Source organism: Ips typographus, linkage group LG2 (assembly GCF_016097725.1).
Source record: "Ips typographus isolate SLU linkage group LG2, UJ_Ityp_2.0, whole genome shotgun sequence".
NCBI lineage: Eukaryota > Metazoa > Arthropoda > Insecta > Coleoptera > Curculionidae > Ips > Ips typographus.
The window spans coordinates 7,638,589-7,782,767 of NC_138423.1; the positions used below are offsets into that span (position 1 = coordinate 7,638,589).

At 34.9% G+C, this 144,179-nt stretch overlaps 5 protein-coding genes, 1 long non-coding RNA gene and 2 pseudogenes across 8 annotated transcripts in view; 3 read left to right on the top strand and 5 right to left on the bottom strand.

Moving 5' to 3' along the window:
- Positions 1-6,885: 6,885 nt before the first annotated feature.
- Positions 6,886-11,896, bottom strand: LOC145740576 (EH domain-containing protein 1 pseudogene; annotated as a pseudogene).
- A 3,885-nt stretch (positions 11,897-15,781) lies between these two features.
- LOC145725626 (small ribosomal subunit protein mS37) lies at positions 15,782-16,307 on the bottom strand. Its single transcript, XM_081974434.1, has one exon. It carries the CDS (start codon positions 16,208-16,210, stop codon positions 15,848-15,850), a length of 363 nt encoding a protein of 120 aa, XP_081830560.1. The 5' UTR covers positions 16,211-16,307; the 3' UTR covers positions 15,782-15,847.
- Positions 16,308-16,482: 175 nt separating this feature from the next.
- On the top strand, positions 16,483-86,055 carry PolE1 (DNA polymerase epsilon catalytic subunit 1). 3 transcript variants are annotated; one of them, XM_081974432.1, is made up of 32 exons: positions 16,487-16,692; positions 16,766-16,889; positions 19,299-19,517; positions 19,571-19,809; positions 19,862-20,106; positions 24,924-25,157; positions 25,213-25,366; positions 25,423-25,806; positions 29,796-29,946; positions 30,004-30,196; positions 30,249-30,394; positions 30,446-30,567; positions 40,427-40,688; positions 40,746-40,889; positions 43,761-43,969; positions 44,059-44,173; positions 44,228-44,478; positions 44,532-44,715; positions 47,674-47,818; positions 47,876-48,048; positions 48,105-48,223; positions 54,752-55,066; positions 55,121-55,348; positions 58,307-58,444; positions 58,495-58,726; positions 58,785-59,053; positions 64,642-64,986; positions 68,200-68,454; positions 68,511-68,888; positions 71,487-71,743; positions 85,614-85,774; positions 85,830-86,055. In XM_081974432.1, exons 1-32 carry the CDS (start codon positions 16,607-16,609, stop codon positions 85,995-85,997), a joined length of 6,645 nt encoding a protein of 2,214 aa, XP_081830558.1. In that variant the 5' UTR covers positions 16,487-16,606; the 3' UTR covers positions 85,998-86,055. The 3 variants fall into 3 exon arrangements, with proteins under 3 accessions (XP_081830559.1, XP_081830558.1, XP_081830557.1); XM_081974431.1 differs by having other exon boundaries at positions 47,674-48,048; XM_081974433.1 differs by lacking the exons at positions 68,200-68,454; positions 68,511-68,888; positions 71,487-71,743; positions 85,830-86,055 and having other exon boundaries at positions 16,483-16,692; positions 85,614-85,756.
- On the bottom strand, positions 37,618-38,030 carry LOC145725629 (uncharacterized). Its single transcript, XR_014177360.1, has 2 exons — positions 37,878-38,030; positions 37,618-37,779 (listed from the first exon to the last, which is right to left on the bottom strand). It is a non-coding gene; the product is annotated as an uncharacterized LOC145725629 (long non-coding RNA).
- A 4,328-nt stretch (positions 86,056-90,383) lies between the features above and the next one.
- On the bottom strand, positions 90,384-91,118 carry ATPsynCF6 (ATP synthase, coupling factor 6). The gene is made up of 3 exons (XM_081974435.1): positions 90,958-91,118; positions 90,671-90,831; positions 90,384-90,617 (listed from the first exon to the last, which is right to left on the bottom strand). Exons 2-3 carry the CDS (start codon positions 90,829-90,831, stop codon positions 90,452-90,454), a joined length of 327 nt encoding a protein of 108 aa, XP_081830561.1. The 5' UTR covers positions 90,958-91,118; the 3' UTR covers positions 90,384-90,451.
- Positions 91,119-94,503: 3,385 nt separating this feature from the next.
- PolA2 (DNA polymerase alpha subunit B) overlaps positions 94,504-144,179 on the top strand; it is a 54,969-nt gene continuing 5,293 nt past the window's right edge. The window contains 8 exon segments of the mRNA XM_081972020.1: positions 94,504-94,719; positions 94,776-94,965; positions 95,037-95,094; positions 110,470-110,564; positions 110,617-110,887; positions 110,947-111,226; positions 135,721-135,917; positions 135,920-136,156. Of these exon segments, the coding sequence (XP_081828146.1) occupies positions 94,644-94,719; positions 94,776-94,965; positions 95,037-95,094; positions 110,470-110,564; positions 110,617-110,887; positions 110,947-111,226; positions 135,721-135,917; positions 135,920-136,156 (1,404 nt within the window). The 5' untranslated portion in view covers positions 94,504-94,643.
- Positions 128,841-133,989, top strand: LOC145723974 (uncharacterized). Its single transcript, XM_081972019.1, has 2 exons — positions 128,841-129,168; positions 133,013-133,989. The coding sequence occupies exons 1-2, from the start codon at positions 129,036-129,038 to the stop codon at positions 133,840-133,842; spliced, it is 963 nt and encodes a 320-aa protein (XP_081828145.1). The 5' UTR covers positions 128,841-129,035; the 3' UTR covers positions 133,843-133,989.
- The window catches only part of LOC145723973 (cilia- and flagella-associated protein 61-like), a 4,123-nt pseudogene continuing 1,526 nt past the window's right edge, over positions 141,583-144,179 (bottom strand).

The following is a 144,179-nucleotide window of genomic DNA, read 5'->3' on the forward strand; positions in this document are numbered from 1 at the left end:
TCCATGGAGATGTAAATACAACTTACAGTGCAACTCGTAAAAACAAATACATCTATTTGGCATTTTATACTTTCAGGTTACCGGTGAGTGAGTTTTGACAGTTATGACAGCTGTCACGTGGCACAAGCAAAGTATAAAAGTGTTTCTTAATGTCAGATCTGTCAAATTTGGCTCCATGGAGCTGTAAATACAACTTACATTGCAACTCGTCAAAGAAATACATCTATTTGACATTTTATACTTTCAGGTCACCGGTGAGTGAGTTTTGACAGTTTTGACAGCTGTCACGTGACGCAAGCAAAGTACTAAAATGTTTTTTAACTTTCCAGCTGTCAAATTTGGCTCCATGGAGCTTTAAACACAACTTCCACTGTAATTCTTCAAATTCGCTACTATTAAAAATTTTATAGATTCAGGTCACTGGGGAACGGGTTTCGACAATAATGACAGCTGTCAAGTGACCTAAGAAAAGTATAAAAGTGTTCCTTAACGTCAGATCTGACAAATTTTGCTTCACAGAGCTGTAAACACAACTTACATCAATTTGCCATTTTATACTTTCAGGTTACTGGAGAGTGAGTTTTGACAGTTATGACAGCTGTCACGTGACGCAAGCAAATTACTAAAGTGCTTTTAACGTCCCAACTGTTAAATTTGGCTCCATGGAGCTTTAAGCACAACTTACAGTGTAGTTCCTCAAATTTTAGCATTACAGTTTGTAATTTTATAGTTTCCGGGCACTAGTAAACGTATTTCGACAATTATGACAGTTGTCACGTGATGTTAGGAAATTATAAAAGTGTTCCTTAACGTCAGAACTGACCAATTTCGCTTCACAGAGCTGTAAACACAACTTAGAGTACAATTCCTCAAAGAAACACATATACTTGGCATTTTATAATTTCCAAATAGTCCAAATTGCATGAATTGTTGCTTTTCATGTGATCATACACTTGAATTCTTCTAGTTTCTTGAATTTTATTGACATTTTCTTCAAAAATAAACTTCGGAGAAATTTTCATCTTTAATTACTAAAAATACGACAAATATCAACAAAATTATTGTTGTCATTGAGAACAACTTGTAATACATAAATCTGATTATCTAAAATAGCTCAAAATTTCTTTCTTTAAGTATAACATTAGAAAAGATCCTGTGAAGTTTTCGCCCTTCACCCTAACTCACATAAATTACAGCTTTCGAACCGTGTTTTGACATCTCGCAGGCCACAAAAAGATCCTAATGGTCTTTTCTGACCGGATAACTTTCAAAATAAATAAATTAAAGAGTCGGACTTAAATAGGCCCGGTACAAACTACGGCAGGTAACCGGGAGGTTTAGCCTTATTTTTAATTTGGCCGACAAACGGACCGCCCTTCTTATAGAAAAAAAGTCAAAATACACCAGATTTGGGTTCGGTGTGAATGAATGGTACTTAACTAAATTGCCATTTCATGCTACAATTGTTTATTATGGTCAAAATCCAGGTCCAATACCTTTTTGTGGAGTTTACTGTAATTTATCTTTTTAATTTAATGTATTCTAGAACAGAATGAAACGACCGTAATTATGTAATCGTCATTGTTTTGTGGTTGAATTATACCAAAAAAAATGAAAAAGAAAGCCGATTATGATACTTTTTTTCAATTACTGTTTAATAAACTGTAAAAAATTATGACGTGTCAAATTCAACCCCATAGAGGTACAAAACAAGGAAACATGAAAAGTAACAGAATCAGTTTGACTTTGGTTGAATGCATTTTATACTTTCATCAGTACATTTTTTGCATTTATAACATTTGGTTCTGTGTTTCTGACTTAATTTTAGTTTATTTTTAAATATGAAAACTTTTAAATTCCAGTAAAATCAGTACCAAACGTATTTTTTAGCTTTATGAAAAGAATTTTGGCAGTTATTACAGTCGTCAGTTCATTATCACGAAACATACTTCAAAAACCTACACCATTTACACATGTAGTTTAGAAAATATCACTTGGATTTTAAAAATATAAGTTGGATTTCAGAATCTATAACTTGTATTTCATTATCGTAAATTTGGTTTTAGAAAACGTAAGATGTATTTCAGATTCGTCACTTGTATTTCAGAAAAGGTCACTTGTATTTTAGAACGCGTTATTTCAATTTCAGATTTTTTTGTGTTTCTATGTGGTTATTAGTTTATTGTTTTTTTTAATATCACTTAAGCAAAAAAACCCGCCCATCGAGAGTATTAATTTATATAAAATATACAGGGTGTCCCATAACAATATGACAATCTCTCGGGGGCATGCAGGAGAGGTCAAAATAATGCGATTTGTTCATATATTTTTTTTTTAAGTCACTCTTAAGGGAAATATTGAGCCCCAAAGAACTGCCTTCCAATTAACGTTTTTGGCAGTAACTTTTGAAACTTTGTATATTGTAATGATTATTGGGTTTAATGTTTTATCGAAAGAGACCTTCTATTTGACATGAAAACCAGGTATCTCGTCTTCGAAAGGCAGGAACTAACTGGACCTAAGACACAATTTTTGCTCAAATTAGCTACTATTTAAAATTTTATACATTCACTTCACTGCTGAACGGGTTTCGACAATAATGACAGCTGTCACGTGACATAAGAAAAGTATAAAAGTGTTCCTTAACGTCAGATCTGACAAATTTGACTTCACAGAGCTATAAACACAACTTACATTACAATTTATCAAAAAAACATCAATTTGGCATTTCATACTTTCTGGTCACTGGAAAGTGAGTTTTGTCAGGTATGACAGCTGTCACGTGACGCAAGCAAAGTACTAAAGTGTTTCTTAACGTCCCAACTGTCAAATTTGGCGCCATGGAGCTGTAAACACACTTACAGTGCAATTCATAAAAGAAGCACATCTATTTGACCTTTTATACTTTCAGGTTACTGGTGAGTGAGTTTTGACAGTTATGACAGCTGTCACGTGACACAAGCAAAGTATAAAAGTGTTTGCTTAAACTTTGACAGCTGTCATTATTTTCAGCTGCAAACGCCATTAATCTTGACATTTTTATCGAAAAATTGTACTCTTTCTTTATTTCGATAAAATGAACGGTTTTCGAGATAAATCGATTTTTTATTGAACTGCTTAAACCACAATGTTATTAAAAATATTCGTTAAACTATTTACTTTTTTTACTTTCCTTAATTTTCCAAATTACAAATGACCACGCCTAAAATCCAACTGCTCTTTTCTATAATACAAGTGACTAATTTCAGATTAATAAAAATAAATTGCAATTTCGAAAATCAAAGTTATTATTCTAAAATTGAAAGTACCTTTTCTGAAATACAAGTGATATTTTTTAAATCCATCTTATGGTTTCTAAAATTCAGCTGGCGCTTTCTAAACTACATGTGTAAATGGTGTAGAAATTTTGATTCAATCACACTTTCAAGTTCAAATCATTCAAACGTCTCATCAATTGATGTGTTTTTGTCATAAGAAACCATTGCAATTTTATTCACAACCCCATACCAGGTGTTTTTTCAATTTTGGTCGTCCGCCGCCTCACCAGGACGTCTCAAACCCATTGTCGGCGTACCAGCAAAGTCTTAAAACGCCACACAAAAAGGTGATATATGTTTACATCTTTTCCTTTAGAATATAGTAACCTTGTTCACCGCAAGTTGTCAAAGCGAACTAATCGCTTTAACTTTTATAAGTCGCAAAGGCACCGGCCTGTTTGTATACCCGGTGGTCCGTTTAATTCGTCCCTGAATAAAAACGAAATAAGTAAGGGAAAAATCAGGAGAAATTCTGTGCTGTAAAGCCTTTTATCATTACGTTCAATGCTCTTTAATAATGGTAGTTAATACTCACATGCACACTTACAATCACAAAGGCAACAAGTTTTATATCTTTGTCGTTCTACTCCGTTACAGTACAATAGACCAGAAGATCCAATACGCATTTAAAATAACTCTCTAACCTAAAATAAGTCAACACTCTTTGGAAAACTGCGTCAAACCAAATATCCAGTAGAGGATCAAGCTACAGAGAAATCTGCACAGAAAGCACTGAAAGATTACCTGTTTCCCCAGAATTACTGTGCCATCAGCCATCCTTGGGAAGTCCTTAACATGTAAAAAATATAAATTCATTAAATTAAATCAGATATTCGAAGATGGCAAAATAATAAAATGCACGAGGCAGGGTGCAAGAATGCAAGTAGTAGTAGACGGTAGGAAGACTCCGTCTCGTGCCACAAAACGTAGTCGTCTCGAATTCTGAATTAATGAAATAGTAAACCATTTTTTTAAAACTATAATAATCGCGATTGATCACTTGCAGACCATTCAAATATTAATAGAGAAGACAACAGAATACAACATACCACATATGATTCAAGATATTCTACCCTTCTTAAGAATATATATGGAAGCGCTACTTTTCGTGTAAAAATTACTGAAAACCGGACCACCGAAACAATTTCAATTAACGGGGGAGTTTGCCAGGGTGATCCTATATCCCCAAAACATTTTACGTTGGCCTTGGAAGACGTTTTTAAAATGCTACAGTGGAACCAAAAGGTGTAAACGTTGATGGGACCTATTTAAACCATTTGCGCTTTGCAGGTGATATAGTGCTCATCAGTTCAGATATCCTGGAGCTTAAGAACATGCTAGAACAACTGAACAAAGCTGCAAATGACGGATTAAAAATAAATGTATCAAAAACAAAAATAATGAACAGTACAGGGGGAAAATTTTGGATATTGTTGATGAATATATGTGTCTTGGTCATGTCATTAAAATGGGAAAAGAAAACCAAACAGCGGAGATAAAACGAAGAATCAAACTGACATGGATAGCATTTGGAAAACTGAGTCAAACCAAATAACCAGTAGAGGATCAAGCTCCAGAGAAATCTGCATCAGGATTTACAGAAACCACTAAAAGATTACCTGTTTCCCCAGAATTACTGTGCCATCAGCCATCCTTGGGAAATCCTTATATTGTCACGTTTTGGGGGTGGCGTAGGAAGAGAAACAACAATCGTAGCTCAAGTATGTGGTCTTTATTTATTACTTCGATTACACTAAATAGATCTTACCCCCAGACTAGGAGGGCCGCTAGCACCGCCGCTGGCGGGACGCGCATGGAACACTTTCTGAGAGGGGGTGTGTCGATGCGTGGGTGTGGGGGAATGGGCGTAAGGCCTTCTGAAGTGCCGCCAAGCGGTACCCTCTCGATACGAGCTGGGTCCCCTATGTCCGGCACGCCCAAAGGACTTACTTAAGGCCCTGCAAGCCCTCTTGAAGTGTCGCCAAGCGAAACCCTCTCGATACGAGCTGGGAACCCCTTTGACCGACACGCCCAAAGGACTTACTTCAAGTACTGATAGGTTCAAGAGTTCGGACGGTCACCTCAGGGTTGCGTAAGAACTCTCGTCTTTTCAGCCTGGATTCCAAGAAGGTATCGAGCCGTCCGGGCACTAGAAAGTTCGGACTGATGCTCGATAGACCGACCCAGAGACCAGTGATCTTCGATGGCTTGAGACGCTGATTAAATACCCACATCGTGACCCCAATTTGCCGGTCTTGCTGATTCAGACAGTGCACTAGGGGAGACCGGGGCCCGACTAGGTAACGGAACATAGTGCAATCTATGCTATTCGTGACAATATTCAGGAGTCTAATTAGAAATTCGTAACATTTAAAAAATATAAATTCATTAAATTAAATCAGATATTCGAAAATGGCAAAATAATAAAATGCACGAGGCAGGGTGCAAGAATGCAAGTAGTAGTAGACGGTCGGAAGACTCCGTCTCGTGCCACAAAATGTAGTCGTTTAACCCATTTGCGTTTTGCAGGTGATATAGTGCTCATCAGTTCAGATATCCTGGAGCTTAAGAACATGCTAGAACAACTGAACAAAGCTGCAAATGACGGATTAAAAATGAATTTATCAAAAACAAAAATAATGAACAGTACAGAGGGAAAACTTTGGATATTTTTGATGAATATATGTATCTTGGTCATGTCATTAAAATGGGAAAAGAAAACCAAGAGCCATGGAACAGGCAATTGGTCTCAAAACCGGCATAGATCGATTCCGCTGATGTTCTAGTCTGCATATTTGTTACTTTTGAGCCATTCTACGTCTGTTGGGACCACATCAGACGCTGAATTTGGCTCGTTTGCCCGTAACGAAGTTAGTGGACATAATAGAGCGAGTCGCGGAGCTTAAGTGACTATGGGTTGGGCATGTTGCCAGGCCAAGTGTGGAGAGATGGGTATCAAGGCTTGTACACTGGAGACCACGGCAAACAAAGAGGAGTGTCGGCAGGGCACAGAGGAGATGGTTGGATAATGTGAAGAACATAGCGGGAGGAAGATGGTACCATGCAGCGAAAGACAGAACAGCATGGAAACAAATGAAAGAGGCCTGTGTTTAGTAGTGGACAGAAAATGGCTGATAATGGATGTCGCAGCTGGATTCAATAGAAATGAGGCAATAGGATAGGAACAGTTCTGTTGGATGTTTCCAAAGCTGGGACACAGACGACTTCTACTCAAGTTTTTCAGTGGGCTTACTAAAACTAATCCAAACTCATCCAAAAAAACTAATAACTTCCTCTTTTAACTAATCTCTTGACCTCCTATTTATAACATTAGTGCATCAAACTTTGGTTTTGACTTAACTATCCCTTAACAGGCTAATTTCGGTTCCACCGCACAGTAACCAAGTTAGAGCTTCCTTAACTGAAGGGTCAAAAATTCATGACTTAACTTCTTCCCTTAACCAACTGTAGGAAAAGCTTGAAATTGCATCACTATCAAATTGGTTCTAAACCAAAAACAGATTTTTTAATATCTGAAAGCAAACCATCTTCACACAGAGGTCTTCCTTTAGATTTTCATTATATTTCTTAAGTGCATCAGTGGGTCGAAAGACATTATCTAAAGATGCCGCATTAAATTTTTGTGTAAACTCAAACCAAACTTTGGTTTTGTCACTACATTTTTGTAGCTTGCTACCAAAGTTACGGTCAGAATGCACATAGTGCATCATGTCTATATATTCCAAATCGTCAGCCAATTTCCAAACTTTGCTCAGAACAGCATTAGGAAGTTTAGATTTGACCATGTCTGATTTAGCGGTCATTCCTGAAACTTTTCCATCAACAGGATTGAGTGGTTTGAAGACCTCATCATATTTGGGTTTCTTTCTGTTGACTATCCAATCATGTTCTCCATGGCCTCTATCAAATCCTTCTCCTCTCTTGTAGCCAAATGGTGAAGCAGTATCTTCAACATTATTGAAGGCCCCTCCAGACACTCTCCCAGTGTTATTTGCAGGCGTGTCCTCCAAGGGAATGATTGCCATAAGTTTTGAAATATCATCCTATCAACAATATCCAACAACTTGGGTTTTAATAGATTGAATTTAGTAAAATCCATGTTTATTAGTACATCTTGCATTTTCTTTATTTCTGGAAAATCTCCTTGAGAAATTTGATGTTTCCTCTGAAGTTTCATCTTATATTTGGCCTAAGTTTTTAATAAGCTCTTCTTTGCATCTTTGAGATTTTGATCCAGATATGAGTACTTTAGCAAGAGTTGCTCTTTTAATCAAGTCATTCTTAAAGCTGCATTTCGAGGTAAAGATTGCAAGTCTTTAAAGAGGTCCTGTTCTTCAACTTCAAAAAGCCATCTGTTGGCATCATATCTTAATGGTTGATCCCAAAATGAACCAATGTATTCTCCAGCCACTTCAGGAGTTTGCAACACTGCTCCATATACTCTCATTAGTTGTTGATGATCCAGCATATCAGCTTTATTTAAAACAATTCGAATTTTGTCATCATGTCCTCTCAAAGCTTCTATAGACATTGAAGGCGGTTCAAAAAGGCATTTCCAAATTTAGACAAAGGTCTAAATTGTCTCTTAGGATCAACTACTAATGCATTACCAGGAATACCTCCTTCATTCTGATCATGCATAACAGCAATAAATCTGTCTGTGATATCTCTCTCTCCAACAAATACTAGTACTGACCCAGCAACAGAATCATAGGTTGGGCATCAACGTCCGAATCCTCCAACTTAGGACTATGGAATTCATGGAAATGATAATGCTCTTCCAAAGGCAACAACTTATGCTTCTCTTCGTTGAGCCCCTCCACAACACTGTTGTAGATCTCCTGTTTAACCAACTAAACATTTTCCTGGCCGTTTTTGCAGTTGACACACTAGAATAATGTTACTGAACCAATGATCAATTTGACAGTGTTACACCGAATCGGTTTGAATTAAACCCAATAAACAATTCTTTGTATTACACAATTATTACTGAAAACCTTGCTGACATAGGTAAGTATCTACTGGGAAAAAAATACGGTGATGTTAATGATGCGACAAACCTCAGAAACGAATAAAATCTCCTATCTTGAAGTATTTACATGACCGAAATGGCATTTGTTAAAGGCTTTGGACTCCGTTTAATGATATAATTTAGCGTGGATGTCGCGAATATGCGTTCTACTTGGGTGGTCTCTCTGCAAATTGGCAAAACAGTCGACCAAATCGGTAATCCACGTCCATTATGTAGTAGTAGTCGGTAAGAGGCAGTAAAATACACTAAAAATATACGTTACACATTAATTAGGATAGTTTACCAAACGAATCCTAAGAAAGTAAAATTAACAAAAAATAATAATAATTAGAAGCATAAATTAACTAAACTTCATTTTAATTTGGTCTAACAAGACAATTAGTAGATTGGTAGTTATACCGCTAGTTTAGGTTAGGTTAGGTTAGGTGAAAAAGTAAATCGAATATCTGGGAAACGGTTGGAGTAACGAAAATCTCGCAACGAGACTAAAAATTTGTGTGTGAATAATGAGGTCACAACTGGCAGAGCGTTAGTTTCAATTAATTGTTTTTTGAACACTCTGTATATGTTCAATCTTGTTTCGATTAGCGCGAGGTGGAAGAGCAGTTCAAGACAAACAGTTTGAGCTTTTTAGGTTCTGTCATATCCCAAAAATGGCGGAGATACAAAAATTTTTTAAATTTTGTAGAAATTTCCAAAAAATCGAATATCTCGAATAAGCTTAGAGTTACAAAAATTTGTCACAACTGTCAGAGCGTTAGTTATAAATAATTTTTCTTTTGTTTTTTTTTTAAACACCCTGTATATTTCAATTGTGTTGCAATTAGCACGAATTTGAAAGAGCAACTTAAGACAACAATTTTGAGCTTTTTACAGTCATTGAAACCCCAAAAATAGCGGAGATACGGAATTTTCAAATTTTTTGTGCAATTTCAAAAAAAAAAGTAAAAAAATCGTATATCTCGAAAAAGGTTAGAGTTACGGAAATTTTGCATGAGACCAAGAATGTTTAGAAAGACGTTTTGCACCCAGTAAACGTGTGTGCACCCAATTAGAACATGGTAAACGCCGTCACAACTGGCAAAACGTTAGTTTCAAATTTTCCTGTTTATTCTTTCAGGTTTTTGAACGCCCTGTATATGTTAATCGAGTTGCGGTTAGCACGAGCTGGAAGAGCAATTTAAGACGAACATTTTAAGGTTTCTTTAGTCGCTGAAACCCTAAAAATGGCAAAAATACGACATTTTCAAAATTTTTATGCAATTTTCAAAAAAAAATTAAAAAATCGAATATCTTGGACACGCTTAGAGTTACGAAAATTTTGCAGGACCTTATAGATGTTCAGAATGACTTTCTGCACCTAGTTGACTACGTTTAAACCCACTTACAACCGGGTAAACGCGGTCACAACTGGCAGAGCGTTTGTTGCAAATTTAACTGTTATTATTATTGCTTTTTGAACACCCTGTATATGTTCAATCGTGTTTCGGTCAGCATGAGGTGAAAAAGCAGCTCAATATGTACATTTTAAGCTATTTTCAGTGGCTGAAATCCCAAAAATGGCAGAAAAAGAGAGTTTTAAAAATTTTGATGCAATTTACAAAAAAAAAGTAAAAAAGTCGAATACATATCTCGAAAACGGTTAGAGTTACGGAAATTTTGCAAGAGACCATAAATGTTCAGAATAATTTTCTATACCCAGTGGACTGAATTTACATCTACTGAGAACGGAGTAAACGCGGTCAGGACTGGCAAAACTTTATTTCGAAATTTAACTGTTTTTCTTATTGTTCTTTTAACACCATGTACATGTCCAATCGTGTTTCCGTCAGAGCGAGGTGAAAAAGCAGCTCAAGATGTACATTTTAAGCTATTTTCAGTCGCTTAAATCCCAAAAATTGCAGAGATAAAGAATTTTAAAAATGTTGATGCAATTTTCAAAAAAAAGTAAAATAAGCGAATACATATCTTGAAAACGGTTAGAGTGAGGGAAATTTTGCAAGAGACTATAAATGTTCAGAATGACTTTCTACACCTAGTGGACTGAGTTTTCGTCTACTGAGAACCGAGTAAACGCGGTCAAGACTGGCAAAACTTTATTTCGAAATTGAACTGTTTTTTAAACACCCTGTATATGTTCAATCGTGTTGCGCTTTGCACGAAGTGAAAAAGCAGCTCAAGACGAACATTTTAAGCTATTTTCAGTCGCTGAAATCCCAAAAATGGCAGAGGTAGAGAATTTCAAAAATTTTGATGCAATTTCTAAAAAAAAGTAAAAAAGGCGAATACATATCTTGAAAACGATTAGAGTTAGGGAAATTTTGCAAGAGACTATAAATGTTCAGAATGACTTTCTACACCTAGTGGACTGAGTTTACGTCTACTGAGAACCGAGTAAACGCGTTAAGGACTGGCAAAACTTTATTTCGAAATTGAACTGTTTTTTAAACACCCTGTATATGTTCAATCGTGTTGCGCTTTGCACGAAGTGAAAAAGCAGCTCAAGACGAACATTTTAAGCTATTTGCAGTCGCTGAACTCCCAAAAATTGCAGAGATACAGAATTTTAAAAATTTGGATGCCATTTCCAAAAAAAAGTAAAAAACTCGAATACATATATCTCGAAAACGGTTAGAGTTACGGAAATTTTGCAAGAGACTGTAAAGGTTCAAAATGACTTTCTGTCCCTTGTGACTAGGTTTACACTCATTTAGCTGGCACAGTGTTAGTTTCAATTTTACCTGTTTTTCTTTTGGTTTGTTAAAATGTGTGTGTTTGTAAATTTTGTATGTTGTACCTAATAATAAAATATTATTTCAAAATTAGGTTAGATTAGGTTATTAAGTTCAAGTTTTCACAAATTAGTGAAAAATAAAAGTCAAATCAAATATTAAACAAAATACAAGTTTTAATGCTTGTTGATGTAAACAGTTCTAATGATAATAAACTTATTTTAAAAGTTAGTGAAGCAGTTGACTGTAGAACTAGGAAAAAAGTTAAACATATTATTATTGATAACAAACTGTCTAAAATTAATGTCATAGAAAATTATCGTATGACGAGCAAAATAAACTATAATTTATCTTACTAACTGCGCCAAATTATAACCGTAGATTAAGGTGGAAGAAGGAGGTTAGGTTAGGGCTTTTTGTGGTAAATTCGCTCTAATATCAAATAACAATTATGTGGTTTTATTTATGAAAAATAGTACACATTTGCATTTGTACCATCAGCTCTCTTGTCTGTGAGGTAAAATTACTGTACTTGACTGGCCGATTGTGTAACCCGAAACATGAAAAAGTTCGGTAAAACGTGCAATTATTATGGCAGGGAACTCGAAACTTTTTTTAATTGCCCGTCCTGGAAAAGCCCAGCAATGCTGACGTGCGAGAAAAAAATGTTAATTATAAAGGAGGGATGACATTGTTACCTTCAAAGGTATTGAATTTTGTTTTAATAAGCTTACATGGCAGGTAACAAAATTCGCCGGTGTTTTGTTGTTTTTACCATTACTCACGGCTGGCATAATAATGATATGATCGCTCCTAAAAGTATTTCGTCTGGCGTAAAAAAAAAGTGCTCGGGTATTCGATTTACCGGAGCTACATGGTGCAAGAACCGAATCCAATGGTGCTTGCTTATTAATTTATATCTTTGAACATTCCCACTGAAAAAAAAAAATAAGAATGCAACCTTTAAGTCTGAATTGTTTGATTCCAAACCACTTGATTTAATTTATATTCATTAATTCGAGATAGTTTCGTTAAGGCTGTTGTTTTGTTTTTTTTTTTTTCATTTCTCAAGGGAAGCCACATAGCAAATTGAGTTAGGTCTATTTGGTTGATGATTTTTGCAAACCGTACACTGCACTGCTCATGAATAATTCGTTTCACCACAGGTTTTACATTAAAAATGTGTTTTAAAATTATTCGTTTTCAAACTGAAATACTGTGAATATGCTTCTCTAATCGGTTTCAAGATATTATAGGAAAATTTAAAAAAAATAAATTGTCACATTGAAAACATTTGCTAAACATTTTTGGCAAATTTTTTGCTTTCAAATTTTTAAGTATTAGGGGTCTTTTTTTTCTTCTTTTTGAAATTAAAAGAAGAAAAGCTAGAGAGGCCAGCTTTAACTCATTTTGTAGTTTTTTGTATCTTCTTTCTAATGGTGTTTTACTGAAATCTATAGGAATTCAGATAAAAAAGTTACAATCATTCAAAAATTGAAAAAATGCCATTTTTGCAATAAGTGCAATTTTGGCAATTTTTTATTTTGTTCCAGAAGGGTTCCAATGAGTTCCAAAGGGCATATTTATACCAAAGGACCTTAAATTAGATCAAATAAGTATAAAAAAAGCATTTTAAAATTTTTCATTTTTCAAAAAAATGTAAAAGGTATTAGGGTCTTTTTTTGCTACTTTTTGAAATTCAATATCTCGGTAACATGTTGAGCTAGAAAGGCCAGTTTTGACTCATTTTGTAGTATTTTTTATCCTCTTTCTAATGGTGTTTTACTGAAATCTATAAGAATTCAACTAAACAAGTTACAATAATTCAAAAACTGAAAAAATGTTATTTTTGCAAAAAGTGCAATTTTGGCAGTTTTTTATTTTGCTCCAAGACAGTTCCAATGCATAGCAAATCGCATATTTATATCAAAGGACCTTAAAGTAGGTCAAATAAGTACAAAAAAAAAAAAAAGAATGGGGGAGTATTAGGTGTCTTTTTTACTACGTTTTGAAATTCAATATCTCGGTAACATGAAAAGCTAGAGAGGTCAGTGTTGGCTTATTATGTAGTTTTTCTTATCCTCTTTATAATGGTGTTTTACTGAAATCTATAGGAATTCAGATAAAAAAGTTACAATCATTCAAAAATTGAAAAAAATTGATTGGGCAAGTGTTAGAGGTCTTTTTTAAGTACCCACATTTGCAGCTAATTATTTTTGAAATCTGCATTGTCGTGCCATCTGTTGACAGTGCCTGAATCGAAACTATATTGATTTCTGTTCAAAGGCAAAACCTACAGTTGCTGGCGTTACAGAGAGGGTGCGACCTCTGGTGATGAGATAAGTATGTATTTTTTGATTAATATCTCACTAAATGCAAGGATTTAGTCCAGAGTTGACAATTACATTCACCTAGTTGTCCCAAGAGAAGACTGTTAATAAGATTAATACCTGAAAGCCTCTTGTCGTTTCGGTGACCAGTACCATCTTCAGAGAATCAAACTTTCTTTTCACACTTTCACTTTATGCAATATTTGTGATACATAACTTGGGAAAGGTATGAACAAAATTCAAGTTACAAGGATTAAAAAATTGTGAATCAGGCAGGCCTTTTTTAAAAATAAAATTGCACAATATAATCAGAATTGTCATTTTTGAAAGTGGGAATTTTGGAGTTAGTAATTCTCTGGCAAATAATAGTTTATTTACAATCTGGGGAGAGTGTAAAGTGTTGCCATATCCCCTAAATTATTAAATCCACTATTGAAATATTTGAAAAACTATATTAATATTAATGCAGAATATAACAGTAAGTTTTGTCTTTACTTACACATAAGTAAATAAACAAGTAAATAAATAAAACGTATTTATTTTAGCACTTGGCTAGTATACATTATTTACAGAGTTGTTACTTAGCGCTACGACATCTTAAAAACAAAAAAGAAAACATTTTTAATTTTTTTGTAAATACTTTAACGCTCTGTACATTCTTTAACTCCGCCGGCAGAGCATTATACAAACGAAGGCCATCACCAAACAATTGCTTTTGCAGATATGTGCTTCTTGCAAACTGGATATCAAAGTCATTTCCTGAGCGAATGTTATATAAGTGCCTCTCAGACCTGGTAACCAAATAGTCGTTTAGATACGATGGCATTAAATTATTCTTGATTTTAAAAATAATCACAATATTTGAAACTTCGATACTCTGGGTTATGGAGAGAGCCAACCTAAGGAGCTTAACATCAAGTTGATTGGTGCATGTTTATCACAACCAAGAATTACGCGCATTGCCCTGTTTTGTAATAGCTGTAGCCTATTAATTTCCTCCTTATTACATGCCAAAAGCAAGGAACTACAATAATTAAAGTGTGGAAAAACAATAGTGTTATATACTAATAACTTTGCCCAATAGCCCAAATTTTGGGCCACCCTATAAAAAAATCCAATTTTTTTGCCAATCTTTTTACATATAAAGTCAACATGTGCTGAGAATCTCAGTTGAGAGTCAATCACTATTCCTAAATATTTCATCTCATTTACCATTTCAATTTTAGTTACATCAATGAAAAAATTAAAGTTCCCTTCACCAAACTGCTTACAAACAGATTTATTACCTAGTACCATGTATTTAGTTTTTTCAGAATTTAGTTTAAGTCGATTTACACATAGCCAATTATACAACATTGCTAATTCCGAGTTCATGTCATTTACAATCCTACATAAGTTTGTCCCTGATACTGAGAGCAGCGTGTCGTCCGCAAATAAGTTTAGTTATGAGCAGCAAATAAGTATAGAATGTTCTATAAATAAAATATTATCCAGATAGAGAAGACACCCTAGTACACTTAAACAAATATTTAACTGTCCCCAAGAAATGGAACAATTCTTAGTGTGGTCACCCTATGTAAAGTGTGTGTTTTTAGATACTAAAACTTGAAAAATGTATTGCACTCAACTGAAAATAGCCTGAGACTTCTCCTAGGCTTGTGATATTTATGGTGTTGGCTACTATACCAGGTGTCCAAGAGCACCCTGGACATAGGAGATTAACATGGGAAAACGGTTTTGATTTTTTTGCGCCTGTACGGTTGATTTGATTGAAAAATCGTAATAATGAAAGTTGTAGTACCTATCACGGACTAGTTTTCTGTATTTTTCTCGGATCTCTAACTTGAACCCTTTCGTCGTAAAACACGAACAAGAATGAGAAAATTTTAACTTTTGGCCTGCACTGTATAGGCGGTTGTCGGTCAACAGGTAAACATTTCATTGTTGCTGGTACGGTTGCTCGACAACCGCTTATACAGTGCAGGTAAAAAGTTCAAATTTTCGCATTTTTGTTCGTGTTTTACGACGAAAGGGCTCAAGTTAGAGATATGAAAAAAATACAGAAAATTATTCCGTGATAGGTACTACAACTTTCATTATTACGATTTTTCAATCAAATCAACCGTACAGGCGCAAAAAAATCAAAACCGTTTTCCCATGTTAATCTCCTATGTCCAGGGTGCTCTTGGACACCTGGTATTAAAGTTACAGTCTAAACTCAAGCCAGCAAATTACTAATAATGTTTGGCTAAAAAAAAGGAAAAAGCTGGCTAATTCCAATTTACACTGTTTGGACCATTAAATCCTTATAATGCAGAGTAAAATATAGCTAAACTAATGAAACAACAGTTACTTTACAAGCAACATTTTTAATCAATTTACAAACATACAAACTACACCTTCATCCTAAAAACATTATGTGGTAGGGAACTTTTTCAATAAAACATTCAGCTGCTTTGCAGTCAAACTTTTCTCTCCTGGAGTTAAAAGTCCCTTCATTTCCCTTTGAAATTTGTTCGCTTTGTCACTGGTGTAATCCTTATAGCACTTCTGGAACGATTGGATCTCCTTCGTGCAGGGAGATTGTTCGTATTCGTTGCTGGCAAGACAAGCGAACAAAACGGACATTTCATGTATGCAACATACATCTGAAACTTTGCCACCTTTACCGGAAACACTATTTTTTAGTTTCAGGGGGGCAATAGCTTTGAATGGAAAAGGTTCTTTAGCGGGGGCCCGTGCATGATGTTTTGCTGCTAGAGGAGCAAATATTCTCATTGTACTAATTAGGTTGTTATCCAAAGTATTAAAATACAAGTTTTTTTTAAATTATTTTTGGGTTATACAAGTATTTAAACTAAATGAGGTTAGTGTGATATGATTTGACAAGTGATATGAAGTTAGCAACAATGCAGTGATCGATTGGCAGGTTTAGTGCAAAACTCGTGTATTACCATACTATTTCAATGACATTAGATAGAGCAGGATAGTTCAACACTAAACTCGCCAATCAAAAACGCCATAGGAATTGAGTGACCTAACCTAACTTTATTAGCAGTTGTCAAATAAAATGGCGGTAAAATAAATTTCCAAACAAGGTTATAATATGTAGAGTTTTATATTTTTGTTTAATTAAGACTTTGGTGACTGTTATTAGTAAATTACTGCGTTAAAATGTTGTTACAAAACACTGGCAAGTACCGACCAGATCGGTCGGAAAAAGGTCAGCCCCAGTCATCAGATTCAGCGCCAATAGTTCGGTAAGTGAACTTTATTTTGATTTCTTACAAAGTGCTGTGTTTTAAGTGTTTTTAAATGGTATTTTATTATTAGAGAGGAGAGTAGCGAGTACCGACTAAGCCAAGTGATAGAAAATGATACAATTGATGCAAAATATGGATTTGAACAGATTAAAGACAACTCGGAAAGGGTTGGATTTTTATTAAATATGCACTCAGTAAGTTGTTTTATTTAGGTTCTGTAGAGTGTAGGCTTAGTTGTTATACTCGATTCAGAGACTTCTGACTTCTTTTATTAGATAAGAAAATGCCAAGAGACTTATAAATGCTTGGGTGTCTTGGATGTGTCTTAAACCTTCCCATAACTGTTTTAATTTGCCAGAGATCTCTACAAGTGTCTTACACATCCAAGAATTGTTTTATATTATCAAAGGCTTCTTTGATCATTTTGAAAGTCTCATAGACCTCTAAATGTTACTGAGAAAGTTCTTAAAAGTGCCAGAGGCCTCTACAAGTGTCTTACACATCCAAGAATTGTTTTAAATTGTCGGAGGCTTCTTTGATCATTTTGAAAGTCCCATAGACCTCTAAATGCTACTGAGAAAGTTCTTAAAAGTGCCACAGGCCTCTACAAGTGTCTTAAACCTTCCCATAACTGTTTTAAATTGCCAGAGACCTCTACAAGTGTCTTACTCATCCAAGAATTGTTTTAAATTGTCAGAGGCTTCTTTGATCATTTTAAAAGTCCCATAGACCTCTAAATGCTACTGAGAAAGTTCTTAAAAGTGCCAGAGGCTTCTACAAGTGTCTTAAACCTTCCCATAAGTGTTTTAATTTGCCAGAGACCTCTCTCTACAAGTGTCTTACACATCCAAGAATTGTTTTAAATTTTCAGAGGCTTCTTTGATCATTTTGAAAGTCCCATAGACCTCTAAATGCTACTGAGAAAGTTCTTAAAAGTGCCAGAGGCTTTTACAAGTGTCTTAAATCTTCCCATAACTGTTTTAATTTGCCAGAGACCTCTACAAGTGTCTTACACAGCCAAGAATTGTTTTAAATTGTCAGAGGCTTCTTTGATCATTTTGAAAGTCCCAGAGACCTCTAAATGCTACTGAGAAAGTTCTTAAAAGTGTCCCCATAACTGTTTTAAATTGCCAGACCTCTGGACCGTTTGGAAAGTACCATAGACCACTAAATGTAATTAAAAACTTTTTAAAATGTTTCCTAGGCCTCTACAAGTATCTTAAACCTCCAAGAATTGTTTTAAATGGTCAGAGACCTCTAGGAGCATTTTGAAAGTTTCATAGACCTCTAAATGTTACTGGGAACCTTCTTAAACCTTTTCCTCAGTGTTTTAAATTGTCAGAGACCTCTGGACCATTTGGAAAGTACCATAGACAACTAAATGTTATTAAAAACCTTTTAAAAAGTTTCAGAGGCCTCTAGGGTCATTTTAAAAGTTCCATAGACCTCCAAATATTATTGACAAACTTCTAAAAAGTGCCAGTCTTCTACAAGTGTCTTAAACCTTCCCATAACTATTTTAAAGTGCCAGAGATTTCTAAGACCAGTTTGAATAAACCAGATAACTATAAATGTTATTAAAAACCTTTTAAAAAGTTTCAGAGGCCTCTAGGGTCATTTTAAAAGTTCCATAGACCTCCAAATATTATTGACAAACTTCTAAAAAGTGCCAGTCTTCTACAAGTGTCTTAAACCTTCCCATAACTATTTTAAAGTGCCAGAGATTTCTAAGACCAGTTTGAATAAACCAGATAACTATAAATGTTATTAAAAACCTTTTAAAAAGTTTCAGAGGCCTCTAGGGTCATTTTAAAAGTTCCATAGACCTCCAAATATTATTGACAAACTTCTAAAAAGTGCCAGTCTTCTACAAGTGTCTTAAACCTTCCCATAACTATTTTAAAGTGCCAGAGATTTCTAAGACCAGTTTGAATAAACCAGATAACTATAAATGTTATTAAAAACCTTTTAAAAAGTTTCAGAGGCCTCTAGGGTCATTTTAAAAGTTCCATAGACCTCCAAATATTATTGACAAACTTCTAAAAAGTGCCAGTCTTCTACAAGTGTCTTAAACCTTCCCATAACTATTTTAAAGTGCCAGAGATTTCTAAGACCAGTTTGAATAAACCAGATAACTATAAATGCTACTGAAAACCTTTTAAAAAGTTTCAGAGGCCTCTAGGGTCATTTTAAAAGTTCCATAGACCTCCAAATATTATTGACAAACTTCTAAAAAGTGCCACAGTCTTCTACAAGTGTCTTAAACCTTCCCATAACTATTTTAAAGTGCCAGAGATTTCTAAGACCAGTTTGAATAAACCAGATAACTATAAATGCTACTGAAAACCTTTTAAAAAGTGCTAGAAAACCTTCCTAGAATGGTGTAAATTTGCCAGAGGCCCTTAGAGTCAGTTTAAAAATTCCATAGACCTCTAAATACTACTAAGAACTTTCTAAAAAGTGCCCTCAAGTCCTCTACAAGTGTCTTAAACGTTCCCCTTGACCTTCTCATAACTGTTTTAAATTGAGAGGTTTCCTCATTATTTTGACAATCAAAATAACAAACAATTTTACTGAACAGACTATATGTGAAACTTTTTCAGTCTGAAATATTAGATGAGGATAAACGACTATGTGCAGCAGTAGACTTTTATTTTATGGAAGAAGATGGGACTCGGTTTAAAGTGTCTTATCCATTTATGCCTTACTTTTATGTGCTCACAAAACGGGAACTTATACAAGAAGTTACACAGTATCTTTCGAAGAAATACAGTGGAATTATTGGCAAAATTGAAACTGTCTCTAAAGAGGATTTAGATTTGGTACTAACTGGACTAATTTAGCAAACTTACCGTACAAAATTGAAACATTTTAGCCTAACCATTTGATAGGATTGAAGCAAAAGTACATAAAACTGTCCTTCTATAATCAACCGGATTTAACAAAAGTGAGAATTGAGCTTCTGCGTCAGGTGAGAAAAAATAAAAGTCACCTGAAAGAGAACTCATATTATACTGAAATGTTGACCAGCCATTTGGTCAACAATATGAGTGAAAGTGCAACTGAAGGAGCAAAAGTGACTACAGATCAAATGGAGAATATTATAGACATAAGGTAACTAATTTTGTCTTTTCTTAATTAGATACTACAGTAATTTAATACACAGGGAATATGATGTACCTTACCATGTTAGAGTGTCAATAGATTTGAAAATATTTTGCGGTTCTTGGTACGCAATAAAAATGAAAGGAATATCGGAACCTCCACAAATAACGTTAAGATCTGACCTTATAGAACGGCCAGAACCGATTGTTTTGGCTTTTGATATTGAAACAACCAAGCTTCCATTAAAGTTTCCAGATGCAGCAACTGATCAGATTATGATGATTTCTTATATGATTGATGGTCAAGGTAAGTTTGGCTTTCTATTTATTAAAATCACGCAGTTTTTTTTATTCATAGTAATCTTTTTGTTATGACTGTTTTCTTCTGCAGTTGATTTTCAAATGTTAACAACTCAGTAAAAATAATAAACAAATACTTTACAAAATTATGTTTGTTGATGTTACAGAAAAATTTTAAATTTTATAACTTGATATATTAAAATTTTAGTTTTTTAATAACATTACATGAAAAATATAAAATTGATGATTTTTTATAAATTTTTTAATTAATATGAATTACTCCTGAATAGAAAATGTAGCTAATTTTTTCCAGCAATAAGTCATTTTTGCCCTTTTGCAAAATTTACGCAACTCTAAGCGTTTCCTAGATATTTGACTTTTCTTATATTTTATTCTGAAAATTGCATAAAAATTTTGAAAATTCCTTGTCTCTGACCTTTTTGGGATTTCAGCGACTTTAAAACGCTGAAAATGTTTGTCTTAAATTGCTCTTTCACCTCGTGCTATCCGCAACATGATTAAACGTATACAGGGTGTTCCGAAAAAACAAAAAGAAAAACCGTTAAATTTTAAAATAACACACTGTTTGTCACTTTGTAACCGTGTTTACCTGATTCTAAGTAAACTTAATTCACTGGGTGCAGAAAGTTATTATGAACGTTATTGGTATTTTGTAAAATTTGCGCAACTCTAACCGTTCCCGAGATATTCGACTTTTTTTGAAAGTTGCATCAAAATACTGAAAACTAGGTAACTCCGACATTTTTGGGTTTTCAGCGGCTGTAAAAAGCTTAAAATGTTTGTCTTAAATTGCTCTTTCACCGCAACATGATTAAACATATATAGGGTGTTCAAAAAACAAACATACAAAAAACAGTTAAATTTGAACCTAACACACTGTCAGTTGTAACCGTGTTTACCTGGTTTTAAGTAAACCTAGTCCACTGAGTGCAGAAAGTTATTATGAACATTTTTGGTCTTTTGTAAAATTTGCGCAACTCAAACCGTTCCCGAGATATTCGACTTTTTTTTTAAAGTTGCATCAAAATATTGAAAACTCCGTATCTCCGACATTTTTGGGGTTTCAGCGACTGTAAAAAGCTCAAAATGTTTGTCTAAAATTGCTCTTTGACCGCAACATGATTAAACATATACAGGGTGTTCAAAAAAGAAAAAGAAAAACAGTTAAATTTGAAACTAACACACTGCCAGTTGTAACCGTGTTTACCTGATTTTAAGTAAACCTAGTCCACTGGGTGCAGAAAGTTATTATGAACATTTTTGATCTCTTGTAAAATTTGCGCAACTCTAACCGTTCCCGAGATATTCGACTTTTTTTGAAAGTTGCATCAAAATATTGAAAACTCGGTATCTCCGACATTTTTGGAGTTTCAGCGGCTGTAAAAAGCTTCAAATGTTTGTCTTAAATTGCTCTTTCACCTCGTGCTATCCGCAAAATGATTAAACGTATACAGGGTGTTCAAAAAACGAAAAGAAAAACAGTTAAATTTGAAACTAACACACTGCCAGTTGTAACCGTGTTTACCTGATTCTAAGTAAACCTAGTCCACTGGGTGCAGAAAGTTATTATGAACATTTTGGGTCTTTTGTAAAATTTGCGCAACTCTAACCGTTCCCGAGATATTCGACTTTTTTTGAAAGTTGCATCAAAATATTGAAAACTCGGTATCTCCGATATTTTTGGGGTTTCAGCGGCTGTAAAAAGCTTAAAATGTTTGTCTTAAATTGCTCTTTCACCGCAACATGATTAAACATATACAGGGTGTTCAAAAAGCAAACGAAAAAAAAAAAACAGTTAAATTTGAACCTAACACACTGTCAGTTATAACCGTGTTTACCTGGTTTTAAGTAAACCTAGTCCACTGAGTGCAGAAAGTTATTATGAACATTTTTGGTATTTTGTAAAATTTACGCAACTCTAACCGTTCTCGAGATTTTCGACCTTTTTTTTTGAAAGTTGTATCAAAATATTGAAAACTCGGTATCTCCGACATTTTTGGAGTTTCAGCGGCTGTAAAAAGCTCAAAACGTTTGTCTTACATGGCACTTTTACCTCATGCTAACCGCAACACGATTGAACCTAACCTAACTAATTATTAATAACTAACAAGGCCGTAGTCGCCCTTAAACTGAAACGCTGTCATAATCTGCCAGAATATGACACACCACTCTATATGATTTTTTTTAAATTTTCTTTAAAACCAACTTAGTCATTTCTACGAAATTTGGGGCAAAATTTAAGGTGGTCAGCGATAAAATCAATCAGCTACTCAATCAAATCAAAATTTGTTGCTTGGTTAAAGTTTCCACACTGATTTTCACGTTCATCTGCCAAGAGAGAGAGAGAACTCTTCAAACAAGTGAGCAAAAAATTCTGAAAAAATTCAGGGTTAAACTACCGTACATTCAGTATATCTCGTACAAGTTTCAGCTTTGCCGGTTAAAAGGAAAATTTTTAGAGCTTTGTCAAAGTTTCTCAGACCTACAAACCAGCTCGGTTGCAGGGAAGTGGGTTATTTAACAATATCTCCTCCAATCAGTGTGTCAAGAAATCTGAAAAAATTAACAACTAAATACTAAGGTGTGTGTTGATTTAGTGTAAAACACAAGTCTCCAGGTTTGGATGTTATATTTTTGGTTAGGGTCCACCAATTTCGGCCCATAACTCTTTAACGAGGTTAGCAAAAACTGTGAAAAAATTCCCTGTTACACTACTGGACAACCTGATTCACCTCTCTCGATCACCAATTGTCAAATTAATTGTTTAACAAATAACTTCAAAACAGTGGCAGACACAAAAAAGTTTCTAAATTGAACAAGATATTGCAGAAAATTGTCTTTAGACTTCAGTGGCGCAACATAACAAAGTTTGATTATTTATAGAAAAACATCACCAAGTACATTATTACAACTGATGTAAACCTGAGAATGTAACCTATGTACCAAATTTAAGAATCTGCGAGAGTTAGAACAAAAAACTAAAAATAAATCTTTAAATTTTAACGCCCTGTATTCCGAAAATTAAAGCTCTAACAGCATATTATGTCTACATTTATTTTATTTTTATTTTTGCACTTCCTACATGTACCCAATACGTATTCTGCAACTTAAACTACACTTTTGACACTATTTTAGTATTGACAAACCATTTTACTTTAAATAGTAATTGAGAAACAAGCAAAGGGTCACTCTTACTACTCTCACAAATCACTCTAAGATAGACAACGCTAAACACGGCCTAACTGAAACATGCCTCATGACGTCATTAAAATTCGTCGTTCTGGCGCCTTTATTGGGTTTGCTAATAAATTCGTTATGCCTTGTCAGAAATAGAAAAAAGTTTGCGATTAATCAATTTAACAACTTTGAATACAAAGTTCAATTCCAGAATTACTAAAAAAAATCTACAGGGTGGTCCAGTTTTAAATGTCATTAATTCACCATTCCATAGCCCATTAAAAAATAAGTTGACATGCATTATGTCATTTTCTTGAAAAATGCTTCCTAAGAAAAATACAGTCCTTCAAATTTCAATTTAAAAAATCGGTTTTTTGTCATAAATAAATAAATTTGGAATAAGCACTTATAAAATTAATACTTATTATGATTGACGTTTGCCAAAATTCTCCAGTAGCATAGATACAGGAAGATGGATTTCATTTTTCTGCCCGATTCTTTACGTCACTGGATATTTTTCAAAAATTTCAGTTTTTTTTACTTTACTTGTCCAATTTGACAAAATAAGTACCTCTTATAAAATTCTGATTTGAGGCTTCGTTTACGAGATAATTGAGTTATTACGTTCAAAGACCCTAAATCAACCCAACTTAACTTAAAAATTGTCTTGAAAACAGTGAAAATTTACTTAAGAAGCTTAAAAAAGTCTTTGTAGCCAATTTTCATAGTTTCAATTTCATCATTTCAATATCTTAGTCGTGAAAATAGTCTTAAATATAGGATATTGACATTAGATTGATAAAAATTGACTTGAAGACTAACTTTTCAGGTTTGTTTACTTTGCTTTTCATTTTCTTAGAACTCTGGACTATTTTTAGGGCTTTAAAACTGCTTTCAGCTAGGAAAATCGAGTTTTAGGGTTATCTTCACCAAGTTTTTGACATAGGAGACTTAAAAAACTATTTTTACATTTTCCATAGGTTTAAATATGCCATTTCACGCTTTGTCAGTATCAAATTTTAGACGTTTCACTTTGCTGTAAGACTGAAAAATCGAATTTTAAACAATTTTTTCTAGTAAAAGTTAAGTTTCAGACTCTTCATTGATGAAAGTAAACAATTTTGGCATTAAATGCTACGATATTAGTCTTAAACACTAATTTTTAGAATTAAATGAGTCCAAAAATTCGGACTGTTACCAGTGTTTAATTGAATAAAAAAAATAAAGCCCAAAAATCCTGATTTTTAAACCTCACAGATGACCAGATTTGAATCGTTTTGAACCATTTTAAAGTAAAAAATACAATAACCCAAGTAGACATTTTTGTCAATTTTGAATAATATCGAGTGAGCGTAGAAAATAAAGATTATTCCTTATATCGACGCATTTAAACAATTTTGAAGGTCTGTGTCTTCCTTAGGAAGCGTTTCTTCAGGAAATTGACATAATGCATGTCAACTTATTTTTTGATTGGCTATCCATTGGTGGATTATTGACATTTAAAACTGGACCACCCTGTATAGAACACGTCTGGAAATATTTCTTTCTTTAGCAGAAATCTATTTACTTCAAATTGAACTTTCCCAACTGTGTTACATAAATAGCAGTTTTATTATTATTTTCTAGGGTTTTTGATTACTAACAGGGAAATTTTATCATCCGATATTGAAGACTTTGAATACACTCCAAAACCAGAGTTTGAAGGAAAATTCACGATTTATAACGAACCGAATGAAATGCGACTAATTCAAAAGTTTTTTGATCATATTATGGACGTGCGACCGCATATTTTTGTCACTTATAACGGCGATTTTTTCGATTGGCCCTTTATACAGGCTCGTGCAGCAAGTTACGATTTAGGTATAACGAACAAACTTTGTGTTGTAATGATGATAACTACTTTAAATGGATTTAGATATGAAGCAAGAAATAGGATTTGCGCCTAACAAAGAAAAAGTATTTTGCTGCAGACCGGCAATGCATATGGATTGTTTATGTTGGGTAAAACGTGATTCTTACCTTCCAGTAGGTTCTCAAAATTTAAAAGCGGTCGCCAAAGCCAAATTACGGTAAAACCTCAAGTTCTCCCACTTTTACTTTGTAAACAAGTTTTTTTTTTAATTAGATACGATCCGGTAGAGTTGGATCCGGAGGAAATGTGCCCTTTAGCGGCCTCCAATCCTCAAGTACTCTCGAATTACTCGGTATCCGATGCAGTGGCAACTTACTACTTATACATGCAATACGTGCATCCATTTATATTCGCGTTGTGCACCATCATTCCTTGCGAACCGGACGAAGTTCTACGCAAAGGTTCCGGAACATTGTGCGAAGCGCTGCTGATGGTCGAAGCGTTCCACGCCAATATAATTTTCCCGAACAAACAGGAACAAGTGTTTAATAAATTGACAGACGACGGTCACGTTTTGCATCAGGAAACGTACGTAGGGGGTCACGTCGAAGCACTGGAAAGTGGAGTTTTTCGGGCTGATATTCCTTGCAGATTTAGGTATGTAAAAGTTAGGTTAACCATTGCGTGATTCTATTGAATCTTACATTTTTGATGGTGCGACGTGAAGAATCTCGAAACGTATTACTTCAAAATTTGCCTCACACGAAAAACCTTTTGTAAAATGTATTAAATCTTTTTTGAGTTTCTTATCCCCGTTAAATATCTAACGTAGCAGTAAATTACAAATACTGTGTTTCTGGCAGTTCAAATTTTGACACCGTTTTTCTCCGTGGCTGTATCAAATTTTGTAGTGGTTTTTTAGGTTATTGGATAGGAAATTTAATGAGGATTTCAAAAATGTGCTTAAAACAGTCATTTTCTCACTCTAAGGGGGTTTCACAGGGAATTTTGTCCCTGAGTGTCCTTTCAAACTGTGTTTCTTTAAATTTAAACTTTGACACCGCTTTTTCAGTGACTACCAAATTTTGTAGTGTTTTTTTCAGGTTATTGGATAGGAAATTTAATGAGGATTTCAAAAATGTGTTTAAATCAATTATTTTCTTACTCCAAGTGGGTTTTACAGACGATATTTACTTTGTTTATTTCGCTTCTCTAACCCAGATTTAGAATGGATTGGATTTAACCTTAATCCATAACAGGTGACAGTTTATTTCCTATGATTTTAGAGGATTAGGATTGTATCTAAATCCTATTTTAATCCAAACAACATAACCAACAATTATCAAACGTTTTTTTAAATAAAAAAATGCCCTTTTTGAGGTTGGAATTTTAAAATTCATTAATTTTCATTTTCTTAAATTTTTTATTCATCTTTAGGGTAAGCATGAACTATTAACAAAATTTAAACAAATGACATTGACATGATTTACGTCAAAACTTTCAATGTCATGTCATTTTAATAGCCGAAGTTGACCCAACTAAAATTAATCCAAATTTCGGACGTTTATTTCACAGTTTGGATTAAGACATCATAATCCAATCCTCCTAATTTGGACGATTGACTTAAGAGCTATAATCCGGATTAGATGTTAATCCCAAGCGTTTATTTCAAACATGATTTTAAGATAATCGTATGTAAATCCGGATTGGGCATGCGAAATAAACATAGTAATTGTCTCTGCCATTTCATGGCATTTCAAACTTTGACACCGCTTTTCTTCCTTGCGTTATCAAATTTTGTCATACTTTTTCAGGTTATTGGAGAGGAGAGGATTCCAAAAATGTGCTTAAAACAGTCATTTTCTCACTCCAAGGGGGTTTTGCAGACGAATTTGTGTCTGACTGTCCTTTCAAACTGGGTTTCTGGCACTTCAAACTTTGACACCGCTTCTCTCCCTTACTGTAACAAATTCTGTAGGGTTTCTCCATTTTATTCGATAGGAAATTGAATGAGGATTCCAAAAATGTGCTTAAAACAGTCATTTTCTCACTCCAAAAGGGTTTTACAGACGATTTTGTCTCTGACTGTCCTTTCAAACTGTATTCCTGGCAGTTCAAACTTTGGCAGCGCTTTTCTCCCTTACTGTACCAAATTTTGTAATATTTTGTCAGGTTCTTGGATAGGAGATTTAATGAGGATTCCAAAAATGTGCTTAAAACAGTCATTTTCTCACTCCAAAAGGGTTTTACAGACGATTTTGTCTCTGACTGTCCTTTCAAACTGTATTCCTGGCAGTTCAAACTTTGACAGCGCTTTTCTCCCTTACTGTACCAAATTAAGTAATATTTTGTCAGGTTCTTGGATGGGAGATTTAATGAGGATTCCAAAAATGTGCTTAAAACAAGTCATTTTCTTACTCCAAGTGGTTTTACAGGCAATTTTGTCTCTGTCCTTTCAAACTGTGTTTCTGGCAGTTCAAACTTTGACAGCGCTTTTCTCCCTTACTGTACCAAATTTTGTAATATTTTGTCAGGTTATTGGATAGGAGATTTAATGAGGATTCCAAAAATGTGCTTGAAACAATCATTTTCTTACTCCAAGTGGCGTTTACAGGCAATTTTGTCTCTGACTGTCCTTTCAAACTGTGTTTCTGGCAGTTCAAACTTTGACACCGCTTTTCTCCCTGACTGTAACAAATTTTGTTGTGTTTTTCCATGTTATTGGATAGGAAATTGAATGAGGAATCCAAAAATGTGCTTAAAACAGTTATTTTTTCACTCCCAAGTGGGTTTGATAATCAATTTTGTCCCTGGCTGTCAAACTGCGCTCAACCGTAGAAAAGTTTTCTTGCAGCATTCGATACAAAACGTTATTTTGACAGTGGTCACGTGACTGCCTAGCTAAATTATCCTCGAAAAACCACGTGATATCTGTTACTAATTTCAAAACTGACAAAATTTGCCTAGAATTTGCAAGAATTACAGTTTAATACATTTTTCTTAAAGTTTTCGAAACAAGCAAGACGTGTTTCTGAACTTTATGACAGATATTTTGACAGTAAATTACTAGTAAATTTAATTTTTTTGAAATAATATTATCTTCAGATTTGCGTCATTTTTCTCATCTCAGAGACACGTGAGATAATAAAGGAAAGTGACAAAAAGCTGAAAATGCAATTTTTTTTTAGAAAATGTTTGGTACAAAAATCACTTTGTCAGAAAAGTTTTACTTCATTTATTTTATTATTGATAAATTAAAATCTCCAAAACAATAAATAACAATAATCAAAAGGGCCTTTTTTTTAGAATTTAATTTTCAAAACTTTCTTTTGACAATATTGACCAATATTGACCGAAAATGACAGCAATGACATATCTGTAAAGCAAATTTCAATTAGACCCATACATTTACTGGTCAAATTGGAATTTGCTAGTAAATTTGGTACATTTTCCTGGGTGCGTATTCTTGAAACGAGGGAAGGGACTTATCAAGAGAAAGACCTGTAGAATGTGACCAGAACCCATCATGTGTTAGCTTCTTCTGTCACATTCTATCAACACTTCTCTTGAGAATTCTGTACCCTACTTTCAAGAATTAGGCCCCTGTCACACTGAATTTTTTTTTTTTTTAAGTATTTGCACATTTTGTATGGAGAGAATTTAGTTATTTTCCAGGATTTTTGTCACTAAATACTGAAGCAGTGCTTAAGGCACAACGATTTTCAGTACCATAAATATAAATAATTTGAATCCTTTCAGTCATAACACTGTAAACCATGACTGAATTCGTTGAATATTATTTCATATTGACCGTTTTTGACTTCGAAATCTGACTTATTACTGAAATTATTAAACATGTTACTGTTTCAGTAAAAAGTATTTAATATAGCATTTAAAAACCCAGTTTATTTTATTTGAATTTTACTTTTTGTACGACCCTGCATTAGATTGAAACCAAATACTTGTCGAGGTGAATAATTAAAAACTTAAAAAATCAACAAATTGACATTTTTAGAAGAGAGATATTCACATTGAAAGTTTTCAAATCGACAGTGCTTTGACCAAAATTTAAAAAATATACTATAACACAAAAAAAAAACACGTGTCTGGCGATTTTTTCACAGTTTTATTCATGCTGATATACTGATATCGTTTTGAACGACTTTTTTTTTATTTTTATTACATTTGCTTTTGGTCAACATATGTTTCTTAAAATGTTTTTTATTTCCTACACAATTAAATATTTTTATTATTATCTTATCTTTCGGTAAAACTAAGACTAAAGTCATATTTACCACTGAGTTTTGAATATACAATGCCATAAATATGGATAAATTAGGACCAACTTACCAAATGAACGGGAAATACGGAATTTTTGGGTAAAACATTATTACTAAAGTGCTTTCAGCTTTGTTTTGGTTTGAAATTCTGCATCATTTCTGTTATTCATCATTGAAGATGAATTAATTTTTTTAAAACACAATTCTATGTTTGCTAAAGTTTTCAACAATAGCAAGGCCAAAAAATTAGTTCTGTTCCGCCTTTTTCTATTCGCTTTCTGAATTTAAAATTGTTTCTGAAACTAACTAAATTAAGATCTGTTTTGCGCGTTTATGGATTAAGACGAAAAACAAAATTGCTCTCAGGATAGCACCAGAAGCCGTGGATACTTTGATCGAACAGATTCCTAAAACTTTGGAACATGCCATTGTAACCGAGGAAGGTGTTCCAATGGAGTGCGTTACCAACTTACAGGAAGTAGTCGATGAAGTGACCAGCAAGTTTGTTTCTTTAAAGGTTGTGGGCAAATTAAAATTCATTAACCCAAAAAAGTATAAAAGAAAATTTACTTAGCAACAACCGCTACGTCTCGAACGACCTCTAATCTACCATTTAGATGTGGGAGCCATGTATCCCAACATTATTCTAACGAATCGACTGCAGCCTTGTGCAATGGTGGACGAGACAATATGTGCAGCATGCGACTTTAACAAGCCCAACGCGGTTTGTCAGCGCAATATGACTTGGATGATGCGTGAAGAATTCTGTAAGGTTTTCGTTGCATTCACTGTACTGTTGTCATTGTTTGTGTTGTTCAGTGCCGGCGAAACGAGGCGAGTACGAACGAATCCAGCAACAATTAGAGCTGGAAAAATTTCCGCCCGCCTATCCGGGAGGACCTCAACGAGCTTTTCATCAACTCACCAAACAGGAGCAGGCAAACATTGAAAAAAAGAGATTAGAGGTAGCTGAGGTTAAATTATTTTAAAAACTTACAATTTTGGATTATTTTAAGGTGTATTGCCGCAGAGTGTATAAAAAATTGAAAATTACTAGAGTGGGAGAGAAAACTACCACAATATGTCAGAAGGAAAATTCTTTCTATGTGGATACAGTGCGGGCGTTTAGGGATCGTAGGTAAGTTTTTAGAATGAAATATTTAGAAATAGAAGTGTTATTATTACTTCATTAATTACCGGTTTGAGCAATTTTACTCTCTTTTTAATTATAATAATTTTAATTGAATCTTGAAGAGATGGAGATGAAAAAGAATTGGGAAATATTTTTCCCAATTAGAATTTTTTGAGTAGTTTTCAGAGCGTGCGGAATAGTAGATTTTATTACCAGTGTGTGTGACAGTTTAACGTGGGAGGAAACATATACAGGGTGGTCATAAAAAACTAAATTTAAAATTAACGCTCTGCCGGTTGTGACCGCGTTTATCGACATTTTTGGTACCTTATATTCTCGCTCTCCATAGTCATTAGCTTCATGTGTGAAGCGTCGTGATCCTATGTAGGTCTCATGTTGTGTTTTTAGCAGTTTCCCTCCATTTCTCTCTATCTGACGTGCTTCTAATGCTGTCTTGGAAAGATTTTCCTGTAAACTGCTTCACCTGGTTCAGCCATGTTCCCTCTACCTTCCCTTGGACCATAAGTTTTTCCAGATTGTCATCTTTCCTCCTGCTGACATGTCCAAAATACTTGAGAATCACTTGATTGATTAGTTGACAATCTGACTTGGATGTTAAGTTCTTCGAGTGTGGATACGTTAGTTCTGCAGTCTGTCCAGGTAGTCCTCAGTAGTCTTCTCCAGACCCACATCTCAAACGCATCCAACTTGGCGATGTCTGTGGCTTTTAAGGTCTAGGATTCTGCTGCGTATAGCGCAATTGGAAAAACGAGGGTGTTTACTAATTTGCATTTTGTTGTGGTTGTTATATGCCGATCTTTCCAAATTTTTTTGAGTTTAGTTATGGCCGTTTTGGCAAGAGCTATCCTTTTTCTGATTTCTTGACTTGATCCGCCATTTCTGCTGATGTGGGCACCTAGATAAGTTATTTCCTCCACGTTCTCGACATCTTTAATATTAGGCATTTCTTCCATGCTGTGCGTGCGATCTATTAACATAAGTTTCGTTTTCTGACGGTTCAGTTATTGTAGAACGAACTCCAAGCTCACTCTCTCTACTCGCTCAATAAGACTCGAAATTTCCTGCTCATTTTTGGCGATAAGTGTGGTGTCATCAGTGTAACGGAGATTATCCATACTTCTGCCACCTATGACAACTCCCCTTCCCAGCCGTCCAAGGCTTTCCTTATGATATATTCTCCATATACGTTAAACAATAAGGGTGACAGAACACAACCCTGCCGTACACCACGTTCCACGTTGAAAGGTTCTTCCATCCACCTTTATTAGTGTTATGTTATTGCTATACAGGGTGGTCCAGTTTTAAATGTCAATAATTCACCATTCGATAGCCCATCAAAAAATAAGTTAACATACATTATGTCATTTTCCTGAAAAATGCTTCCCAAGGAAAAAATACAGTCCATAAAAGTTTAGTTTAAAAAATCGGTTTCTTGTCATAACTGTCAGACCGCTGGAGCAATATTTTAATCAAATTTAGAACAAACATATGTGCAATTAATACCCATTATGTGATGTTAATGACGTTTGTCGAAACTGTCTAGTGATGTAAATACAGAAAGATGGTTTCCATTTTTCTGCTTTATTTTCTACGTCACTGTATATTTTTCAAAAATATTTTTTTACTTTACTTGTTCAATTTGACAAAATAAGTATCTCTTATAAAATTCTGATTCGAAACTTTGTTTACGAGATAATTGAGTTATTACGTTCAAAACAAACCCAACCCAACTTAAAAGTTTTCTTGAAAACAGTGAAAATTCACTTAAGAAGCTTAAAAAATGTCTTTGTAGATAGTTTTCAGACAAATTGAAAGACTTTAGTTTTGAAAATTGACTTAGAAATCAGTAAATTTACTTTGAAACGGTGAAAATTGACTTGAGAGGCTTAAAAATTGTCTTTGTAACCAGTTTTCACAGTTTTCAGACAAATTGAAAGACTTTAGCCTTGACAATTGACTTGGAAACTGTGAAAATTGACTTTAGAGGCTTAAAAACTGTCTTTGTAGTCAGTCGTTATAGTTTTCAGATAAGTTGAAAAACTTTAGTAGTGAAAATTGACTTGTAGCCATGAAAAACTACTTTATCTAGAATTTTTGACTACAAATTCACACATTTCAACCTTGAAAATTGACTTGGACACCAAAAAGTGACTCTGTACCAATGAAAAGCTTAAAATTTGCACTTAAAGCAAGTTTTCATAATTTGAAAATACATTTCAATATTTTAGTCTTGAAAATAATCTTAAATACAGGGTATTGACATTAGATTCATGAAAATTGACTTGAAGACTAACTTTTCAAGTTTTCTTACTTTGCTTTTTATTTTCTTAGAATTCTGGACTATTTTTAGGGCTTTAAAACTGCTTTCAGCTTGGAAAATCAAGTACCTATTAGGGTTATCTTCACCACTTCACCATCACAAGTTTTTGATATAGCCGACTTAAAAAATTATTTTAACATTTTCCATAGGCTTAAACATGCCATTTCACCCTTTGTCAGTATTAAATTGACTTCTAAACGCTTCACTGTGATTTAAGAGTGAAAAATCAAATTTTAAACTATTTTTATAGTAAAAGTAAAGTTTCAGACTCTTCATTGATGAAAGTAAACAAATTTGTCATTAAAAATTCAACGATATTAGTCTTAAACGCTAATTTTTAGAATTAAATTAGACCAAAATGTTTAATTAAATTGAAAAAAAAGTACCTATAGTCAAAAAAATTGAACGCCAGTAAACATTAGTCCAAAAATCCTGTTTTTTGACTATTGACTAATATTCAGTGTCAAAAATTAACTCGTAAACTTCACAGATGACCAGATTTGAATACTTTCGAACCATTTTAAAGTAAAAAACACAAAAACTCAAGTAGACATTTTTGTCAATTTTGAATAACATCACAGACAAGCTAATATATAACATTGGAGGTTTGTGTCTTCCTTAGGAAGAGTTCTTCAGAAAAATGACATAATGCATGTCAACTTATTTTTTGATGGGCTATCGATTGGTGAATTATTGACATTTAAAACTGGACCACCCTGTATAGTTCTTTCAGTAGGTGAATCAGATGCCGCGGAGTCCCCATCTGCGACAGGACATCCCAAAGTCGTCTCCAGTTGACACAATCAAAAGCCTTGCTGTAATCCAGGAAACACAAGTATGCAGTTTTGCCATATTCTCTTGTTTTTTCAATAATTTGCCGCACATTCATAATCTGGTCTCTCGTACCCTTTCCCCTCACAAAACCGGCCTGTTTTTGTGGTATTTGCCATTCTAAAAAATGTGTAAGTCTCTGCAACAGTATCCTGAGCATGACCTTGCTTGGACGAGAAATCAGTGCTATAGTTCTATAAGGATTGCATTTTTTCTGGATCCTTTTTTATGCAGCGGTATGAGAATAGAGGTGCACCAGTCGGTTGGCCACTGTCCTGTCTGCCAAACCCTGTTACAGATTTTCCACAAGAGACGAATACCTTTCGCGGGGAGGTTCAAGCATTTCTGCATTGATGTCATCTTCTCCTGGACTCTTATTGTTTTTTAAATAGCGAATCGCATGTTCTACTTCACTTCTTAAGATGTCGGGCTCCTGCTGCATATCCTTGATTAAAAGCGAAGTTTCGGGCTGTTGTTCAGGTTCTACTTCTTTGTATAGATTCATACAATGTTGTCGCCAAACTTGGATGACGTTTTCTATTTCAGTTACCACTGTTCCACTATCGTCCTCTATCGTCCACGATTTGGGTCTGAATTCTCTTGTAATCTCTTTAATACATTTAAATAGTTCACGCGATTCATTATTCTTAGAGACATATTCTACTTTTTTTAAATTCGTCTGAAAAATTTTTAAAATTCTGTATTTCGGTTATTTTTTTCAGAGACCGTAAAAAACTCAAAATGTTGCTCTTGAACTGCCTTTTTACTTCCCCTTAGGCGCAGACGATTAAACACATAAAAAAAACAGGATTACTTGAATGTTTTATTGTTTTAGTCTAGCAAGTTAACGGCTAGACAAACACGAACTTTCATGCGATTTTTCTGTTTCTTATTATATTATATCTTTCTTATATAATATCTTAAATCCATCATAAATTGGTACTGGAAGCGTTATTTGCTTTTAATAGTATGAATTCCAGATACTACATGAAAAAGTAAAAATTTCTGTCTGAATGAACGCTTATCGTTGTTCTCGCTAGCTTTTCAATTATTGTTTTCCCCAACTGCTTAGTTAGGTATCCTGGTATCAGTATCAGAAGGTTGGGGAAAAACTGCACGGAACTTAGGCTAGTTGATATTTACTAAAGTTTAGCTCTTCTAAATAATTGAATGCTTTACAATTTAAAGGAGTATACTTCACTGAACTGACCAAAAACTTGTTTCTGATTTGATTCATTACACACTCCAACCCATTAATAACTACGTAACGTACTTTATCATTAAAATAATATTTTTGGATAATTTTAAGGTACATTTCAAACGTCAAAAATCAAAAGAGATTCATCTCTAGCTTAAAAGGAACATTTGAGGAGCCAAATCGTCTTAGTAAATTCAACTTAGCGTCCGGTAATTGAAAACGATTTGACTGTTCTGATTCTTATGATGTTGTATGCTAATTGGTCGTTGTTCTCTTAAAGTAACGTAGTAATGATAATGTCACGAAACTTAAAGAACCCAGTTACGGTTTTCCAAAAGATATACAACAGTATACAGGGAAAATCAAATTCGACCCTCACCATTGGGATCTCGGAAAGTATAAGGGATACGAAAAAGTTTAAATTGGGGCAACGTTGCTCAATTTAAAGTTAAACCAAATACCGTTTTAAGAATTTCGATTTTTCTAGTACTTTCCAAGATATACGAGTAAACCCGAAATTTTTTATTTTTGTTTTTATTTATTTCTAACCTTATTTGAAGAGATATCCCAAAACTGAAAAAACATTTTCATGGCCACTTTTTATCAGCTATACGATGACGGTTTTGTTTTTGCCGCCCGACGTTTCGTCTGTCGGCAGTCATCATCAACTTTCTTTTTTCTTATGGGCGACATATTAATACATTTTTAAACGTCAAAACAGTACGTTTAATTCTGATTTCAGTGATGTATGACAACTTATGATTTGCTTCATAAATAACGAAATAATTCAATACAAATAATTTTACTTCAATAAGTTGGCTTTGAATTTATGAGACGTTTTATGTTATCCGTTTTCGAGAGATTTAGCAAAATGTCCGTAAAAAGGTAATCAAATTTGACGTCCAAACGGGGCAACTTAACAGTGCGCGCTCAACGTCACGTAATAGCTCCATTCATTGGCTACCTACGATCATATGATATGTCTACGGAATGTTTCAAACAATCAATTAATTTTTGGAAAAATGCACCGACATTTTCTTCAAATGAACTGTTTTCTTGGCTTACTATACTGACCGCTGCCATAATGGATTTAGACGTGACAAGGGGCCATTTTAATTAACTTTGGCATGGAGAACATGAATCTGGTGTCTATTTTGCTCTAACTGTCGCTATTTTGTCATTGACTTGAAAATTAGGACATTTTTGACGGTATTTAAAGTCAGCTAAGGCAAAGTTAATTTTTATTGAACTAATTTGTCATTTATTAAGCAAATCATGTTGTTGTCATACATCACTGAATTCAGAATAAAATGCTGTATTTGGTCGTGTAAAAATCCAATATGGCGTCCATAACAAAAGAAAAAGTTGAAATATGAAACCGTCATCGTATAGCTGATAAAAAGTGGCAATAAAAATGTTTTTTCGGTTTTGGGATATCTCTGCAAATAGGATTAGAAATAAATAAAAACAAAAAATAAAAATTTCATTTTTTTTCATTCTATCGACTTGCGGTTTACATCAACCTCTGGGTCACTCTGTATGTTTTTGTCCTGGAAAATTGGAAAGGATAGAGAAATAGTTTTTTAAGCTTCTTATTTAAACTTCTTGAATATATAAGCTACTTTTCTGTATTCAAGCTACTCCAGTAACTTTACTTACTTCAAATATAGCAATATTAGATAGTTTGTTGACCTCTTTTTCTAAGGTTTTTGAAAGAGTAATATTCGCCAGGTTATTGGAATTTCTGGAAGTTCATGACTTGCTGGGTCGAAACCAACATAAATATAGAAAAGGTCGATCAACACACACGGCACTTTTCAGCTTTAATAACGAAATATTGAATGCAATGGAAAATAGCGATTTGGCAATGGGAATTTTTCTTGACTTATCAAAGGCCTACGACGTGTTGAATCATGATATTTTAATACAGAGACTAATTAATTGTGATTTAACTGGAAGTTCTCTAAAACTATTTCAATCGTATTTGTCTTAACAGAACTCAAGTCATATCTACTGGCTTAAATAATAGCAAAAGTTTGTCAGGGTCAATCAAAATCAATCATAGAGTTCCCCAAGGCAGTATACTGGGCCCTTTGCTGTTTTTAATTTACATTTATGACCTGAAATCTGCTGCAAATGTCACCTTGACAAACTACGCTGATGACACCAGCTTTTTGATATCAAGAAAATGCCTAAATACCCTTAAGAACGATGCAGCGAGTTTGGTTCAGTGCGCCAACAGGTGGTTTGCTAAGAACAAGCTAGCAGTAAATACCAAAAAAACAAATGCACTGATCTTTGGTACAAGTAGATCGAAGGTTAACGTTGAGAATTCAAATCTTGTGTGTGAAGCGGATCGAAACCTAGAAGTAAGGAATACTGTTAAGTTCTTGGGCGTTACGTTGCAGAGTAATTTGAGTTGGCTACCTCATATTGAAAATGTCTCAGCAAAGCTTAACAAAATATGTTATAGTTTTAGAATTCTCAGCATGCATACAAAAAAATTGATATACCATGCTAACTTTGAATCTCACGTCCAAAAGAGAGTAATCAGAATAATTTTGGGTATGTACGCCAGAGATAGTTGTCGAAATAATTTCAAAAAGCTCGGCTTGTTAACCGCCACTGCGATTTATGTTCAGAAGAAAGAAGAAAGAAAAAGGTATCATTGTTAATAAACAATGTAACTTAAACCCCCAAGAACTGTATTAAATATGTAAACACACACTGAACAATATTATTTATATTTTAATATGATACGAATGAAAACTCTAAATACCGGACTGCACTGCCTTTTTCACAAGTACGGAAGGAAGCTAATCGAGGGTCTAACAAGCATCTGAAAAAACTAAAAATAGTTTTTAAAATGCTGGCCAATAGAAACTGTGGTGCAACCAATCAAACAGCTTTACGGTGGTTATACTCAGAATTATTGGTGACACTCACACATCAAGTCCACGTTGACTCGCTGCAAATTTCTACGGGGGACAATCACATACAAATTTGCTCGTTTTTTCCTATGCTTTATGTGGTGTGTTGATCGAACCCCGTATTTTGACCTGTCCCAACTGACTTCGTATAGACTATACAAGAACATTAGACTATAGTACGCCTAAACACAGACTTTCGCTGTATGAACAAGGTCCTCTTTATACATGCATAAAATTGCACAATTCTTTGCCAAAGAGTATTAAGAGTATGTCCAACCTTAACCAGGTAAAGAAATCTATTTTTAAGCTACTTGTAGAGATAGAGCCTTATGATTTAGAGGAATACTACACTAGCCTTAGGTAAGATCTTAAGTATTTGCCCGTCTTTGGGTCACGTTGTTGACGTTATTTCATTATACAGGGTTTTTCAATGAAAAGTAGCCACCCTGAATATCTTCCAAAATAATTTCTCTATTAAATAATGCTAAGACACGTCAACAAAGATTGCAAGGGGGACATCTTTTTACGTAGGATTTGAATTTCTGCCATCAGCCCCTTTGCCGCCATAGCCACCTCCACTAAGTTTTCAAATGGCACCATACCCTGTGTGGCACATCGTTGGAAAGGGTATTTCATAAGGAATTAATTGCACTATTTTATTTGTACATTTGCTTTGAATTGAGACCAAAAAAAATAAAAACGTTTTTTTGTTATTTTGGTCAAACTGCTGATAACACTACCGAATACCTGTTTTCCATTCTATGTTTTTGCCTCAGTCGGTCAACTTGTAAGTTCGTTTTGAAGGAACATTGTCAATATGGTTTATACGACTGCCGAAAGAATAGAAATTGTACGTTTTTATTTCAAACATAACAACTGCCGCGCGCGCTTTCAGTGCAATCCATTCAGATAAATTAATTGGTCATCAGTATGTCTTAAAGTTGATGCAAAAATTCATGGAAACTGGTTCAGTGACAAACAAAAAACATCAACCTGAAAGACAAATTATTAATGAACCAATTGAAGTTACAGTTTTGGGACACGTTGCAATGGATAATAATCAGTCTTTAAATCAAATTTCCCATGCATCGGGTGTTTCGACAAGCAGTGTATGGAGAATTTAAAAAAAAACACAATTTTCATCCATACAAGGTAAAATTGGATCAGGAATTAAACGAAGATGACTATGATAGAAGACTACAATTTTGTGAAATTATGTCTACTAATCTGACAAACAACGTGAACTTGTTGTACAATATTTGCTTCAGTGATGAGTGTATGTTTTTTTTGAATGGAGAAGTGAACAGGCATAACTGTAGGTATTGTATGTACCTAATATGTATTGTGGTACCCAATGTCCAGAAAAACTTAATGTTTGGGCAGGTATTTTAGGAGACCACATCGTTGGTCCGTTTTTTATTGACGGTAATTTGAAAGGCGCTACTATCTTGAGCTTCTTGACACCACTGTTGATCCGACCATAACAGAGCTACTAGAAAATGATGAAAATTTATGAAGACGGTGCACCTCCACACTATTCACTTCCCGTTCGAGAATATCTGAACAATCGATTTCCTGGAAGATGGATTGGTAGACGTGGTCCCATGGAATGGCGTTCGAGATCACCCGACCTCACTCCGTTGGACTTTTTTCTATGGGGGCATTTAAAATCTAAAGTCTATGCAACACAGCCGGCCAATATTGCAGACCTTAGGCAGAGAATAATACATGAATGCCGACTACTGACACCGCAAGTCCTCACAAATGTTCGCAAACTCTTTCAAAGTCGCTTGTATTATTGTATGGAAGTTAACGGAGGTTATTTTGAGCCATTAATTAAATGATAACCGCTATTTGCTATTATTTCTGCAGTTAACAAAAAATAAACACAAAACGTATTTTTTATTTTTCTTGGTCTCAATTCAAAGCAAATGTACAAATAAAATAGTGCAATTAATTCCTTATGAAATACCCTTTCCAACGATGTGCCACACAGGGTATGGTGCCATTTGAAAACTTAGTGGGGGTGGCTATGGCGGCAAAGGGGCTGATGGCAGAAATTCAAATCCTACGTAAAAAGATGCCCCCCTTGCAATCTTTGTTGACGTGTCTTAGCATTTTTTTTACAGAGAAATTATTTTGGAAGATATTTAGGGTGTACTATTATTGATTATGATCAGAGCTGGACAAGTTACTGAAATACAGTAGAGCTACAAGCTACATTGATATTTTATTATTTAAGCTACAATTTGAATACCTACTTTTTGAAAAAAATTTAGTTAAGCTATTAAGTAAACTAAAGCTATTAGTTGGTTTACTCTAGTTACTTTTTAAGTACAAATTATAATACTGCGGGAGTGGGGAACACAAAAGTGCATATAATTACTCGAATTGTAACTAAGTTAATAGCTATTATAACCATTCTGTATAATTAATTTTTGAACAACCTACCAAAAACACAAACCACGAGAACAACAGACTTAAATAATTTTTTCTTTCTTATTCTACTCAGTTAAAGTCGTAATTTAACTGACAATAAAAAAATGTTTATGTATTTTTTTATAGATACGAATATAAAGGCATGTCAAAAAAAGCAAAACAAGCCGTAACCGAGGCAATAAAAGGAGGTGACGCTTCCGAAATAAAATCAGCCAAAAACCGGGAAGTTCTATACGATTCCCTTCAGTTAGCGCACAAGTGCATCTTGAACTCGTTCTATGGCTATGTCATGCGCAAAGGCGCTCGCTGGCACAGCATGGAAATGGCAGGAATCGTTTGTTTTACTGGCGCCAATATTATTATGAAAGCGCGAGAAATTATTGAACAGGTTAAACATTGATGTTAACACATTCTCGTAAACTTACTACTAACAATTTTTATTAAGGTTGGACGACCTTTGGAACTTGACACCGATGGTATTTGGTGTATTTTACCTGCGTCATTTCCAGAAAACTTTACTATTTTAACAAACCATGAGAAAAAGAAGAAATTTTCAATTTCCTACCCTAATACGATGTTGAACGCCATGGTAAGTTTGGTTTTTCTATTTTTTTTTTAGTGTTGCTGTCATGCTTATCGTGACAGCGTACACTCAGTTTCAGAAAGTGGTGTACTTGATTGTAACTTATTTTTGAGCCGCCCTGTATACACAACCAAAAAACTTACTCTGTTAAGCAGCTTCAACAGTTCCAATGTTTATTACAGTGTTATTATCTCAGAAAAAAACACAACTTTTAAAGTTTGTGTGAAATTAATTATCCATAAACCACCAGCCATATAAATGCTAATTCAGCCTCAAAATAAATGCAAAAATCAATGTATTCTCAAAAATGTGTTAGTTAGTGATAATTTTGTGATCTTACAGGCTGAATAATGATGTTATGCCAAATTTACTCAATAATTTGCTATCTATGATGGTTTTCTCTTTGTTCAATATGATTGGTCAAGTATGTGGTGCCATTGGACACTTAATGCTTCCTCGTTCATTCTGAACGACTACGGGACATTATAGAAAGGTGTTCTAGTAACACTGTCCAGTCGCCGAAATTCAATTCAATTCCTAAAATTAAATTAATATTGCATTCTTATAAAACGTCCATTGGACACTTAATTCGTCCGCGTTAGATTCTCCAGTGGTCGGACATCCATGTCTCACCGTCCCAAAATTAAATTGATATTCTAAATTTATACTGTTTACTCTGTTACATTCCTTTAACCGTCCATTGGACACTTAATTCGTCCGCGTTTGTTCTGAACGAGTGCGGGACATTATAGAGGGGTGTCCTAGTAAGACTCTGCAGTGATCGGACATCAATGTCTCACCGTGCAAGTGTCCCAAAATTAAATTGATATTCTAAATTTATACTGTTTACTCCGTTACATTCCTTTAACCATCCATTGGACACTTAATTCGTCCGCGTTTGTTCTGAACGACTGCGGGTCATTATAGAGGGGTGTCCTAGTAAGACTCTTCAGCGATCGGACATCAATGTCTCACCGTCCAAGTGTCCCAAAATTAAATTGATATTCTAAATTTATACTGTTTACTCCGTTACATTCCTATAAAATGTCTATTGGACATTTAATTCGTCCGCGTTTGTTCTGAACGACTGCGGGACATTATAGAGGGGTGTCCTAGTAAGACTCTGCAGTGATCGGACATCAATGTCTCACCGTGCAAGTGTCCCAAAATTAAATTGATATTCTAAATTTATACTGTTTACTCCGCTACATTCCTATAAAATGTCTATTGGACATTTAGTTCGTCCGCGTTTGTTCTGAACTACTGCGGGACATTATAGAGGGGTGTCTTAGTAAGACTTTGTAGTGATCGGACATCAATGTCTCACCGTCCAAGTGTCCCAAAATTAAATTGTTATTCTAAACTTATACTGTTTACTCCGTTACATTCCAATAACCGTCCATTGGACACTTAATTCGTCCGCGTTTGTTGTGAACGACTGCGGGACATTATAGAGGGGTGTCCTAGTAAGACTCTGCAGTGATCGGACATCAATGTCTCACCGTGCAAGTGTCCCAAAATTAAATTGATATTCTAAATTTATACTGTTTACTCCGTTACATTCCTTTAACCATCCATTGGACACTTAATTCGTCCGCGTTTGTTCTGAACGACTGCGGGACATTATAGAGGGGTGTCCTAGTAAGACTCTGCAGTGATCGGACATCAATGTCTCACCGTCTAAGTGTCCCAAAATTAAATTGATATTCTAAATTTATACTGTTTACTCCGCTACATTCCTATAAAATGTCTATTGGACATTTAATTCGTCCGCGTTTGTTCTGAACGACTGCGGGACATTATAGAGGGGTGTCCTAGTAAGACTCTGCAGTGATCGGACATCAATGTCTCACCGTGCAAGTGTCCCAAAATTAAATTGATATTCTAAATTTATACTGTTTACTCCGCTACATTCCTATAAAATGTCTGTTGGACATTTAATTCGTCCGCGTTTGTTCTGAACGACTGCGGGACATTATAGAGGGGTGTCCTAGTAAGACTCTGCAGTGATCGGACATCAATGTCTCACCGTGCAAGTGTCCCAAAATTAAATTGATATTCTAAATTTATACTGTTTACTCCGCTACATTCCTATAAAATGTCTATTGGACATTTAATTCGTCCGCGTTTGTTCTGAACTACTGCGGGACATTATAGAGGGGTGTCTTAGTAAGACTCTGTAGTGATCGGACATCAATGTCTCACCGTCCAAGTGTCCCAAAATTAAATTGTTATTCTAAACTTATACTGTTTACTCCGTTACATTCCAATAACCGTCCATTGGACACTTAATTCGTCCGCGTTTGTTCTGAACGACTGCGGGACATTATAGAGGGGTGTCCTAGTAAGACTCTGCAGTGATCGGACATCAATGTCTCACCGGGAAAGTGTCTCAAAATTAAATTGATATTCTAAATTTATACTGTTTACTACGTTGCATTTCTTTAAAATATCAATTGGACACGTAATTCGTCCGCGTTTGTTCTGAACGTCTACCGGATAGAGGAGTGTCCTAGTAACACTCTTCAGTGGTCGGACATCAATGTCTCACCGTCCAAGTGTCCAAAAGTTTAATAACCATCATACAATAATGTCCTGAAATATTTATTTATTAGACAACAAAATATGTGTATAAAACAACAGATGCGTACCTGTATTTATAACTTTGTCATTTTCTGTTGAATTAAACCACATTCATAAGTTTAATTTCCATTTATTAAAAAAAAAGGAATGAATTTAAACGACACTAACAAAACTTAGGTTAGTTATATAAAAACAACTTTTTAACAAGAACAAATTATATATACACTTGTTAGTGTTTAGACGTCACTAGTATTATGATTTTCTGGATTATTTAAAGAAAAACAACATTTTCAGGTAAAAGAACATTTTACAAATCACCAGTATCATGAGCTAGTGAACGGTGAAACGTTTGAATATAAAATTCAGAGTGAGAATTCCATCTTTTTCGAGGTGGACGGACCGTACAAAGCTATGGTATTACCAGCTAGCAAAGAAGAGGGCAAAAAACTGAAAAAGCGATACGCCGTGTTTAATTTTGATGGATCTTTAGCTGAATTAAAAGGGTAAGCCACATTAAATTTTTTTTCTTGTTTTTTTAGTTACAAACTTTATTTACCTTTTTGTAAGGTTTTAATAAGAGTTTTTTGCTCAGATTTGAGGTAAAACGACGAGGCGAGCTTCAACTAATCAAAAACTTTCAATCGTCCGTATTTGAAGCGTTTTTAAAAGGTGAAACACTCGAATCTTGTTATGCAGCCGTAGCCCAGGTAAATTAATCGGTTTATTTTACAATTTTCAAATTGTATTTGATTCTCTAACAGGTCGCGGATTATTGGTTGGACGTTCTGTTTACGCATGGAAAAAACATGCCCGATTCCGAACTTTTCGATTTGATTTCCGAGAATCGTTCAATGTCGAAAAAATTAGAAGATTACGGAGCGCAAAAGAGCTCCTCGATTAGTACCGCAAAGCGTCTAGCCGAGTTTTTAGGTGACCAAATGGTCAAAGACGCTGGATTGGCTTGTAAATATGTTATTTCAAGAAAACCCCTTGGTGCTCCAGTTACAGAACGGTTCAACTTGCTAGGTTTAGTTTTATTCATTAAAGAAAATGGTTTTGTTTTAGGGCGATTCCTTTAGCAATATTCCAGGCGGAGGAAGCTGTGCAAAAGCACTACTTGAGGAAATGGCTCAAAGATGCTTCAATAAACCAAGTCGATATTCGCGATATTTTAGATTGGAGCTATTATATCGAGCGTTTGGGAGGAACAATCCAGAAGATTATTACAATTCCGGCTGCTATGCAAGGGGTAAGGGTTATTATTTGGTTGGAACTAAATAGTGATGGGTGTATTATCGGTAAAGTAAATATTTTACTTTACCAGGAAAATTTGACCGGTAAATTACAAATACTATGTTTCTGACATTTCAAATTTTGACAGCGCTTTTCCCCTGACTGTACCAAATTTTGTAGTTTTTTTCAGGTTATTGGATGGGAAATTTAATGAGGATTCCTAAAATGTGCTTAAAACATTAATTTTCTCACTCCAAGTGTGTTTTACACGCGATTTTGTCCCTGATTGTCCTTTTAAACTGTGTTTCTGGCAGTTCAAACTTTGACGGCGCTTTTCTCCCAGACTGTACCAAACTTTGCACTGTTTTTCAGGTTATTGGATGGGAAATTTAATGAGGATTTCAAAAATGTGCTTAAAACATTAATTTTCTCACTCCAAGTGGGTTTTACAGGCGATTTTGTCCCTGACTGTCCTTTTAAACTGTGTTTCTGGCAGTTCAAACTTTGACAGCGCTTTTCTCCCTGACTGTACCAAACTTTGCAGTGTTTTTCAGGTTATTGGATGGGAAATTTAATGAGGATTCCAAAAATGTGCTTAAAACATTAATTTTCTCACTCCAAGTGGGTTTTCAAGGCGATTTTCTTCCTGACTGTCCTTTCAAATTGTGTTTTTGGCAATTCAAACTTTGACACCGTTTTACTCCCTGACTGTACCAAACTTTGCAGTGTTTTTCAGTTTATTGGATGGGAAATTTAACGAGGATTCCAAAAATGTGCTTAAAACATTAATTTTCTCACTCCAAGTGGGTTTTACAAGCAATTTCGTCCCTGACTCTCCTTTCAAACTATGTCTCTGGCAGTTCGAACTCTGACAGCGCTTTTCTCCCTGACTGTACCAAACTTTGCAGTGTTTTTCAGGTTATTGGATGGGAAATTTAACGAGGATTCCAAAAATGTGCTTAAAACATTAATTTTCTCACTCCAAGTGGGTTTTACAGGCGATTTTGTTCCTGAATGTCCTTTCAAATTGTGTTTCTGGCAATTCAAGCTTTGACACCGTTTTCCTCCCTGACTGTACCAAATTTTTAAATGTTTTTCATGTTATTGGATGGAAAATTTAAAGAGTATTACAAAAATGTGCTTAAAATATTAATTTTCTCACTCCAAGTGGGTTTTTCAGTAAATTTTGTCCCTGACTGTCTTTTCAAATTGTGTTTCTAGCAGTTCAAACTTTGACACCGCTTTTCCTTGAGTGAACTAAATTTTGGATTGTTTTTCATGTTATTAGATGGGAAATTTAATGAGGATTCCAAAAATGTGCTTAAAACATTAATTTTCTCACTCCAAGTGGGTTTTTCAGTCAATTTTGTCGCTGACTGTCTTTTCAAACTATGTTTTTGGCAGTTCAAAATTTGACAGCGCTTTTCTCCCTGACTGTACCAAGCTTTATAGTGTTTTTCAGGTTATTGGATGGGAAATTTAATAAGGATTCCAAAAATGTGCTTAAAACATTAATTTTCTCACTCCGTGGGTTTACAGGCGATTTTGTTCCTGCCTGTCCTTTCAAGTTGTGTTTCTGGCAATTCAAACTTTGACACCGTTTTTCTCCCTGACTGTACCAAATTTTGTAATGTTTTTCATGTTATTGGATGGAAAATTTAAGGAGTATTACAAAAATGTGCTTAAAATATTAATTTTCTCACTCCAAGTGGGTTTTTCAGTAAATTTTGTCCCTGACTGTCTTTTCAAATTGTGTTTCTGGCAGTTCAAACTTTGACACCGCTTTTCTCCTTGACTGTACTAAATTTTGGATTGTTTTTCATGTTATTAGATGGGAAATTTAATGGGAATTTCAAAAATGTGCTTAAAACAATCATTTTCTCACTCCAAGTGGGTTTTGCGGGAGATTTTGTTCAGGATTTAAAGCAGGATTTAGAAAAGTGTTCTTGCAGTATTCGATACAAAACGTATATCTAACGTATACAAAACGTGTTTCTGAGATTTATGACTGTTATTTTGACAGTGGTCACGTGACGGCCTAGCTAAATTATCCTCCAAAAATCACGTGATAACTGTGACTAATGTCAAAATTTGCAATAGTAAATTACTGGTATGTAAATTACAAGTTGTTTATAGAATATTTTCAGATTTGCGTCATTTTCCTCATTTCAAAAACATATGAAGGGTGCACGGGAAAAACAAGCTAAGTCAAATTTTGAAGTTTTTGAGTACAGCAGTTTTATCTCTAAAATCGTTGTTAACTGGTCACCCATAGACATTAGAAACATAAATATTTTTTTATATATAAAGCAGCATGCTTTTTTATTTAATATAATAATTACAAGGTTTTTGTTGAAGAAGATACAAAAATAGGTCTTGACTTAGCCTGTTTTTCACCAGATTTATATTATAAATATTAAATTCATCAAGCTTAAGTAGCAAACAAGGTAATTCATAAATTAAAATGTATGTCAAAAAATAATTAGTTGAAAACTTGTTTGTTTTTTATTGATAAAAAATTATTAAACTAATTAGTTACTAAAAAGATTGAAAGGTAAGTAGGTCATTCCCGTGTACGCCTATCCTAAAATATGTTCTATTAGACGACGTAGCTCGATTTTCTTCTGACTAAGTTTGGACCCTGTATAGCATCGCTATTGTCTATCAGGTGAAGCTGTTTTCTCAATTTGGCCAAAAATTGACTTAGCTTGTTTTTCCCGTGCACCCTTCATATTATTTGTCATAATTTAAACATGAGATGAATAAAGAAAAGTGATAAAAAGCTGAAAACGCAATTTTTTTAGAAAAGGCAGTAAGAATCACTTAGAAAAGTTTTACTTCATTTATTTTATTATTGATAAACCAAAATCTCTAAAAATGCAATGCAATTTTACTTTACCTTACCGGTAAACAACCGATCATGGTTAATGTACGCCCATCACTAGAAATAAATTCAAATTGCAAAAAAAATTAGGTTGCAAACCCTGTGCCTCGAGTACGACATCCTGATTGGCTGCACAAAAAAATGTTGGAGAAAAATGACACTTACAAACAAAGAAGGATTACCGACATGTTTTCTAAAGGTGCCAAACCCGTGAATAATCAGCAGAATCAGATTAGTACGACCTTAATTCTACTGTTGAATTTTTGGAAAACGATTTTATTAAAATTTTTAGACGATATCGAGGATTTTGGGGCTAAAAAACAATCGCCTCAATTCAAAAAACCTATCGTAAACGTTAGTAAGAGAAAGCGGGGCTCCGATAAAGAAAACCAGTTTACTGAAGAAGAACTCGACAAGACTTGGAGGGAGGTTTTAGGAAATCCGCCACAGTGGGGTAGTACCAATGTACGGCAGTTACTTTGTGGTTTTATAGGACAAATTCAGAGTGGATTTGGTTTTAGGAAAGTCATCAAGCTTGGATAGCTTTTCAAAAACGAAAGTGGCTGTTTCAATGTTTGCAAAAAAATATGGGAAATCGGAACAAAAAGAGAAAAACAAAAGGAAGTTTGGCCGTTTTAAGGTAGGATTTATGATACAACTTTAGTCAAAATTTTTCTATTTTGAGTTTTTCGCTGAGTTTTTTTTCCAAACACGATTTTTCATAATTTTTTTATTTTTTTGTATGTACTGACATTTTAAGAAATATCTCCCTAAGGAAGCCCTTTAGGGTAAAAGTACACTAATGCAATCTTGTAGAGCGTAAAATTTCCTACAACTTTTCTCTCTTGCTCTGTTTTGATATTTTTTGAAATAACCGAGTTACGCTTGGTTTAACTTGTTTAGGGATTTTTTACAGCACTTTTATGTGCTTTGACTCTGTTTTTAGAGAATATCTCCCTACGGAGACCCTTTAGGGCAAAAGTACACTAATACAATCTTGTAGAGCGTACAATTCCCTACAACTTCTCTCTCTTGCTGTTTTGATTTTTTTTGAAATAATCGAGTTACGCTTGGTTGAACTTGTTTAGGGAATTTTCACGGCACTTTTATGTGCTTCGACTCAGTTTTTAGAGAATATCTCTCTAAGGAGACGCTTTAGGGTAAAAGTACACTAATGCAATCTTGTAGAGCGTAAAATTTCCTACAACTTTTCTCTCTTGCTCTGTTTTGATATTTTTTGAAATAACCGAGTTATGCTTGGTTTAACTTGTTTAGGGATTTTTTACAGCACTTTTATGTGCTTTGACTCTGTTTTTAGAGAATATCTCTCTAAGGAGACCCTTTAGGACAAAAGTACACTAATACAATCTTGTAGAGCGTAAACGTCCCTACAACTTTTCTCTCTTGCTCTGTTTTGATATTTTTTGAAATAATCGAGTTGCGCTTGGTTGAACTTGTTTAGGGAATTTTTACGGCACTTTTGTGTGCTTTGACTCTGTTTTTAGAGAATATCTCCCTAAGGAGACCCTTTAGAGCAAAAGTACACTAATGCAATCTTGTAGAGCGTACAATTCCCTACAACTTCTCTCTCTTGCTGTTTTGATTTTTTTTGAAATAATCGAGTTACGCTTGGTTGAACTTGTTTAGGGAATTTTCACGGCACTTTTATGTGCTTCGACTCAGTTTTTAGAGAATATCTCTCTAAGGAGACCCTTTAGGGCAAAAGTACACTAATGCAATCTTGTAAAGCGTACAATTCCCTACAACTTCTCTCTCTTGCTCTGTTTTGATATTTTTTGAAATAATCGAGTTACGCTTGGTTGAACTTGTTTAGGGAATTTTCACGGCACTTTTATGTGCTTCGACTCAGTTTTTAGAGAATATCTCTCTAAGGAGACGCTTTAGGGTAAAAGTACACTAATACAATCTTGTAGAGCGTAAACGTCCCTACAACTTTTCTCTCTTGCTCTGTTTTGATATTTTTTGAAATAATCGAGTTGCGCTTGGTTGAACTTGTTTAGGGAATTTTTACGGCACTTTTGTGTGCTTTGACTCTGTTTTTAGAGAATATCTCCCTAAGGAGACCCTTTAGAGCAAAAGTACACTAATGCAATCTTGTAAAGCGTACAATTCCCTACAACTTCTCTCTCTTGCTCTGTTTTGATATTTTTTGAAATAATCAAGTTACGCTTGGTTGAACTTGTTTAGGGATTTTTTACAGCACTTTTATGTGCTTTGACTCTGTTTTTAGAGAATATCTCTCTAAGGAGACCCTTTAGAGCAAAAGTACACTAATGCAATCTTGTAGAGCGTAAAATTCCCTACAACTTTTCTCTCTTGCTCTGTTTTGATATTTTTTGAAATAATCAAGTTACGCTTGGTTGAACTTGTTTAGGGATTTTTTACAGCACTTTTATGTGCTTTGACTCTGTTTTTAGAGAATATCTCTCTAAGGAGACCCTTTAGAGCAAAAGTACACTAATGCAATCTTGTAGAGCGTACAATTCCCTACAACTTTTCTCTCTTGCTATGTTTTGATATTTTTTGAAATAATCGAGTTACGCTTGGTTGAACTTGTTTAGGGAATTTTTACGGCACTTTTGTGTGCTTTGACTCTGTTTTTAGAGAATATCTCCCTAAGGAGACCCTTTAGAGCAAAAGTACACTAATGCAATCTTGTAAAGCGTACAATTCCCTACAACTTCTCTCTCTTGCTCTGTTTTGATATTTTTTGAAATAATCGAGTTGCGCTTGGTTGAACTTGTTTAGGGATTTTTTACAGCACTTTTATGTGCTTTGACTCTGTTTTTAGAGAATATCTCCCTAAGCAGACCCTTTAGAGCAAAAGTACACTAATGCAATCTTGTAGAGCGTAAAATTCCCTACAACTTTTCTCTCTTGCTCTGTTTTGATTTTTTTTGAAATAATCGAGTTGCGCTTGGTTGGACTTGTTTAGGGAATTTTTACAGCAACTTTATGTGCTTTGACTCTGTTTTTAGAGAATATCTCCCTAAGGAGACCCTTTAGGGCAAAAGTACACTAATGCAATCTTGTAAAGCGTACAATTCCCTACAACTTTTCTCTCTTGCTCTGTTTTTATATTTTTTGAAATAATCGAGTTACGCTTGGTTGAACTTGTTTAGGGAATTTTCATGGCACTTTTATGTGCTTTGACTCAGTTTTTAGAGAATATCTCTCTAAGGAGACGCTTTAGGGTAAAAGTACACTAATGCAATCTTGTAGAGCGTACAATTCCCTACAACTTTTCTCTCTTGCTATGTTTTGATATTTTTTGAAATAATCGAGTTACGCTTGGTTGAACTTGTTTAGGGAATTTTTACGGCACTTTTGTGTGCTTTGACTCTGTTTTTAGAGAATATCTCCCTAAGGAGACCCTTTAGAGTAAAAGTACACTAATGCAATCTTGTAAAGCGTACAATTCCCTACAACTTCTCTCTCTTGCTCTGTTTTGATATTTTTTGAAATAATCGAGTTACGCTTGGTTGAACTTGTTTAGGGATTTTTTACAGCAGTTTTATGTGCTTTGACTCTGTTTTTAGAGAATATCTCCCTAAGGAGACCCTTTAGAGCAAAAGTACACTAATGCAATCTTGTAGAGCGTAAAATTCCCTACAACTTTTCTCTCTTGCTCTGTTTTGATATTTTTTGAAATAATCGAGTTTCACTTGGTTGAACTTGTTTAGGGATTTTTTACAGCACTTTTATGTGCTTTGACTCTGTTTTTAGAGAATATCTCAATATCTCTCTAAGGAGACCATTTAGAGCAAAAGTACACTAATGCAATCTTGTAGAGCGTAAAATTCCCTACAACTTTTCTCTCTTGCTCTGTTTTGATATTTTTTGAAATAATCGAGTTTCGTTTGGTTGAACTGGTTTAGGGATTTTTTACAGCACTTTTATGTGCTTTGACTCTGTTTTACGGAATATCTACCTAAAAAAGCCTTTTAGGGCAAAAGTGTGCCTCTTGTAGAGAGAAACATTTTCTACAACTTTTCCCTTTTACACTTAACATTTACGTAATTTTTGATATGTTTTTAATTTTTTTATTCCAACTATAGTTTTTCCAATTTTACGTGCTTTTTTCGAAAATTTGTTTACTTTTTTGTTCTGTCAAAGTCACGTGATACGCAATTCCGTCATTTTGACCGTTTTTTGGTGAAGTGTCACCTGACTTTTAGCGGCTATTTTGACTTTCTTTTATTTGAAATGAAAAAAATCGTGTGTTAAATCGTAAATAACTGTCTTATTTGACACGTAATGTATGGACTTTTATATGTCGATGGATAGCCAATAAAATGGGCTTTGTAAAAATATGACAATTTTAGTTAATTGGTTTGACGGTTCGTCCGCTAGAGGGCGTCAAAGTTGATTACTTTTTTGATGTAGTATTTCACTCAATCGTAAGACTTGGGCTTTCCAAATGATCTTGGAAACGGTTAGAGATACAGATTTGGTTAAATGGGAGAAAAGTTGCGTAATCATGGCCTTAATAAAAGGACATTTAGAAAACCAACATATTTTTTGGTTTTTGAGATATTTTGGAAAAAATGAATTTTTTGATTTTGCATTTTATTTTTTGTGACGTTAATATTGGACCTAGATCAAAACTAATGACACTTCTCCACAGCAACTTGTAAAGCTATTTAAAGTGGCATTATTAGTTTTTCATTCCGACGTTTCGTTTTTGTGGAACCATCATCAACCTCATTTTTTAAATGCGACGCTCATTGGTTTTTAATATCAGATTCTAAAAGCCATTTTTATTCCAAATTCAGTGATGTATGTCACTTTATGGTTTAAATGTGTTTTACTGTTTTTTGAGCTTAATAAAGTAATGTCCTATTACGGATCTGAAAATTATTTTGTGTTATTTTTTTTAATTAAAAATTGTTTATGCAAATAAATTGTTTAGGTTATTTAAATGGTTATTATTAGTTTATACCTAAAAATAAGAAAAAAAAAACAGTTCTCTCCATTATTTCAAAAGTAAAAAAGTAAAGTTGAATACATTATTGAATTCAAAATAAAAAGTTGATGATGGTTTCGTAAAAACAAAACGTCGAAACGAAAAACTGATAGTGCCACTTTAAAGAACTTTACAAGTTGCTGTGGAGAAGTGTTATTATTAGTTTTGGTCTAGGCCCAATATTAACCTCACAAAAAAATAAGATATAAAATAAATTAAGATGTTTTCTAAATGTCATTTTATTAAGTCCATAATTACGCAACTTTTCTCCCATTCAACCAAATCTGTATCTCCAACCGTTTTCAAGATCCCCATAGTGGCCCTCCTTATCCTGGACACACTGCATAAACTTATGTAAGTCAACAGATAGCCAATGAAATGGGCTTTCTAAACAGAAGAACACCGGTTGGTAAGTTAAACCGTTTAGCCGCTAGAGGGCGCCTAGAATCCAACTGAAAATAGTTTTCAAAATTCTGGTGACATTTTAAAGGAGGCCATTTTAGTGTTTCTGACCTGCAAAAACCGTTTGAGAATCTCTTGTAAATAATACTTTCAAGACTCAGAAGACAGTTTGACACAACACTTCGGAAAGTTTCGTTGGGTAATTTTCAATGTTCGATACTTGCATATCCTGAGGTCTAGGGCTCCAGCAGCTATACTGGCTTTACACCAGCACAATTATACCTGTGCTGACCTACGGGGCCATAGTCTGGTACGGTAAAAGCCTCCAGAGCACCGTAGCGAAGAAACTTCTCAATCTGTCTTCAATCCAAAGACTTTTAACCACGGGGGCGTTCAAGACAACGCCCACGTCCGCGTTAGAGTGCCTCCTTAACTTATCCCCCCTTCAGCTCCCGCTGAAGAGAGAGGCAATGATGGCCTCCTACCGGCTCTTCCATATTACCCGTGTCCTGGCCACACATACATGGAGCCACTTCGGAAATTCTAAATCGCGAGTCCCTTGCTATGCCCTCCAATGTTCTGCCGGGCACGGATGTCACCGATTTCTGCTACAGGACCCTCGTACCATCGGGAGTGGACTGGGCAGAACGGGCTGATGACCTACTCCGAGCTAGATATCTGCTGGTTTACGGACGACTCAAAGTCCTCAAAAAGGACTGTAGCCGGGGGTTTCTGTGCCAAGGCTGGGGGTCTGTCTGACTGAGGGACTGGGACAAACACCGACGGTCCTGCAGGCTGAACTCTACGCCATCGAGATCTGCTCTAGGGAGAATGATGAATAAAAACCCCCCTAGGCGGAAATCGATAAAAATCTTCACAGACAGTGAGGCCGCTGTTCGGTCGCTTTGTGTCAAAGGCGGTCCTGGGCTGTCATGAAGTCCTTAACACTCTTGGAAAATCCAACAGCGTTACCCTAATGTGGATTCCGGGTGACTCCGACTTCACAGGGAATGCCAAAGCCGACGAACTGGCTAAGCTGGGTTCGGAGGCGGCCTACATCGGCCCAGAACCGGCACTCGATATGGCGCACGGTGAAGCAAAGAAAAACATTACGGAGTGGTGTTATCAGGATCACTCCGACCTATGGCTGAGAACTACAGGGTTGGCTCACTCCAAGGAATTTATTAGGGGACCCTCTAAGAACAGAACAACAATCTCCTGCAACTCAGCAGACCACACCTGAGGGTAGTGACGGCGCTGTACATCAGTTACTGTCAGCTAAGGGCTCACATGCACCGGATAAGCCTGGCGGAAAACGCCGAATGCCGCTGGTGTATGGAAGATGACGAGTCGGCCGTGCACCTACTGTTCCGCTGTCCGGCTCTGACCAACTACAGGTCCTTCATATTTGGACGGGCGGATGTACGCCCAGGAGACCTGGACAACCTCTCATCCAGAGCAGTTATTTGGTTCCTCAGGGAGTCGGGTATTCTGGATGAGCTCTAACTAACTACTTGCATATGTCCGAGTTTAGAGTTCATATTTCAGTTCAGTTTCAGTCAGTTAACAACGTAAAAATAAGGAAACCAAATTTTCAGTAAAATTTAAATACTTTAAAGTAGTAAACTACTTTTAAAACGTTCAAATTTTATTAATATTTCTCTCAATAGTTGATTTTTAATTTATCTCTATTGTGTTATAGATTTTTTTGAAAAACCAGTAGATGTATCTAAGTTTATAGTTTGATAGATAAATATAACATCAAAAGAAACTTTGCAGGTCATCGGCTCCAGGTACTTTAGGAACGTTTCTTCAAAAAACCCAACGGGCCTTACTGACCACGCCCTGGCAAGTGCTGCAAATTGCATCTTCAAACTCACCGGGCGTATTTAAGTTGTGGGCTTTGGTGGATACTGAGTTATACTCCGTTAAGCTGCAAGTCCCTCGTATTTATTACGCCAATTTAAAAACCCCGAAAGGGGTTGACGAGTGCGGTTTATTTAAAAAAGTTAATCGCACATTGCCCAGGGCGCGACACGTGTACAACCTTTACCGCTACTCCACTACCGAGGAATTGTTTTTAGAAAACCAAGAGTAACGTTGCTGCTGAAGTTTTTTTAAGAGGTTTTTCATTATAGCAAATTTTAGGGAGTTATTGCAAACTGCTATATCGGATCCGGCAGTGGAGGGTATCTACGAAACGAAAACTCCCTTGATGTTTAGAGCTTTAATTTCTACTAGTTGCGTCGTTAAAGTGTCGAGGGGCGTTACCAGTCTGGACACTTTTACCTTAGACGAATTGGACACGGTTTCGTTAATCAAACAGCCATATTTGGTTAAGGATTCCGTGAGGCATTTATATTTTTATCATCATCGGTAAGTTTCAGTTCACCTACTCTCATAACAACCTATCTTCTGACAGGGCAATAGTACATATTATATTATTTAATTGATTAATTACATATGAAAAACTTTTTTCTAATTCTGACCAAACCACGCGCTTCAAAACGACGAGTTTCGGTTTAAGTGCCGTATGACGTCAGGAGGCACGTTTCAGTTCAGCGCTTGCGATATTGTCTGTTCTAGTGTGATTATTAATTATTCCTTTGCGTGTTTCTCAACTATTATTGAAGAGAAAATGGTTTGTCATTACTAAATGGTGTTAGAGTTCACAAGTTCCTCTAAGTCCACACTAGGAAACATTAAAGTGTCATTAGGTTTTTAATAGTATTTAGAGGCCTATGACCATTATAAATAATTTTTCTAAAGTTTAAAACACTTGTCTAAAAACTCTGGTTTTTTTAAACAATTTTTAAAGGTTTAGGACACTTCTAAAATTTTCTGAATGTTTTAAATGATTTTTTTAAGGTTTAGAGCACTTGTACAGAATGGTCTGACAATATTTAGTAGGTTTTCGGTAATGTTTAGAGACTTCTATGCATTATAATTTTTTTTTAAGATTTGGGATACTTATAAATTTTTAGGACGTTTTTGATAATTTTTTAATCTTCTGGCCTTTATAAACGTTTTTTTAATGTTTTTGACACTTCTAAAGAATTTTTGCTATTTTGAACTGTTTTTCTAAGGTTTAGGACACTTGAAGAGAGTTCTGACAATTTTTCTGAGGTTTAGGACACTTGTAGAAGCTTCTGGTCATTTTAAACGATTTTTTCTAAGGTTTAAGACACTTGTAGTTCATCCTTAGCTAAGATTTACCAACATTTCGTTTGGATTAGAATAGCAATTTCCTTTTCTTCTACAGGAAAAAAGTCAGTTTTTAAATGGGGTCTCTTATGCAGAGCTGCCGATAGTTGGATTATTTTTCTAGGAGGTTTTCAATATTATTTAGAGAGCTGCACGTTCAGAATGCTCCTAGAGGCCTCGAGCAATTTAAATAGTTTTGGGAAAGTTTAAGACAGTTGTAGGGGGCTTTTAAACTTGTCAGAAAGTTCTCAGTAGCATTTAGAAGTCTTTGGCACATTCCAAACAGTTCTAGAGGCATCTGACAATCTAAAACAATTCTGGAAAGGTATAAGACACTTGTAGAGGCTCTGTTGGAGGTTTTTGATAGTATTTAGAGTCTTCTGTCCATTTTTTTCGATTTTTCTATGGTTTAGGGTACTTATAGAAGTTTCTGGTCATTTGAAATCATTTTGCTAAAGTTTAAGACAATTTCAGAGCCCTCTCATAATTTTTTAGAGATTTTTGATAGTATTTAGAGTCTTCTGGCCATTTTATTCGATTTTTCTATGGTTCAGGGTACTTATAGAAGATTCTGGTCATTTGAAATCATTTTGCTAAAGTTTAAGACAATTTCAGAGCCCTCTCATAATTTTTTAGAGATTTTTGATAGTATTTAGAGTCTTCTGGCCATTTTATTTGATTTTTCTATGGTTCAGGGTACTTATAGAAGTTTCTGGTCATTTTAAACGATTTTTCTAAGGTTTGTGACACTTGAAGAGCCCTCTCATAATTTTTTGGAGGTTGTTGATAGTATTTACAGTCTTCTGGCCATTTTATTCGATTTTTCTATAGTTTAGGGTACTTATAAAAATTTCTGGTCATTTTAAACGATTTTTCTAAGGATTAAAACACTTGAAGAGCCCTCTCATAATTTTTTAGAGGTTTTTGATAGTATTTGCAGTCTTCTGACCATTTTATTCGATTTTTCTATAGTTTAAGGTACTTATAGAGGTTTCTGGTCATTTTAAACGAATTTTCTAAGGTTTAAGACACTTTTAGAGCTCTCTCATAATTTTTGGAGGTTTTTGATAGTATTTAGAGTCTTCTGTCCATTTTTTTCGATTTTTCTATGGTTTAGGGTACTTATAGAGGTTTCTGGTCATTTTAAACGATTTATTCTAAAGTTCAAGACACTTGTAGAGCTCTCTCATAATTTTTTGGAGGTTTTTGATAGTATTTACAGTCTTCTGGCCATTTTATTCGATTTTTCTATGGTTTAGGGTACTTATAGAGGTTTCTGGTCATTTTAAACGATTTTTCTAAAGTTTAAGACACTTGAAGAGCCCTCTCATAACTTTTGGGAGGTTTTTGATACTATTTGGAGCCTTCCGGCCATCTGACAAGAAGTGCTACATGTCTGTGAAAAGTATTAATAGATAATATCTAATAAACATTAATAATCGCTAACATTTTCTATTGATTTGAAAACCAATTTACAAAAAAAAAAGTTTGTAAATTCTTTGTTTTGCAAATTAGACTTATTTTTGGATATAAAAACCGTTGAAGATTTTTTTAGTAAGAAGATATATTCAAAACGTGACCAACATGTCTTAAGTATGCAAGACAACAAAGAAAATTAAATTTAATTAAACAGGTCGCGAATTCGCAGAATAGGAATTTTAGGAGACGCGACGTGCCTCGTGACGTAGGAGCCGGTTTTGTATGACGTAATTCGTTTCTAAACGACCCATACGTTAATGATCAGAAAAGTTTCAACAAAAAATAAATTTGGTGTAAAACTTCGGATTTCACATAAAATGTTGCAATATTGCCAAACTTAATTTTCCGTGTTTACGTATGGTATTAGTTATTTCTTCTAACTGTCCCTTTTGCAAAAGCATTAAAATCTGTACAAAATATTAAGGAACCATATTCTTATGAAATATCAGCTTTTCACGTGTTGACAACTATTTTCAGGAAGGAGTTTTTGGTATTAGAAATTACTTTTTCCTGTAATTTTCGTCAAGTCCCTCTAACTTTGTTATTATGAGAGTTTGGTGAAACTGACTTTTACATGATCAAGACGCTTTTTTACGTAGATTACGATTTTTTGACTCGTAAACTAAATAACAAACTCGACTTCTTTTACAGACACGCGTCAAAACGCCAACATATGTTCGGACTGTTTCTCACACCTCTAAAAAAGTCTTTGGTGATTGTAGTCGATACAGTCCGAACAAATTTGATGCCTAACATGGCAAATTTGTATGCTTCAGAGCGAGCGGCCAAGTAAGTTGTTTTTCTAAAATTATGCCGCGTTGCATAACAATTTTTTACAGAAAGGAAAAAGTTAGTGACAATCTTTTGCCTCCGGAAGGCATCCAGTTTGAAGTTCGCGTAGAAACTGACTTGACTCAGGTCTATAAGTTGCTGAACAAAGCCCTTCAAGCGTACAAAGATGAAAAGAAGGGAGCAACGTTGTTAGCGGTTCAAAGCACGATGGATATTCAACAGTTGCAAAATGGCATTGGAGCTTTTGGGGATTTTCCTCAAACCCGGATTCACGTCAAGGTACTACTACTAACTATTGTGTAATGTGTATTATATGCGTTTTTTTCTTTCTTTTTAGGACGAAGACGATTTATACAATGTCATGGACTGGCAAAAACTGGGAGCGAAAGCTTTGGTGCGTCATTATCTAAACAGCGAATCCGCTTTGGACATTATGGTCGAGCAAAGTCGATATTTCCATATTCCTGTGGGAAATTTGCCTGAGGATGCTGCCATTTTTGGAGCTGACTTATTTTATGCCAGACATTTAATCAGAGCTAATCATGTACTGTGGTGTTCACCGTATGACAAGCCAGATTTAGGAGGCAGTGAGGAGACTGATACTAGGTGAGTTCATTATAATAGCACAAGTCTAGAATGCAGGATGTAATTTTTGTAATTGGCGGTTTGTTTTTTTGTCATCCTTAGCAAAGATTTACCAACATTTCGTTTGGATTAGAATAGCAATTTCCTTTTCTTCTACAGGAAAAAAGTCAGTTTTTAAATGGGGTCTCTTATGCAGAGCTGCCGATAGTTGGATTACTTTTCTAGGAGGTTTTCAATATTATTTAAAGAGCTGCACGTTTAGAATGTTCCTAGCGACCTCTGATAATTTAAAACAGTTTTGGGAAAGTTTAAGACAGTTGTAGGGGGCTTTTGAACTTGTCAGCTTAAAACTTCTCTGAGAAGGTTTAAGACACTTGTAGAGGTCTCTGACAGCTTAAAACTTCTCTGAGAAGGTTTAAGACACTTGTAGAGGTCTCTGACACTTTTTAGAAGGATTTCAATAGCATCTAGAGGTCTATGAAACTTTCAAAATGGTCCTAGAGGCCTCTGGCAATTTAAAACAGTTTTGGGAGAGTTTGACAGTGGTAGAAGGCTTTTGATCTTCTCAGTAGCATTTAGAGGTCTTTGGCACATTCCAAACAGTCTTAGAGGCCTCTGACCATTTAAAACAACTTTGAGATGGTCTAAGACACTTGTAGAGGTCTCTGGCACTTTTTACAAGGGTTTCAATAGCATCTAGAGATCTGTGAAACTTTCAAAATGGTCCTAGAGCCCTCTGGCAATTTAAAACAGTTTTGGGAGAGTTTGACAGTTGTAGAAGGCTTTTGATCTTCTCAGAAACTTATCAGTAGTATTTAGAGGTCTTTGGCACATTCCAAACAGTCTTAGAGGCCTCTGACCATTTAAAACGACTTTGAGAAGGTTTAAGACACTTGTAGGGGTCTCTGGCAGAATTTAGAATGTTCTCAATAGCATTTAGAGGTCTTTGGCACCTTCCAAACAGTCCTAGAGGTATCTGACAATTTAAAACAACTCTGGAAAGGTATGACACTTAAAGAGGCCTCTGAAACTTTTTAGAAAGTTGTCAGTAGCACTTAGAAGTCTTTGGCAGATTCAAAATGCTCCTAGAAGCTTCTGACAAAATAAAACAACTCTAGAAAGGTATAAGACACTTCTAGAGGTCTCTGACACTTTTTAGAAGGGTTTCAATAGAATTTAGAGATCTGTGAAACTTTCAAAATGGTCCTAGAGGCCTCTGACCATTTAAAACAACTCTAGAAAGGTATAAGACACTTGTAGGGGTCTCTGGCACAATTTAGAATGTTCTCAATAGCATTTAGAGGTCTTTGGCACGTTCCAAACAGTCCTAGAGGTATCTGACAATTTAAAACAACTCTGCAAAGGTATAAGACACTTATAGAGGCGTCTGAAACTTTTTAGAAAGTTGTCAGTAGCACTTAGAAGTCTTTGGCAGATTCAAAATGCTCCTAGAAGCTTCTGACAAAATAAAACAACTCTAGAAAGGTATAAGACACTTGTAGAGGTCTAGGGTACTGTCAAAGTGGTTCTAGAAGCCTCTGGCAATTTAAATAATAGTTCTGGGAAAGTTTAAGACAGTGGTAGGGGGCTCTGGAACTTTTCAGAAAGTTCTCAGTAGCATTTAGAGGTCTTTGACGTATCCAAAACAGTCCTATAAAGCCCTCTAACAATTTAAAACAACTCTGGGAAGGTATAAGACACTTGTAGAACCTTCTGTCGCTGTTTAGAAGGTTGTCCTTAGCATTTAGAGGTCTCTTCTTCTTTCAAAACAGCCCTTGAGGTATCAGGTAATTTAAATAAATTCTTGGACCGTTTAAGTTTAAACTCTGCATAATAGAACAGGGCTGAAACCTTTGAAGATAAAAAATAAATAAAAAAATAATAGTAGAATGAAAAGCATTGAAAAAGGAAGACATTTTGTACAAATAAAAGGAATTGTAGGTAATAAAACAATCTACAACTTTTGTATTTACACTTTTTTTCACATAAACTTAAAATTTATGTGAAAAACTCAAATAACCAACCGTTTGGTTTTATATTTTTGTCTTTTACAAGAAAGAAATTTGATGGAAACTTACCTCATTATATCTCAAACACACTGTAATTTTTTTGATTTAATTTTTTTTTCTAATTTTCACTTAATATTGGAAAAGCACCCTAATTTTCAATAGAAATATCAACATATCTGCTTTTTTATAAAATTCAGTGGGCTTTTTTGGTTGTTTGTTAAAAACTGTACATTTTTTGTTTTAATCATTATGTACAATTTTGATCTATTTATTAAAATTTGTACTTTAATTAATAATAATAATGGTATTTATTTAGCGATAATGCTACATGAAAAACAAAACAATACAACGCACACATGTCCCAAAAATTAACCAACAAGCAAATCACTAGCAAATTACATATAAATTTTTTCTCGAATGTGTTTTCGCAGTTCTATTTTAAATAGTTCTATGTACATTAGGCGATTCCTTTATATTGAATGAATTTTTATTTAATATGTGTAAGGATATATTTCCGAAATAATAGGCCCGTGTTCCCCAAAAATAAGTTTAATAACTGAAACCGTACACGCCCGTCAACGTATTAACAGGTACTACACATTTTCTATTGATTTACATGCCAGCGCACACCTTTGTGCTTCTTTCGTAAATCTCAAACTTATATAATCATCCCTAACAAAATCAATATTCTAAAGTAAACAAACCCAACAATAACGATACATTTTAAACTCTATAATAATATTTGCTAACATATGAATTAAAACCTAAATTTGATTTACATTGTCTACTAATTATGAAATCTTTACAAATGTAATCAGGCAATAATTAACTCTGTAGTTTATACACAAATACATGGGTATCAAACGATATTTTTTGTTCTACAGGGAGTATGTTGAGTGGTTCCTGCATTGCGTGTATGGAAGTGTACCTATTGCATTTCAAAATTGTTCTCATTGGTCTGTTTTGAACCACTTGAAACTCGCGTATTTTGTAGTCGGATAGGCTATAGAGAAGTGTCGAGCAGAACTGCAGATGCGGTGACGCAGTACTATTATACAACATCAACCTAGTATAAACAGACAAATGGTGTCCCACTCTTGAAGTAAAATTAATTTTCTTTGAATATTTTCGCATAACATAATCCGCGTGTACTCGAAAATTTAGATTTGGATCGAAAATTACTTCAAGATACTTTATGTTTTTTTCATAAATTATTCTACTTCCATTCATTTCAATGTATATGTTGTCTACATTTATATTACTAACTCTCTGTTTTCTCCCAAATACGCTGAATTTAGTCTTAGTTACATTTACAACCAATTTTTTTAAATCATGGTTCACATCTTGTTGCATTTGCCCCAAATCATCTCCAGTTATGTAAATCATAACATCATCCGCGAACAGCTCCATCTTACACCTCTCAGTCACATCATTGATATACAATAAAAACAAAACAGCTTCCAAGACTACTCCATATTTAACATCAATTAGATCTGATAAACAATCCGACTCGACTCTTTATTTTCTGTCATCCAAGTAAGACTTACACCACCCTAACACATTATGTTTAATGCCCATTTTTTCCATTTTCTTTACTAAAATATTCCTGTTTGCCGTTTCAAATGCCCGTCTCAGATCCACAAATATTGCCAGTACAAGGTTACCACCATCTATATTATTTACAAAATTATCACAAACATGTATAACTACTGTTTCACAAGAGTGGTTTTCTCTGAACCCGGATTGGTTTGGTATTATTATTTTGTTTATATTACAGTGACGCAACAGCTGTGTCTTGACCAACACCTCTAATACCTTTTCATACACTTTCACCGTATTAATTGGCCTAAACTCGCTGTGCAGCTTTGTATTTTGTACTTTTGGTACTGGTACTCCTTCCATTCGTCCGGAAAGGTGCCAGTTGACAAGGACGCGTTTATAATTTTCAGCAGGCGATTACCCGCCACATCACTCTATTTGAAATACCGTGTTGACCTCCTCCATCATTTTTTTAAGTCTCTCTAACCATCCCTTTTAATTCATGCATTGATATTTTTCGGAACTCAATAAACTCTTCAAGTGTGGGATATGTCATTACAACATCGTCCTGGCTGGTATACTTTGGAATGCTATCGATAATGTCTACAATGCTATTTATAAAATACTCATTGAACTTCCTGGCAATCACATTTTCGTTTACTATTATTACATTGCCAAATTGATCCTTATGAAGAATGCACGCAATTCAAATGCAAATCTTTTTTTCTCCACAAAACAGTTGACATTTGTTCCTAAGTAGTCATAGTTCTCGACTCTTTCCAGCTTTTCGCCTTCCACATGATACATTAGGTAAGAGTCGTTATAACACCCAGGTCATCCTAGACAACATTAATATTGAAATTGCTCCTGAATAGGTATACCTAAGGTCATAAACTAAAACTGGGTGAGGTATAGTAACCTCTTTCACATTCTAAGAAATACCTGTCTAATCAACCCTAAACATCCATCTTTAAATATTGTCACGAATAGAAATTCATTTTTAAAAAATTTAAAAACATTAAATTAAAGCAGATATTTGAAGATGGCAAAATAATAAAATGCACGAAGGAAGGTTACAACAGTCAGAATGCACGTAGTGCATATTTTTAGCAATGACAAATTACAGCTACTGCTATGCAGGAATATGAAAACAAGCGACAAACGATAGAGGTCGTCACTGAACCAATTTGGTATAAATAAGACTCGACATCCGTTAGTAAGGCAGACGGTAGAAGACAGTCAGAAGGCTCCGTCTCGTACCACAAAACGTAGTCGTCTCGAATTCTGCAACCCGCACCGGGTTCGTAAATTAATGAAATGGTTTTTGAACTCTTCCACATTTCTCGCTGATTGTTTTTATTATTATCAATAATTTCTTTAAAATATTGATCCTTCTCGTATTTAATTTGCGAAACAATAAAATTTCGCAACCGTTTATAATCTCTCCAAGTGTTATTGCCTCTTTCCCTCACTAACATATAATCTGTCCCTCTGTTGCATATTTTGTTTAATTTCATCCGAAATCCATTTCTTATTAGCGTATTTTTCTTTATAAGTTGTTTTTTTAAATGGGCACATTCATATCATTCACAAAATTATCTGCCAAAATATTAACATCGGTAACGTCACTGTTCCATGGAGAATCAAAAAAAAAGTCATGTATTTTGTTTGGATCATATGTTTTTTGCGATCTTCCATAACAAGTGATCGTTGATTTTTTGACACGTTTTTGGAACAGACCAATTATAAGATTTCATGTTACTTTGATAAGCAAAAAAGTCGAAATATATGTATTCTACTAGAATTAACGACCCAAAAAGTTAATGAAGTTAATTGGTATATAATAAGACGTCTCCAATTTGAGTAATTGCGACAGCTCTGCTTCATATTTAAAAAAAGCACCAAAAAATAACACTCATATTTTGGGAGTATGACCAATTAGTTATGAATGCTCTTTCATAATTTGAAACAAAAAAAAATATACTGAACTAGCCCATTGATGAGGTTTACAGGCAATCGAGACATTCACACAGTTAATTGACAATTTTATGTTTGATTCAGATTATTAGCCGACAACCAAGAAGGTTCCAGTGAAGTGTGCAACAAGCCGGGCTGGTATTCCTCGGTGTGCGTCGAATTAGACATTGACAGTTTAGCAATCAATACGTTACTGCAATCGCATCACGTCACTGATATAGAGGGCACTAGTAGCGCGACTAGTTTTGAAAACACTCAAGGAACTTCCATAGACGATATGCTGTCAGGAAATGCGGCCACGATTTACAACGAATCGGCACGGAGCGCCGAAGCTTTTAAAGTATTACGTGCGATGGCCACCACGTGGATGAGAGATATTTCATTACACGATAATGTCTATGCTGATTTTCAAGTTGTTCATTTTTATAGGTAAGTGCTTCATGTTTTCAAATAATATGGGAGATTCAAAGTATTTTATGACAATCTTTGACCCAGTATTGCTGTTTGACACTTGCTAGAATGTGTAAAATTCCACATAATTTTAATAGTACGTCAATTAAAAATTTTAGAAGCATTTTAAAAAATGCTTAAATTATCATGATTATCATCAGATACTGTTTTTCCTACCTGAAAGCTTTTTGGTGACAAAAACAACGTTCGCACATTCCCCAAACCTTCAGCTATTTATTGAAAAAAAAATCACGCAAATAAGTTAAAAATAAAGTCTAAATTTGGGTTAAAAGATAGAATGCTCGAAACATTAATGTTTGCGTTAACACTGCCGTAGTTTTGTCGACAGAAACAAAGAAACATTGTTTTTTATATATTTAGTCTAAGTCTTTACCGATCCCCTTTAAGTAACATATTTATTTTAATTATTCTGTTCAAATGCCTCCTTTGAAGGGCAACTTTAAAAATTCAAATAAACGATGTCTTTATAAAAGTTGAATCTACTCTGGCGCTCTACAGGATTACCCAATAAATAGTAGATTTGATGAAAATTGTTTTGGGCAACAATGTTGGTTGAGCGTAAACCAAAAACACACTTTGTCTGCTGGGTAGCTTTTAAAAAACAATTGGAGAATATGCCAGGGAATAATAATTAAAAGACTAACCCCCGTTTGCACCGTAACGTTTTTGAACGCTAATTATTGGTTACTTTAAATCACGTTTTGACTTTGACGTTAATATAGTAAGTCAAAGTCAAAAAGCGTGTTAAGTTCATCAATGGTTAGTGTTCGAAAATCGTTTCGGTGCACTCGGGGGTTAAAGTTTTAATTAATTGATCGTGTTACGCAACTTATATTATTATTTATATTGCACTAAACCAAAAATCTCCTAAATTATCTACCATACTATTAATTTTGAATATTGCCATTTTATTTATGGTATTATGTTATGGAAGGCGTAAATTTACCGGTAAGGAAAAGTAAAATTCAGAGTGACAGGAAAAGTGATTCTTATGACAAAGTAGTCTTTTCATTTCATGTTTAAATTATGCCAAAGAATGTGTTTTTGAGATGAAAAACTGACGCAAATCTGATGATATTATTATTTAAACAATTCGTAATTTACTGACAATTTTCATAATAACTGTCATAAATCTCAGAAACACGTCTTCTTTCGAAAACTGTGTTAAACTGTAATTCTTGCAAATTCTAGTCAAATTTTGACATTAGTGACAGATATTTTGTGATTTTTGGAGGATAATTTAGGCAGCCACTGTCAAAATAACTGTCATATATCTCAGAAACACGTTTTGTATCGAATACTGCAAGAAAACATTTCTAAACCCTGATTTTTGTAACTTTTAAGCACAGTTTGACAGTTGAAGAGCAAAATTGCCTGTCCGACCACTTATAGTGTAAACATGACAGTTTTAAACAAATTTTTGGAATCCTCATTCAATTTCCTACCCAATAACCTGAAAAACGTTACAAAAATTGGTACAGTCAGTGAGAAAAGCGGTGTCAAAGTTTAAACTGCCAAAAACACAAATTGAAAGGACAGTCAGGGACAAAATCGCCTGTAAACGCTACTTGGAGTGAGAAAATAACTGTTTTTAGCACATTTTTGGAATTCTCATTCAATTTCCTAGCCAATAACCTGAAAACGCTACAAAAATTGGTACAGTCAGTGAGAAAAGCGGTGTCAAAGTTTGAACTGCCAAAAACACAAATTGAAAGGACAGTCAGGGACAAAATCACCTGTAAACGCTACTTGGAGTGAGAAAATAACTGTTTTTAGCACATTTTTGGAATTCTCATTCAATTTCCTAGCCAATAACCTGAAAACGCTACAAAAATTGGTACAGTCAGTGAGAAAAGCGGTGTCAAAGTTTGAACTGCCAAAAACACAAATTGAAAGGACAGTCAGGGACAAAATCACCTGTAAACGCTACTTGGAGTGAGAAAATAACTGTTTTTAGCACATTTTTGGAATTCTCATTCAATTTCCTAGCCAATAACCTGAAAACGCTACAAAAATTGGTACAGTCAGTTAGAAAAGCGCTGTCATAGTTTGAACTGCCAAAAACACAGTTTGAAAGGACAGTCAGGGACAAAATCGCCTGTAAACGCCACTTGGATTGAGAAAATGACTCTGTTTAGCACACTTTTGGCATCCTCTTTCTATTTCCTATCCAATAACCTAAAAAACCCTACAAAATTTGGTACAGTCAGAGATAAAAGCGGTGTCAAAGTATGAACTGCCAGAAACACAGTTTGAAAGAACAGTCACGAACAAAATCAGCTGTAAAACCCACTTTGATGGAGAAAATTACAGTTTTAAGCACATTTTTGGAATCCTCATTAAATTTTCTATCCAATAATCTGAAAAAAACTACAAAAATTGGTATAGTCAGGAAGAAAAACGGTGCCAAAGTTTGAACTGCCAGAAACACAGTTTGAAAGAACAGTCAGGAACAAAATCAGCTGTAAAACCCACTTTGATGGAGAAAATGACAGTGTTAAGCACATTTTTGGAATCCTCATTAAATTTTCTATCCAATAATCTGAAAAAAACTACAAAAATTGGTATAGTCAGGAAGAAAAACGGTGCCAAAGTTTGAACTGCCAGAAACACAGTTTGAAAGAACAGTCACGAACAAAATCAGCTGTAAAACCCACTTTGAGTGAGAAAATAACAGTTTTAAGCATCTTTTTGGAATCCTCATTAAATTTCGTATCCAATAACCTCTAAAAACGCTAAAAAATTTGGTACAGTCAGGGAGAAAAACGGTGCCAAAGTTTGAACTGCCAAAAACACAGTTTGAAAGAACAGTCACGAACAAAATCAGCTGTAAAACCCACTTTGATGGAGAAAATGACAGTTTTAAGCACATTTTTGGAATCCTCATTCAATTTCCTATCCAATAAACTGAAAAACGCTACAAAAATTGGTACAGTCAGTGAGAAAAGCGGTGTCAAAATTTGAACTGCCAGAAACACAGTATTTTTAATCTACCGGTCAAATTTTCCTGGAAAAGTAAAATATACGTTACTTACCGGTAATTTACCCATCACTAGTTTAGAGTAAAAATATTTCTGAATAAGTATACCATTAGCAATTTTGAAATTCTGAACATTTAAAAATAATTTCAGCGTAACTTATGAAATACAATCATACATTATAAATTTGTAGGTGGTTAAGATCGTCAAAAGCATTGCTCTACGAGCCATCTCTGCTGAAAACATTACAAACATTAATGAGGAAACTATTTTTGCAACTGGTGGCCGAATTTAAACGTCTCGGTTCCATAATAATTTACGCAAACTTCAACAAAATAGTCATCTGCACCAAGAAAAACAGCGTCGAAGACGGTTTAGCTAGCGTCGAATTTGTGGTCAACTCCATCAGGAATAAAGAACTGTTCCATTCAATCGAAATCAGTTACAAGTAAGCTTGACGTGTACGAAAAACTGGCGCGGTTTGTAACTGATGGTTTTCGTTAGACGTTGTTGGGAGTACCTGGTTTGGGTGGATCCGGCCAACTACGCTGGTGTAGTTGGCAAGACCCCACATGACGTTCAGGAAACGTCCGCCAGTGAAGAACATCAAGAAGAAGAGGAAGAGGATGAAGATAGCGAACCGGTTCTGAATTGTAATTGGAACATTGCGGAACAGCTACCGGAACGGGCAGACTGCAGGCGCAGTTTCGAGGCAGTCATAGCAGGCTACGTGTATGCCATTTATATGAAAATGAAGGAAAACAAATCTCTCAAAATGCCGGTTGTTCTGAGTCAACCTTCGTTTGGATTGGCTGTTCGTGATGACGTCGTAGATTTTGCCAAACAATTACTTGCCGGGGAGATAAGTCAAAATTTATTCAAGTGAGTATAACTTTTCTTTTTCTTTACCTTCACTAATCAACGTTATTTCAATTTAAAAATTTTATATAATAATAACCGTTTCTGAAATATTTGATTTTTTTTGTTTTTTAAATTGTTTTTGAACTTATGTTTGGTGATCTTTTGTCTTATATTACATTTAAATCGTTCATACTGTTCTCGCGGACTGAGTTTACCCGTGCGTCATCCCCCTGTGATTTAGAAGTAGACATGCATTATTGACTTCATCCTTGTCTATTGTTCACTTTCAGAAAGGGTAAATAACTAAGTGAATGTCTTCCAAAAAAAAACATTTAGGTACTGATTAGCGCTTCTATTTCAGTCGTTGTCAGTTTGAAAACCATCGAAATTTATTTGATTTGTTTACTATTAATTCTTTTCCGTTTCTTTGTGTTGTTAATCATTTATAAAGTTTTCTATTTACCACACCACCACAGTTCTTTTAAGAGCTATTGTTTCTACGCTTTTAACATTCTGTAAGTACTTTCATAATATTATTATTAATATTTTTATTTTTTTCATGTCGGCTGTCGCGATCTAACCAAAATTGGCACAATTACTTACCTGTTTAAAAAAAAGTGGTTTTTGGGTGTCTATTATGGTTTTTATTTAACCATTTGGTTTTTCCTAAATTCGGAATTACTTACTATTACAGTATTTTTTTAGAAAATGCCTGGAAAAATTCTCCACAGACAAGCCCAGCAGTTAATTTTTAACCTTTGTGAATATTTTGAATTGGAAAAAACCAATGGAGTACCTTTAGAAGCTTTGTCATCTGTTCAGGAAAAAAATAAGAAATTTTAAGACCTTACATATTCTGACTGATGTATTTTTTTTGATACTAGAAGGTTGCAGCTGCTTTGAAAATTTCCCGCAAAACTGTTTATTCGATTTGGAAAAAGCAAGCAAGTAATCTTATGATTTCCTCACCTAGAAAACGTAAAGGAGACCTTATAGACGGGCCAAGACCACTAATTTATCTGAAAGCATTAAAATGGATGTTCGAAATACATTATATAATACAGTGCGTTTTTTTTAACGCGCAACATAGGATTTTACGTGTTAAATTTTTAAGCCCATGTTAGACCATGTTATTTTGGAACTACAAGTATAAAACTTGACGGGTGGCTGTTTCGTACCCTGAAGCTTAAGTAAGTTTACCAATTCGACCTAAAAAGTGTTAAAACGCTTGCAAAAAATCATCTTTTTTCGAAAAGGTTTTATCGTTTCATACTCCCTGTATGCATTGTTGTTCTTTGTTGTTTTTGATACTGGCACGGCAGGTAGCAGGTAAAATTTGGCGTAGAAAGTAAAACAGGGTGATCATTAACTTTATGTCAAGAAAGTTAAGAACAAAAGAAGTATTTTTATAAGTGAATTGTTCAAAGTGACCTCCGTTTGAGGCCAAACAGTATTCCAAACAATCATAAAATGCCCTTTTGACGTTCAAAAGATGTCGGGTCGTGATGCAGTCAAAATATGTCACTTTACCTGCTACCTGCCCTGCCAGTATAAAAACAAGGAACAACAATGCATACAGGGAGTATGGAACGATAAAATCTTTTCGAAAAAAAAATGATTTTTTCCAGTTTTTAATCACTTTTTAGACCAAATTGGTAGACTTACTTAAGCTTCAGGGTACTAAAGACACACCCGTCAAGTTATAGACTTGCAGTTCCAAAAAAAAATGGTCTAACATGGGCTTAAAAATGTAACACGTAAAATCCTATGTTGCGCGTTAAAAAAAACGCACTGTATGTACAACGATAGTATGTTAATAATAGTAAAATATATCTACTTTTGTAAGAAACATCTATTAACATTTCATTGTTTCCAGAGACTGAGATTTTTTGGTTGCATTATAGATTTTTCGTAAAAAGTCATAGAAAAAATAAAATAAGCGTCTAAAATGTTTTCCAGCGGGTTTAAAATAAAATAAGTGGATTGCAACCTGAAAATGAGATATGAGATACTACAGCATCACTCAGAATGTCTTATTGAATTTTTAATTTGTTGTATTTATTTTAGAGAAGCATGTAACCATCCAGAATCTAAATCAAGAGCTTAAAGTTAAATAAATACTACATATTGGTGATACATCTTTGCGAATTTTGGTAAATAAATTAGGTTTCAAATTTAGACGGAATTTTATGATCCAAACGGAGACTTCTCATAAATAAAAAATGCTATTTCGGTCAAGATATTTTTGATTTGCTTTGGTATAAGGTTGTTTTAGTGCAAATTTGCAGCCAAAGATCTCTACTTTCTGACTGACAATACACGCAAAATTTTAAACGTGATGAAGCTTTAGACACGCCCTTTTCTATAATATGAACACAACAGGTTCGTTGACGAAAACTTGATTTGATTCATATGATTATAAATAACGTAGCCTTCCTGACGCACGGGTAAATTCACTCCGCGAGAACAGTATGGTAAGAATTCCAGATACTACATGAAAAACTAAATATTTCTGTTTAAATAACTTTGTTTGGAGAAAAATGGACTATAATCACCGTTATCCCCTGCGGCTCCTCATTTCTTTTTGAACAATTTTTTTTTTTTAATCAAATTTTATAGAATGACAGAACGAGTGCACAACGTTCTAAAACCGGCGCCGGACGGCACAAGCGCAGCTCTAGTTTTTGTAAAAGCGGTTTGCCACGTTTTGGGCCTAGATCCGGCAGTGGCGGAAGTGGTAGACCATTTGAAGAGCAATCTGCTACGGTTAATTGGCGTCGGCGAATTTTCGGAAATCGCAATCTGGTCCGACACTACAGTCTCTTACGTAGTGCCTCAAATAATATGCAAAAAATGCAATCATTGTAGAGACATAGGTTTGTGTTCCTAACCAATATGCAGGGTGTTTCATAATATACGCGCAGGACTTCTGGATATGGTTAGTTCGTCCAAAAATGGGAAAACAAGTTTTTAGTAACTCACCCTCCATTGGTGATGCATTTTAGAGATAGAGGGTGTTTTGGATTGACAAAAAAATTGTTTTTTGTAACAGTGAACAAAAAACAGCTTTTTAAGCATTATATAGGATAGTTTTTCTCCCCAACTTCTACGCTACTGGTAAAAGTACGGTTTTGACACGCCCATTTGAACGGTCAATGTGAAGTCAATCGTTTTCGAGAAAAATTAACTTTTATGTTTAAAAACATGGTCAATTTTTGTTACTAAAAACATTTTTCATATTTTTGAATGAGCTACCATATTATGAAGCATATACAAGGTGGTCTAGTTTTAAGAGTCAATAATTCACCATTCGATAGTCCGTCAAAAAATAAGTTGACATGCATTACGTCATTTTTCTGAGAAACGCTTCCTAACGAAGACACAGACCTCCAAATTTCAGTTTAAAAAATCGGTTTTTTGCTATAACTGTCAGAACTGTTGGACCGATTTTGATCAAATTTGGAATAAGTATGAAATGAATACTCGTAATTTAATGTGAAGCATATGATCAATGAAGATTTGACGTAAATATCATATAAGAGAACTGTCTGGTCCCGTTGCTATTATAACGATCAAAGGAAGTTCAGAATGCCTCTAAAGTAGTCAAAAATCTTCCGAAATAGCCTAGAAGCTTCCAAAACACAATAGAAGCTCCGAAATCTTCCAAAACAGTATCTGGAAGCTTCCAAATGCTCCTGAAATAGCTTAGAAGCTTCCAAAAGCTTTTAGAGCATTCTGAAAGTTTCCAAACGCTCTTCAACTAGTCTAGAAGCTTTCAAATCAGTGTGTGTTAAACGCACGATTCTAGAACAGTTTAAAAGCTTCCAACAATTTCTAGAACCGTCGTCTAAGATTTCCAAATACCTCTAAAGCAGTCCAAAACTTTCAATATACTCGTGAAACTATCCAAAAGAGTGTCTAGAACTTTCTAAATGCTCCTGAATCAGCTTAGAAGATTCCAAAAGCTTTCAGAGCAGTCTAAATACAGCTTCAACTGGTCTCTACAAGCTTTCAAATCACTAAAGCCATCTGTATGATTCTAGAGCAGTTTAAAAGCTTTCAACAATTTTTAGGACTGTCTAAGAGTTCCCAAATGCCTGTAAAACAGTCCAGAATCTTTAATATGCTCTTTAAGCTATCCAAAAACCTACCAACTGTTCCTGAAATAATCTAAAAAGGTTTCAGAAGCTTCCAAAACACTATAGAAACTCCAAAAGCTTCCAGAAGAGTGTCTAGAACTTTCCAAATGCTCCTGAATCAGCTTAGAAGCTTCCAAATGCGTTAAAACACTTTAAAACTTCCAAATTCACTTCAAAGAGTCTAGAAGCACTCAAAAGCCTCTGAAACAGTGTCTAGAACCTTTAAAATGTTCCTGAAACAGGTTAGTGGCTCCCAAAAGCTTTTAGAGCACTCTAAATACAGCTTCCATATGCTCTTCAACTAGTCTAAAAGCTTTCAAATCAGTCTAAAGCCATTTGTATGATTCTAGAGCAATTTAAAAGCTTTAAACAATTTTTAGGACCGTCTAAGAGTTCCCAAATGCCTGTAAAACAGTCCAGAATCTTTAATATGCTTTTTAAGCTGTCCAAAAACTACCAACTGTTCCTGAAATAGTCTAAAAAGGTTTCAGAAGCTTCCAAAACACTATAGAAACTCCAAAAGCTTCCAGAAGAGTGTCTAGAACTTTCTAAATGCTCCTGAATCAGCTTAAAAGCTTCCAAATGCGTTAAAACAGTTTAAAACTTCCAAATGCACTTCAAAGAGACTAGAAGCACTCAACAGCCTCTGAAACAGTGTCTAGAACCTTTCAAATGTTCCTGAAACAGGTTAGAAGCTTCCAAAAGCTTTTAGAGCACTCTAAATACAGCTTCCATATGCTCTTCAACTAGTCTAAAAGCTTTCAAATCAGTCTAAAGCCATTTGTATGATTCTAGAGCAGTTTAAAAGCTTTAAACAATTTTTAGGACTGTCTAAGAGTTCCCAAATGCCTGTAAAACAGTCCAGAATCTTTAATATGCTTTTTGAGCTGTCCAAAAACTACCAACTGTTCCTGAAATAGTCTAAAAAGGTTTCAGAAGCTTCCAAAACACTATAGAAACTCCAAAAGCTTCCAGAAGAGCATCTAGAACTTTCCAAATGCTCCTGGATCAGCTTAGAAGATTCCAAAAGCTTTCAGAGCAGTTTAAATACAGCTTCAATATGCTCTTCAACTGGTCTCTAAAGGCTTTCAAATCACTCTAAAGCCATCTGTATGATTCTAGAGCAGTTTAAAAGCTTTCAACAATTTTTAGGACTGTCTAAGAGTTCCCAAATGCCTGTAAAACAGTCCAGAATCTTTAATATGCTCTTTAAGCTATCCAAAAACCTACCAACTGTTCCTGAAATAATCTAAAAAGGTTTCAGAAGCTTCCAAAACACTATATAAACTCCAAAAGCTTCCAGAAGAGTGTCTAGAACTTTCCAAATGCTCCTGAATCAGCTTAGAAGCTTCCAAATGCGTTAAAACAGTTTAAAACTTCCAAATGCACTTCAAAGAGTCTAGAAGCACTCAAAAGCCTCTGAAACAGTGTCTAGAACCTTTAAAATGTTCCTGAAACAGGTTAGTGGCTCCCAAAAGCTTTTAGAGCACTCTAAATACAGCTTCCATATGCTCTTCAACTAGTCTAAAAGCTTTCAAATCAGTCTAAAGCCATTTGTATGATTCTAGAGCAATTTAAAAGCTTTAAACAATTTTTAGGACTGTCTAAGAGTTCCCAAATGCCTGTAAAACAGTCCAGAATCTTTAATATGCTCTTTAAGCTATCCAAAAACCTACCAACTGTTCCTGAAATAGTCTAAAAAGGTTTCAGCAGCTTCCAAAACACTATAGAAACTCCAAAAGCTTCCAGAAGAGAATCTAGAACTTTCCAAATGCTCCTGGATCAGCTTAGAAGATTCCAAAAGCTTTCAGAGCAGTTTAAATACAGCTTCAATATGCTCTTCAACTGGTCTCTAAAGGCTTCCAAATCACTCTAAAGCCATCTCTATGATTCTAGAGCAGTTTAAAAGCTTTCAACAATTTTTAGGACTGTCTAAGAGTTCCCAAATGCCTGTAAAACAGTCCAGAATCCTTAATATGCTCTTTAAGCTGTCCAAAAACCTACCAACTGTTCCTGAAATAGTCTAAAAAGGTTTCAGAAGCTTCCAAAACACTATAGAAACTCCAAAAGCTTCCAGAAGAGCATCTAGAACTTTCCAAATGCTCCTGGATCAGCTTAGAAGATTCCAAAAGCTTTCAGAGCAGTTTAAATACAGCTTCAATATGCTCTTCAACTGGTCTCTAAAGGCTTTCAAATCACTCTAAAGCCATCTGTATGATTCTAGAGCAGTTTAAAAGCTTTCAACAATTTTTAGGACTGTCTAAGAGTTCCCAAATGCCTGTAAAACAGTCCAGAATCTTTAATATGCTCTTTAAGCTATCCAAAAACCTACCAACTGTTCCTGAAATAGTCTAAAAAGGTTTCAGCAGCTTCCAAAACACTATAGAAACTCCAAAAGCTTCCAGAAGAGAATCTAGAACTTTCCAAATGCTCCTGGATCAGCTTAGAAGATTCCAAAAGCTTTCAGAGCAGTTTAAATACAGCTTCAATATGCTCTTCAACTGGTCTCTAAAGGCTTCCAAATCACTCTAAAGCCATCTGTATGATTCTAGAGCAGTTTAAAAGCTTTCAACAATTTTTAGGACTGTCTAAGAGTTCCCAAATGCCTGTAAAACAGTCCAGAATCCTTAATATGCTCTTTAAGCTGTCCAAAAACCTACCAACTGTTCTTGAAATAGTCTAAAAAGGTTTCAGAAGCTTCCAAAACACTATAGAAACTCCAAAAGCCTCCAGAAGAGTGTCTAGAACTTTCCAAATGCTCCTGAATCAGCTTAAAAGCTTCCAAATGCGTTAAAACAGTTTAAAACTTCCAAATTCACTTCAAAGAGTCTAGAAGCACTCAAAGGCGTCTGAAACAGTGTCTAGAACCTTTCAAATGTTCCTAAAACAGGTTAGAAGCTTCCAAAAGCTTTTAGAGCACTCTAAATACAGCTTCCATATGCTCTTCAACTAGTCTAAAAGCTTTCAAATCAGTCTAAAGCCATCTGTATGATTTTAGAGCAGTTTAAAAGCTTTCAACAATTTTTAGGACTGTCTAAGAGTTCCCAAATGCCTGTAAAACAGTCCAGAATCCTTAATATGCTCTTTAAGCTGTCCAAAAACCTACCAACTGTTCTTGAAATAGTCTAAAAAGGTTTCAGAAGCTTCCAAAACACTATAGAAACTCCAAAAGCCTCCAGAAGAGTGTCTAGAACTTTCCAAATGCTCCTGAATCAGCTTAAAAGCTTCCAAATGCGTTAAAACAGTTTAAAACTTCCAAATTCACTTCAAAGAGTCTAGAAGCACTCAAAGGCGTCTGAAACAGTGTCTAGAACCTTTCAAATGTTCCTAAAACAGGTTAGAAGCTTCCAAAAGCTTTTAGAGCACTCTAAATACAGCTTCCATATGCTCTTCAACTAGTCTAAAAGCTTTCAAATCAGTCTAAAGCCATCTGTATGATTTTAGAGCAGTTTAAAAGCTTTCAACACTTTTTAGGACTGTCTAAGAGTTCCCAAATGCCTGTAAAACAGTCCAGAATCTTTAATATGCTCTTTAAGCTGTCCAAAAACTACCAACTGTTCCTGAAATAGTCTAAACAGGTTTCAGAAGCTTCCAAAACACTATAGAAACTCCAAAAGCTTCCAGAAGAGCATCTAGAACTTTCCAAATGCTCCTGGATCAGCTTAGAAGATTCCAAAAGCTTTCAGAGCAGTTTAAAACTTCCAAATGCACTTCAAAGAGTCTAGAAGCACTCAAAAGCCTCTGAAACAGTGTCTAGAACCTTTAAAATGTTCCTGAAACAGGTTAGTGGCTCCCAAAAGCTTTTAGAGCACTCTAAATACAACTTCCATATGCTCTTCAACTAGTCTAAAAGCTTTCAAATCAGTCTAAAGCCATTTGTATGATTCTAGAGCAGTTTAAAAGCTTTAAACAATTTTTAGGACTGTCTAAGAGTTCCCAAATGCCTGTAAAACAGTCCAGAATCTTTAATATGCTCTTTAAGCTATCCAAAAACCTACCAACTGTTCCTGAAATAGTCTAAAAAGGTTTCAGCAGCTTCCAAAACACTATAGAAACTCCAAAAGCTTCCAGAAGAGAATCTAGAACTTTCCAAATGCTCCTGGATCAGCTTAGAAGATTCCAAAAGCTTTCAGAGCAGTTTAAATACAGCTTCAATATGCTCTTCAACTGGTCTCTAAAGGCTTTCAAATCACTCTAAAGCCATCTGTATGATTCTAGAGCAGTTTTCAGCAGCTTTCAACAATTTTTAGGACTGTCTAAGAGTTCCCAAATGCCTGTAAAACAGTCCAGAATCTTTAATATGCTCTTTAAGCTGTCCAAAAACCTACAAACTGTTCCTGAAATAGTCTAAAAAGGTTTCAGAAGCTTCCAAAACACTATAGAAACTCCAAAAGCCTCCAGAAGAGTGTTTAGAACTTTCTAAATGCTCCTGAATCAGCTTAGAAGCTTCCAAATGCGTTAAAACAGTTTAAAACTTCCAAATGCACTTCAAAGGGTCTAGAAGCACTCAAAAGCCTCTGAAACAGTGTCTAGAACCTTTCAAATGTTCCTGAAACAGGTTAGAAACTTCCAAAAGCTTTTAGAGCACTCTAAATACAGCTTCCATATGCTCTTCAACTAGTCTAGAAGCTTTCAAATCAGTCTAAAGCCATCTGTATGATTCTAGAGCAGTTTAAAAGCTTTAAACAATTTTTACGACTGTCTAAGAGTTCCCAAATGCCTGTAAAACAGTCCAGAATCTTTAATATGCTTTTTAAGCTGTCCAAAAAACTACCAACTGTTCCTGAAATGGTCTAAAAAGGTTTCAGAAGCTTCCAAAACACTATAGAAACTCCAAAAGCTTCCAGAAGAGTGTCTAGAACTTTCTAAATGCTCCTGAATCAGCTTAAAAGCTTCCAAATGCGTTAAAACAGTTTAAAACTTCCAAATTCACTTCAAAGAGTCTAGAAGCACTCAAAGGCGTCTGAAACAGTGTCTAGAACCTTTCAAATGTTCCTAAAACAGGTTAGAAGCTTCCAAAAGCTTTTAGAGCACTCTAAATACAGCTTCCATATGCTCTTCAACTAGTCTAAAAGCTTTCAAATCAGTCTAAAGCCATCTGTATGATTTTAGAGCAGTTTAAAAGCTTTCAACACTTTTTAGGACTGTCTAAGAGTTCCCAAATGCCTGTAAAACAGTCCAGAATCTTTAATATGCTCTTTAAGCTGTCCAAAAACTACCAACTGTTCCTGAAATAGTCTAAACAGGTTTCAGAAGCTTCCAAAACACTATAGAAACTCCAAAAGCTTCCAGAAGAGTGTCTAGAACTTTCTAAATGCTCCTGAATCAGCTTAGAAGCTTCCAAATGCGTTAAAACAGTTTAAAACTTCCAAATGCACTTCAAAGAGTCTAGAAGCACTCAAAAGCCTCTGAAACAGTGTCTAGAACCTTTAAAATGTTCCTGAAACAGGTTAGTGGCTCCCAAAAGCTTTTAGAGCACTCTAAATACAACTTCCATATGCTCTTCAACTAGTCTAAAAGCTTTCAAATCAGTCTAAAGCCATTTGTATGATTCTAGAGCAGTTTAAAAGCTTTAAACAATTTTTAGGACTGTCTAAGAGTTCCCAAATGCCTGTAAAACAGTCCAGAATCTTTAATATGCTTTTTGAGCTGTCCAAAAACTACCAACTGTTCCTGAAATAGTCTAAAAAGGTTTCAGAAGCTTCCAAAACACTATAGAAACTCCAAAAGCTTCCAGAAGAGCATCTAGAACTTTCCAAATGCTCCTGGATCAGCTTAGAAGATTCCAAAAGCTTTCAGAGCAGTTTAAATACAGCTTCAATATGCTCTTCAACTGGTCTCTAAAGGCTTTCAAATCACTCTAAAGCCATCTGTATGATTCTAGAGCAGTTTAAAAGCTTTCAACAATTTTTAGGACTGTCTAAGAGTTCCCAAATGCCTGTAAAACAGTCCAGAATCTTTAATATGCTCTTTAAGCTATCCAAAAACCTACCAACTGTTCCTGAAATAGTCTAAAAAGGTTTCAGCAGCTTCCAAAACACTATAGAAACTCCAAAAGCTTCCAGAAGAGAATCTAGAACTTTCCAAATGCTCCTGAATCAGCTTAGAAGCTTCCAAATGCGTTAAAACAGTTTAAAACTTCCAAATGCACTTCAAAGAGTCTAGAAGCACTCAAAAGCCTCTGAAACAGTGTCTAGAACCTTTCAAATGTTCCTGAAACAGGTTAGTGGCTCCCAAAAGCTTTTAGAGCACTCTAAATACAGCTTCCATATGCTCTTCAACTAGTCTAAAAGCTTTCAAATCAGTCTAAAGCCATTTGTATGATTCTAGAGCAATTTAAAAGCTTTAAACAATTTTTAGGACCGTCTAAGAGTTCCCAAATGCCTGTAAAACAGTCCAGAATCTTTAATATGCTTTTTAAGCTATCCAAAAACCTACCAACTGTTCCTGAAATAGTCTAAAAAGGTTTCAGCAGCTTCCAAAACACTATAGAAACTCCAAAAGCTTCCAGAAGAGCATCTAGAACTTTCCAAATGCTCCTGGATCAGCTTAGAAGATTCCAAAAGCTTTCAGAGCAGTTTAAATACAGCTTCAATATGCTCTTCAACTGGTCTCTAAAGGCTTTCAAATCACTCTAAAGCCATCTGTATGATTCTAGAGCAGTTTTCAGCAGCTTTCAACAATTTTTAGGACTGTCTAAGAGTTCCCAAATGCCTGTAAAACAGTCCAGAATCTTTAATATGCTCTTTAAGCTGTCCAAAAACCTACAAACTGTTCCTGAAATAGTCTAAAAAGGTTTCAGAAGCTTCCAAAACACTATAGAAACTCCAAAAGCCTCCAGAAGAGTGTTTAGAACTTTCTAAATGCTCCTGAATCAGCTTAGAAGCTTCCAAATGCGTTAAAACAGTTTAAAACTTCCAAATGCACTTCAAAGGGTCTAGAAGCACTCAAAAGCCTCTGAAACAGTGTCTAGAACCTTTCAAATGTTCCTGAAACAGGTTAGAAACTTCCAAAAGCTTTTAGAGCACTCTAAATACAGCTTCCATATGCTCTTCAACTAGTCTAGAAGCTTTCAAATCAGTCTAAAGCCATCTGTATGATTCTAGAGCAGTTTAAAAGCTTTAAACAATTTTTACGACTGTCTAAGAGTTCCCAAATGCCTGTAAAACAGTCCAGAATCTTTAATATGCTTTTTAAGCTGTCCAAAAACTACCAACTGTTCCTGAAATGGTCTAAAAAGGTTTCAGAAGCTTCCAAAACACTATAGAAACTCCAAAAGCTTCCAGAAGAGTGTCTAGAACTTTCTAAATGCTCCTGAATCAGCTTAAAAGCTTCCAAATGCGTTAAAACAGTTTAAAACTTCCAAATTCACTTCAAAGAGTCTAGAAGCACTCAAAGGCGTCTGAAACAGTGTCTAGAACCTTTCAAATGTTCCTAAAACAGGTTAGAAGCTTCCAAAAGCTTTTAGAGCACTCTAAATACAGCTTCCATATGCTCTTCAACTAGTCTAAAAGCTTTCAAATCAGTCTAAAGCCATCTGTATGATTTTAGAGCAGTTTAAAAGCTTTCAACACTTTTTAGGACTGTCTAAGAGTTCCCAAATGCCTGTAAAACAGTCCAGAATCTTTAATATGCTCTTTAAGCTGTCCAAAAACTACCAACTGTTCCTGAAATAGTCTAAAAAGGTTTCAGAAGCTTCCAAAACACTATAGAAACTCCAAAAGCTTCCAGAAGAGTGTCTAGAACTTTCTAAATGCTCCTGAATCAGCTTAGAAGCTTCCAAATGCGTTAAAACAGTTTAAAACTTCCAAATGCACTTCAAAGAGTCTAGAAGCACTCAAAAGCCTCTGAAACAGTGTCTAGAACCTTTCAAATGTTCCTGAAACAGGTTAGTGGCTCCCAAAAGCTTTTAGAGCACTCTAAATACAACTTCCATATGCTCTTCAACTAGTCTAAAAGCTTTCAAATCAGTCTAAAGCCATCTGTATGATTCTAGAGCAGTTTAAAAGCTTTCAACAATTTTTAGGACTGTCTAAGAGTTCCCAAATGCCTGTAAAACAGTCCAGAATCTTTAATATGCTCTTTAAGCTATCCAAAAACCTACCAACTGTTCCTGAAATAATCTAAAAAGGTTTCAGAAGCTTCCAAAACACTATAGAAACTCCAAAAGCCTCCAGAAGAGTGTTTAGAACTTTCTAAATGCTCCTGAATCAGCTTAGAAGCTTCCAAATGCGTTAAAACAGTTTAAAACTTCCAAATGCACTTCAAAGAGTCTAGAAGCACTCAAAAGCCTCTGAAACAGTGTCTAGAACCTTTAAAATGTTCCTGAAACAGGTTAGTGGCTCCCAAAAGCTTTTAGAGCACTCTAAATACAACTTCCATATGCTCTTCAACTAGTCTAAAAGCTTTCAAATCAGTCTAAAGCCATCTGTATGATTCTAGAGCAGTTTAAAAGCTTTCAACAATTTTTAGGACTGTCTAAGAGTTCCCAAATGCCTGTAAAACAGTCCAGAATCTTTAATATGCTCTTTAAGCTATCCAAAAACCTACCAACTGTTCCTGAAATAATCTAAAAAGGTTTCAGAAGCTTCCAAAACACTATAGAAACTCCAACAGCTTCCAGAAGAGTGTCTAGAACTTTCCAAATGCTCCTGAATTAGCTTAGAAGCTTCCAAATGCGTTAAAACAGTTTAAAACTTCCAAATGCACTTCAAAGAGTCTAGAAGCACCCAAAAGCTTCTGAAACAGTGTCTAGAACCTTTCAAATGTTCCTGAAACGGGTTAGAAGCTTCCAAAAGCTTTTAGAGCACTCTAAATACAGCTTCCATATGCTCTTCAACTAGTCTAAAAGCTTGCAAATCAGTCTAAAGCCATCTGTATGATTCTAGAGCAGTTTAAAAGTTTTGAACAATTTTTAGGACTGTCTAAGAGTTCCCAAATGCCTGTAAAACAGTCCAGAATCTTTAATATGCTCTTTAAGCTGTCCAAAAACCTACCAACTGTTCCTGAAATAGTCTAAAAAGGTTTCAGAAGCTTCCAAAACACTATAGAAACTCCAAAAGCTTCCAGAAGAGTGTCCAGAACTTTCCAAATGGTCCTGAATCAGCTTAGAAGCCACCAAATGCGTTAAAACAGTTTAAAACTTCCAAATGCACTTCAAAGAGTCTAGAAGCACTCAAAAGCCTCTGAAACAGTGTCTAGAACCTTTCAAATGTTCCTGAAACAGGTTAGAAGCTTCCAAAAGCTTTTAGAGCACTCTAAATACAGCTTCCATATGCTCTTCAACTAGTCTAAAAGCTTGCAAATCAGTCTAAAGCCATCTGTATGATTCTAGAGCAGTTTAAAAGTTTTGAACAATTTTTAGGACTGTCTAAGAGTTCCCAAATGCCTGTAAAACACTCCAGAATCTTTAATATGCTCTTTAAGCTGTCCAAAAACGTACCAACTGTTCCTGAAATAGTCTAAAAAGATTTCAGAAGCTTCCAAAACACTATAGAAACTCCAAAAGCTTCCAGAAGAGTGTCTAGAACTTTCCAAATGCTCCTGAATCAGCTTAGAAGCTTCCAAATGCGTTAAAACAGTTTAAAACTTCCAAATGCACTTCAAAGAGTCTAGAAGCACTCAAAAGCCTCTGAAACAGTGTCTAGAACCTTTCAAATGTTCCTGAAACAGGTTAGAAGCTTCCAAAAGCTTTTAGAGCACTCTAAATACAGCTTCCATATGCTCTTCAACTAGTCTAAAAGCTTCTTTCTAGATTCTAGAGCAGTTTAAAAGCTTTCAACAATTTTTAGGATCGTCTAAGAGTTCCCAAATGCCTGTAAAACAGTCCAAAATCTTTAATAAGCTGTCCAAATGTTGCAGAAATAGTTTAAAAAGGTTTCAGAAGCTTCCAAAACATTATAGAAACTCTAAAAGGTTCTAAAAAAGTAAACAGTGTCTAGAAACTTCCAAATGCTGTTAAAACAGCTTAGAAGCTTCTAAAAGCATTTAGAACTGTGTAAAAACTTCCAAAAATTTCTAAAACCGCCTAAGAGTTCCCAAATGTCTCTAAAACAATTCATAACCTTCAATACGCTCTTTAATCTGGCCAAAAACCTACGAAATGAACCTGAAACCCTTCCAGATGGCTTTTAGAACAGTCTAAAACTTTTAAATGTTCTTGAACTAGTCTAGACCCTCTTAAAAGATTTAAAAACAGTCTAAAAGTTTCCGTATGCTTCTAGAGTAGTTTGTGAGAGTCCAAATTTGTACTGAATAATCTAAAAACTTACTACTTTACTCAGGCTAGAAATTACTGTACTAAGACTAAAAATAATCCAAAAGTCTATTTTCAGGACTTTAATTTTTCTACAACTCAAGTTTCTGGCTTAAAACAAGTCTAGAGGTCAATTAAACACTGGTAACAGTTCAAATTAAATTTTCGGACTAATTCAATTCTAAAAATTAGTGTTCAAGACTAATATCGTAGCATTTAGTGCCGAAATTTTTTACTTTCATCACTGAAGAGACTGAAACTTAACTTTTACTATTATAAATAGTTTTAAACTCGATTTTTCAGTCTTAAAGCACCAAAAACAGTCCGAATTTCTTAGAAATGCTCCAATTTTTTGAAGTCAATTTAACAGTGAATAAGAAGCTTGAAATGACATTTTCAAGATTGTGAACAGTGTACAAACTGGATTTCAGGGCTGATAAGTCAAAAGTTTCGTAAAGGGTCTTAAAACTCGATTTTTCAGGCTGGAAACAGCCTTCTCTCTCTCTCCAATGGCGCTACAGCCCAAATTGAGCCTTGGCCTCCTTTATCTTCCGCCTCCAACACTGTCGATTTAACGCCGCTCTCCTCCAGGTTCTGACACCTATCAAGTTTTGCGCGTCTTCTGTCACTCCATCCTCCCATCTTTTCCGTGGTCTCCCTTTTGGTCTTCTGCCCTGCATCCTACTATTGAGGGCCCTTTTTGGTAGTCTTTTATCCGGCATTCTTACTACGTGACCTGCCCATCGTAGCCTCTGTAGTCTGACGAATTCTGAGATAGGTGCCTCCTTGAAAAGTTGGTAGATTTCATGATTATATCTTCTTCTCCATATCTCATTTTCATGTAGTGGCCCAAAGATCCGTCTTAGTATTCTTCTTTCAAACACCTCCAGTTTATTCTGTGATTTCTTTGTCATGACCCATGTCTCGCATCCATAGCATACTATCGGCCTGATGATGATTTTGTATATCCTGATTTTTGATTTTCTGTGTATGATTTTGGAGCGGAATATATGGGACAGAGCGAAGTAGGCTTCGTTTGCCGATATTATTGGATGTTGTATCTCCGATTCCTCTGATCCTCTCCAACACCTAGATATGTAAAGCTCTGGACAGCATCCACGTTATCCTCTACTCTGAGGTAGTTTTTGTTTCCTCTTGTTCTTGCCTGGGTTAGTGTTTTTGTCTTTTTGTGTATTTATTTCAAGTCCGATGTTTCTGGCCTCTCTCTTCAGTTGTGTGTATATTTCTGCCGCCTCTTCCGCTCTGCGGGACATAATATTGATATCATCTGCGTAGGCGGCCAGTTGTACCGATTTGTTTGTTAATAAGTTTGACCTCCCAGCATTTGTTTGTCGTATGACATATTCCAGAGCCAGGGTAAACAGTGTCGGTGCAAATCCGTCGCCCTGTTTTAATCCTTTATTTATTGGGAATATCTCGGTAGTCTGCTTTGTCAAAAACTTGGTGAAGATAGCCTTAGAACTCGATTTTCCAAGCTGAAAACAGTTTTAAAGTTCTAAAAATAGTCCAGAGTTCTATAAGAAAATGGAAAGCCAAGTAAAAAAACTTGAAAAGTTAGTATTCAAGCCAATTTTCTTGAATCTAATGTCAATATCCTGTATCTAAGACTATTTTCAAGACTAAAATATTGAAATGTGTTTTCAAATTATAAAAACTTACTTCAAATGCAAATTTTAAGCTACTCATGTCACTTTTTATTGGTTCAGGGTCACTTTTTGGTGTCTAAGCCAATTTTCAAGGTTTGAATGTATGAATTTGCAGTCAAACATTCTAGAGAAAGTTGTTTTTAAGCCTCTCAAGGGAATTTTCAAGACTAAAGACTTTCAATTTGTGTGAAAACTATGAAAACTGGTTACAAAGTCAATTTTTACCGTTTCAAAGTAAATTTACCGGTTTCTAAGTCAATTTCCAAAATTAAAGTCTTTCAGTTTGTCTGGAAACTATGAAAACTGGCTACAAAGACATGTTTTAAGCTTCTTAAGTCAATTTTCACCGTTTCTAAGACAATTTTTAGGTTGGGTTGGGTTGGTTTTGGCTCTTTAAACATAATAGCTCAATTTTAAGAAGTTTAAACTACTTATTTTTCCAAACTAAACATGAAAAGTAAAAGAAACTGTAATTTTTGATTTAACTCCATGAATACTTGTGCTCCAACGGTCTGACGGTTATGACAAGAAACTGATGAACTTTGAAAGACATTTTTCAGGAAAATGACATAATGCATGTCTACTTAATTTTTGATGGATGAATTATTGACATTTAACACTGGCCCACTCTGTATATTATGAAACACCCTGTATTTAATGGTGTTAATAACGTTGAATTTTGTAGATCTAGGTAGGGATCCGTACAGAACAGAACACTCATGGTATTGTCCAAATTGTGAAGCATCTTACGTAAGCGCCGAAATTGAAACCTTTTTACTGGACACGGTCTCTAGAAAGTTTTTAGCGTACAATTTACAAGATTTGCAATGCAAAAAATGCAATCAGGTAAGTTTCTTCAACTTTACAATAGTACGGATATCAAAAATTGTTTGTTTTACAGATCAAAATGGAAAATCTTATAAAACATTGTCATTGCGCTTCCGATTATCGTTGTTTAATGTCTCGGGGAGACTTTGTTAAATTGTTGGGGACCTTTTTAAAATTAGGGAATCGTTTTTCTATGCCCGCTTTAGCTGAAACTGTTGAGCGGGTTTTAAGTATGGTTTAGGAGTTTTTAACAAAACAAAAATCGTAAAATAGTTGAATAGTAATGGTTATTTTTTTAATTGGGTGGGAGTTTTATTTAATTATTACACCTGCAGTAGATCCTTTTTCAGTTTGAATCACGTTTCAGGTACATTAACACAGCGGTTAAGTCAGTTAAAGGGAAACTTTTACTTCCAACTAAATTGTTAACTTGTGAGTTCAATAAAGGGAAGTTTCCACATTTTATAGATGAAGAAAATGAATTCTATGAATAGGTACCTACAGGGTGATTGGTTACATTTGCTGTTATCCTTATCTGATCAACGATTGACTTTATCGAAAAATGTCAAATATGAAAGTTATAGTCCACAACCTGAAGGTTTTGCAGGATTTACTTTTTAATATACCGGGTGGATCAAAACAGTTATATAACACAAAGTTATGTTTTTTTAAATAAATACCCCATCATAGTATTTCCTCGTCTGATTCCGACTATTATTTGTAATATTTTCTATATTAAACGTTGCCTATTATAACACACCGGCAAAATTAGGGAATCGGTCTTGGGAAATTTGGAACTATAAGCTGGCCAATAAATAGTCCCGATCTAACACCATTGGATACGGTTTTAAAAAATTTCAGACCTCTAACTTGAAACGTTCCTGAGACATTGAGCAAAAAACGAGAGTCAACTTTGACGCCTTCTAGCGGCTAAACGGGGCAACATAACTGTGTCCACTCAACGTTACGTGATAGCCCCATTCATTGGCTTTCTTTTGTTATACGGTGGTTTTATACAGGGCGTTTCAAATAAGCGAGTTATGGACGATTTTCTGGAAAAGTGCACGGAATTTTAGTCTAATTTAGGGATTTTTTAGGCCTACTTTACTAACGGCGACCATTTTGGATTTTGCTCAATCAAAGGGACTTTTTTAACTAATTTCAATCTGTGGAAAAGAAATCTAACGTCCATTTTGCTCTAACTGGCACCGTTTCGAAGATGATTTTGAAATTATGTCAATTTTGACACTTTTTAAGGCGTGGCACCCTTACAAAATGACAAATTACACTTTACGTCATTTTTGTACTATTAACCTGAAGATATTTAGGCAGTTGAAGTAATTTTTAAAAATAAAAAAATTTCTGAAAAAAAATAGAAGGTATCACCCTTGAAATTTCTTGACCGTTCTAGTTTTTAATTTTTCAAGGTCAAACGGTGCATGGTACCAAAAAAGTGTATAGAAGGTAAAAGTTGCACCCCATCGGGGTGCATTTGTGGTAAAAATTTCAAGTCTCTAACCCGAAACGTTCCTGAGATATTGAGCAAAAACTGCAAAAAACAATGCAATTTACTGTTAAAACTGAGTTGTTTGCTGTAAAGTTTGAATTTGACAGTTTTTAATTTGATAGCCCATAACTCTGTTATTTTGACAGTTACAGGGTGGTTCAATATACCAATTTGTCGCCCTTGAAATTCTCTTTTGACCACCCTGTAAAGCGTCTTTACCTAAAACGTCGAATAACTGAGTTATTTACTGTTAAAACTGAGTTGTTTGCTGTAAAGTTTGAATTTGAGAGTTTTTACTTTGATAGTCCATAACTCTGTTATTTTGACAGTTACAGGGTGGTTCAATATACCAATTTGTAGCCGTTGAAATTATCTTTTGACCACCCTCTATAGCGTTTTTACCTAAAAGGTCAAATAACTGAGTTATTTACTGTTAAAACTGTGTGGTTTGCTGTAAAGTTTGAATTTGACAGTTTTCACTTTGACAGCCCATAACTCTGTTATTTTGACAATTACAAGGTGGTTTAATATACCAATTTGTAGCCCTTGAAATTCTCTTTTGACCACCCTCTATAGCGTTTTTACCTAAAAGGTCAAATAACTGAGTTATTTACTGTTAAAACCGAGTTGTTTGCTGTAAAGTTTGAATTTGACAGTTTTTAATTTGATAGCCCATAACTCTGTTATTTTGACAGTTACAGGGTGGTTCAATATACCAATTTGTAGCCCTTGAAATTCTCTTTTGACCATCATGTATAGCGTTTTTACCTAAAACGTCGAATAACTGAGTTATTTACTGTTAAAACTGAGTTGTTTGCTGTAAAGTTTGAATTTGACAGTTTTTACTTTGACAGCCCATAACTCGGTTATATTGACAGTTACAGAGTGGTTCAATATACCAATATTTGTAGCCCTTGAAATTCTCTTTTGACCACCCTGTATAGCGTTTTTACCTAAAACGTCGAATAACTGAGTTATTTACTGTTAAAACTGAGTTGTTTGCTGTAAAGTTTGAATTTGACAGTTTTTACTTTGATAGCCCATAACTCTGTTATTTTGACAGTTACAGGGTGGTTCAATATACCAATTTGTAGCCCTTGAAATTCTCTTTTGACCATCATGTATAGCGTTTTTACCTAAAACGTCGAATAACTGAGTTATTTACTGTTAAAACTGAGTGGTTTGCTGTAAAGTTTGAATTGGACAGTTTTCACTTTGACAGCCCATAACTCTGTTATTTTGACAATTACAAGGTGGTTCACTATACCAATTTGTAGCCCTTGAAATTATCTGTTGACCACCCTCTATAGCGTTTTTACCTAAAAGGTCAAATAACTGAGTCATTTACTGTTAAAACTGAGTTGTTTGTTGTAAAGTTTGAATTTGACAGTTTTTACTTTGATAGCCCATAACTCTGTTATTTTGACAGTTACAGGGTGGTTCAATATACCAATTTGTAGCTCTGGAAATTGTCTTTTGACCACCTTGTATAACATATACAGGGTGTCTAAAAAGTCTGGAATATTGCAAATATCTCGAAAACTGCTGATTTTATTTTTCTCAAAATTTGCGTCTTGTTATAGTAAATAACAGCGCATGACGTGAGGGTGAAATGAGGTTCGCAAGTATACAGGGTCAGTCACAAAGTATACCAACTTTCTTAATTCAAACCTAACACACTGTATATTACTTCAGATTTTAAGAGTACTTATAAAGGCCAATTCAACGATATACGACTTTTATTTTTTTTTTGATTTTTTTTTTGTACCTGCCTATAACAATGATAGGTGTAACAATGACAGCTAACGTCAATATAATGTTAAATTAATTGGCAAATTTTCCTATTACTTAAAATGGTGTTTTTGAGTGAGAAGGAAAAGACTGACATCTTAAGTATCCTTCTCACTCAAAAACACCATTTTAAGTAATAGGAAAATTTGCCAATTAATTTAACATTATATGTGACAATGACGTTAGCTGTCATTGTTACACCTATCATTGTTATAGGCAGGTACAAAAAAAAAATCAAAAAAAAAATCAAAAAAAAATAAAAATCGTATATCGTTGAATTGGCCTTTATAAGTACTCTTAAAATCTGAAGTAATATACAGTGTGTTAGGTTTGAATTAAGAAAGTTGGTATACTTTGTGACTGACCCTGTATACTTGCGAACCTCATTTCACCCTCACGTCATGCGCTGTTATTTACTTTAACAAGACGCAAATTTTGAGAAAAATAAAATCAGCAGTTTTCGAGATATTTGCAATATTCCAGACTTTTTGGACACCCTGTATAGTAGAAATATAGAGAACATCTGTTCAATTAAATCAGAGATTACTCTATACCCTTGTATAAACTTATAAATAACACTTTTTGAAAAATCCTAATTATTTTGAAAAGTGTTGAGGTTACGTACCTATACATAACATAAAATATGGAAAATATTGCAAATAATAGTTGGAATACTTTGCAAAAGGTCTAAAAGCCTTCAAAAAAGCATGGAAATGTTGCAAAATGTCTTAAAATACTAAACAATATGTTTTGAAACCTTCAGTGAGTTCTAGAAATGTTGCCAAAGGACTAGCAAATGTTGAAAAGGGTTTAGGTACTTTGCAAAATGTCTACAAATGTTGCAAAGGGTCTATAAACGTTAAAGAATGTCTAAAAATATTGCAAAAAGTTTGAAAACCTTCTGTAAGTCTTAGAAATGTCGCAAAAGGTCGAGTAAATGTTGAAAAAGTCCTAGCAACGCCAAAAAGGCCTAAAAATGTTGAAAATGTCTACAAACCTTCAAAAAAGCTTATAAATTTTGCAAAGTGTTTCAAAACTTTCAGTAAGTCCCAGAAATGTTTATAAAGGCCTAGAAATTTTCCAGAGAGTCTGGAAATGTTTGAATACTACAAACTCAACATTATCCCAATATTACCACAAGAACTCAGACTTTTGGGGGGATATTTTTATGCTTCTTTTAGAATACTAGGCAGTTTTAGTTAAAAAAAAGTCACTGGAACTTTCTTGTTGATCTATGTTGGGTTGTTATCAAACAGTTGGATAACATGGAACATTTATTTTAGAACTTTTTTCAAATCAATTAGGGGTCCATTTAAGAAAAAATCAACATACTTTCAGACATTTTAATAGTAAGAGGTAATCACTAAGAAACACAAAGTATTATAAACAAAAATAGCCTATTTTGCTTCAGAGTTAATGGGATCAATGACAGGGTCAGGGAATTTCAGTTCTGGGAATTTGGTCATGTCTGCACCCTCACCTCCATACTGCTTTGCAACCTTGTCCAATTCCTGTTTAAGCTCTTTTTGGAGTTCAGGAGTGGGATCAACCAGGGTTTTACCGCTAAAATACCAAAACAATTGTATTGGTGCAAAAATTAATGAATGAATGCCTACTCATTGCTCTTCTGTTTGTACTCTCTGATTTTATCCACAAACAGTTGTTGGATTGGGTCGGTGGCTTTTTGCAGACAAGGGGCCAGCACGCCAATGTTGCGGCTGTGGATGGCACTCCTCACGGAGGTCCTCACGTTACTCAGGATCTGGTAGGACAACATCTGAAATAGTCAAATAGTTGGGAATTATGTAATCATTTAAATCCCTTTATGAATTGGCCCAGAGGTTTTTGTACACAAATATATTAACTTCTCCATTCAGACATTATTATACAGAATAATGCTCACCTTTTAAATAACTTTGAGGGTTGAAGATTTCCTCCCGAATTTCAAAAAGTTTAAGAAAAACTGCAAATTAAATTTTTTTTTTGAACCCTGACCCAAAGGAATTGACAGTTTTTCACAGTGACAGCTGACAGCAGTCAAATCCATGTCAGTTTGCCCACTGTTGCCACATATGATTATGATAGCATTGTCTACAAGTAATAATAAAGATATTATTTAAATTATCTATTTAAGCGTTTAATTAAATGTTACATTTTACTTAATACTAGTAATTTTAATGAAGCATAATTTGGCTATGTTTTTTTATATTATCAAGATTTGCTTCTCAAATTTGATAGGTCTTACCGGAAAATTTACACCTTTTTCTAAATGGCAACATTGTAAATGTGTAAATCTGAGGAAGCTACCTTTTTTACCGGCGAAGGATTTTTCCGGAATACTACAGTGTTGCCAGTAGCGCATGAATTACTGAAATTTTGCTGATAAAATATAAGTCGGATTTTTTTATTTTTATACCGAAATAAAGACCAATTTTTAAGGGAAAAAACAATCATTTTTGTCTTTCTTTTATCCATTTGTTTTGGCGTTAACGATCTTTTTATATCCGCCCTATCCATAGAATATTTAGATTTTTCGCCCTCCTTTTGGATTGTTCTCTTTTTTTATCTTCTCCGTGTTATTCTTATCGTCATCTTCTGCTTTGTCATTTCCGTCTTCATTTTTTAAGTCTCTTTTTTCTTATATACTTGCTCTTTTAATTTTTGAAAAGTCACGTGACTTTTTCCACCCTTTAAAAAATTTTGAGGTTACCTGATTTTGTCGATTTTTCAAGTCACGTGACTTTACGCTACATTAAGGTTTTTTGTCATAAAGTTTTTTAAAAAACGGTCACGTGACTTTTAACCATTTTGACAATTTTTTCCAATTAAATTTTTGAAGCCACGTGACTTTTTCCACCTTTTAAAAAAATTTTGAGGTTACCTGATTTTGCCGATTTTTCAAGTCACGTGACTTTACGCTATATTAAGGTTTTTTTGTTATAAAATTTTTTTAAAAAAAGGTCACGTGACTTTTAACCATTTTGACAATTTTTAAAATTAATTTTTTTAAGGTCACGTGACTTTTTCCACCCTTTAAAAAAATTAGGAGGTTACCTGATTTTGTCGATTTTTCAAGTCACGTGACTTTCAACCATTTTGACAGTTTTTCAAATTACATTTTTCAAGGTCACGTGACATTTTCCGCCATTTTGCGGGTTTTTTTATTTCAAATAAATTAACCATATTGACAGTTTTGACCAATTTTTTTTTTAAATATTTTTTCTTGTATTTGTCCTGTCCATAGAATTTTTACATTTTTTGTTTCTTATCGTTTGTTTTTTCTTCCTTGTTTTCTCTTTTTTTGTCTTCCTCGTACATTTCGTTCATCTTTTCGTCTTTAAAAAAAAAATTGAAATCACATGACTTTCAACCATCGTAACAATTTTTCTATTTTTTTTAAGGTTACGTGACTTCCATCAATTTGGGATGGGAAAAGTCACGTGACTTTTTCCACTATTTAAAAAAAATTCGAGGTTGCCTAACTTTGTCATTTTGACGGTTTTTTTAAGTCACGTGACCTTCAACCATTTTGACAATTTTTTCAAATTAAATTTTTTAAGGTCACGTGATTTTTTTCGGGGTTTTTTATTTCAAAGAAATTAAACATATTGAGTTTTGACCAATTTTTTTTTTAATATTTTTTCTTGTAATTGTCCTGTCCATAGAATTTTTTTTACATTTTTTGTCTGTCGTTATTTGTTTTTTCTTCATCGTTTTCTATTTTTCTTCTCTTCCTCGTATCTTTTCGTCTTAAAAAAAAAAATTCACATGACTTTCAACCATCGTAACAATTTTTCTATTTTTTTTAAGGTTACGTGACTTCCATCAATTTGGGGCACGTGATTTTTTTGAGTCTGCTCTACCCATCGAATTTTTACATTTTTTGTCTCTCTTTTGTTTTTCTTTTTCGTCTTCTTTCTTTCTATGTCTTCTTCTTCGTCATTTTCGTCTTTTACTTTCACGTCTCTTTCTTCTAGTTTTTTTTCTTTATATCCTTATTGTCTTGTTTGTTGTATTTCTCTGTTTGTCTTTTTCCTCTTCCTGTGTCTGTTTTCTTTTCTTTTTTTTTTTAGTTTCCTTCTTCCCCTTTTCTTTCTTGTTCTTCTCTTTTAACTTTGTCATTTTGACGCTTTTTTCAAGTCACGTGACCTTCAACCATTTTGACAATTTTTTAAAATTAAATTTTTCAAGGTCACGTGACTTTTTCCGCCATTTTGCGGGTTTTTTCATTTCAAAGAAATTAACCATATTGACAGTTTTGACCAATTTTTATTTTTAAAATATTTTTTCTTGTATTTGTCCTGTCCATAGAATTTTTACATTTTTTGTCACTCGTTATTTGTTTTTTCTTCCTCGTTTTCTATTTTTTTGTCTTCCTCGTACTTTTCGCTCTATCTTTTCGTCTTCAAAAAAAAAATATCGAAGTCACATGACTTTCAACCATCGTAACAATTTTTCTATTTTTTTTTAAGGTTACGTGACTTCCATCAATTTGGGGCACGTGATTTTTTTGAATTTGCTTTATCCATTGAATTTTTACATTTTTTGTCTTTCTTTTGTTTTTTCTTTTTCGTCTTCTTCGTCATTTTCGTCTTTTACTTTCACGTCTCTTTCTTCTAGTTTTTTTTCTTTATATCCTTATTGTCTTGTTTGTTGTATTTCTCTGTTTGTCTTTTTCCTCTTCCTATGTCTTTCTTTTTTTTTTTTTCTTTAGTTCCCTTCTTCCCCTTTCCTCTCTTGTTCTGCTCTTTTAATTTTTCTTTTTCCTTCAGATTCATTTTTATTTGTTCGTATTTGTTGCCTTCTCGTCCTATATTCCTTGGATTCTTCTTTGCTTTCTTTAAAAGTGAAATATGAGTATTAAAAAAAATGACTTTTTGCATAAAAAATTTATTTTTTCAAATCAATTTATGGCCACCCTGTATATTGACGGTTTTCTGGACCCACTCCTTAGAACCAATGTTGTTTAACACGACAAAAACTCAAAAATTAAAATAAAAACGTTTTCTGATTGTTTTTGGTATTTCAAATGTCAAATTTCATTTAAAATGGTAAATATCTCAGAAACGGCGCAAAATACTGGAAAATTCAGGTGACATTGGTTTTTTTCTGAAATTTTTAAAAATTTTAATCGAAAAAGTCATATGACAAAGTCACGTAACCTCGAAATTTTTCATTACGGTTTTTTACCACCCTGTATATAGAGTCAGATATCATCACTAAAACTACAAGATAAAAATAATATAATACATTTTTGATTGCAGGCACAATCAAAAGATATTTAAATTGATAATTGTCACGTGATACTCTATTGTGAAAGGTTAACAGAGTCACGTGATAACTTTCGGTGAAAAGAGCTATAACCTAAAGCGGCCTCTCGTGGTTTGTTTACAAAACCTTTAGTCATTTCCACTGGCAACACCGCAAGCAACGTCAGTTATTCCCGCCAAATGTTCGAGTTTACTTGTGTTTGGTAAAATGTCGGGTGTTGATGTGTTTTTTACTTTTGTAGTTTAATTTGTGTTTATTTGCGTGAGTTTTCCTAAAATACCCCATTCCGGTTCTTTGTGACTGTAAAACTCGTTGAACATGGGCGTGAAAGAGGACATTGTGTCAAACTTTGAATGTTTCAACATTTTTGCTTCTGAAGATGTGATTTCAAAATGTAAGGTTTTTAATGGTGATTTGGTTAAATTGAGTTGCATTTTTGGGTGTTTCAAGGTGTTGACTTGTGTTCAAAGTATAATATGACGGCGGAAGAGCTGGTTGATCAGTGGTTTGCCTACACCTCCTCAATGCTTCGAGGGGCAGCCCCTACAGTGAGATATCTGGGTGATATGGAGAGAAAGGAGTTAGCGAAAAAAACCGATAATCGGAGGAAGCCTAGCTACGTTATTGAAGACCCGAAAACGTATCCTTTCGTAAAAATTTAGTTTACTTGCTCAAGTGACTAAAAACAATTTTCTTAACCTGAACTAACAGTCTCAGGATTTCCCCTGAACGAGGTACTTTCACCGACAAGGTTTCCGGTACTCCTAAGGTAAGTGAGCTTATTGTATACTAAAAACCTTAAAAAAAAAAAAAAAACGACAAATCATCTCAGTTCACTATATTCCCAGCCTCCAACAAACTTTTGCCGGCCACCATTTTTTCTTGATTTAGCTCCGCTTGATTGTATTTTGTCGCGCAACGTTACGACGCACGTCACCACAGTTTACAGTAGGTTAGAAAGAGACCCCCGAGGGTCGGCACGTTCGTGCTAGGAACTTGCGCAAATGACTTTGAAGTTTTCCGAGAACTTTCAAGGCTACACTCGATCCTTCAGCGGCCATTGTTGAGTCGGTTTTCGAGACGCTTGGCTTTTGTTTGGGTTGGTGCAGAGCGCCGAAACTTGTGGGGATTTTCGCGGAAAATCGACGCCGGCGTTTTCCCAACCTGTTGCATTTCGGTCGGTTTGTGTTTGTTGTTGATAGTTTTATCGTTTGAATCCGGTTATTTTACAGTGTAAACAACCTTTTGTTTGAAGTCTTTTTTTAATTACTCGCAAGCTTGTTCTAGGGCCGTTTTAACCGACCCTGAAAAGTTTTAGAAACTATTTTTATCACCACCGTGTTAAAAACGTGTTTTTACTTATCGTTTCGGTTTGAAAGTGAAAAAATTACTTTATTCCATTGTATTGCAACCAGTGGCGCACCACACAGCCACATTTTTCCCTTGTGTTTTGTACCTTTTTTTTTGTTAACCTTCACAGTGTAAATTCTGAGTTGTTGTTTATTCCTCCATCGACCATGTGGACCATTTGGATTGAACTGCCTCAATAACAGCTAAAAATGTCCCTCAATGAGTTTGGGTCTGGTCCTCACGTTATTTTGTATCGTGACTAGATCCACACTCATTAAGGGCTGTTTGTGCCAGCTTCGAGGGAGCACTGGAGTACCACCAATTGGATTTTAGTAAGGTCAATCCCTATGTCGGCGATTTTGGGTTTGGTCCACGTAAAACTTAAATCCGTGACTAGATCCATACTCGTCTATAGGGGTTTCTACTTCTTCAGGTGTTTTTCCCCATGGATTCTAGTGTTTACAGTGTTGACATGTGCTGTATATTTTTTTGTTCAATATATTACTGTACATCTAGAATGAAAGTAGTCTTTTATTGCTATTATTTATTTCCCAAATCGTCTACCTACATTACTTTGAATAGGTAGAAGTGACACAGTGCCTGTTGCAGGCAATCCAGAGAAGATTGTTTTGACAAACAGGTGATTGTTTATAAAGGATGTCCCCCTACAAAAGACACTGATAAAGTTTTGAAAATTTGGTAGCATTGTAAAGTTATTTTAGTTAGTAAACCAACTAAAATATTGATGTTATGGCATCTCTGGTTATACCAATTCAAATGGATCACCCTGTATATTATTATTATTATTATAGTTTTGAATGCTCCATCTGCAACGGTTTTCCAGATCCTGACGTTTATAACATTTTCAGATCAAAGTGCGGTGGCATTCGTTTTGACGTTCCATGGAGTGAGACGTCACGATGAAGTAATTTGACAGTTGTTTCATTAGGTCTGTTCGCAGAGTCAATCCCTGACTGGTTTCCGACTCAGAAACAGTAAATGTCCAGTTTCATTGGTTGAATTCTCACGTGACTATGACGTTTTCGAACTTGTGGCCAATGGATGTGTCTATTTCTCTGATTACTAGTTGGAGATTCTCTCTAGGAACAGACCTATTTTTTGTTAAATTACGTCATCCTGACGTCAAATTCACTCTGCTCACTCCATGGAGAGTCAAAACAAATGAGAATCTCTAAATGTGACTGCAAACCTTCTAATAACTCCCAAAGGCTTCTACAAGTACTCTAAATTTTCTAAGAATTGTTTTAAATTTGCCAGAAGCCTCTAGAACCATTTTGAAAGTTCCGAAGCTCTCTAAATATTACTACAAACTTTCTAATAACTCCCAGATGCTTCTACAAGTACTCTAAATCTCCTAAGAATTGTTTTAAATTTCCAGAAGCCTCTAGAACCATTTTGAAAGTTCCAGAGCTCTCTAAATATAACTGCATAACTTCTAATAACTCCCAGAGGCCTCTACAAGTACTGTAATCATTCTAAAGATTGTTTTAAATTGCAAGAAGCCTCTAGAACCATTTTGAAAGTTCCAGAGCTCTCTAAATATTACTGCAACCCTTCTAATAACTCCCAAAGGCTTCTACAAGTATTCTAAACATTTCAAGAAGTGTTTTAAATTGCCAGAAGCCTCTAGAACCATTATGAAAGTTCAATGGCTCTCTAAATATGACTATAAACCTTCTAATAACTCACAGAGGCCTCTACAAGTACTGTAATCATTCTAAAGATTGTTTTAAATTGCAAGAAGCCTCTAGAACCATTTTGAAAGTTCCAGAGCTCTCTAAATATTACTGCAACCCTTCTAATAACTCCTAGAGGCTTCTACAAGTACTCTAAATCTTCTAAGAATTGTTTTAAATTTCCAGAAGCCTCTAGAACCATTTTGAAAGTTCCAAAGGTCTCTAAATTTTACTGCAACCCTTCTAATAACCCCAGAGGCTTCTACAAGTACTCTAAATTTTCTAAGAATTATTTTAAATTGCCAGAAGCCTCTAGAACCATTTTGAAAGTTGCAGAGCTCTCTAAATATGACTGCAAATCTTCTAATAACTCCTTGAAGCTTCTACAAGTACTCTAAATCTTCTAAGAATTGTTTTAGATTGCCAGAAGCCTCTAGAACCATTTTGAAAGTTCCAGAGCTCTCTAAATATTACTGCAAATCTTCTAATAACTTCCAGAGGCTTCTACAAGTACTCTAAGCATTTCGAGATGTTTTTTAAATTGCCAGAAGCCTCTAGAACCATATTGAAAGTTCCATGGCTCTCTTAATATGACTGCCAACCTACTAATAAGTCCCAGAGGCTTCTATAAGTACTCTAAATCTTCTAAGAATTGTTTTAAATTGCCAGAAGCCTCTAGAAGCATTTTGAAAGTTCCAGAGCTCTCTAAATATGACTGCAAACTTTCTAATAACTCCCAGATGCTTCTACAAGTACTGTGATCATTCTAAAGATTGTTTGAAATTGTCAGAAGCTTTTAGAACCATTCTGAAAGTTCCAGAGCTCTCTAAATATTACTGCAAATCTTCTAATAACTTCCAGAGGCTACTACAAGTACTCTAAGCATTTCGAGAAGTTTTTTAAATTGCCAGAAGCCTCTAGAACCATATTGAACGTTCCATGGCTCTCTAAATATGACTGCCAACCTACTAATAAGTCCCAGAGGCTTCTATAAGTACTCTAAATCTTCTAAGAATTGTTTTAAATTGCCAGAAGCCTCTAGAACCATTTTGAAAGTTCCAGAGCTCTCTAAATATGACTGCAAACCTTCTAATAACTTCCAGAGGCTTCTACAAGTACTATAAGCATTTCAAGAAGTGTTTTAAATTGCCAGAAGCCTCTAAAACCATTCTGAAAGTTGCAGAGTTCTCTAAATATGACTGCAAACTTTCTAATAACTCCCAGATGCTTCTACAAGTGCTGTAATCATTCTAAAGATTGTTTGAAATTGTCAGAAGCTTTTAGAACCATTCTGAAAGTTCCAGAGCTCTCTAAATATTACTGCAAATCTTCTAATAACTTCCAGAGGCTTCTACAAGTACTCCAAATCTTCTACGAATTGTTTTAAATTGCCAGAAGCCTCTAGAACCATTTTGAAAGTTCCCGAGCTCTCTAAATATTACTTCAAACCTTCTAATAACTCCCAGATGCTTCTACAAGTACTCTAATCATTCTAAAGATTGTTTGAAATTGTCAGAAGCTTTTAGAACCATTTTGAAAGTTCCAGAGCTCTCTAGATATGACTGCAAACTTTCTAATAACTCCCAGATGCTTCTACAAGTGCTGTAATCATTCTAAAGATTGTTTGAAATTGTCAGAAGCTTTTAGAACCATTCTGAAAGTTCCAGAGCTCTCTAAATATTACTGCAAATCTTCTAATAACTTCCAGAGGCTTCTACAAGTACTCTAAGCATTTCAAGAAGTTTTTTAAATTGACAGAAGCCTCTAGAACCATATTGAAAGTTCCATGGCTCTCTAAATATGACTGCCAACCTACTAATAAGTCCCAGAGGCTTCTACAAGTACTCCAAATCTTCTATGAATTGTTTTAAATTGCCAGAAGCCTCTAGAACCATTTTGAAAGTTCCAGAGCTCTCTAAATATTACTGCAAATCTTCTAATAACTTCCAGAGGCTTCTACAAGTACTCTAAGCATTTCAAGAAGTTTTTTTAAATTGCCAGAAGCCTCTAAGACCATTCTGAAAGTTCCAGAGCTCTCTAAATATTACTTCAAACCTTCTAATAACTCCCAGATGCTTCTACAAGTACTCTAATCATTCTAAAGATTGTTTGAGATTGTCAGAAGCTTTTAGAACCATTCTGAAAGTTCCAGAGCTCTCTAGATATGACTGCAAACTTTCTAATAACTTCCAGAGGCTTCTACAAGTACTCCAAATCTTCTAAGAATTGTTTTAAATTGCCAGAAGCCTCTAGAACCATTTTGAAAGTTCCCGAGCTCTCTAAATATTACTTCAAACCTTCTAATAACTCCCAGATGCTTCTACAAGTACTCTAATCATTCTAAAGATTGTTTGAGATTGTCAGAAGCTTTTAGAACCATTCTGAAAGTTCCAGAGCTCTCTAGATATGACTGCAAACTTTCTAATAACTCCCAGATGCTTCTACAAGTGCTGTAATCATTCTAAAGATTGTTTGAAATTGTCAGAAGCTTTTAGAACCATTCTGAAAGTTCCAGAGCTCTCTAAATATTACTGCAAATCTTCTAATAACTTCCAGAGGCTTCTACAAGTACTCTAAGCATTTCAAGAAGTTTTTTAAATTGACAGAAGCCTCTAGAACCATTTTGAAAGTTCCAGAGCTCTCTAAATATTACTGCAAATCTTCTAATAACTTCCAGAGGCTTCTACAAGTACTCTAAGCATTTCAAGAAGTTTTTTTAAATTGCCAGAAGCCTCTAAGACCATTCTGAAAGTTCCAGAGCTCTCTAAATATTACTTCAAACCTTCTAATAACTCCCAGATGCTTCTACAAGTACTCTAATCATTCTAAAGATTGTTTGAGATTGTCAGAAGCTTTTAGAACCATTCTGAAAGTTCCAGAGCTCTCTAGATATGACTGCAAACTTTCTAATAACTTCCAGAGGCTTCTACAAGTACTCCAAATCTTCTACGAATTGTTTTAAATTGCCAGAAGCCTCCAGAACCATTTTGAAAGTTCCAGAGCTCTCTAGATATGACTGCAAACTTTCTAATAACTCCCAGATGCTTCTACAAGTGCTGTAATCATTCTAAAGATTGTTTGAAATTGTCAGAAGCTTTTAGAACCATTTTGAAAGTTCCAGAGCTCTCTAGATATGACTGCAAACTTTCTAATAACTCCCAGATGCTTCTACAAGTACTCTAATCATTCTAAAGATTGTTTGAAATTGTCAGAAGCTTTTAGAACCATTTTGAAAGTTCCAGAGCTCTCTAAATATTACTGCAAATCTTCTAATAACTTCCAGAGTCTTCTACAAGTACTCCAAATCTTCTAAGAATTGTTTTAAATTGCCAGAAGCCTCTAGAACCATTTTGAAAGTTCCAGAGCTCCTTAAATATTACTGCAAACTTTCTATTAACCCACAGAGGCTTCTACAAGTATTCTAAACATTTCAAGTAGTGTATTTTAAATAGCCAGAAGCCTCTAGAATCATTTTGAAAGTTCCAAAGCTCTTTAAATATGACTGCAAACTTTCTAATAACTTCCAGAGGCTTCTACAAGTTCTCGAAGAATTGTTTGAAATCGTCAGAAACTGCCAAGAAAATATCAAAAAATAAATTAATTATATGGTCAAAGATCCATAAAAACTTAACAATTGAACAAAACATGTGACACATGAGTGAAATTAGGATAAAATGTGCATTCAAAGTAGCAAATAAAAAATCAGAAAAATAATTGAAAATACCAATAAAGTTTGTCATCAATCAGTAAACCTCCCTTACTGTTCTTAATTTTTAATATACTTTTTCCACTAGTAACATAATAAACATACCATTATTGACCGATTAGTAACTTGAGAAATTAGTTTTCTCTACCTTAATGGTCATTGTTGACCTAGGTCAAAAATAGAGTCTAATCTCTAGTTCTAGTCTGGCACAAACACGGCAAAAAAGGAAATATTATTGACCTAGGTAAATAATAATGTCAATGTCCATTAAGACATCTGACATATGAAATATACTTGACAGATAAATTAGGTTGTCCATCGCCTACTATACTAGAAAGCCTAGATGGTGCTTGTCAAAAATTCCAATATGGCGGGAATAGTGGTGACAGTTTGTATTGTGTAAATTGAGTTTTTTGAGTTTAAAATCAAAACTTGAGGTTATTTGCGTAAGTTATTTTTATTAGCTGTCGTTCATAAGTTTTTCAAGCTACATTGTAACTGCAATTCACGAAAAAGCCCAACCGTGTCAGGTTTTTACTTTACAAAAAACCGGATTTAACTCTACAGTGGTTGAACACTTTGAAGTGGGATGATTTTACTCCAACACTCTACTCAATGGTCGGTACAAGAGCTTTCTAGTACAGTAGACTTATTAGGTACTTGTTACATGCACAGGTATGTGAGTTACATTTTAAAGCATCCTTCATTGTGAGAGCAACAAAAATAATTTTGAATGAATGTTCTTGGTAATAACATAAGAACCATTTACCAGTTTTGCTTACATTGAACAGTGTTTAAACTAGTTTGCTGTTTGTTGTACTTTCCAGGACAAATGTTCTAACCAATTTGTTTAGGCTGGACTTGATTGTGTATAAAAAAGCTCTATCCATACATATCTGGATCAGGAATGAACATTTTTTTTGATTTTTCACTCACAACTTGCAATCAATTACACGAAACAATTAAAAAAATACATATTTCTTACTGCATCTGAATAGGTTTGTGTATAAAACGAAAACCGCTAACGCCGCCATTAAAAGTGACATTTTAGGCTTTCTAGTATAGAGGGCGGAGGGTTGTCCCTTCATGTTGTTGTTTTGTTGTTATCTTAAATTTTCCCATCAAAAATATTGTTAATAGTGGAAAAAATGCTATATTATCCACGGTTTAGACAGCTTCTGTCTAAACCTTGGTTAATAATATACTATTATTTTAAAAAATCCACTTTTTCTATTAAAATATTCGTTATTAATTATAGAAAAATATTTTGATAAACAGTTGTTTTGATTTAAACTTTTATCTATATGCTACCCAACACTTGCATATTATTCCCATTCGTTTGCTTCTGCTGACTTTGCCTTACATTCGGTTTCAGGAAACCCAATATGACTGAGTAAGATATTTTCAGATACCGAGCTGTTTACACTTTTTTTTATCGCCGAGAGATTATTATGAATCAACTGGCGTGATTTTGTTTGGATTGCATATTGTTTTGGTTTTTGTGTGAAGTAGTTAAAAATCAAATAAAAAACATTTAGTATTTGATTTTTAAACGAAAATCCTGCCTAACTCTGTCAAAAACTGTCTAAGAATACTTATTGTTTTAATGTAAAATGTTAATTTCTAGTTTTAAAATTTGCCTTTTTGTATGTAGATTTTAGTATTATATTTATAATAATAATAATAATAAACTTTATTTGCCAACAAAATGATGTACAAATCATCATACTTGTGTTGAGGGATGAGGGGTTCACTTGCACCTCTAGTCTCAATTGACATTCCTAGGGCGTAATGATCACGGTTCTTAGGAAGCAAATGAGGGTTCTTTCTCATAAACATTACCAGGGAGAAAAAGTATAAAGATGGGACGGTAAGTACATCAAGCCTATCAAAGTAAGGCCTGCAGCTCGTCCTGGGTTAAAAATCACACGAATAATGAGTTTTTGTGCAACAAACACTGATGCGCTGCTACTAGAAGCACCCCATAACAAGACACTGTAGGTGATCAATGACTGGATACAAGAATGATAGTATGTCCGGATTGTTTGGATAGTGACAACATCTCGAAGTGTGCGTAAAAGAGCACAATCTAGATACGAGTATCTGACAGTTGATCTCCCAACCAAACTGTGAGTCCATCGTGGCTCCCAGCTCTCACTTACTGGGGTGGCTTTGCCATGAGAGGGGACATAAAGTGAATAATTTGGTTTACTTTTACTAAAGTTAATCAAACCAGTTTGTTGTAAGTTTAGTTTTAAGCAATTCTGTCTGAGCACCAGTTTTCCATATCTTGGATGGCCAACGAACACGCCGCAGACAAGGCATTCTCAGAAAGATCTGCCAAGACAACGGACGTATCGTCGGCATATTGGCAGACCATATTCCCATTGAACCGCTCCGCAAGCTCGTTGACATAAACCAAAAACAGTAGCGGGCCCAAAATGGATCCCTGCGGTATTCCTTGAGGAATATCTCTCGGCCGTGATATGTACGATTCACTATTTTGTGTCACGCAGACCGCTTGTCTTCTGTTCTGCAAATAAGATTCGAGCAAATTAGAACGGATGCCTCGTATACCGTAGTTTGTCAGTTTTTCTATTAAAAGGGCATGGTTGATACTGTCAAATGCCTTTGACAGAAATATATTCCAGCAATTTTAATATTTTTGTCAAGGTTTTCCATTATACCTATAAGTAAGTGTATTATACAGGGTGGTCCAGTTTTAAGTGTCAATAATTCACCATTTGATAGAATAGAAGATAGAATCAAAAAATAAGTTGACTTGCATTATGTCATTTTTCTGAAAAACGTTTCCTAAGATACAGCCCACCAAATTTCAATTTAAAAAATCGTTTTATAGTGTAAAACTGAACATTCAAGACTTGTGAGAGTCCAAATTTGTACTGAATACTCTAAAAACTTTTTTACTACTAGGAATGGTCTTATGATTCGCTGTCTCAGACTGCCATCCTGGTTGAGTGTCTGAAACTGGCATTCAAGAACTAAAAAAAGTCCGGAAATCAAGACAAAGATTGTATTGTGCATGAAACTCATTTTTTACTACTAAAAATAATATAAATTTGACTTTTAATGCTAGAACTGACTTTACTAGGACTAAAGAGAGTCCAAAAGTATATTTTCAAGACTTTAATTGGTGTACAACTCAATTTTCTGGACTGGACAACAAGTCTAGAGGTAAATTAAATTTTCGGACATTTTATTTCTATAAAAATTACTTATACTTTTATTACTGAAGAAACTTGACTTTTGGAAATAGTCTTAAACTCGATTTTTCAGTCTTAAAAAGTACTAAAAACAGTCTGAATTTCTTAGAGATGCTACAATTTATTGCACCTATGAGTGTAGAAGTCAATTTAATAGTGAAGAAGCTTGAAATAACATTTTCAAGACTATGGTTAGTGGACACACTGGCTTTTAGGCCTGATAAGTCAAAAACTTTGTAAAGATAGTCTTGAAACTCGATTTGAGGCACTGAAAACAGCCTTAAAACACTAAAAACAGTCTAGTTTATTAAGAAATACCCGAATTTTTAGCACTGGGGTGTCTAGAAGTCTATTTAATAGTGACAAAGCTTGGAATGCCATTTTACGTCTATGAAGAATGTAAAAATTGTTTTTTAAGTTTGCTATGTTAATAACTTGGTGAAGATAGTCTTGAAACTCGATTTTCCAAGCTGAAAGCAGTTCTGAAGCACTAAAAATAGTCCAGAGTTCGAAGAAAATGAAAAGCAAAGTAAAAAGCACGAAAAGTTAGTTTTCAAGACAATTTTCATGAATCTAATGTCAATGTCCTGCATCTAAGACTATTTTCAAGACTAAAATATTGAAATTTGTCTTCAAATTATGAAAACTTACTTCAAATGCAAATTTTAAGCTTCTGATGTCACTTTTCATTAGTTCAGTCACATTTTGGGGTTCAAGTCAATTTTTACGGTTTAGATATATGAATTTGTAGTAACAAATTCTTGAAAAAGTAGTTTTTATGTCTACAAGTCAATTTTCAGTATTAAAGTCGCTCGATTTGCATGAAAAGTCAATTTTCAAAACTAAAGCCTTTCAGTTTGTCTGGAAACTATGAAAACTGGCTACAATAATATTTTTTAAACTTCTTAAGTAAATTTTCCGTTTCCAAGACAATTTTTAAGTTGGGTTGGGTTAGTTTTGGGTCTTTGACCGTAATAACGTGTAATAAAGTGCTTGTTCCAAATTTGATCAATATTGCTCCAACGGTCTGACAGTTATGACAAAAAAAAAAACGATTTTTTAAACAGAAATTTGAAGGACTGTATTTTCCTTAGGAAGCACTTTTCAGAAAAATGACACAATGCAGGTCAACTTATTTTTTAATTGGCTATGGATTGGTGAATTATTGACATTTAAAACTGGACCACCCTGTATATGGCCAATTCGGTTGATCTACGAGGTAGAAATCCATATTGGTGTTTTGAAAGAATAGTAAAAGTATCCAAATATTTGTAATGTTTATATTTATAGTTTTTTTATGCTAAATTATTATTATTAAAAGAGTACGTTTTTCTATAATGTTTATTTAATTAATTATGTTATTGTGATATTTTTTGGTAATGATAAATGAGGGTATATGGGACAGCCACTGATCAAAAGCAAAAAAGGTATTATACCAGCCTTTAAGAACGCTATCTTTGTGGTCTTTGTTATGACTGGAAATAAATTCGTCGAACGTGCTATCAAATTTGAACTACCTATTTATATTTTCTAAATAGCAATGAATTGAATTGTATAGTAACTTTGACTGTTTAAGTTTGTTTTTATTATTAACTAAGAGATATAAATGTCGTGCAAGTTTAAACAAATCAGCTTGTTGTTTGATTGATTTTGAACATGAACTATAGTACAGGGTGACCAACTAGGAAAGTATCCAACATGATGGTTTGCATCAAAAAATGTATAACAAAAAAGGGCTAACAGGGCAACAGAGTTGTCACATTTACATGAATTCAGTGGCAATAACGGATTTTTGTTCGGCAACTAGTAATTGATGCAATTTTTCGATTCTGCTACTTGAACTCGACAATTCTTATTCCGAAAAGTTTCTTTCTAAATTTGGTCGTTTTTGAGATATTTACCATTAAGCATTTAAATTTTCCATCTGTGTAAAACAGACAAACGGTTGATGTTAAATTAAAACGGTTTGCATGTTTACGTTTCTAAGATGTATACTGATAACCACATTTTAAAAATTTTCAAAAAAAAAAATTTTTTTTGGATTTTTTTAATTTTTGATTGGGTTATTTCTCAGAAATTGCACATCTCCGTCATTTTTGGTGTTTCAGCGACTGTAATGCGCTCTAAATGTTTGTCTTGAACTGATCACTTGAACTAATCAATATCACCTTGTATTAACCACAACACAATTGAAATACAGGGTGTTAAAAACCCAAAAAACAGTTACATTTGTAACCAACGCTCTGCCAGTTGTGACCGCGTTTACCCGGTTGTAAGTGGGTGTAAACCTAGTCCAGTAAGTGTAGAATGCCATTCTGAACATTAATGGACTTTTGCACAACTTTCGTATCTTTAACCGTTTCCGAGATATTCGATTTTTTGCCTTTTTTATTGGAAATTGCATCAAAATTTTGAAAACTTTGTATCTCTGCCATTTTTGATTTTTTAGCGACTGTAAATAGCTCAAAATGTTCGTCTTGAACTGCTCGTTCATCTCGTACTAACCGCAACATGATTGAGCATATACAGGGTGCTCAAAAAACACAATAAAAACAGTTAAATTTGAAACTAACGCTCTGCCAGTTGTGACCGCGTTTACCAGGTTCCAAGTGGGGGTAAACCTAGTCCACTAGGTGTAGAATGTCATTCTGAACATTTATGGATTTTTGCAAAAGTTTCATAACTTTAACCGTTTCCGAGATATTCGATTTTTTGCATTTTTTATTGCAAATTGCCGCAACATTTTGAAAACCTTGTATTTCCGCCATTTTTTATTTTTCAGCGACTGTAAGTAGCTCAAAATGTTCGTCTTGAACTGTGCTTTTATCTCATACTAACCGCACCATGACTGAACATATACAGGATGTTCAAAAAACACAAAGAAAAACAGTTAAATTTGAAACTAACGCTCTGCCAGTTGCGACCGAATTTACCTGGTTCTAACTCGGTGTAAACCTAGTTCACTGAGTGTAGAATGTCATTCTGAACATTAATGGACTTTTGCAAAACTTTCGTAAGTTTAACCGTTTCCGAGATATTCGATTTTTTGCATTTTTTATTGGAAATTGTATCAAAATTTTGAAAACTTTGTATCTCCGCCATTTTTGATTTTTCAGCGGCTGTAAGTAGCTCAAAATGTTCGTCTTAGACTGCTCTTTCACCTCGTACTAACCTCAACATGATTGAACATATACAGGGTGTTAAAAAAACACAAAGAAAACCAGTTAAATTTCTACCAACGCTCTGCCAGTTGTGACCGCGTTTAGCCGGATCCAAGTGGGGGTAAACCTAGTTCACTAAGTGTAGAATATCATTCTGAACATTTATGGATTTTTGCTAAAGTTTCATAACTTTATCCGTTTCCGAGATATTCGATTTTTTGTATTTTTTATTGAAAATTGTATCAAAATTTTGAAAACTTTGTATCTCCGTCATTTTTATTTTTTTAGCGACTGTAAGTAGCTCGAAATGTTCGTCTTGGACTGCTCTTTCACCTCGTACTAACCGCAACATGATTGAACATATACAGGGTGTTCAAAAAACACAAAGAAAATCAGTTAAATTTGAAACTGACGCTCTGCCAGTTGTGACAGCGTTTACCCGGTTCCAAGTGGGGGTAAACCTAGTCCACTAGGTGTAGAATGTGATTCCGAACATTTATGGATTTTTGCAAAAGTTTCGTAACTTTAACCGTTTCCGAGATATTCGATTTTTTGCATTTTTTATTGGAAATTGCATCAAATTTTTGAAAACCTTGTATCTCTCTATACCCGGTTCTAACTCGGTGTAAACCTAGTTCACTAAGTGTAGAATGTGATTCTGAACATTTATGGATTTTTGCAAAAGTTTCATAACTTTAACCGTTTCCGAGATATTCGATTTTTTTGTATTTTTTATTGAAAATTGCATCAAAATTTTGAAAACTTTATATCCCCGTCATTTTTAATTTTTCAGCGACTGTAAATAGCTCAAAATGTTCGTCTTGAACTGTGCTTTCATCTCGTACTAACCGCAACATGATTGAACATATACAAAATGTTCAAAATCATAAAGAAAAACCGTTAAATTTGAAACTAACGCTCTGCCAGTTGTGTCCGCGTTTACCCGGTTCCAAGTGGCGGGAAACCTAGTGCACTAAGTGTAGAATGTCATTCTGAACATTTGTGGTCTCTTGCAAAATCTTCCTAACGTAATCGTTTCCGAGATATTCGACTTTTTTGAAATTGCTTGAAAATTTTGAAAATATCATATATTTCTGCAATTTTTGGGGTTTCTGCGACTGTAAAAAGCTCAAAATGTTAGTATGTAACTGCCCCTCCTCCAAAATGATAACCAACAGATAACTAAAAAACTAGCTTCTAGTGTCACAAAACTACTTTATTTGATACAGGACACTCTGTATATTTTACTTGCAGCTCTTCAAGACACAGTGACCTAAATATCGCAATACAAAATGTTGATATAGTTTCTGTAATATTTAGGGTCAAATATGTTTTTACCTTCCATTAAAAATTGCCCTGAAAGTGTTTGGGGGAAAAGCCACGAAACTCCGCTACTTTACATAGGACACCCTGTATTTATAATTTAGGACAGTCGATGCAAACGCTACACGACTATTGGACCTAAAATGTCATTAAATAACTTGATGGTGTATGGTTCTACTGTTTTTGATGGTCGAAACTTTTTTTTGTAATATCTGGAGAACGTTATGATGAATTTTAATAAAACTTCAATAACATTGAAATATTCAATAAATTATCTAGTCAATCGACATTTCCAGACATCTAATTTAGGTATGTCATTATATTGTTAAGTTAGTAAACACTCTTTCTACTTCCCTTACATAACATATGAAATGGTATCCCAAGCCATTACAAAGTTGAAAAATTCTTCGTGTTTAGATATTTATCATTTTAATAGCTCGATAGTCAAAAATACTATTATTCCTATATTTGGCCAATTTTTTTGAAATTATCTTAAAAGACTTAATTCTTGATTATTTGCTTGAGGTGTCGTTCTTTTGCGCAGAGCAGTTCGGCTTTCTGCCTGGCAGGTCAACTGTGCATGTTATATCTGGTGTTGTTGAGGGGCTTGAAAGGGGTGATCAAGTGCAGTTATCTCTTTATGACGTTTCAAAGGCATTTGATTGCGTTGACCACACCCTGCTGTTGGAGAAACTGACAAAGATCGGTTTTGGCCCTGCTTGTCTAAGGTTTTTCCAGTCTTATCTGCTGGACCGCTCTCAGTGTGTCGAGGCAAATGGAAAGCTGTCCTCTGTTTTGCCACTAAAGCGAGGTGTTCCGCAGGGAACAGTTTTGGGTCCTCTTCTTTTTATAATCTACATGATTTTTCAGAGTATGTAAAGCCAGCCAATTGTTATCTGTTCGCTGACGACACAACCGTTATGTCAGCTACACTCTCGGAGCTGTTGTTTCGTTCTGGGGAGTCTTGGTTTCCTAATAATAAATTAGTCTTAAATCACATTAAAACTCAAGAGTTGATTCTCTCTACTTCGGATAACGTGTCTAAGGGTAATACCGTCACTTTGTTGGGAGTGACTATTGATGATTGTCTGAGTTGGAATGCGCATATTGACTGCCTTTCCAATAAACTTGCCACTGTCATATTTATGTTGCGACATCTGAGAGACACTTTAGAACTAAAAGTCCTAAGAAGGGCATATTTTGCATTGTTTCACTCGAAAGTTCAGTATGGTATAGCACTTTGGGGTGGCTCCGCTCATTCTATTCGAATCTTCCAGCTCCAAAAGCGAGCGATCCGAACCATGTTGAGGCTTGGACCTAGAGATTCTTGTGGACAGCATTTTAAGGATTTGAAAATCTTAACATTTCCATCGGCATACCTATATGTTGGGCTGCATAAATGAAATTCATAAGAGTAAATCGCTTTACACCATGCACTCTCAAGTGCATTCGTTTAACACCAGAAACGCTAACTTATTGCGTTTACCTCGCAGGCGACTTCAAGTCTCTGCTAAAAATTGTCCTAATTTACGGTTTTATAATAAGCTTCCTGATTGCACAGCATTTTTATCTGTTAGTGTTATATTATAGATTGTAGGAATTATTTACTTGAGTTAAGATGACTTGCTGCGCATACATTTCATGTATATTGTGGTTAAATAAATAAATCTAAATCTGTTACAGAAAAACCTAATTCGACCCACCCAAGCGAAAACACCCTTGCAAACCACCAACAAAGTTCTACCGGAACCTTTAGTAGATTTTAGCAGTACCCCCAGGTAAGTAAAAGTAAATTTAAAAAAAAAAAACTACAAAAAGGCAGTTTTCCAGCACTCAATCCCAAGCATATACTAAACGTACAGATGCCCGAACAGTCTGTTGTAAATTTGGACCGTCAAACCCAAATTTTACCAGAACCGCAGACGTTTTGATTAAAATTCGACCATGTTCAGACAATAATCATCTAAAATACGACCAACTGATCATGTACGACGTGTTACGGGTTAGACGATTCCATGTTAGTGACACTATTGAGGACTTGTTCCGCTCCATAAAGCATAAACACCCAGCAATCACTGAAGACGAAGGAGAATCATATGGTGTAGGTTTGAAATTGGTTTATTTAGACTTTTTATATTAATTGATTTTTTTTTTTAAAAGGATAACGTAATGCTGTACGGTCGAGTGGTCAGTGAGACTGAAGGAAAAATTAACAGTCACTCAATTTTACTTGAGCAAACGGCAAAGTTCAATGGCAGGACCGTTCCGTTGAATGTGAATAATCTGAAGAAATATTCCTTATTTCCTGGTCAAGTTGTGGTCGTTAAGAGCACTTGCTTGTATGGTTCGAGAGGGAATAATAGAAAGGACACATTTTTAGTCAGGGAACTTTACGTAGATGGAACGTTAGATTTTCCTTTAGAACGCCCCCTTACTACAGGTAAGTGTATATGAGACATTTTTCTATTATTACAAAGCATTTTGAGGTATTCTGTCTGTATATTTCAAAATGTTTTGTGGTATTTTTATTGAAATTTTGAGCGAAATAATGCTTGTTTCAAGGAAATTTTTCGATCTTTTAGGTAATACGTTGCACTAGACAATACAGTTTATCATTATAACAAAACTGACTGAAAATTGAACAGAACAGAATTGTTGCATGATATTGAGTTGAAACAATATTTATTACAAATTATTATAGTAATTTACCAATTTTTCAACGTTTAAACTACATTTTTAAGGCCCCGTGACTGTTTTTGACAGGTATCAACTGGCTTTTACTGTGTTGTAAGCTCAAAATTGCATTACTGACGTTCCGTAACGTGTATTTTACAATTTCAGCTTTTACAACTGTCTAAACTTAATTTACCAAGTTTTCAACGTTTAAATTACATTTTAAAGGTCACGTGACTGTTTTTGACAGGTGTCAGTTGCCTTTGACATCGTTTTTAGCTTAAAAATGCATAATCAACTCCACATAACGTGTATTTTACCATTTCAGCTTTTACAACTGTCTAAACTTAATTTACCAAGTTTTCAACGTTTAAACTACATTACCAAGGCCACGTGACGGTTTTTGACAGGTGTCAACTGGCTTTTACAATGTTGCAAGCTCTATAATGGCATAATCAAAGTCCCGTGATGTGTCTCTTGCAATTTAAGCTTTTACAACTGTCTAAAATAGCCTAAATTCAATTTACCAAATTGCTAAAGTTTAAATTGCGTTTTGAAGGTCACGTGATTAATTTTGACAGATGTCAACTGGCCTTTACAGTGTTGGAAGCTCAGAATTGCATTTTAAACGTCACGTGACGTGTATTTTACAATTTACATTTTTACAACTGTCTAAATTTAATTTACCAAATTTTCAATGTTTAAACTACATTTTCAAGGCCACGTAACTGTTTTTGACAGGTGTCAACTGGCTTTAACAATGTTGCAAGCTCTATAATGGCATAATCAAAATCACGTGATGTGTGTGGGACTTGCAATTTCAGCTTTTACAACTGTCTAAAATAGCCTAAATTCAATTTGCCAAATTGCTAAAGTTTAAACTGCGTTTTGAAGGTCACGTGACTAATTTTGACAGATGTCAACTGGCCTTTACAGTGTTGGAAGCTCAGAATTGCATTTTAAACGTCACGTGACGTGTATTTTACAATTTCAGCTTTTACAACTGTCTAAACTTAATTTACGAAAAGATCCACGTTTGCATTACATTTTAAAGTCACGTGACTGTTTTTGACAGGTGTCAGTTGCCTTTGACATCGTTTTAAGCTTAAAATTGCATTATCAACTCCACATAACGTGTATTTTACCATTTCAGCTTTCACAACTGTCTAAACTTAATTTACCAAGTTTTCAACATTTAAACTACATTACCAAGGCCACGTGACGGTTTTTGACAGGTGTCAACTGGCTTTTACAATGTTGCAAGCTCTATAATGGCATAATCAAAGTCCCGTAATGTGTCTCTTGCAATTTAAGCTTTTACAACTGTCTAAAATAGCCTAAATTCAATTTACCAAATTGCTAAAGTTTAAATTGCGTTTTGAAGGTCACGTGATTAATTTTGACAGATGTCAACTGGCCCTTACAGTGTTGGAAGCTCAGAATTGCATTATCAAGGTCACGTGACGTGTATTTTACAATTTCAGCTTTTACAACTGTCTAAATTGAATTTACTAATTTTCCAAAGTTTAAACTCGGTTTTGAAGTTCACGTGACTAATTTTGACAGATGTCAACTGGCCTTTACAGTGTTGGAAGCTCAGAATTGCATTTTGAACGTCACGTGACGTGTGTTTTGCAATTTCAGCTTTTACAACTGTCTAAACTTAATTTAATAATTTTTCAACGTTTAAACTACATTTTAAAAGCCCCGTGACGGTTTTTGACAGGTGTCAACTGGCTTTTATGATGTTGCAAGCTCTAAAATGGCATAATCAAAGTCACGTGATGTGTCTCTTGCAATTTCAGCTTTTACAACTGTCTAAACTTAATTTACCAAATTATAAACGTGTAAACTACATTTTCAAGGCCACGTGACTGTTTTTGACAGGTGTTGACTGGCTTTTACAATGTTGCAAGCTCTAAAATTGCATAATCAAAGTCACGTGATGTGTCTCTTGCAATTTCAGCTTTCACAACTGTCTAAAATAGCCTAAATTCAATTTACCAAATTGCTAAAGTTTAGACCACATTTTAAAGGTCACGTGACTAATTCTGACAGATGTCAACTGGCCTTTACAGTGTTGGAAGCTCAGAATTGCATTATCAACGTCACGTAACGTGCATTTTGCAATTTAAGTTTTTCAATTATTGTCTAAATTTAATTTATTACTTTTCCAAAGTTTAAACTCGGTTTTAAAGTTCACGTGACTAATTGTGACAGATGTCAACTTTCCTTTACAGTATTGCAAGTTCAAAAATTGAATTATCAAGTCACGTGACGTAGTTCTTACAATTTTACCACTGTCTAAATTTAAATTACCAATTTTTCAACTGTTTCTTTTAAACGATGAGTGTCTTTATTTGCCACGTGCTAACTCGGTTTCTACGACAGTTAGAAGATTCGTGCAAACGTCAAAATATAACCCGTAATTTCAGGCAACCTAACCTAAAAACTGTCACGTGACTTAAAAAAAAAACATTTTCAAGCTTTTGGATCTTTAAAATTCGGGAAAACAGTCACGTAACCAAGGAGGCAGTAATTTTTATTAAATTCTTATGACATGTACGGATGTCATGTACAAATTGTAAAAGTAGACATGCTACTGAATTAATCTAACCTAAAAACTGTCACGTGACCATAAAAAATAGTTTCGAGGGTGTATGTCATCAAGGTTTATCATTTTATTTCAATATCAGGGCCCTTATAACTCAATTCAAGAATGCCACAAATGGATAAACATTTGAAAGAATTAAGGCAGTTTAAATGATTTAAAGGCATTTCGAGATATTTCAAGGCAATTTAAGGCATTATCGGGGGTAATTGCACGAGTGCATAAAAATTACCGATAATTTTGCATGAAAACTTGTTATCTCTTAACTGCATGAGATTATTTTCATATTTTTTTGGCGAAAGAGCCCGACACCGAAGGTGGAGAAAAATTTTTTAGTAATTTTGGGGAATACTTCTCGAATAAAGAAAATGTTTTGGATTTGCTGCCACTATACAGGGTTTTTGAATGAAAAGTAGCCACCCTGAATTTCTTCCAAAATAATTTCTCTGTTAAAAGACACATCAACAAAGATTGCAAAGGGGACATCTTTTTGTGTGTGTTTTTGTCTGTGTGGCACATCGTTGGAAAGGGTATTTCATAAGGAATTAATTGCACTATTCTATTTGTACATTTGCTTTGAATTGAGACTATTATTATTTTGGTCAAACTGCTGATAACACTACCGAATACCTGTTTTCCATTCCATGTTTTTGCCTCAGTCGGTCAATTTGAATGGCGCTACTTATCTTGAGGTTCTTGACACCACTGTTGATCCGACCATAACAGAGCTACTAGAAAATGATGAAAATTTATTTGAAAATCAACTAATTTTCCAACAAGACGGTGCACCTCCACACTATTCACTTCCCGTTCGAGAATATCTGAACAATCGATTTCCTGGAAGATGGATGGTAAACGTGGTCCCATGCAATGACCTGCGAGATCACCCGATCTCACTCCGTTGGACTTTTTTCTATGGGGGCATTTAAAATCTAAAGTCTATGCAACACATGAGGGAAATATTCGGGGGCAATACCACAAGAGCTCAGATTTAGCCGGATAATTTTTGTGCTTATCTTAGAACACTTTCTTTTTGGTGTAACTGCACGAGACCTGTTGTAACTAAATCACGAGAGCGCAGCTCGAGTGATTTTGCCAAACAGGTCGAGTTTTGTACCATAAAGAAAGTATGAGAAGACAAGCGGAAAAATTATCCTGTTTAAAATCTGAGCTCGAATGGTATTTGATAAGACAATTCCATGAATATAATCAATAATATAATAAGACTGTGACTGCCTTGTACTGGCAGAAATACATTTTTCTGGTTCATTTGATTTTCTGCAGTAGAACTCTATCCGAAGCGAGCCATAACCAAAACAATACGAACAAACATCAAAATTGACAGTGCCAGCAAAAATCTCAAGGTGAGACATTGCAACAATAGAAGTGCAGTGAAAATCCGTGGAAACGATGAAATCAATAGCAAAATTTATCCGATTTTTTTATCCGCTAGCAAACTCTCTTCCTTCCTTATTAGCCGATAGCAAACCGTGTTTTGATGACGTATATATGGCATTTTTTGTACATGAGTGGAATTGTCGCTGTCATTCTGGTGAAAATGCACTGCTCATATGGGACATTTAACACATGAGGGAAATATTCGGGGGTAATATCCCTAGTGCATTTAATTTTTCCGGAAAAATTCGGAAAAACGAGTTTCTAAGTAATTTGTTTTAACAAATAGCATGAGCGAGAGTGGTTTTAAAAATCCTCGTCTTCGACTCGGATGATGATGAAAACAAATGAAGGGTGCACGGGAAAAACAAGCTAAGTCAATTTTTGGCCAAATTGAGAAAACAGCTTCACCTGATAGACAATAGCGATGCTATACAGGGTCCAAACTTAGTCAGAAGAAAATCGAGCTACGTCGTCTAATAGAACATATTTTAGGATAGGCGTACACGGGAATGACCTACTTACCTTTCAATCTTTTTAGTAACTAATTAGTTTAATAATTTTTTATCAATAAAAAACAAACAAGTTTTCAACTAATTATTTTTTGACATACATTTTAATTTATGAATTACCTTGTTTGCTACTTAAGCTTGATGAATTTAATATTTATAATATAAATCTGGTGAAAAACAGGCTAAGTCAAGACCTATTTTTGTATCTTCTTCAACAAAAACCTTGTAATTATTATATTAAATAAAAAAGCATGCTGCTTTATACAGTGTGACCCATTTAGAATGGAAACACCCCTATAAAATTTTAGGTTATTAACCGATTTCAATGATTTTTTTTTTGAAATAATTTGGAATAAAATGTGTATTATGGGAGAAAATTTTAAATATTTATTTCAGTTTTCAGGTCATATTACGAGACTTTTTCTTGATAGAAAATGGAGAATTTTTATTAGCGATTTTTTTATTGAAAAAATTACTACGCCACTGGATCTATAGTGCTTTCAAATAGCTGTGACCAAATTTTTTTTTAATTTTTTTTTGGATTTTTTTTTTTTAGTTTTTTTTTTGATTTTTTTTAATTTTTTTTTTTTGATTTTTTTTTTTTTGATTTTTTTTTTTAGAAATTAATCAATTAATAAGTAATAATAAACAAGTAAATAGTAACACCATTTCTATGGCAACAGTTGATGCAGGGTGTTCTTTTGTGACCGTTAGCTTAGAGGATTTTTGAATTTTAATTTGTCATAACTTTGTTATTAATGAATGGATTTTCATGAAATTTTGGTCACAGCTATTTGAAAGCACTATAGATCCAGTGGCGTAGTAATTTTTTCAATAAAAAAATCGCTAATAAAAATTCTCCATTTTCTATCAAGAAAAAGTATCGTAATATGACCTGAAAACTGAAATAAATATTTAAAATTTTCTCCCGTAATAGACATTTCATTCCTAATTATTTCAAAAAAAAAATCATTGAAATCGGTTAATAACCTAAAATTTTATAGGGGTGTTTCCATTCTAAATGGGTCACACTGTATATAAAAAAATATTTATGTTTCTAATGTCTATAGGTGACCAGTTAACAACGATTTTAGAGATAAAACTGCTGTACTCAAAAACTTCAAAATTTGACTTAGCTTGTTTTTCCCGTGCACCCTTCAAATTACTTAGAAACGAGTATTCCAATTTTTCCACAGGAAAAATTAGGTGCACGAGGGATATTTGGTAAGATTATTTCCTGAGTTAAATAAACATTTTATTTTAATTAAAACAATAAGAACAATAACTTTCAAGCTAGAAAGGGTAACACTATTCTTTATGTTGCTGTGAGGAGTATGAAATTTTTTCATACTCAGAAAAACTGCTGACAGCTAAGTTAAGACAGTTGTTAAGTGATTTTTCCACTTAAAATTTCCATTTGTCATACTAATTCTTGATAGCGATTGGTCAAAATTGATAGGAAGGAAATAATCGCTGTCATTCTGGTGAAAATGCAGTGTTCATATGGGACATTTAACACATGAGGGAAATATTTACTATAAGACATTTTGAACAATAATAGAGGAATTGTGAGGTATTTTGAAGGCATTTCAAAGTAAGGCATTTTTGGTCTAGAAAAAATTATCGGCGGTCTACCCCTCGATCAAAGTTGGACAACTTGATGCAATCCCTGAACTTGACCCTACAATATAAAGCACAAGTTGAACGGACCTTGTATTGCATCAAAAGCAATTTATCCTCGGTCCATCTCTCTTTGTATTTCAACACTAGCCATCAAGCATAAACCGTACCTAAATCGAGCAAAATTTTTCAAGAAATCTCGAGTCGATCAGCCAAGGCCTGAAGAACGAGCAGGTAATTCAATATGCGCCGTAAATTACGGCTTTTGGCCGTGTAAGCTCGGCCGATATCAAGAGATTATGTTTCTGCTGATGTTTTGGTGCTTTTGTGATTGAACGCCACATAACGACTTTTTTTTTATTTTATTTTTGCAATTACATCAAAATATTTTAAAAGGTTTTGCATCTCCCGCATTTTTCGCGGGTTTCAGGAACTATAAAAAGCTTAAAATGTTCGTCTTTCACCTCATTCTAACAGCAACACAAATTGTCACTTTTGACCGCGTTTACAATACTACTACTAAGTGAATGTAATGCCCACTCGGTGCAGAAAGTCATTCTTAACATTTTTGGTATCTTTCAATATTTCCGTAACACTAACAGTTCGCGAGATATTCGACTTTTTTTTTGGAAATTGCATCAAAATTTTATAATTCTCTATCTCCGCCATTTTTTAGGTTTCAGCGACTGTAAAAAGCTCAAAATGTTTGTCTTAAACTGATTTTATTTATTGTGCAAACCACAACACGATTGAACAATACAGGGTGTTCAAAAAACAAAAATAAACACAGTTACATTTTATACTAACGCTCTGCCAGTTGTGACTACGTTTACCCGGTTCTAAGTGAATGTAATCCTAGTTCACTGAGTGCAGAAAGTCATCCCGAACATTTTTAGTTTCTTGCAAAATTTTCGTAACTCTAACCGCTTCCGAGATATTCGATTTTGTTTGGGAATTGTATCCAACATTTTGAAATTTTCGCAACTGCGCCATTTTTAGTGTTTCAGCGACTGAAAAATCTCAAAATGTGCGCTTCGAACTACTTTTTCAGCTCATGCTAACCGCAATACGATTGAACATATACAGAGTGTTTAAGAAACAACTAGAAAAACAGTTACATTTGATACTAAAGCTCTGCCAGTTATGACCGCATTTACCCGGTTCTAAGTGAATGTAAATCTAGCCTACTGGGGTAGAAAGACATTCTGAACATTTTTGGTCTCTTGCGAAATTCCCGTAACTTTAACCGTTCCCGAGATATTCGTGTTTGTTTTTGTTTTTTTGTGGAACCTACATAAAAATTTTGAAAATTCCGTATTTCCGCTATTTTTTGGATTTCAGCGACTGAAAAAAGCTCAAAACGTCCGTCTTGAACCGCTCTTCCAGCTCGTGCTAACCGCAACACGATTGAACATATACAGGGAGTTCAAAAAACAATTAAATTTGAAATCAACGCTTTGCCAGTTTTGACCGTGTTTACCCAGTTTTAAGTAACTGTAAACCTAGTCCACTGGGGCAGAAAGACATTCTGAACATTTTTGGTCTCTTGCAAAATTCGCGTAACTCTAACCGTTCCCGAGATATTCGTGTTTGTTTTCGTTTTTTTGTGGAAATTACATACAAATTTTGAAAATTCCGTATTTCCGCTATTTTTTGGATTTCAGCGACTGAAAAAAGCTCAAAACGTTCGTCTTAAACCGCTCTTTCACCTCGTACTAACCGCAACACGCTTGAACATATACAGAGTGTTTAAGAAACAAATAGAAAAACAGTTATATTTGATACTAAAGCTCTGCCGGTTTTGACCGCATTTACCCGGTTCTAAGTGAATGTAAACCTAGCCTACTGGGGCAGGAAGACATTCTGAACATTTTTGGTCTCTTGCAAAATTCCCGTAACTCTAACCGTTCCCGAGATATTCGTGTTTGTTTACGTTTTTTTGTGGAAATTACATACAAATTTTGAAAATTCCGTATCTCCGCTATTTTTTGGATTTCAGCGACTGGAAAAGCTTAAAACGTCCGTCTTGAACCGCTCTTTCAGCTCGTGCTAACCGCAATACGATTGAACATATACAGGGCGTTCCAAAAACAATTAAATTTGAAATTAAAGCTTTGCCAGTTTTGACCGCGTTTACCCGGTTCTAAGTGAATGTAAACCTAGTCCACTGGGGCAGAAAGACATTCTGAACATTTTTGGTCTCTTGCAAAATTCCCGTAACTCTAACCGTTCCCGAGATATTCGTGTTTGTTTACGTTTTTTTGTGGAAATTACATGCAAATTTTGAAAATTCCGTATCTCCTCTTTTTTTTGGATTTCGGCGACTGAAAAAAGCTCAAAACGTCCGTCTTGAACCGCTCTTTCAGCTCGTGCTAACCGCAACACGATTGAACATATACCTACAGGGCGTTCAAAAAACAATTAAATTTGAAATTAAAGCTTTGCCAGTTTTGACCGCGTTTACCCAGTTCTGTAAACTGTAAACCTAGTCCACTAGGGCAGAAAGACATTCTGAACATTTTTGGTCTCTTGCAAAATTCCCGTAACTCTAACCGTTCCCGAGATATTCGTGTTTGTGTACGTTTTTTTGTGGATATTACATACAAATTTTGAAAATTCCGTATTTCCGCTATTTTTTGGATTTCAGCGACTGGAAAAAGCTCAAAACGTTCGTCTTGAACCGCTCTTTCTGCTCGAGCTAACCGCAACACGATTGAACATATACAGGGAGTTCAAAAAACAATTAAATTTGAAATCAACGCTTTGCCAGTTTTGACCGTGTTTACCCAGTTCTAAGTGAATGTAAACCTAGTCTACTGGGGCAGAAAGACATTCTGAACATTTTTGGTCTCTTGTAAAATTCCCGTAACTCTAACCGTTTTCGAGATATTCGTGTTTGTTTTCGTTTTTTTGTGGAACCTACATACAAATTTTGAAAATTCCGTATCTCCGCTATTTTTTGGATTTCAGCGACTGGAAAAAAGCTTAATACGTTCGTCTTGAACCGCTCTTTCTGCTCGAGCTAACCGCAACACGATTGAACATATACAGGGCGTTCAAAAAACAATTAAATTTGAAATTAAAGCTTTGCCAGTTTTGACCGTGTTTACCCAGTTCTAAGTGAATGTAAACCTAGTCTACTGGGGCAGAAAGACATTCTGAACATTTTTGGTCTCTTGCAAAATTCCCGTAACTCTAACCGTTTTCGAGATATTCGTGTTTGTTTTTGTTTTTTTGTGGAACCTACATACAAATTTTGAAAATTCCGTATCACCGCTATTTTTTGGATTTCAGCGACTGGAAAAAGCTCAAAACGTTCGTCTTGAACCGCTCTTTCTGCTCGAGCTAACCGCAACACGATTGAACATATACAGGGCGTTCAAAAAACAATTAAATTTGAAATTAAAACTTTGCCAGTTTTGACCGCGTTTACCCAGTTCTAAGTGAATGTAAACCTAGTCCACTGGGGCAGAAAGACATTCTAAACATTTTTGGTCTCTTGCAAAATTCCCGTAACTCTAACCGTTCCCGAGATATTCGTGTTTGTTTACGTTTTTTTGTGGAAATTACATGCAAATTTTGAAAATTCCGTATCTCCTCTTTTTTTTGGATTTCGGCGACTGAAAAAAGCTCAAAACGTCCGTCTTGAACCGCTCTTTCAGCTCGTGCTAACCGCAACACGATTGAACATATACAGGGCGTTCAAAAAACAATTAAATTTGAAATTAAAGCTTTGCCAGTTTTGACCGCGTTTACCCAGTTCTGTAAACTGTAAACCTAGTCCACTGGGGCAGAAAGACATTCTGAACATTTTTGGTCTCTTGCAAAATTCCCGTAACTCTAACCGTTCCCGAGATATTCGTGTTTGTGTACGTTTTTTTGTGGATATTACATACAAATTTTGAAAATTCCGTATTTCCGCTATTTTTTGGATTTCAGCGACTGGAAAAAGCTCAAAACGTCCGTCTTAAACTGCTCTTTCACCTCGTACTAACCGCAACACGATTGAATATATACAGGGAGTTCAAAAAACATATTAAATTTGAAATTAACGCTTTGCCAGTTGTGACCGCGTTTACTCGGTTCTAAGTGAATGTAAACCTAGTCCACTGGGGCAGAAAACAATTCTGAACATTTTTGGTCTCTTGCAAACTTCCCGTAACTCTAACCGTTCCCGAGATATTCGTGTTTGTTTTCGTTTTTTTTGTGGAACCTACATACAAATTTTTAAAATTCCGTATTTCCTCTATTTTTTGGATTTCAGCGACTGGAAAAAGCTTAAAACGTCCGTCTTGAACTGCTCTTTCACCTCGTGCTAACCGCAACACGATTGAATATATACAGGGAGTTCAAGTTTAAAAACCTTTTAAGTTTGAAACGACGCCGACGTTCTGCCAGTTTTGACTGCGTTTATCCGGTTCTAAGTATAGACCTAGTTGACTACAGAAAGTCATTCTGAACATTTTTAGTCTCTTGCAAAATTTCCGTACCTCCAAACGTTCTCGAGATACTCGAGTTTGTTTACATTTTTTGGAAATTGCATCAACATTTTGAAAATTTCGTATCTCTGTCATAAGGAAGGAAGCCCCAAAGAAAAATAACAAATATTTTAATGAAAGTGTATAACAAAGTCGTCAATTTACTGGTATTTTACTTGGTGCTTATGAATTTAATCATCCAAATTCGATAAAAATTAATGTTATTTTTGAATGAACTAGTTTATGAATATTGCTTCAATAACGGTTTCAGATCAGGTCGTTCTACTATGACAACGTTGAATTCTGCTATACATCACATTTGTGATTGTGTCAATAACAGGACATTTTTCATAAAAAATAGAAACATACAAAACCGAGCATTTTTGCGAAAAAACCCTTAAATTTATTAAATATAAGTTTTCTACGCCCTAACTAGTTGCATGAGAACATTCAAGACTAATTGAAAAAATAAGGCCAATCAAACAAATATGTAGTAATTGACTTAGGGGTGATTTTATAAAGTTATGCCAAATACCCCTATGATGAATAATGGTTCACCAGATGCCGATTTAGGCTCGTGCCATCTATTATTCTAAGTTCATTCACTTTCCTTTTAATTTTTTAAATCAGCCCCTATAACTTTTACGGGGTCATAATGAGTGTTTGATAAATTAATGCACAACTTTTCTGAATGCCAACTTAACTGTTATAATAATGTAACAAAGTGTTACAATTGCAGACAGGTTAGAGGCTGTGCTTTTTTACTAGCAATCTGTTGATGATGTTCTCGTGCTTAAAGATCTCAATGGCTTCTCTAGTTAATCTAGGATAGTAACGTTGTAATCGATCCAAAACCTCCACCTCTTCAAAACGAATATCGTGTCCTCTGGAAAGTGCATGTTCTGCCAACGCTGATTTCTCGATCTGTCCCAGTCTTCAACTTCTCTTGGACTCTACTATTCTATGAAGGATCCTGTTTGTCCTTGGCCATGGTAAGTAAGTCCAACCAACTTTCTCCTAAACATCACCCGTTTGTTGTCTACGTAGTTTGATGTTTCTTGGGCGAGTGGCTCTGTTGAATTGTTGTCTACTGTATCCGTTCCATCCGAAAACCCTTTCCAGATGTTTAAGCTCCTTTTCTAACTCTGATGGTTCGCAAATCTTTCCTGCCCGCTCCGATAGGGTTTTGATCACTCCTCTTTGTAAGGCTAGGGTGATGATTAGATCTACTATTGAGATAACGATCGAGGTTTCCTTGTCACAATTACATCCAGGAAAGGTAGACCAGTGAAGAGGTAGAGTTTAGATGTACCAAGAATTGCTGCAGTTCATCTTCACCGTGGCTCCAAACTCCAAAGGTATCAGAAACCAGCACTTTGGTTCCTTTGGAGCGGTGGCCAGAGCATTTACTTGTAATTTTTCTATAAAATAGTTTGATATTACCGCACTGAGTGGACTGCCCATTGCTACACCATCATTCTGTTCGAAGAATTCACCCTGCCACTGGAAGTAAGTGGTGGTTTAGCAGAGACTGAACAATTTGGCGATGTCCACTGGAAAATCTCGTTCTATCTGCTCCATATAGTCGTTTTGATGGGTACCATAGTTAATGAAAAAAACAACATCAAAACTCACAAGGACGTCACCTGGAGATAAGGTTAAGGCATGCAATTTGTCCATAAAATGTGCTGAGTCTTTTATGAAGCTGTCCGTCTTTCCTATTTTTGGTTGAAGGAGTGTTGTAATATACTTTGCTATCTCATACGTAGGGCCTCCGAGGTACATCCGGCTTATGTATTTTAGGTAAACCATAAAGTCCGGGAGGAAGGGCCTCTGATTTCTGTGGGCCTATTCTTGAAAGCAGGGAACGGAGCTCCCAAGAAAAGTCTTGATAAAATGTGACAGAAGAAGCCTGACACTGGAGAGTTCTTGTCCCATTCTACAGACATTTTTCTTGATAACTCCCTTCCCTTGTTTCAAGAATATGCACCCTGGAGTATCGAGATATCTTCAGCAGCGACAGTCGTGGAATCTTTAATAAGTTGGTTTGTGGTCCTGAGTATTCGAGCTGTTGAGTCACGTGGCAACTTCAGTCAGTTGTTGATATGATCACTGTTGCGTTTCCTTTATCAGCAGGTAGAGCTCGAATCAGATGAGAAAAGGCCACCGCATCATCAATGACGCAGTTTTTAAAACTATTTCTTTCTCCTTCTACAGTTGCCGTCGCATTAGATATAATCAGAGGCGTCCTATTAAAATATTCCCGAAAATATATTGTTAAGCGGTCAAAAAGCCACTTGGCAACGTAGTACGGTTTTTACTTGGACACAATTAAAACAGATGCGGCAGCGGCCAGGGACATTTGGACCTTTTTATATGCTTTTACTAGCCGGCACTCTAAACGGTGTTGCCAAGTTTAAAAAAATGTAGTGGCGGACAGGGAGACTTAGGGGGTTAGGTTAGGTTCCGTTTTAGTCTGGTGTTTTGGTTGTATTGTTGATGGTCGCAGTTGAAGTTCACATAGTGTTATGAATAAAAAACGTTATTTTGTCAAAATGTCTTTCAAAAAGGTTGGAAAGAAAGGTGTTATCATATACAGCCAAGGCCGTGAAATCGTCAGTAACGTCTTACAATTTATGAAGAAAGAAGCAGAAGGAGTTTCCATTCCTTTGAAAAACTTGTTGTCTTTTATTTTCTTTATTAAAAACGACGAAAATGTTTCATTTTACTGATAAAATAATAGCACGCCACTGACTGGCTGCAACAACTTGGAAAGTAACGAGAGCAGCAATATTTAAAGCGAGACGTACAGAGATCGTGACATCATCGTTTGATGACGCCTGTGGCCTTTTCTTAGCTGATTCGAGCTCTAAAACGAGGATCTCGAGCAAAAACTGCAAAAAAACGAGAGTCAAAATTGACGCCCTCTAGCGTCTAAACGGGGCAACTCAACCGTGCCCGTTCAACGTCACGTGATAACCACGTTCATTAGTTTTCTTTTGTTATACGGTGGTTTTATACAGAGTGTTTCAAATAAGCGAGTTATGGACGATTTTTTGGAAAAGTGCACACGAAAATTTAATCTAAATTAGGGATCTTTTGGTCCTACTATACTAACGGCGACCATTTTGGATTTTTCTCAATCAAAGTGATTTTTTGAACTAATTTGAACACAAATCTCACGTCCATTTTGCTCTAACTGGCAATGTTTCGGAGATGACCTTGAATTGATGTCAATTTTGACACTTTAGGGCGTGGCATCCTTTCATAATGACATTTTGACAAATGACACTTTACGTCATTTTTGTACTATTAACCGGAAGGTATTTAAGCAGTTGCGGTTAATATTGAAAATAAGAAATTTTCTGAAAAAAAATCAAAAGGTGTCACCCTTGAAAATTCTTGACAATTCTAGTTTTTAATTTTTCAAGGTAAAACGGTGCATGGTACCAAAAAAGTGTATAGAATGTAAAAGTTGCACTTCTGGTAAAAATGTCAGACCTCTAACCGAAAACGTTCCTGAGATATTGAGCAAAAACAACAAAAAACGATAGTCAACTTTGATTCCCTTTAGCGGCTAAACGGGACAACTTAGCCGTGCCAACTCAAAGTCACGTGATAGCCACGTTCATTAGCTTTCTTTTGTTATACGGTGGTTTTATACAGGGTGTTTCAAATATGGGAGTTATGAACAATTGAATATCGATACAAACATTTTACATCAAGTAGGACTAGAATTTGACGTAGATTCAAATAATCGAATAAAAAATTATAAGTTTGGTAGGTTAGGAAAATTTGAGACACCCTGTACCTGTACTGATGGATCATCTAGGAATAAAGTAGACGCAAATATCTACAAGATTCATATTAAGGATGTTAAAAATTCAATGAATCACCCTGTAAACTACTCTATTGTATTGTCAACTCGGTTATTTTGACAATTATAGGGTGGTTCAATATACTGTTACGATTTTCCCGTGGGTTCACACAAAGTCAATTTAACTCAACAATTAATAAATTTATTAACACTTCAAAACACTCCGTACAATAATTAACACAGCTACTAAAAACACTACTACAATTCCACAATTATTCCACTATTTAAAGTTTACCGCGTTCCCAAATTCACTGTTACACTACACTACTAACTCTCTGTCGTCGACGACGCCGCTTCTTTTATATTCGCAAACCACGTTCTAGAATGACCGCGAAACGCTTCGCGGGTTGCCTCGAATCTTCCAGGTATGGCGCTTCCTTCTGTGGCCTACTTTAATACGCGCCCGGCCAGATATTGCGGCGCATCGGTTTCATCGAGTATCGAGCATAGTAGGCCCAAACCGTAACAATACCAATTTGTAGCCCTTGAAATTGTTATTTGACCACCTTGTATAGCGTTTTTACCTGAACGGTCGAATAACTGAATTATTTAGTTGAAACTGAGTTGTTTGCTGTAAAGTTTGAATTTGACAGTTTTTATTGCGACAGCCCATAGCTCTGTTATTTTGACAGTTACAAGGTGGTTCAATGTACCAATTTGTAGCCCTTGAAATTGTGTTTTGACCACCTTGTATAGCGGTTTTACCTGAAACGTCGAATAACTGAGTTATTTACTGTTAAAACTGAGTTGTTTGCTGTAAAGTTTGAATTTGACAGTTTTTACTGTGACAGCCCATAACTATGTTATTTTGACAATTACAGGGTGGTTCAATATACTAATTTGTAGCCCTTGAAATTCTCTTTTGACCACCCTGTATAGCGTCTTTACCTAAAACGCCGAATAACTGAGTTATTTACTATTAAAACTGAGTTGTTTACTGTAAAGTTTGAATTTGACAGTTTTTACTGTAACAGCCCATAAGTCTGTTATTTTGACAGTTACAGGGTGGTTCAATATACCAATTTGTAGCCCTTGAAATTCTCTTTTGACCACCCTGTATAGCGTCTTTACCTAAAACGCCGAATAACTGAGTTATTTACTGTTAAAACTGAGTGGTTTGCTGTAAAGTTTGAATTTGACAGTTTTTACTTTGACAGCCCATAACTCTGTTATTTTGACAATTACAAGGTGGTTCAATATACCAATTTGTAGCCCTTGAAATTGTCAAAATAACAGAGTTATGGGCTGTCAAAGTGAAAACTGTCAAATTCAAACTTTACAGCAAACCACTCAGTTTTAACAGTAAATAACTGACTGTATCAAATTTTGTAGCGTTTTCAGAGAACATTGGATAGGAAATTTATTGAGGATTCCAAAAATATGCTTAAAACTGTAATTTTCTCACTCAAAGTTCATTTTACAGGCGATTTTGTTCGTGACTGTTTTTTCAAACTGTGTTTCTAGCAGTTCAAACTGACACCGTTTTTCTTCTTGACCATACCAAATTTTGTAGTTTTTTTTAGGTTACTGGATAGGAAATTTAATGAGGATTCCAAAAATGTGCTTAAACCTATCATTTTCTCACTCAAAGTGGGTTTTACAGGCGATTTTGTTCGTGACTGTTTTTTTAAACTATGTTTCTGGCAGTTCAAACATTGACACCGTTTTTTTTTCTTGACCATACCAAATTTTGTAGTTTTTTTTATGTTACTGGATAGGAAATTTAATGAGGATTCCAAAAATGTGCTTAAAACTGTCATTTTCTCACTCAAAGTGGGTTTTACAGGTCATTTTGTTCTTGACTGTTCTTTCAAAACTGTATTTCTGGCAGTTGAAACTTTGACACCGCTTTTCTCCCTGACTGTATCAAATTTTGTAGCGTTTTCAGAGAACATTGGATGGGAAATTTAATGAGGATTCCAAAAATATGCTTAAAACTGTAATTTTCTCACTCAAAGTTGGTTTTACAGGCGATTTTGTTCGTGACTGTTTTTTCAAACTGTGTTTCTGGCAGTTCAAACTTTGACACCGTTTTTCTTCTTGACCATACCAAATTTTGTAGTTTTTTTTAGGTTACTGGATAGGAAATTTAATGAGGATTTCAAAAATGTGCTTAAAACTGTAATTTTCTCACTCAAAGTTGGTTTTACAGGCGATTTTGTTCGTGACTGTTCTTTCAAAACTGTGTTTCTAGCAGTTCACACTTTGACACCGCTTTCTCTATTTGAAGCGGCTTAGAACAACAAGACAATGCGTTGTATACGGATTGTGAAGTTTTTAAATGACATTTGGCTTCTTTCTCTGTCGATTTGTATTATGAACAAGGCTTAAATCTTTAACCTTATTTGATTCCATCTTTTTCTAATAGTAAAGGCTTAAAATAAGATTGACTTTATATTTTTCCAATCTTCAAAAAAGCTGCGATAATTACGAGGCTTAACTGAGCCGACTTGGTGAAGCGGCTTGATTAAGCCTACAATGTATAGGGTGGGTCACTACCAACAATATTGTACCGACGTTAAAAGGTCTTAAAGACCAAAAGTAACGGCAACGTCGCCTGTACAATTTTCAGATCGATGATTGGGCTCTTTCACTCCGTTTTATCTATGAATTGAACTCTTTATCTATCTAGAAGAAAACCGAAATAATAGTAACACCCTAGGCCAATCTAATTATTTAATTTAATCGAAAAATTGAATATTACCACCACATTACAAAATGACGTTTAATTAAAAGACAGTAGATAATTATTCCTCTAATTTCTTCTATATCCTTCTGCTTAATTACACGGACGGAGCAACTAAAAAGAGACAGGACGATTAAAACCACGAGTGCAACAAGGACGTTTTACGTGTAGTACAAGAGCGCAACGCAATTCAATTAGCTTTAATTAGTTTTCAGCGTAGCGTCACTCCAGGCCAGGCAATTCGAATCGATACTTGCTCGTTTGTTGCTGCATTCGAATCAGTTTTTTTTTTGTTTTAATTAATTGTAAATAAACATTATCGCCTTGTTTATGAAACGATTTAAAGTGCATTAAGTAGGCCGGTGAAATCAAATTCGAAGCGGAATAATTAGTAAAAATGGATCAGCACCGTTTGGTGGATTTGGTGAAGCAAATGCCGCAATTATGGGACCGGAACTGTCCAACGTTCAGGGACAAAGAGGCTAAAGAGCGCGGTTGGGAAGAAGTCGGTCGCAAAATGGATCAACCAGGTACGTATAGCCCATATTTTTACCTATTTCACGAAGAAAAAAAAAGGGTAATAATTGCGTCTGTGCCGTTAATTAACTTGAATTCCGAAGTAAGGTTAAGTGGATTTTAATTCGTGCTTATAGCACATACGCGTGCAATTGGCTTGAAGGCTGGCGTTGTTGCCGTTTTGAACGGATTGTCTGGAAAGTTTGTTTTATAATTGAAATTATCATCAGTGATGGGAAAATTACCGGTAAAATATTTTACTTTACCAGGAAAATTCGACCGGTAAATTACCAGCAAATTACAAATACTGTGTTTTTGGCAGTTCACCAAATTTTTACCAAATTTTGTAGTATTTTTAGGTTACTGGATAGGAAATTTAATGAGGATTCCAAAAATGTGCCTAAAACTGTAATTTTCCTCACTCAAAGTGGGTTTTACAGGTGATTTTGTCCCTGACTGTCCTTTCAAACTGTGTTTCTGGCAGTTCAAACTTTGACACTGCTTTTCTCCCTGATTGTACTAAATTTTGTAGTGTCTCTCAGGTTATTGGATAGGAAATTTAATGAGGATTCTAAAAATGTAATTAAAACTAATTTTCTCACTCCAAGTGGGTTTTACACGCGATTTTGTCCCTAACTGTCCTTTCAAACTGTGTTTCTGGCAGTTCAAACTTTGACACCGCTTTTCTCCCTGACTGTACCAAATTATGTAGCGTTTTTAGAGAATATTTGATAAGAAATTTGATGAGGATTCCAAAAATGTGCTTAAAACTGTAATTTTCTCACTCAAAGTGGGTTTTACAGGCGATTTTGTCCCTGACTGTCCTTTCAAACTGTGTTTCTGGCAGTTCACTCTGATAACGCTTTTCTCTTTGACTGTACCAAATTTCGTAGAGTTTTTAGAGGTTATTTGATAGGAAATTTAATGGGGATTCCAAAAATGTGCTTAAAACAGTTATTTTCTCACTCCAAGTAGGTTTTACAGGTGATTTTGTCCCTGACTGTCCTTTCAAACGGTGTTTTCTGGCAGTTCAAACTCTGACACCGCTTTTCTCTCTGACTGTACTAAATTATGTAGCGTTTTTAGAGAATATTTGATAAGAAATTTGATGAGGATTCCAAAAATGTGCTTTAAACTGTTATTTTCTCACTCTAAGTGGGTTTTACAGGCGATTTTGTCTCTGACTGTGTTTTGGCAGTTCAAACTTTAACACCGCTTTTCTCCCTGACTGTACCAAATTATGTTGCGTTTTTAGAGAATATTTGATAAGAAATTTGATGAGGATTTCAGAAATGTGCTTAAAACTGTCATTTTCTCACTCTAAGTGGGTTTTACAGGCGATTTTGTCCCTGACTGTCCTTTCAAACTGTGTTTCTGGCAGTTCAAACTTTGACACCGCTTTTCTCCCTGATTGTACTAAATTTTGTAGTGTCTCTCAGGTTATTGGATAGGAAATTTAATGAGGATTCTAAAAATGTAATTAAACCTAATTTTCTCACTCAAAGTGGGTTTCACAGGCGATTTTGTTCCTGACTGTCCTTTCAAACTGTGTTTCTGGAAGATCAAAATTTGACACCGTTTTTCTTCTTGACTGTACCAAGTTTTGTAGCGTTTTTAGAGGTTGCTGGATAGGAAATTTAATGAGGATTTAAAAAATGTGCTTGAAACTGTCATTTTCTCACTCAAAGTGAGTTTCACAGGCGATTTTGTTCCTGACTGTCCTATTAAACTGTGTTTCTGACAGTTCAAACTTTGACACCGCTTTTCTCCCTGGCTGTACCAAATTTTGTAGCGATTTTAGAGAATATTGGTTAGAAATTTAATGAGAATTCCAAAAATATGCTTAAAACAATTATTTTCTCATTCACAGTGGGTTTTACAGGTGATTTTGTTCCTGACTGTTCTTACCTGACAGTTTCTGACAGTTCAAATCTTGACACCGTTTTTCTTCCTGGCCATACCAAGTTTTGTAGTTTTTATAGATTACTGAATAGGAAATTTAATGAGGATTCCAAAAATGTGCTTAAAACTGTCATTTTTTCACTTATGGTGGGTTTTACAGGTCATTTTGTTCGTGACTGTTCTTTCAAAACTGTGTTTCTGGCAGTTCAAACTTTGACACCGCTATTCTCCCTGACTGTACCAAATTTTGTAGCGTTTTCAAAGAACATTGGATAGGAAATTAAATGAGGATTCCAAAAATATGCTTAAAACTGTAATTTTCTCACTCAAAGTTGGTTTTACAGTCGATTTTGTTCGTGACTGTTTTTTCAAACTGTGTTTCCAGCAGTTCAAATTTTGACACGGCTTTTATCCCTGACTGTACCAAATTTTGTAGCGTTTTTGGCGGTTATTGGATAGGAAATTTAATGAGGATTCCAAAAATGTGCTTAAAACTGTCATTTTCTCACTCAAAGTGGGTTTTACAGGTGATTTTGTTCGTGACTGTCCTTTCAAACTGTGTTTCTGGAAGATCAAACTTTGACACCGTTTTTCTTCTTGACTGTACCAAGTTTTATAGCGTTTTTAGAGGTTGCTGGATAGGAAATTTAATAAGGATTCCAAAAATGTGCTTGAAACTGTCATTTTCTCACTCAAAGTGAGTTTCACAGGCGATTTTGTTCCTGACTGTCCTTTCAAATTGTGTTTCTGGCAGATCAAACTTTGACACCGTTTTTCTTCCTGACTATACCAAATTTTGTATTTTTTTTTAGGTTATTGGATAGGAAATTTAATGAAGATTCCAAAAATGTGCTTAAAACCGTCATTTTCCTCACTACAATTGGGTCTTACAGGTGATTTTGGCAATGACATTATAATTGTCGTTCCTCTTCTATTAGACGTGAACTGAGCGAGATGGAAATTGACGTCATAGACGTATATTTATTTACAAATTTTTAAATTCGGGAATATTCGTGCAGAAACAACTTCACATCCATATTTTGACAGTATTCAGACATTCGGGTAACTTTTTGTGCAATTTTTCAAAAATTATTTATTTCTCGCTTATTTGAAATATTTTTCAAGCTCCATGGAGCGAGTAGAGCGTTTTTGACGCTAGAGGGCGTCAAAGTTGCACTTTCATACAAAACCCGCTCAAATGCTTGTTTATAGGTAGATGAGTAGAAATTGGACAGTCATGACGTGTAAATGTTTATTTTGAGCATATTTCAATCGGTTATAAATCGTCTCCATGGAGCTATAAAATGGCAAAACTTGCAGGAGAAGGATTTTTGACAGATGTGAAGTTATGGTGTGTTGTTTGTCTTTGGAGCTAGTTGCATATGGCGAACTGCTGCAAACTGTCAAATACCACTATGAAGCTATAAAAGTAAAAAAACACGCTCAAAAGCATCGCAGTTTTAAATCATTTTAAGTTACATTTTATAGGTTTATCAGTTGAATTTTTGCTTAAAAGTGTTTTAAACATTCTGTTGAGATCAACAAATCCATGTTGAGTAGACGTATATTAACAGTATTTTTAGTGGATTTGCAAAGTATAAGAAAATAGAATTAAAGCAAAAGTTGAAAAAAAAAACTTAAAAAAATCTGGCAACTTTTTTTAAGACGCTTTTGGGAGAATTATATCATTTAAGGGTTGGCAACACAGACATTTACTGTGAAATTAATTTGGCAAAAATGTTCATTGCAAATTATTGTGGATATTTACAGATGTCTAAAACGGCTCTAAGGCTCTTTAAAACAAGACTCGGCTAAACTTCCATTCCATTATTTGAAGAAAATCTACGTAAATATTAGTAACTTTTAGGACTAATTTTATGGCGCAAAATCATTTTTTTGTTGCACACTTAGTAACTACTTTTTTTATGAACTTACTGATTGTGTTGTTTGTTATAGGCAGTTTATGCAAGGAGGCCTTCAAGGCACTGCGGGAAAAATATCTTCGAGAACGTGCCAAAGACCAGCAACATCCAGATCAAAATTGGGATATGTTAAAAGAGTTACAGTTCCTGGAACCGCACATTGTTCCGCGTTCCAGCTGTAGAAACGGTCCGTTTTCCTACGACGACGATATGTCCATCAACTCTGACTCGGATCCCACTGATTTCGATAAACAATTGATTCTTATGGTGCGAAAAGCGTCGCCAATCTGGGACCGCAACTCCAACACCTATCCGAACAAAATGTCCAAGTACCAGTTGTGGGAACAGATTGGAACTGCTTTGAACAGGGACGTAAACACGTGCCAGTTAAGATGGAAGGCCTTGAGAGAGAAGTATATCAGGCAGAAAGCGAAATTTTTGGAAGGCGAAGCCAAGTGGGAATTACTGGATGACATGGTGTTTCTGGATAAAGTAATACAGTACCGTCGGAAGCAGGGTGATTATCCTCCAGGACATCACGGTGAAGGCAGTGGAGCTTTGCACAGGAACAGTTACCCTTCATACCATCATAATGAAGGTAGTTACATACAGTGCAACACAGATGGGGAGGAATACAACTATACGGATTCTTCAAACGACTTTTTGTCGATAGTGAAAGAAGAAAGTGCAGTGCTTCAGGTCGCAGACAGCTCGAACGCCTGTAAAAGACTAAGGGCACCGTCGGTGGGAAGTTATGGGGAACACAGTTCGGAGAAAAAGACCAAATTCAATGAATGTGGAGAGTCTTCTAAAAGTGTCATAGCAAATAATAGTGAAAAAAACGCCAGAACAGTTATTTGGTGATTTGGTGACCAGTTTGCTCACTAAAAAACCGGAGAATCAGAGAAATTTGTATATGATCGAGATAATGAGAGTACTTTCGAAATAGTCTGTAAAATTAAATACCATACGTAATATTTATTGAGATAATTATATTTTTATACAGAAGAACGGCTTTTTTACTAAGATTTGTTATAAACCTTTAAAGTTTGTTTGTCCTCCAGCAATTAACGTCATTTCATCACAATGGCGCCTGGAGGACAACTTTCTAGTAATGTTTATTGAACAAGTTATAGAATTTAACTAATGATAAGTAAATTATTGTGTTTCTGGCAGTTTAAACTTTAACACCGTTTTTCTATCTGACTGTACCAAACTTTGTAGTGTTTTTCAGGTTATCGGATAGGAAATTTAATGAGGATTCGAAAAATGTACTCAAAATAATAATTTTCCTTACTCCAAGTAGGTTTTACAGGTGATTTTGTCCCTGATTGTCATTTGAACTGATTTAAATATGTGTTGCACCCAACCAGTTTTTCCTAAATAACTTGAAAACAGTAAAAGTTACAAAAAAATTGCAAGAGATCCTAATCAACTCCTAATCCCGTAAGTTTGCAGGACCGTTTTTGCTTCCATTACACAGGATGTGCAAAAAAAATATGGTGGTTCACTATTTTTCTCACCCTGTACGCATTTTTTAATATAAATTTTTTTACTCTACACCACTGGAAAAAGAGGCTCAAACGGTTCTTTTAAGTGGTTGAACCACCCTGAACACCCAAAAATAACCGAGTTACAGGTTGTTCCAATTTGACACCACAATTTCAACTGATTTGATGCATCAAACCAGTTTTTGCTAAATAACTCAGAAACGGTGGAAAGTTACGAAAAATTTGAAAAAGAGCAAAATGTTCGTAAAGAACTGTTAAACTCATCTCTGGAAGTTTTACAGTTCGTCAGTGCTGCTACTATACAGGGGGTGCGTAAAAGTTGTAGTGATTGAGATTTGTTGGCCACCCTGGACGCAATTTTTAAGATAGATTTTTTTGCTTTACACCACTGAAAAAAGGAGCTCAAGACAGTTAATTTGAGTGGTTCAACCTGCCTGAACTCACAAAAATAACTGAGTTACAGGGTGTTCAAATTTGAAACCACAATTTCAACTGTAATTCAAAAACGGTGAAAGTTACGAAAAGTTTGAAACAGAACAAAAATGTTTCAATTAGACCCATAAATTACTGGTCAAATTGCTAAATTTTCCTGACACTGAATTTTACTTTTCTAATTTTACTTTACCTTATTCGTAAATAACAGGTCACAATGGCGCCTGGAGGACAACCTTTCAGTAATGTTTATTGAACAATTATATATTTCTTGAAATATGTAATTTAACAGAGTAAAACAAATTACAGTATCCTGAATTTAAGCTATAACAACTTGATGGTACATTCTAATGGTAAAAAGTTTATATGGGGGTTATCCAATACTATTCGTTTCCCAAATATAGCGTGTAAAAACTACAAATATTTAGGAATTTTATTATTTTGGAACGCTCTGTATATGTTGAATCGTGTTGCGGTTAGCACGAGGTGCAAGAGCAATTCAAGACGAACATTTTGAGCGGTTTACAGTCACTGAAACCCTAAAAATGGCGGAGATACAGAATGTTCAAAATTTTGATGCAATTTCCAAAAAAAGTAACAAAAGTGAATATCTCGGAAACGGTTAGGGTTACGAAAATTTTGCAAGAGACCAAAAATGTTCAGAATGACTTTCTCAAAGGTTTTGAAAGCTTTTTTTAAAAAAGTAAAATATCTCAGAAATCGCCAAAGTTACAAAAATTTTGCATGGGACCAAAAATGTGCAGAATAGTTCACAAATTTAATATTTTATTTTTTTTAGATAATCTACAACTAGTCATCGCATGCGGACCATTCACGGTTCAAGACAATCTATTATTCGAGCCGCTCAACGATCTTCTCGCCTACGTCAAAGAGTACAAACCTCACGTGCTCTTCTTAACCGGACCATTTTACGATATAACGCATCAAGGAATCGTTGGTGGAGAGCTGAAGGCGGCCTACGGCGCCCTTTTTCAGCGACCTTGATCGAGGAGATCATGAAACAGACTCCAGCAGAGACTCACGTGGTTCTGGTGTCATCGTCAAGGGAACCTCATCATTTTCCAGTGTACCCCACGCCGCCTTATAAGCCGGAACCGTACCCCAATTTGACTTTGGTGCCAGATCCATGTATGGTTAATATTAATGGACTAGTTATTGGAGCCACTACAGCTGATACTGTATTTGACATTGGGAGTTACGAAATTCATTTGTAAGTATTGTCCCAAGAACAAGCAAAAAAAAAAACAAATTATTTGATAGGAAATTAATGAGGATTGGAAAAATGTGCTTAAAACAGTAATTTTCTTACTCCAAGTGGGTTTGACAGGCGATTGTGTCCCCTGACTGTATCAAATTTTGTACGGTTTTTCAGGTTAGTGAATAGGAAATTTAACGAAGACCCCAAAGATGTTCTTAAAACACTTATTTTCTTACTCCAAGTGGGTTTTACAAGCGAGTTTGTCCCTGACTGTTCTTTCAAACTGTGTTTCTGGAAGTTCATACTTTGACACCGTTTTTCTCTCTGACTGTACCAAATTTTGTAGTGTTTTTTAGGTTATTGGATAGAAAATTTAATGAGGATTGGAAAAATGTGCTTAAAACAGTCATTTTCTTACTCCAAGTGGGTTTGACAGGCGATTGTGTCCCTGACGGTATCAAATTTTGTACGGTTTTTCAGGTTATTGGATAGAAAATTTAATGAGGATTCCAAAAATGTGCTTAAAACAGTAATTTTCTCACTCCAAGTGGGTTTTACAGGCGATTTTGTCCCTGACTGTTCTTTCAAACGGTGTTTCTGGCAGTTCATACTTTGACACCGCTTTTCTCTCTGACTGTACCAAATTTTGTAGTGTTTTTTAGGTTATTGGATAGAAAATTTAATGAGGATTCCAAAAATGTGCTTAAAACTGTCATTTTCTCCATCAAAGTGGATTTTACAGGTGATTTTGTTCGTGACTGTTCTTTCACACTGTGTTTTCTGGCAGTTCAAACATTGACACCGCTTTTCTCCCTGACTGTACCAAATTTTTAGCGTTTTTAGAGGTTATTGGATAGGAAATTTAATGAGGATTCCAAAAAGATGCTTAAAACTGTTATTTTCTCACTCAAAGTGGGTTTTACAACTGATTTTGTTCGTGACTGTTCTTTCAAACTGCGTTTCTGGCAGTTCATACTTTGACACCGCTTTTATCTCTGACTGTACCAAATTTTGTAGTATTTTTTAGGTTATTGGATAGAAAATTTAGTGAGGATTCCAAAAATGTGCTTAAAACAGTCATTTTCTCCATCAAAGTGGATTTTACAGGTGATTTTGTTCGTGACTGTTCTTTCACACTGTGTTTCTGGCAGTTCAAACATTGACGCCGCTTTTCTCCCCTGACTGTACCAAATTTTTTAGCGTTTTTAGAGGTTATTGGATAGGAAATTTAATGAGGATTCCAAAAAGATGCTTAAAACTGTTATTTTCTCACTCAAGTGGGTTTTACAACTGATTTTGTTCGTGACTGTTTTTTCAAACTGTGTTTCTGGCAGTTCATACTTTGACACCGCTTTTATCTCTGACTGTACCAAATTTTTTAGCGTTTTTAAAGGTTATTGGATAGGAAATTTAATGAGGATTCCAAAATATGCTTAAAACTGTTATTTTCTCACTCAAAGTGGGTTTTACAGCTGATTTTGTTCGTGACTGTTCTTTCTAACTGTATTTCTGGCAGTTAAAACTATGGCACCGTTTTTCTTCCTGACTATACCAATTTTTGTAGTTTTTTCAGGTTATTGGATAGAAAATTTAATGAGGATTCCAAAAATGTGCTTAAAACTGTCATTTTCTCCATCAAAGTGGGTTTTACAGGTGATTTTGTTCGTGACTGTTCTTTCAAACTGTGTTTCTGGCAGTTCAAACATTGACACCGTTTTTCTCCCTGACTGTGCCAAATTTTTTAGCGTTTTTAGAGGTTATTGGATAGGAAATTTAATGAGGATTCCAAAAATATGCTTAAAACTGTTATTTCCTCACTCAAAGTGGGTTTTACAGCTGATTTTGTTCGTGACTGTTCTTTCTAACTGTATTTCTGGCAGTTAAAACTATGGCACCGTTTTTCTTCCTGACTATACCAATTTTGTAGTTTTTTTCAGGTTATTGGATAGGAAATTTAATGAGGATTCCAAAAATATGCTTAAAACTGTTATTTCCTCACTCAAAGTGGGTTTTACAGCTGATTTTGTTCGTGGCTGTTCTTTCAAACTGTGGGTCTGGCAGTTCAAACTATATAAAATAAGTAATAAACTCCATAAACTTATAAAACTACAAAATCTGTTTAAAAGTAATACAATAATGTAAATAATTTTATTATGCATTTTATAGTTCGTGTGTTGTTTTTTGGCAGTTCTGACGTGTAACTGTCTATTCTGATATATTTCGATCTGTCACAATGAAGGGTAACTGTCAAATACCACTCCATGAAGCTATAAAACTACAAAATGTGGTTAAAAGTAATACAAACAGAGTAAATCATTTTATAGTTTTATGAATTGTTTTTTGGCAGTTCTGACGTGTAACTGTCAAATACCACTTCATAAAGCTATAAAACTGCTTAGAAGCACTGTTACAGCTAATACAGTTGTAAATCATATTAAATGCTTTTTTATAGGTTCATGACGTGTTTGGTATAAACTTTTCTCCATGAATCTATAAAATGACAATTCTTTCTTCAAACTAGTATAATCTGTTGAATCTGTTGAAATTCACATTTTTTACAGTTTTACCAGCAGAATTTGTGACATATTTGACGCGAATCTGTTCTGGTTGGAGCTAGTTCCATATGTCAAAATAAAAACAAAAATATATAAAAGTATAAAAAAACAACATTACAGTTCTAAATCATTTTAAGTAAGTTTTATAGGTTCATGAGTTAAGTTTTGCCAGTTTATCAACAAAATTCTATTTGTTTTCAGATCAGCAAATATTAAAGAAATTGCAAAGTATAAGAAAGTTTTTATTATATCATTTTTGAAGGGTTGGCAAGCCTCTTTCTAAAAGTTGCACAAAAAAATAGAAGAAATCTGAGTTTCCTATAACATCCGGTAGGATGCGCCTAACAAAAACTGTTAAGATACAAAAAAGTTGCTTTTTTGACAGGGCGATAATGGTATTTATTTAGCATGTAGCTATAAAATAAACAATATGACAAATCATGCAAATAAAAAGTAAAAAATAAAAATATTAAAATTAATGTAAAAAAAATAAAATAATAAAATGGACAAATATGGACCTCTTTAAAAACAAGTAACGAATTAAAAGTAAAAACATTATACAAAAAAAACAAGCTAAAGCACTTAAATTACATGTTGTCTTAGGGCTCTTTTAAAATTGTTCAAATTATCACAGTTTTTTATTACATTGGGCAACATATTAAAATCCCGAAGACCTTTGTACAATACTGAATTGAACATATGTGTTGTTCTAAATTTCCACTCAAACAAATCAGAACAGTTTCTCGTGCTGTAACTGTGGACTTCGTCAAAAGACTGATCCGCTTGCATATGGTGGTAACAGTCCATTTTGTTAATTAAACACAACACGTAAACGGCGTACACAATCATTTTTTGGACAGGTAACATGCTTAAAGTCAGTGGACATTGCTACGATGGGAGTATCGCAATATGCACCTCCTTGTTCGATTTTGCACAATCTGGATCGGATCTATCTTAAAACCGTACAAAAGAGCAGAACAAAACTTGAGATGAGGGGCCGCAATACAGTTATACAATGTTGTTTGCTTTAAGTTTCAATTTAACAGTTTTCACTTTGACAGCCCATAACTTTGTTATTTGGCAGTTACAGGATGGTTCAATATACCATTTGTAACCATTGAAATTCTCTTTTGACCACCCTGTATAGCGCTTTTAGAAGGGTTTAAACCTGGCAATAACGCTGCGAATTCACAAAAAATTACACAATTTCTGAATTTAAATATCTAAAAAACTGAAATAGTTAGAAACTTTGATCAATTTCCATTTTGTAGCATTTTGCATCTTCTTTCCAGCGGTATATAAAAAATCTAGATTGGAGGCCAAACCTAGCAACAACGTTGCAAACTCGCAAAAAGTGACCCAAATTTTGGAATTGAAATATCTCAAAAACAGAAAAAGTTAGAAAATTTGTTCTACCGAAATTTTGTAGCATTTTTCATCCTCTTTTCAACGATATATAAAAGTCTATATTGGAGTGCAAATTACAACTTCACAAGGCTTCAAACCTAGCAACAACGCTGCAAACTCACAAAAAGTGACCAAATTTTGGAATTGAAATATCTCAAAAACTCAAAAAATAGAAATTCGTTCAACCGGCATTTTGTAGAATTTTTTACCCTCTTTTCAACGATATATAAATAATCTAAATGGAGTGCAAATTACAGGTTCGCAAGGCTTCAAACCTAGCAACAACGCTGCAAACCTCGCAAAAAGTGACCCAAATTTTGGAATTGTCATATCTCAAAAACAGAAAAAGTTAGAAAATTCGTTCTACCGAAATTTTGTAGCATTTTTCATCCTCTTTTCACGATATATAAAAAGTCCTATATTGGAGTGCAAATTACAACTTCACAAGACTTCAAACCTGACAACATCGCTGCAAACTCACAAAAGAGTGACCAAAATTTTGGAATTGAAATATCTCAAAAACTCAAAAAATTAGAAAATTCGTTTCAACCGGCATTTTGTAGAATTTTTTACCCTCTTTTCAACGATATATAAATAATCTAAATTGGAGTGCAAATTACAGGTTCACAAGGCTTCAAACCTAGCAACAACGCGCTGCAAACTCGCAAAAAGTGACCCAAATTTTGGAATTGTCATATCTCAAAAACAGAAAAGTTAGAAAATTCGTTCTACCGAAATTTTGTAGCATTTTTCATCCCTTTTTTCAACGATATATATAAAGTCTATATTGGAGTGCAAATTACAGCTTCACAAGGCTTCAAACCTGACAAACATCGCTGCCAAATGCACAAAAAGTGACACAATTTTTGAATTAAAATTTCTCAAAAACTGAAAAAAACAGTCTGGTCTCCATAGACAATTGTCTTCCAACTCTCGAAATGTAGCCCACCTTCTTTGAAATATTTCGAGTTGTATAAACAGCATGGGCATAAAACTTTCAGTTCGGAATCAAAAATTACTCCCAGATACTTTATTTGACTCTCGTACTTAATCCTGGTGCCCATTCATAATTACATCGAGCTGCTCCAAAGAGACGTTTCTCAACCTACTTTTTCTCCCCAAACAGACAAAACTTTGACTTGAGGGATTGACACTAAGCTTATTATTACATAGGCATCTAAATATATTCTCCAAATCGTTGTTTATGTTCGTCTGCATAAGATTCAAGTTACTCCCAGATATGTAAATCATTGTATCATCTGCGAACAGCTCGATGCAACACCGATCCACAGCCCCAAATCTGATGGTATCAAAAGAAATTGTAATGTCGATTTGCATTTCCGAAAAATTAAAAAATATAGAGTGCATCGTTTCCACATACCAGCTTGACATTCATGAGTTTCCTGTTTAATAAAGGCTTTTTGACTTTAATTTAAAAGAATATTGCGCGCATAGAGCTGAGACAAATTAAATCACTCAGTCATGTTATTTTAACTTTTATTTAGAAAACAGAGGACTCTTATCAAAACCTTCTAAAATATTCCTCACCACCAAAGGATGAGCGTACATTGGCAAGTAGTTCAAATTCTCTTGTATAAAGTCAAGAACCTTCTGTTCCAGGATTTTTCGGATACATCATACTAGGAAACTTCCTTTCGATTTCATCTTGTTGTTCATTGGTCAAAGGTTGCCATTTTTCTCGTTTTGTACATTTCAATAATATCAGTTATCAGACACTCGTCCTCGGTACTCACCGAAGAGGTCATAATGTTATTTAATTCATTCAGTAGTCGGTTCAAATCGATCGTGGTACACGGCGTAGGCCCAAGGTTGCTTAAAATATTCGAAAAAAATCGGATATCATAACCATTTCGAAACGCAACTGCCAAGTTGTTTAGTAGTTTTTTCGTGTTTTCCCCAAAGACAGTGGATATTTTTTACGTCTATAGGGAATTTGGTGAGACAAGTGATGGTTCCACGCGACTGTATTCATTGAAATGCAACTTGAAGAATCCTTGATGGTCGAGATTTCTGCCAATTTCCAGTTACAAGCACTTGACCGTAATTCTCCATCGAAACTGGCAGCTTCTAAGGGAATTCGCCTACCCGGTTTTCACTACAGATAGATAATACAAGCCCCCAGGAAGTCTGCAATACCTCATTATAGGTTTTTTCATATTTCGGTACTAAACGGTTCCCGAATATCCATATGGAAATTCCAACAGTGTTTTTTGGGATCACTTCTTTTTACAAATCCGGGAACTAACATGTTTCGAATCTGTTGTCCGAGTTTTCTACCAATTTCCCCTCTATGAAATATTTATGCACCAAATTAGTTGCAAAATAACGTCTCGAATATTTAGTTAAGGTGCCAGCTCCGTAGATTCGTTCATCGTTAGTTTTGCAGTATTATCCACTACAAGACGACCATCAAATACTAAACCAGCTTGATTGATCACCTGGTAGATTTTAGGGCTGATGCTTTTGTCGTCGAAACAAATACAGCTTGGCAACCTGAGCTCCAAATTTTATGTTTTTGACTCAAATTTTACGTTAGTAACGATGTTTTTCTCAAAATTGTACGTCCCAGTTGATGAAGTAGTAGGAAGAACATACTTGTATGCCTTGTGCTTCCCAATAGACTCCATAGTAGCGTTATACACGTCCGGGTCGTTAAACACGGATACATTATGTCTGCGTTTACGGTCCAATGTTCATCATATAAGGAAAAGGTTCAACCAATACCAATTTTAGATCCTGGTATCCCATATTCTAGCAAAGCCTCTAAACAACTGTACGCCTGCAAAAAATGTCCGTAAACTATAATTTTCTCTTCGTGGTACTCTCCTTTGCGTAAGTGTTTCAGTTTCACTATAGCGCTATTTCCGTCTGCAGCCAATGTGATTAGAAACACGTTTTCAGGGTTTTCTGCAAAGGCAACCGGTACTCGTGCAAAGGTTTTTGAAACTTCTCACCACACATTAGAAACAGTAGGTCGTATCTTAGTGATTGTTGATCGTTCAACACAATGTAACGTTCTTTTCTGTTGATTTGCGTGATCGTGCCTAATACTACGTTGACATAAGTCTTCAAACTGATCATGTCCATATAACGTTCGGTCATAAAGTTTTCTGAAGGGTGAAAAGTTCCTTAACTTTTTTGGGTAGTTTCTGGTGTATTCCATCCGGGCATACTAATGCCACATTGTTATAGTTAACCATGTAGTTAAGGTTGTGGGTGCGAAGCAGCAGTGACTCTAGGAAAGCGTATGCAGTATTGCTGCACACGACCACAACAATTCTTGTATTAATCTGATATCTGTGAATGCTGCTCGGAGAAATTGTACTTAAGTAAAGAGCGTAATGGTCTCTTTTCAGCAAAGCCCGTTTACACAGTAACCTTCTTCTGTAAACATTTTAAAGTCATAGTCTGGCATTCTTCGTGGTAGAATTGGTTGCATCCATGCAGCAAGCTTGCTACGGGTCTGTCTTTGTAGGTTCCTTTGTCGTAGCTTTTATGTTTGTAAAACAGTACTTGGTAATCGCTAAGCCGATGCAACTCTCGTTTAAAAACCTGCCAGCGTTATGGAATATGGGTGAAATCACTAAACTCTCAATCACTCCAAAGGTACCAGCTTTTAAAACGTGTAAAGGCACCCAGTGACTGATGTCATATTGTGTATCGATGTGTTCGATGTTGTGTTCCTCGCTCAGTACGGCTGTTCCAATCACATGACCTTCGCAAAGGAAGACAAAACACTGATACGGACTATTTTCAAATTCCATGAAGATTTCAAAATGCGACAGCACTATAGCTCTAGTAGGTATAGTGCTAACAACGTGGTAAACCTCGGGCATGTGGTGATGATGGCTACTTGGCCTCCACAAGTTCCCAGTAAACTGATTTTGTGACAAACAAATAGGTCGTAAGGATAGTTGCTAGTTGGACGAGGAGTGACTCTGTTGAACCTAGTCATCCCAGTGTTCAACTGAACAACTGCTAGGAAGGCTGATCACCACATAATCCCTGTCGGGGAAACCATTCAAATGATGCTTCCAGCAAATAGTACAGTCCAAT

Bases quoted from the DNA above. Each gene is read 5' to 3' on its own strand.
- LOC145723974 (XM_081972019.1), top strand. From the start codon at position 129,036: ATGGATCAGCACCGTTTGGTGGATTTGGTGAAGCAAATGCCGCAATTA. The intron at 129,169-133,012 runs GTACGTATAGCC...TGTTTGTTATAG, and splicing joins TCGCAAAATGGATCAACCAG to GCAGTTTATGCAAGGAGGCC.
- ATPsynCF6 (XM_081974435.1), bottom strand. From the start codon at position 90,831: ATGTTGTCCTACCAGATCCTGAGTAACGTGAGGACCTCCGTGAGGAGT. The intron at 90,618-90,670 runs GTAGGCATTCAT...TTGGTATTTTAG, and splicing joins TACAAACAGAAGAGCAATGA to CGGTAAAACCCTGGTTGATC.
- LOC145725626 (XM_081974434.1), bottom strand. From the start codon at position 16,210: ATGAGAATATTTGCTCCTCTAGCAGCAAAACATCATGCACGGGCCCCC.
- PolE1 (XM_081974431.1), top strand. From the start codon at position 16,607: ATGTTGTTACAAAACACTGGCAAGTACCGACCAGATCGGTCGGAAAAA. The intron at 19,810-19,861 runs GTAACTAATTTT...TTTAATACACAG, and splicing joins GAGAATATTATAGACATAAG to GGAATATGATGTACCTTACC. The intron at 40,689-40,745 runs GTTAAACATTGA...ATTTTTATTAAG, and splicing joins CGCGAGAAATTATTGAACAG to GTTGGACGACCTTTGGAACT.